General features: G+C 40.0%; 1 protein-coding gene across 1 annotated transcript; it reads right to left on the reverse strand.

Moving 5' to 3' along the window:
• Positions 1 to 91,601: 91,601 nt before the first annotated feature.
• On the reverse strand, positions 91,602 to 92,811 carry LOC147449160 (uncharacterized). The gene has a single exon (XM_086522553.1). The coding sequence runs from the start codon at positions 92,430 to 92,432 to the stop codon at positions 92,109 to 92,111; it is 324 nt and encodes a 107-aa protein (XP_086378679.1). The 5' UTR covers positions 92,433 to 92,811; the 3' UTR covers positions 91,602 to 92,108.
• Positions 92,812 to 144,179: the final 51,368 nt, after the last annotated feature.

The following is a 144,179-nucleotide window of genomic DNA, read 5'->3' on the forward strand; positions in this document are numbered from 1 at the left end:
AAAAAATATACACATAAATAAAACTAGTTTTTTTGGATTTTTGTTGGGGTGGAGTTACACCAAATATAAGAGAAGCTTACATGAAAATATTTCTATATGGAATAAAGAGTATGAAAAATGGTAAGAAAAATTGTGGTAATGGTGAGGCAATGTACAAAGCATAAATAACACACACCTAGGTAGAAATATTTAAATAAATATCAAAATAATTATGAAAAAATCTTTTATTTAGGCCCTATATACAAAGAAATATTTACATACGCATGGGCCATAATATACTTATTTTTTTTATTTTTTTTTAATTTATTTTTGGCTCAACTAGCCCAATGACTAGCTAATTGAGGGTTTTTTAAGAAGATATGGGAAAAGTCCCGTGACTCACATGCACCTATATACAGTGAAAGGGTGAGGGTAACCACAGTGTTTGAGTGATTTGATAGGGTGAGATAACTCACTGTGGCAATTATAAAGAGCCGAAAAACGGCTATCATTAGCCCTCCCCCTGGATGATGGTATATTCATGTACCATCATAGAGCATCTTTTCCAAAGAGAGTGCTTTAGAGTCCTTGACGAGATCTTTATTGTTTGGCCCCTCAGAATTTTGGCTGGAGTTACACTCATGCTTCATGTAACAATACTTACATGAGACAGCGGCCTTTGGACAGATCTTTGGTAGATCCTTTGGTAGAAGGCGACTCAAATAGGGCTTCAAGCGATACTCGTTTACTTTCCTGGAGTGCTCTTTACCATTCAAGTCCATGAGCTGATAGTAACTTGAATTGAAAGCCTTCTTGACTATATATGGCCCTTGCCATCTTGTTTCAAACTTGGCATCAAAACGATTGTCAAGTTGATTGTCATACCTTAGCACAAGCTCTCCTTCCTTGATGCCTTTGTCCTTCAGTTTCTTGTCGTGCGTTTCTTTCGCTTGTGTGGCTTTCCTCTTGTAGCACTCATATGCTGCTTCTCTTTTCCACTCAAGCTCCACTAACGTAAGAAGTCGATCCATCCATACCTCTTGATCATCTTGTGCTCCTTTGCCATGAAGTCGCATTGTTGGAATGTTGAGCTCGATAGGCTGCAAAGCCTCTTGACCATAGACCAAGTGAAATGGTGTGAACTCCGTGGCTTCACTATATGTGGTTCGATATGCCCACAAGGCACCATCCAAGAAGTCATCCCATAATTTTGTCTTGTTTTGCACCATCTTTCTAATGATTCCTGCAATGACATCATTAGCCTTCTCCACCAAACCATTTGACTGTGGGTAGTATGGTGTGCTATGACGATGTAGAATGTGAAGCTCTTCACAAACTTCTGTGAGCAATCCTTTTCTAAACCCTGGACCATTATCAGAAACAATCTCCAAAGGTGTGCCAAATCTACAACAAATGTGAGTGTAGACGAATTTGCTCACTGTCCTCTCATTTACCTTTGCCACACTTTGTGCTTCCACCCACCTAGTCATGTAGTCTACAGCCACTAGAATGTAGAGTTTACCATTATTTGTCCTAGGCAGAGGACCCATAGCATCAATGCCCCACTTTTCAAAGGGTCCATTTGCAAGCACTATTTGCCTCGGGCCATGCACCAACCTTCTATTTCCATTCATCTGACAATTGTGACAACTTTTACACCAATGTTGGACATCCACATGTAGACTTGGCCAAACATACCCCGCAAGCAAAATCTTCTTCACAGTTAATTCTTGGGAAAAATGACCACCACATGCCTCTTCATGCAAACCTTTTAGAATGGCTGGAATCTCCGCGATAGTTGGTACTCTTCTGCACACTTGATCCTTCCCTCTTTGATAGAGGGAGCCTTCTAGGAAGAGATATGCGCTTGCCTTCTTCATGAGTCTCCTCTTCTGAGCCTTCATGAAGTCTTGTGGAAACTCACCCTCAAAAATGTAGCTAATAATGGGAGTCAATGACTCCAATCCCTGGTATCTCGGTTGCTTGACAGTTGCTGCCACCATGATGACCTGCACTTCTTTCTCAACGCATGTAACTACTTGCTGTGCAAGTAAATCGGCATCTTCATTTTGTTTCCTAGGAATATGATATAGTTGCACTTCTTCAAATTGATTAAACAATCTACGAATGGCATGAACTTTTGTCCGTAAGCTTTCATTCTTGCATGCCCAAATGCCTAAAATCTGTTTAACAATGAGAAGTGCATCTCCCTTTACCATGAGGCGTTGTATCCCTTGGCCAATGCACATCTTCAAACCATGAATTAGTGTGTCGTATTCTGCTTCATTGTTGCTAGCTGAACTTGGTAGATTGAACTTCTCTTTCATGACCACCTCTCCACTTGGGTTGAGCAACACTAGCCCTCCCCCTGCTTTTCCTGTGGCTCGACGAAAAGCTCCATCAAAGAACAAGGTAAAAGCATTAGGAATACTTTTTGGTGGTGGTAATGGTAGGGTCTTTACTTCAGGCACCTTAATCTCCTTTTCATGCACCCTATAAGTGAGAATCCCTGCCAATTGTGCACGCACACTATCTTCTACCTTGAAAGAGTATTGAAACTCTTGCAACTCCATAATCCACTTTGAGATCCTAGTACTAAGATTCATTTGAGATGGCACCCAAGGGAACAAATTCTCTGCAGTGAGAATTACAAAAGGTTTTGGTAGTAGGTAGGATCTAAACTTTCTCACCGCAAACATGAGAGAAAGCATCATGAGTTCTGCTTCTGTGTAGTCTCTCTCCAAAGCATTCATGACCCTACTAGCAAAGTAGATGGGTCGCATCCTTGTACTGTGGGGATCTTGTTGTAGCAACACAGCACCAATTGTTTCCCTTCCAACACTAGAGCTAACAAAGAATGTGTACTCCCAACAAGGAGGCATGAGTGTTGGTAGCTCTGACAAAATGACTTTAATGTTACAAAAATACTCTTCAAACTCATCAGACCATGCAAATTCTACTTGTTGTGTCAACTTTTGCAAAGGATGAAGCAACTCCGAAGCTAAGTGAATAAAGCGTGACATATACTTCACTTTTTGAATGAATGATATAACCTCTTTGAGATTCTTGGGTGAGGGGAGCTCAATAAGAGCCTTTGTCTTTGAAGGATCCACCTCAATGCCTTTATAGGAAACCTTGTGACCAAGCAAGATCACTTCATCCTCAGCTATGTGACACTTGTCGGGGTTGAGTTGACCTCCCATGTCATAAAGCTTCTTTAAACCTTCTTCTACCCTTTGTAGATGCAATGATTTTGAGCTATAAATGCAAAAATCATCAATAAAAACCCTAATGGACTTTCCAAAGAATGCTTGAAACACCATGTTCATGAAGCGTTGGAAAGTTGCAGGAGCATTTGTCAAGCCAAATGGCATGACTCTAAAAGCATAACAACCCCAAGGAGTGATAAAGGTTGTTTTCAATTGATCCTCCAATGCGATACCTATTTGAAAGTAACCCGAGTAGCCATCACACACAGTGTACTTCTCATGACCAGCTACTTCATTTAGTATCTCATCCTGAAATGGGAGGGGAAAGTGATCTCTTTTTGTTGCCTCATTAAGTGGACAATCATCCACACACACCCTCCACTTGCCGTTTTTCTTAGGAGTGACAACAACGGGAGAGACCCACTCTGAATTCTCCACTGGATAAATGAAACCTGCTGCTAGAAGCTTTCTTACCTCCTTGAGTAGAGCCTGCTCCTTAATGACTCCTAGCCTTCGTAGCTTTTGAGCCTTAGGTGTGGCCTCTGGCTTCAACTCAATCTTGAGTTGAACAACATCTACTCCACACACATCGGTGTAGTCTTTAGCAAAAAGCCTCGGAAATTTCCTTAGCACACATTTGAACTCCTCTCTTTCATCCTTTGTAAGTGTTGTAGACAACATACCTTCTAACATTCCTTCATCTTCCACCTTTTGGTTCTCTTGGGAACCTACCTCTTCCAAACCTCGAGAAGAGGTCTCCTGGTTGTTTGGCTTAAACCTTACCCCCATGACTTCAATGGAGGACTCCTCTTCAGTAATGTTGCCGCTACTTTCTTCTTCTGAAGTGTTTTCAGTCCAATATTCTTCCGTCTCACTTCGAGATGATTCTTCATGGAGCTCCTCTTGGCGTTGCTCCTTCATGTCAAAGACAACCTTCTTATGATTGTCATTCCTGCAAATTAATTTCCCACTCTCCCAATCCTACAAAGCTCGCATTTTCATTAGCCATGGTCTTCCTAGGATAAATGGATAACCACTTCCCTTGGTCGACATAACATAAAAATCCACCGCTTTCTTAATGCCAAAGGCCTCTACAAAGACATTTTTACAAATGCCTACACACCTAGCCTTGCTATTGTTTGCCATCTTGACTTTGATTTCAGGTGTCTCCTGGATGTGCATGCCTAGTCTTTGCATGAGTCCCTCTGTCATGATGCAAATTTGTGCACCCCCATCCACTAGACCTTTCCTAACCAATCTTCCTTTGATGTAACAGTCTAGCACCGGTGTAATGTCCTCATTCATTTCAGCTTGTGCAATTTTTACAACAGGAAAACTCTCTTTTACCTTTCTCCTAGTGCTAACTGCCTTTGTTAAATCCCTCCTAACTTGTGGGCATAATGCAAGAAACTGAGACCATGAGATATCAGGACCCTTACCTCGCATGTCTTCCAACAGGTTGTATGGAGCCATACCATGTCCAAGAGGGAAGTCTTGGAGATTGATACGACGTCGAGTCCTCTTAGCTTCCTTGGTCTCCCTTGCCTTCTTGCCTTGTCCATGGTCACTCTATGATGGGACACCCTCTTTCTCTTTACCTTTTCCTCGGCCACGCTTAATGCCATTTGCTTCCATGTCAACCTCATTTGAGTTTGTCACCTCTACCACATGCACATTTGGATCTAGCAAAGGTGGAACTCCTTCTACCCCTTGTGGAGGTGGTCTTGGTCCATTTGGCCTTTGTAGAAGCCTTGGTTGTTGACCAGCTCCTTCTCCTGCATTCATCACTGGGTAATTCAAGTTAGGTCTCCCTGTCTCTCCACGGGGCCAAGGACAATTATGCATCCCATGTCCAGACTCTCCACAATTCCAACATTGCAAGACTCTCCTAGGTAGTGGATCTCGCTCTTCAGACTTCTTTGCTTGTCCCTTTGGACCTACAGCTTGTGCAAGGTGAATTGACAGGCTGCTTAAAGATTCGTTTAACTTCTCAATTACTTCCGCCGTTACCTCAGGAAGCTCCCTCGATGTTGATGCTTGTGACTTACCTTTGGGTCTAAGACCTTCTATTGGAACCTCTCCCCTTAAGCACTTGAGTTTCCTATATTTCTCAGCAGCCCTAGTTTCCGCTGCATCAAAAGTAGCAGGTGCACCCGCCTCACCTTTTACCTTAAGGTCAGGAAAGAGTCCGCCCGGCTATGAACCTCTCCTTCTTTAAAAATTCTGCACCATCACCAGGGTTAGCAACATTTCGTATCCATAGAGCCCAAAGACGTAGAAACTCTTGCTTGTACAAGTAGTAGTCATCTAAGTCTTTTTGCTTATGAGAAACAATGTCTTGCCATAGTTTTTGAGTGTTTTGGGGATCAAAGAAGTATCTCTTAAAACGATTCAAAACTTCTGTGTAATTCCCCTTAACTTCCTCAGGCAAAGAGTCAAACCAAGTACTAGCATCTTTCCTAAGGACCACCTCAAACATTTCTACACGTTCTTGATCGGTTACTATCCTCTTGATACGGCAAGACATCTTGAAATTTGCTAAAAATAATTCTGCATCCTCTCCAGGCTCTCCAAAGAAAAGAGGATATCCAGACATTTGGCGTTGGCTCTCCATTATTATGAAAGATTACAACACGAGTTACGATAAGGGATACAATAGAGATTTAGAACCACTCGCCTGCAATTGAAGAAGTAAGAAAATACCACTCTAGGTTTTCTTCTTCAGCTATCCAAGCTTCAATAAGGTCTCGATTTGTTTGATCAAAACAAAAAGGTAGACTATTGATGAGCTCTAAGAAGGGTTGAAATTCTTCAAAGCTAAGGCGATAAACAGAAATCTCTAGAACTTCATTTTCTGGATCCAAAAGAGCAACCACGTCCCAAGTGATAAATTGCACTTGCTCTACAATTCCCAACGCACAAGCGGTTTGTATAAAAACTAGATCTTCATGCTCGTCGAAGGCCGTGAGAAAGTAGCAATTGACTAGGAGCTCCTTTCCTCCGAGTTCCACACAGTCGGAGTGAGGCAACCTTCTCACAATTTCATAAAGAACATCCTCATCAAGTCCAATCAAGTTTGCAAGATTTAAAGACTCCACTTGTGCTACAAAATTCCTGGACAAAAACTCCTTAGGATTATGGTTAAATCATTCAAAAGCATAAAGAGATTTACAATGTCTCTATGAACAAAGTGTCATAGAAGGTAGAGAAGGATGAGAATTTATACAAATTTGCAATCTTCTCTATGCTCTCTTTATTAAGACAAGCTCTGAATAGCTCCCTATCTCCTTTGTTGAAAGCGAAAGGAAGACTATTAATAAGACGCAAATGAGGAAAAAATTCACCAAATGTGAGTCTATGAAGCATGAACTCTGGCCGCAAGTTTCCTGAAGAGTCTTCCTCAATGGTGAAATGCACTCGCCAAACGCCAAATTTCACCCTATTTACCAATCTTAGGGCACACACTAGTTGGATGAATGCGCGGTCTTCCTTAGTGCCTAACAACAAGAGGAAAATGGAATCCACGCGTAGGACCTTCCGTCTTAACTTCACCACCCTCTTGTTATGAGGGAGACGCCTTACTACTTGCTCCTGCAACTCAATTGGTAATAGAGCTAGATCTCTAAGGATTGAACTTTCACTGCACACACATTCCCAGTTAGAACAAATGATCGTTTTTTTGTTTCTTGTAACAACTTGGACAAAGAAAAAACAAACACACACTATTTTGCCGGGCCGCACTTCATTTTAAAATAAAATGAACACATGTACATCAAAATAAGTGTGGTAGTTGATGAGAGGTAGAATGACAGGGTTTGGTGATGCAAGAATTTCTCCTGCTCTTTGGGCACCAAACATGAACACCATTCGTTGTTGAAAATGGATCTTTCTACTAATTGCAACGTTTATTCTAATGTGTGGAGTAAAATGAAAGAGAAAAACCTCTATTCCTAGGCCATTATCCATGGCCTATGCATGTCCTAATGCTTAAAATAACACAAAAATATAGACGTCCAAGCTAATATCGTACCTAATGAGAGGCAAAATAAAAGGATTTACCGAAGTGTTTATCTCGGCTAACCTAAGAGGACCTAAAATTCTACGAATTACTCGCTGAAATTGCAACTTAGTACTAACAATTATGTGTACCTTTTGCCTTGCAATGGGAATGAAGGGATCATACAAATTCTCGTGATTCATGCAAGCTACTTGATTATGCTAAAGGTTGAGCCTTCACAAAACATACACAAGCCTGTCCTCAGTGGGGGCACCAATTTGAGGCGGTCCGGGGCGGGCAACAAGAAGAGCAACCTCTAGACACCCTTCAAGGCTCCCGTGCTGCTCAATGGGGCTGGGGCACAACACAACACAAACCAAAACAACAAACCCACAGCCAAATCCCAACTACACAAGGGGCACCACCTAGTTTAAGAGCGAACTAGGACGCAAAATAGGAGAATCGTTAGAGCAACCCACAAACAAGCAAGGAATTTACACTAACCCTAACACCAATGGAACACTCTCACACACTAAAACACAAGAGAGAGAGAGAGAGAGAGAGAGAGAGAGAGAGAGAGAGAGAGAGAGATAGTGCTCGGGCTGCTTTGAAATGTATCGGCAATGATCAAGCAAACACAACTATATATTTAAGAAAGAGAGAGACAGGGAGAGGGGGTGCTTGTTGCATTAATACCTTCTTACAAATCTGTCATGACAAATCAAAGTGAGATTAGTATTTGTTCAACATAGCTTGCGTAAATTTCACCACAACACAGCACAAGAAAAGCCACCCCAATCACTGTCTTAAGGCCAGGGAAGTCCTCTCCACCCTGTTGCCCTCTTACAGTATGTGGGATTTATGGCTAAATTGATGACAACACCAGAGACAAGCTATCAAGAACTTAACAAAAAACACCAAGACACTTACGCATCATTGTTGTCCATTACTTCACGTTGGAAGGGAGACAAAGTATCCAAGCTTAGTCCAAATCCACCCTCCTTGATTCAGCAAATGTTGGGCTTACACTAGTAGGAGAAATGATAGATTTCCTACTCTCAATTGAATGATCACTCGCTCTCTTACAATGGCATAGAGTTCCCTTGCTAATCCCCTATTACAACACATGCACATGCATAAGACAATGAGCTTCCACTCAAGAGCTCCTTCTAGAGAGGTTGAGCTTTGCTTCTCAAGCTATAGCATAGTGCTCATGCTTATGGCTCCCCCTTTTTGTGCTAGCTACATCCTCCTTTTATAGCAATTTTGAAGGCTAGGGTTACTCCTCTAACCATGGTTGGGTTAGATTTTCAGCAATTTATCTAATTTCTTTTGCTTGGAATTATCAAGAAGTTGGTGGGGAAAGAGAGAGGAGAGAAATGGAGGTGATAGGACTTTTCATAGTGGGTTAGTGTTAGTAGAGTTAGTATTAATTTACAAATGGAATTGGATATTTACAATAGGAGTATCCATGTAGGATACAAATAAGGAAGAAAAACTCTTAAGAGGTAAGAAAAGGTGGATTTCTTACAAGGTTGATGCTCCAAGTGTCTTGAGTAGGGCCAATTTTGACGCTTGTTGACGGTCCACTAGCTTTGACGGTACATTTTTTCTCCACTCTTGACCTTCCTTGAGAGACAAGGTAATTGAAGCTGAGTAATCAACCACCATGATGCTGTCTTTTAAGAGAAGAGGCCGAATTTTGTGGTTTTTTATAGATATGGGTAATTTGGAAGAGGAAAAATGAGACTAGGTGGTCAATTTTGGAATGGAATTGTGTGTGGGAGGTATGAGTTCACCATGGTTTGTCTTATTCTTCAAGGTTGAGGAGAAGGTGAGTAGGGTGCAGAGAGGAGTGGTGAGAGAGGTGGGGATGATGAGTAGAGAAGTGTGTGTGAAAGAGGAAAATGATAAAGTGGAAGAGAGAGTGTGGCTGCATAGCATGGGAAAACTGGGGTCCACTAATAAAATCATAGCTCACAGCTCGTAGCTCAAAAAAATATGAAAAACTTTGAGGCAAAAGTTCAGCTCACGAGCTACAACTTTTTTTTGTATCACCTTTTCAAATTCGGAGAGCAAGTGAACTTTAAAAATTTAGCAAAACTGACCGTTGTTTTCCACTGCACAAGGTCCGTGTGGGGTCCTTCTTTGGATGATTCTTTTGAATACCTCCAAGAGTGAGCCCTGCATAGTGCATGTATGCATGCCACCTACCCTTGACCTTATTTGGTAGGTCTATAATTGAAGATATTGTTGAGATCATGATATAAGTGAATAGTACAACTAAGAAAATCAAATATTGAGGGGTCTAAAAAATATGTACATGTCAAATATAAATAATATAAGTGGAAAAAATATAAAGGGGTCAAAAGAAATCTCTCTCATTATGAGGCTACCATAAAAAGATAAATATTTTTGGTGTTCTAATTTTTTAGAAAAAAAAAACAAAATAGATGTAGGAAGGGAAAAATCACAATAGTGAAAAAATATACACATAAATAAAACTAGTTTTTTTGGATTTTTGTTGGGGTGGAGTTACACCAAATATAAGAGAAGCTTACATGAAAATATTTCTATATGGAATAAAGAGTATGAAAAATGATAAGAAAAATTGTGGTAATGGTGAGGCAATGTACAAAGCATAAATAACACACACTTAGGTAGAAATATTTAAATAAATATCAAAATAATTATGAAAAAATCTTTTATTTAGGCCCTATATACAAAGAAATATTTACATACGCATGGACCATAATATACTTATTTTTTTTATTTTTTTTATTTTATTTTTGGCTCAACTAGCCCAATGACTAGCTAATTGAGGGTTTTTTTAAGAAGATATGGGAAAAGTCCCGTGACTCACACGCACCTATATACAGTGAAAGGGTGTGGGTAACCACAGTGTTTGAGTGATTTGATAGGGTGAGATAACTCACTGTGGCAATTATAAAGAGCCGAAAAACGGCTATCAGTAGATTCCAATAAAGGAGCATTGTTTGTTTGGAAAAATTATTTTTCCCAAACAATGATTGTGAGTATGGCAAGCCTTAAAGACATCCACGCGATGTCATTTTTTTATTTACTACCTAAGAGATTGCCTTATCATTGTTGGGTAAGTTCTAACAGGAAGCTATAGTCTATCGTACCCATTGAGTAGAGGTAGGTATACGTATATATAGATAACTTTCAGACGTATTTATGAGTGTTCAAAAGATCATGTGTGCGTGTGTGCTCCTAGTTTTAGATTTTAAAACTAAATGTAATAGTAGGATTTATCACTGTGTGTGTGTGTGTGTGTGTGTGTGTGTGTGTGTTCCTACCCAAACCCAGGCACACTCACCTATGAGGCAGTAGACCCATAGAGTGGGGCCTACTACTTCATCAACTTGATGATAGTATTTTTATTAGCCTTAAATCCAAGCCATTTTTTTTTATTAAGAGATTGAATAATGTTATTTAGTATTTTATGCTTTAGAAATCCAATGTGAATAAATGCTTTAGAAACCCAATGTGAATAAATGTGTTCATTAGTTTAGAGATTGAATAATGGTATTCAGTATTTTATGCTTTAGAAATCCAACGTGAATAAATGCTTTAGAAATCCAACGTGACTAAATGCTTTAGAAACCCAATGTGAATAAATGTGTTCATTAGTTTAGAGATTTCTTCAAATGCAATGAAGGAATCATTAAAAGATTACATAATAAGGTATATAATTCCTAAGCAAATATTAATTGCATTTTTATATGGGCGATTACTTTTCTCTTTGATAAATTCAATAGTAGTAAATTGAAATTTATCTCTTTTCCAACTATATCTTGTTGTAAGACCCCTGTAAATGGTTTAAGTAACGTGATTTTTTATTGTAAGATAAGTTGTAGTAGTTGTGAAGGGTTCTCCCTCTAATGCAATAATGGTGTCATAAGTATCTTCTATTTTAAGCACACCTAAGAGATAGATGTTACTAAGCTGTTCTTTAAAACATTTATTGTTTAAACTGACAATATTATCCATATATCTTATAGTATGTATAAGTTGTGTGAGTTTTTTCTGTGTCTCAGAGTTATGTAATTGTTTGATATACCATTTGTATTCAAAGTAAGCTAAATAAAGGTTACATAGTACTGGTGAGCAGAAGAATCCCATAGGAATCCCTTTTTGTTGCTTAAAATAGTTTGTTCCAAGTTGGATAAAACTATTGTTGAGTAGCCAATGAAGGTGAGTTATCAAACTAATTTGATTAAAATGAAGAGGGATATTGTGCGTACATTTTCAAACCCAAGTTGGTTCTTTGATGAGAGAGATAGCAAAATAATGGTTTTTTGCTCTATTTCTAAAAGCAAGATCAATCAACTCTTCTAAGAGCGAGAGCAAGCTGTAAGGTCCAAAAATATGAATGTTTTCGTAGCATTGTGTAATGTCTACCCTATAGACATGTATAATATGTTCTGGGAGATTTAGAAATAGCTTGGTACTATTCTTAATAATCCAAAATGGATTGTAATTGATCCCTAAAAACTCTCAAGTGGTTTTTTGTTTAGTTGCATAGTGGAGTTCTATTTTGATTAGGATCAAATTAAGACATTTGGTCATGCAGTCTGTAATTTCAGTATAGATTCCATTGGAGGCATCTGAAATCCATCTAAACTTATGTTTATGTGCTTTGTAAATGGAAAAAAGTACAGGTAGTTTTTTGTTATCCGTATTGTAACCAATTTCTTGAAGTTGAGATGTAAGTAGGTTCCGAGTATCTACTGGGTTAACACTAGTTCTGTAATTGGACACTTAAGTGTCCTGAGACACTAAAGTGTCCTGTTTTCCTACCAAGTTTTGGCAATTTATTTGTCAAGCTAGAAAGGAGTTTTTTACACCTTGCTTCTACCATAGGTTGGTTATAAGGGAAAGTAAACACTAAATTTTTTTCCATGTCAAAATACAATTTGTATGGAGAGAATTTTGGTTAATGTCTAAGTCATAAATTATAGTAAAATTTCAAGCTGTTTTGCCAAAAAAATCATAAAATTCTTTTATCTTTTCATAGAGATGGCCTTTTTTATGTTTATAAAAGCCAAGCGTTAGCACTTAGAGCTACAAAACAATGGAATGCACTTCAAAGACAAGTTTCCAAGTCACACGCAAGTTATAGACATAGTCTCAAACTTTAGCACCTGCTGAATAAGAGCATAATTTTGGTCTTCCAAAGGTCCCCTCATGAAATTGGTACTATTTTAGTGCAGTTTGACAACTACAAATGACTTTATATGCTTAAACCAAGAAACTACGTTTTTTTTGGGCTCCTTAACTCAATTAAATCTTGTTGCTTGAACTCCATCTTGAATTTTTTATTGTGCAAAAATTCTTGACTATATTGAGTTCTCCATAATAACATTGAAACCAAGGTTTTAGGCACCCCAATTGTGTATGACATGTACTTTGATACATTTAGTTGATCTATAAAGAAAGTTTGATATTATTTGAGGTTTTGAATGCTTATTTCTCAAGAATGAAAATACCAAAATATTCTCTTATGCAGTTTTGAATATTTAAAATGATCCAATAATTGTTGCATACCAAAGCCCTTCTACTTTCCACGTTGAGTCCTCAATGGAAAGGGAAAGCAATGTATCACTTTCTAAAACTCACAAATCGGTCAAAAAATATTAATCTTTGTATACAACGATATGTTTGAAATGGCCATATCAAACACATGGAACTTTCCATTATTTTATAAAACCCCAAAGTCATTTTTGTTGCAAATGAAACTTTCAATCATCTATATAAAAATTGTGGAAAAGTCACCTAAAATTTTCTACAAGGTCCCTTCATTTTTTTTAATGCTTATAAAATCAATTTCTTCAAAGCATCAATCGTAGTCTTACGAGGGTCAACTTGATGAGTATAGTTCTTGATCATGGTAGATTCTAAAATGCACGATTATATTTTTAAAAAGACCCTCTAGCTAACATATTTAACACTAGGTTGGTAATGGGACACTTTTATGTCCTGTTAAGTGACCATTTTCCTTGAATTATGTCAAGAGTTTCAAAATGGATTTTGAGGTGCTATCTATCTAAAAAGTTGTCTCATGAGCTGAAAAAAACTCGACATTTTTTTGGAATATCAATTCCATCTTTAACCTTGTCCTTGCACAACATTTCACAACCTAAACTGTGTGAAAAAACGGGTCCTGTTTTTGCCTTTTTTTCAACTTTTTGCAACTATACCACTCTAGAATTCATGTTTATGAGGTCTATAATGCTAGAGAACTATCTTTAGTAGTCCTTAACATGTCCTGATGCTTCTAGGGAGAAATAAATATTAAAGTTGTAAGTTATGACCAAATTACAAAAATTGTCAAATCCTGTTTTTTAGCCAATTTTGGCTCTTCTATGATTTTTTTGGTGGATTTCATGATATCCAAATGCATTTTTTATTTTCTATGTCGCATATTGTAACATAAAGCTAATTTTCCTTGAGTTTCGGGGCACCTAATACCCTATTTTGCATAGTACACAACGATGGTTGATTTTTTCAATTATAGAAGAAAACGAAACATTCTAGTATATCAAGTATAGCTTTTTCAATATTGGTAGTTTCTTGTGATAACTACATGCATTTTGTAGGTAGTGACCATATCTAGTCATAAAGGATCAAATTTGGCTAGATATTGAATAGTTTCTATGGGATTCTATAACTCATAATGTTGAACCCAGTTTTTTCATGTTTGCTGTATTTAGCACTTCATCTTTGTCCCCAAGATTCCCCTTGGGAAGAGATGTATTATTATTTTGACATGCTCCATGGCTTCTTATGAACATAAAGGACAATAGGGAACTAAGAAAATGTGCATATATGATTTGTATTGAGCGTGGCTATAGAAACTTTGATGATAGGTTTGCAGAATGGTAAAAATTCAACTTTTTTGTACCTATTTATTTTGGCAAAACAAAAAATAGTGAGTGAGAAGAAATCATATGTTCTGATCACCAACCCATTGAGTTTAACTAGGGAATTTATATCAAGTCCTACAAAAATCCCTAATCTTATTTTTATGCAACAAAACGTAAGAAATGACTGTTTTGATGAAAATGCACTGGTCCATCAACTCTGGAGGCTTGGTGTGACCAAAATATGATAAGTTTTACAAGTTTCTTATTTTTTCCATGTGTAGTAGGCCTTGAAATATAACCTCATGAAAGGATTTTACAAAATGAGTGGATCTACTATGGTTTTGGAGGTTTTTCTCAAAACCCTGAAAGGACACTTTTATGTCCTGCTAGGTTACCAACCTAGTGTTAAGTATATCAAGAGGGTTTTCTTAAGTAAATCGTCTAATGCATGTAGCATTTAATTTAAATTTGTACAAAAAGGAAATTTAAGTGTCCTGTTTTGGTACCAAACTAGTGTTAAGGGAAAAAATGGAGAATTCATCCCCATTCAATCTTTCTAGTGCAGCTAAATGCACCAGTTGTTTATAAATAATTGAAGTTGTGTTGCCACCCTTGTCTAGTCCCACAATAAAGAATTTAGATGCTAGATCTTTTATTTTTGTGATTATATCAAGAGTAAACCAAGTAGTGTCCGTAATAAGCCATTGTGGGTTCATGTTACCTAATTTGTTTGAAAAGTTTTGAAAAAGTAGTTGAGAAAGGGTGTGGATCTCCACTGACTCCTGTTGGAGTTTATTAACCAAGTTGGTTAAGCAGTTAAAAAGGGCATCAAAAGCTAAGTGAGGGTAGAGTGGTGGTAAGGGAATATTATTCAATCCTTTGTTTAGTAGTGCATGAATCTTATGATCCTCATAGATGTCTAAGTTTGAAGTACAAATGTGAGACAAATTTTTCAAATTGTGATGTACAGTCTGTATAGTCAGCACAATTATAGGTAGGGGCGTCGTGTAATCTTAAAAATCCAATATTGTAAAACCAATCGTTTAGTGGATATGTGTATTTCCATCCAAACAAAATAGAATCAAGTAGAGAAGTCTTACCAAAGTGTTGATGAAATATTTTCATAAAAATGGACTTAGGTGTGTATAATTCTAGAATTTTGTTAACAAAAAGACAATGCACGAAAATATGGTTCTGAACCTCCTTCTTTTTATTCAAGATCTTCTTGCCTGCCATATTAGTAGTAACCTGAAAATATTATAATCACAAATCAAGAAGATGTTTTACAGGAAGATTTTTTGCTCTACCTTTACAGGTATAGCTTTTAGTTTTACCTATGCCAAAGTCAGAACTAGAAGTAATAGAGGGAGTTAAAAATGAATTAAGTGAATTAGGAGTGTTAGTTAAAGAAATAGGTTGTTTTAGGGAACGGGTAGATTCTTCTTCCGTATTAGGTTTAAGTAGACTGAGAAGAGTCTTTACTCCTTTGTAGTTTCCATAGGATGTCAGAAAGGTTCCAGGTTCGTCTTCTTTAAGCTCTTTGATAACTTCAAGCATCATGTTCTGGAAGTGAATGAAAGAAATTTGAGCTAAAACCAAGTTACGAGCTTGTCTACCTAGCCATGAATCTATTAATGATAAGTGAAATTCTGCAACTTTGTTTGGGAATAATAATTCTAGGTGATTAAGAATGTACCAAACTACATGATCAAACCAAATGATGCTTGATTTGCATGTTGCTTTGTTGTCAAGGAACTTGCAGGCACATTTGATATAGGGCCTTTAAATGTTCCAAATAGAATCTGAATAGTAGTCTGTGTTTGGCTTGGAAAAAGCCATAATACCCTTTGTGCGTCCATAAATCCCAGCATTAGTAGAGCATTTTGCGGGATCCAAAAATTTCATGGTAAAGGTAGCATTGATTAACTGTCCTTTATCCAAAATTGGGTACCTTTAAGAATATGAACCCTACATTCATCCATGCAGGCAACAGGAAAATTGGCTAAGAAAACCAAGATTCAAGTGAGATAGGTGACAGAAAGACTTTGTTAGGAAGGGTCTAAAGTTGATTGTCCACACTTGCACCTTCAACCTCTACTTGTTTTGAAGGAAGAAATGGGAAACATTTTGACACTTTAGGAACCATTTCTAAAAGAGTGGACTCACTAAGAGAGCATAAGTCATGTTGAAAATTCTTAACAGCTTCCAGTACCGCCGGATTATCGACTGAAGATACTGCTTGTAACATTGATTGTCGGAGCAGCCGCTGTAGTAATGAAGGCTGGGTTGAGTCCACATAAATTTTTAAGAAATTTGGTTGACTCTGCACTATAGGACGAAAAGGTAGCAAGTTATTGTGTGTGCAATTTTTAAAGTAGAGGAATTTGTTCTGATTCCTCTTTTAAAAGTTTAAGTCCTTCCTTCTTGTTTTTAACCAGAGCTACTAAAAGTTTGATCCAATTTTTAAATGAAAGAAGTTGTAGTAAAGAAACATGAGGATAATTCTCTAAATTTTTTGATCCAATAATAAGTTTAGATGTAGTTGCATCTTCAATGCAACGTAGAACATAAATACTCGTTTTAGAAGAAGAAAGCTTGACAGGAAATTCCAACCCAAGGGCCAAAGAATCACTCTATAAATAGATAAATCATCATAAATTAGAGGAAAGTAGAAAGAAAGCTTTTAAAAAAAGGGCTACAACCAAATTTTGATTTTTTTTGGCAGCTCTAGCAAGGAAAGTTCTGTATCTATTTGTCAGAAACATCCAAGGATGTCAAAGGGTATGTTTGTACAATTTGGCATGGGCCATTATCAATTTTTTATTGATAGCTTCTATATTTTTTGGGGAGTTAAGAATCCGCATTCGGGTAGTGTATTTGTAGGGTTGAGATACCTACTAACAAAAAGTGAATGAAAAATTAAAGAGGTAATACATACAACCTTTAAACCACTTAATCTGCGGATATAATAACTGTGTGTATGTATCCCAATTAGATATTCATGCCAACACCTAATAATCTAATTTTTATGCATCTTTGCCATACTGCTAGACATAAATTGACAAAGCAATTTTATGCCCTTGTGCCTATGTGTGGGGCACGGACCAACCCTAGGACAACCTATGGGACAAAATAGACCGTTGAAATGGTGTTCCATTGAAGGAAAATGGACAAACCATGAGACAAACGAGTGTTACTACAAGCCCAAATATGATGGAAATGTCCATTATGTGCCAGTGAGGCCACAAGGACAACCCATGTATAGATACCCACCAAATGTGGCACCAATGCAAAGATCACCCATGAATATGGAGAGACCACAACCAGTATTAAGACAACGGTCACCACTCCCAAGGAATAATGCTATACTAGTCAAGTATATGCTGCATGAGGGATAGGTGGAGAAACAGGATCTAGCACCTATTACTCCATACTTTAAAACAAGTTTGGTAAAAATGGGGGTGGAAGAAGAGTGGTATAACCAACAAACACCGGTCCATGTAGAACCAATGTACCAAACACCTATAAGTATATCCCTTGTTTACTTCATTGCAAACCAAGGAGGTAGACTGCTGCCTATGATCAAACTAATGCCCAAATCAAAAGTCGGAAATTTCCATAACTACGGGACGGATGACCATTGGAAAATGACTATCTTGAACACCAGATAAGAATGAAAAACCTGTAGAGGCATATTGTGGAGCGTGTGGTGGAAAGGGTAAACACTTTCATGAAGACTGCCCTAGGAATCCATCAACAAACAAAGGGAAAACCACCTTAAACATAGTTCAAGTTGTGCCAAATAGCTCATCATAAGGAGAACCCACAATCATTAGGAAGAGGATGGGGTGTAGGAGGGTCTCTTTATTTTATAGAAGCTTATGGAGGTGATTAACATTTTGACGAATAGGTATATGCCATGTGTGCAAGAATGGTGGGCGTGTAAGAGTGGTCAAAGGATGCACTTTCCCCCCCAAAAAGGAGGTGGATAATTTTATGATTTTTGGGCTTCCATAACTCCCACATATGATCTTCGATTTGAGCGGAGATCATAGATCTACAATCTACACATTGAGCTCTTTCCATAGATATGCTACATGATATGGTTTTACCGGCTAGATTTTTAAATTCCATTTTGGGGGGAACTTTGAATTCAAATAAACTAGCCATTTTGCCTGTTTGAATTCAAAAGTTGTCCTTTGATTACTTTCTTGATACAAAAGGTTTGAATTCCTTAAATTGCCAAATAAAGAGGCCCTCCTAAACCCCATTCCCTTCCTAATGTCCAGTTCAAGTAGTGACTAGAGCACAATCCAAGGGGAATAAATAGAAAAATAAAAGTGGATCAGATATACTTAGCAATTCCTTTAAAACTCTAGAAAAGAACAACACAAATAGTACAAAATCAAGAGATAGAAACTATGAAAGGGTATCAAAGAAAGACATGGAAGGAGGTAGAGGAAAATATGCAGACCTTGTCATCAAACTTTAAGAACTATAACCAAAATCGGCACGATTGATATTGGTCTCGATAAAATTTATGAACCAATCAATGTAGCCTTAGAGGATTTCCAAGTTGGATTAAAAGCCAGTCAAACATTAAAAACCAAATGGAAAAATTATCCAGCACCAAATATGGAAGCAACTAAATTAGAAGCTTACAAAAACTTGGTGAAAATTACACAAACCATGCTAGAAAAATATATATCTCATTTGAAAATCATAATGAAACTATCGGAACTTGAGACTAAGACCATCAAAGAAAAAACACAAGAGAAGGATGAGTTGGAAACTTTAGAGAACAATGACTCACAATCACCTAAACTGATAGTTCTTGATATCAAGGAAGGATGGGATGGAGTGCCAGCCATAGTCAAGAAATATTTGCCAAAGGAGTTAGGGAAGCAAAAGATGGGAGTTTGACCCTAAAGTCTGCTCCCATTGTAGAGTTATGGCTAGATAGACCACGCATGGAATTAGATGAACAGTCCTTGTATGGAGATTGGGGATCAAAGGAGTCAGGCTTAACAAAAGATGAAACATTGTGGACTCTGTACTTAGGTGGTAATAAAGAGAAATCAATAGTTTGCAAAATGATGAAACTAAATAGGTGGCAAACCAAACCTTGGATGTGGCACATTTGCACTCCAATATGTCAACCCCAATTCACTGCACAATCACATTGGGTGAGCTATTGAAGTTAAGTCCACACCTATGGTGATATTTTCAAACCACCATGGAGAAGATGGGATTAAAGGGAGTATCTAGAAAAGAACAAAAAAATTTGCAAAATAAGGAGGCACGGACTAAACTTGTTAACTATGTGCCCATGAACAAAGTAGGAGACTACTCTGAGGGAAACAAGGAAAACACAATACAACACAATGCTGTAACCACCATGGCTTTTTTGGATAGTGAGGCACGCATAGCCATAGAAATGGAATCTGTCGGGGAAGCTTGGGAAAAGCTAGCAATCATAAAAAGGAGGATAAAACTGCAACTAGCATATGGACACATTGAGAAATTGATGGGCTTCCTAGAGAATGTGATAACTCCTTGGAATTGACTACCAACAAACTTTCACCATTGTAGATTTTGAAAAGAAACTCAACTATGAAACCATATTGGGAAGACCATTCATGAGACAAATACAATTTATCCAAGATTGGGGGATTGATTATCTCTACCTAAAACATGTAAGGGCAATTATCCAAGTAAATTTGAAAGACCACTCCTATAAGGATGTCCTGAGGACACCTATACAGGAATTGGACTCTAAAACCTCATCAGAGGCTAAATTTCCATTGTGGATACACAAAGACACTCCAATTTGGATATGTGGGGCTTCTAGATTGAATAGTTTACAACGGGAAGACTGCATTTTAGACAGAGTAGTGAATGATGTAAATTAAATACTTGAACCATTCCTAAACACTTGTTCAAACCTTTTGAGTGGACCGAGATTCTAGCCACTATAGGTGTGTGTTAATGAACCTACTTCTACACACTTTTGTGATGAGGAAGGCTATGATATAGTCCCAATCCAGATGATATTTATTGAAAAGATTGAGGAGCACAAGTCTATGCCACGGATAAGTTAGAAGAAGAAACAATTACAACAAAGGAATGAGACTCGAAAAAAGAGCATGTGTCATAATAATCAATATCTAATTCTCCCAAATGATTTTCTCATGTTCAAACTAATCATTTAATATGGGGAAGTGCCAGGGGAGAAAAAGCTAGAATATTGGTTAAGCTAGCAAACCGGCCACAGTAGGGATCCAAAGGAGGGAAAATGGGGATCCAAACGGGGGGCCATCTGCAAAAGAGCCATGTGAAACAATGGGCTAAAAATACCCTAAGGTTCAGCCCATTAAGACTTCCAAAATGCTAAGGTTCCAAAATTCAAAGGTTGTGTCCAAAGGTCAACCATGGGGGGAATTGGATGCTTTGTGTGTGTTCCAAAAGTCTTTACAAATCCCTAGATAGGAGGGGGCGAGCCTTGCATGTAGGGGATGAGAGAGAAAGTCACACACACACACACACAAGCTCCCTTTACACAAAGGGAATGAGGGACACATGTCAGCTCACTAGCCCAGATGCCCACAAGGTGTACCCAGTTCCTATTGGATGGCCTTGGAGGTGGACCAATGAGAATTAGGCTAGAGTAAATCTAGTTTAATTAATTTAAAAACACTTAATAAAAGAACCAATGATAATTAAGCTCTCTAGAAGACTATTGGACAGTCTCCCAAGGGGTCCAATGAGCATTCATCATCCCAATGACTTGCCTGATTCCTATTGGCCAGGAGGCAAAGGGGTCCAATGAGAGTTTAGTTGCATTTATTAATTGCATAAAGCTCTCACAAAAGGGGAAAGGGGGACACATGTCAGAAGGTTATCACTTATACTGCTTAATTATCATTGGCTAGCCCTAGGGAGGTCCAATGAGATTGGAGCATGAGCAAATAGCAAAAGGGGTCGACCAAGAGAGAGAGGGGGCTGATTTTTGCAAGGAATTATCACACACACACACACACACACACACACACACACACACACACACACAATCTCATGTGCGAAGTAAAGAAGACTCTCTCTCCTTCTCAAGATTTAATGGAAAGCTTACCACCTACTCCAAGCTTGTGAGAAGGGAGGCCTACACCAACAACTCTTGGCTTTGTGATGCAAATCCAACCAAGAGCCAAGCTTCAATGCATGCTCACCTCCTCTACCATGCTAATTACTAAGCTAAGCTATGCTAATATGAGTGATTATGTGAGGAGATGTACATATTTTTTGTAAGAATACTCCTTCTTCCTCTCAATCTAGTCTCATACCCCGCTAGCTCTCACCATCTTCAAAGGTGTGTGAGGTCTTGGGTATGAGACCGGAGATAATTGATGCTGTGTCTGATAAGTGTTTTGTTTAGTGCATGAAGCTTTCATCTTCATTGCACTAGCTAGTCTTGAAGGAACACAAAGAATTGTATTGTACAATGTCTCTCTTGATGGGAGAAACCATAATACAAAGCCTTTTGGAGCTCCATGAAAATCCGGTCCTCAACTGTTATCAATAGCTTAATTTCTCTCTCTTTTGAAAGTATTGTTTATGCTATCTAACTAGGTGTTATGATTTTTGTTGCTCTCTCCACCAAGCACTCTCGTAATTCTAATTAGGAATCTATTCTAATGAAATGCCCACTATGTTCATGCTAATTTCCGCTACACACAAGTTTTTAGGCCATTAAAAGTTACATTGGTATCAGAGAACGAGGTTTCTTTTTTTCTTGCTCAAGAAGGGAGGTCTTCAAGCTAGCTATAAATGGTTGGTATTATTAATTGCCTGTGAGTAAGTAGAATAGGGATTTTTAAGCCTTGCAGTGCGACTGCCTTCGTGGAGTTAACGGGGCATCACCGTCGAGAGCTATCGTCTTAATAGTGGAGTCCTACGGGGCTTGACTAGTCTTAACCACTATTGAGCTATTAGAAGCTTGACAGGAGCCGGTGTTGTTTTGGTGTTGAACGACCCTCTCTTCTATTCCTTGCAATTAATGGTATTCAAGCCAGGGGTATAGTAGCTTGAGTGCTTTTTCTAAAGGGGTAAAGAGGAGTAGCAACTAGGGCTTGAAGTGCCAAAGTACACCTAAAAGTTGGTTGAATGGCTGACAATAGTAAAGAGAGTGAAATTAATGTTGATAACTTTGATTTTGCTAATGAGCAGGCTACTAATGATGCCCCAATGCTTGTTAACTATCTTGTTTCTAGGCTTCAACAATCCATGGGCAATCCATCTCTCCAAAGTGAAGTGCAACGGCAGCTCCGTGCTCATGGGATTCTCCAAGCTCACCACCATAACGAGAGAACACCTAGGAAGCCTCCTTGTGAGACTTCCAAAAGAGGTCTCTCTCCGATTCGGGAAGAAGAAGATAATCCATATGAAGGGCTCAAGAATTTACTTCTTGATGATGCATCTCCTTCTCAAAGGAGAATTGAAGAGACTCCACTGAAGTAACGAGAAAGAAGTGAGTCTCCCGCCACCTCGACGGACACGGCTCCACGAAGACGACTGGCTAAACGCTCTCCATCACCTCCAAAACGGAGAAGACCATCGCACCCTTCTCCACACCATAGTTCAAAGAGGGATGACAAAAAGCAAGAGAAGAAAAAAGCGAGAAAGAGGACACCCTCTTTTCCATCTTCTTCATCGTCTTCCTCTTATGAAAGTGATGGTGAAGACGATGAAGCTCAAGACAAGAAAAAGGCAAGAAAGAGGTCACCCTCTTCTCCACCTTCCTCAAATTCTTCACCTTCTGAAGAAAGTGATGGTGCAACCTTTGAACCAGCAAAAAGAAGAGGCCATAGGAAATCCTATGCCGCATGGAAGAGGTCGTCCAAGCTCAAGAAGTTCAAAGAGGGAGGGAAGAGCATCTCTTTCCTTACCTATGATGGCAGCTTTGGTGCTACGGACAAAGTCTTGGCCTTTATCCAATAATTTGATGCGCGCGGCGTTCAGAGATGAGGGCTTCACGGAGTCCTCTAAGCTACGCCATGTAGCTATGCACTTTCATAAGTCCGCCAGGCAATGGCGGTTTAGCCTATGAGCCAACGGTGAAGCTCCACGAACATGGAAAGCTTTAAGAGCTTCCATTATGAAGCAATTTTTGGCCACCGATGCCAAAGACAAAGTACTCACCGAATGGCGAAGCTTAAAGCTCTCTCCCTATGAATCCATTCACAAATATGTAGACAAGTTTCGGGACCTACAACTCAAAGCCACTATCTTCAAAAAGTTGGATTTTGGAGAGCAAAAGCAACAATTTTGTGCGGGCTTAACCGAAGAAATGGCAGAGTATGTCAACTCCCAAAGGCCACGTACCATATCGGCGGTAATACACCATACTATGGTGGCCTCTCGAATCAATTTCCAAGCGGGGGCTAAAAGAAATAATAGGCCCACGGAAAACAAGGGTTCCAACGAGCCTAAGGGGAAGGACAATGTCCAAAAGTCTCCTAAGGGCAACTCCAACAAAGCTAAAGAGAAGGGAGTTTACAAAGGTAAAAACAAACTCTCTCCTGAAGAGCTTGAGCGTTATCGTAAGGATAACCGGTGTTTCAAGTGTGGCAAACAAGGGCATGCATACCACGCTTGTCCCCAAAAGAACAACCGCCAAGATCCTCCTCGAGCTACCTTGGTTGAAATCCAAGAGGAGGAGACTCACCAAATTCACCACAAAGGATCTCCTTTTTGCCATGCTTGGGGAAAGGTAGTAGAATATGATGATTTTATTCTCTTTGACCCTGGTTCTACTTACAATTTTATATCTATAGAGTTGGCCACCAAGCTAGGCATACAAGCCTACGAGATGGGAGATGTCCTACCCGCAGACAATGCTTTCAAGGGGCAAGAAGTTTCAATCACTCCCTTAATCGGGAAATTGAGGCTTCATGTCCAAAGCTATGTGAACAAAGAGGACTTCTTTATCTCTCCTCTCAAGCATGAGGATGTAATCCTAGGGGCACCATGGTTCGATCGCCTGGCTGCCAATGTTAAATTGTTTGAAAGGAGAATCTCCTTTAAGTTCAGGGAAAAAGACATGTATATAGATGGTAAGGAAATGGGTAACATCATCCCCATTGTACATACACCGGCTTTCAACAAGTCAATAAAGAGCTCTATTTTTGAGTACATGATTTTTGTTAAAGATTCTCAAAACGAACCTAATGCTTTAGCAAAAGAAAATAAAAGCAACCAAAAAGAATTAGAGTTATCCAATTTTCTCAAGGGATTTCAAGATGTTTTTATTGACGACATCCCTTGTGAGATACCTCCTAAATGAGGTAATGATGACCATGCAATTGAACTTCTTCCAGGAAGTTCACCGCCTAACAAACCTCCTTATAGAGTTTCTCAAGCTCAACAAGAGGAGATTATGCGGCAAGTGCATGAGTTAGTTGAGAAGGGCATGGCTAGGCCTAGCTCATCTCCATTTTGCTCACCTGTGCTATTAGAGCAAAAGAAAGACGACACATATCGTATGTGTGTCGACTATAGAGCACTAAATAGGATCACTATCAAGAATACATTTCCCGTTCCACGGGTAGAAGACCTATTTGATAAGCTACAAGGATCGACCTACTTTAGTAGGATTGACCTAAAAAGTGGCTATCATCAAATAAGTATAGTTGATCAAGACATTGTAAAGACTGCATTTTGCACCACATTTGGTCTTTACGAATACATTTTCATGCCTTTTGGCTTGACCAATACACCAGCCACATTCAACCGCTTGATGGAGAAGCTGTTCAGGCCTCATCGAACCTTCACCGGAGTGTTCTTTGATGATATTATCATCTACTCTAATTCATTAGATGCACACAAGCAACATCTCCAGGTAATATTTCAAGTTTTAAGAGAGAATAAACTTTATGTTAATCGAAAGAAAAGTGAATTTTTCTTGCAAGAGATGCAGTATTTAGGTCACATTGTCTCTCAAAATGGAATCCAAATGGATCCATCAAAGTTAGAGGTAATAAAAGGATGGCCTAAAACAAAGAATCTTCATGAACTAAGAAGCTTTATGAGTATGTGTGCATACTATCGACGCTTCATAGAAAAGTTCTCACAAATTGCGGGACCATTAAATGACCTAACAAAGAAAAGTGTTAGGTATACATGGTCTGCTAAGGAGAAAAATGCTTTCGAAAAGCTTAAAGAAAAGCTTATCTCTCAACCTGTGCTTACACTACCGGATCTCTCAAAACCATTTGAGGTCCAATGTGATGCTTGTGGTGATTGCCTTGGAGCTGTTTTTCTTCAAGAAGGGCACGCCATAGGCTATGAAAGTCGAAGGCTCGACCCTGTTGAGCAAGCTCTAGGAATATATGAAAAGGAACTCCTTGCAGTTCTACATGCCTTAGACTCATGGAAGCACTATTTATTGGGGACTCCTTTCATTTTGCAAACGGATCACCAAAGTATTAAGTACTTCATGAAGCAGACCAAGCTCTCCGACAAAAAAATGAGGTGAGAAAATTTCCTTTCGCAATTTCATTTTCATATTGGTCACATTGCTGGCAAGAATAATCAAGTAGCAGATGCACTCTCAAGACGGCCAAGAGTGAATTCGGTTTCCATAGCAACTCACAATGATCTATCTTCAATGATAGATGAGTATGCTATTGATTTCAATTTTAGAGATGTGATTTCAGCCCTTACATTAGGGAAGAAAGAAGAACCATTTACTTTACAAGATGGTTATCTTCTCTATGGCAATAGACTATGCGTTACTAACTCACTACGTGAGAAAGTAATGTATGAATCTCATGCTCCGCCTTATGCGGGGCATAGAGGGATTCAATCTACCTTAAAGGGAATTGAAACATATTTCTATTGGCCTACCATGAAAGTGAACGTACAAGAGTATGTTTCTAAATGTGTGGTATGCCAAAGGACAAAATTTGATAGAGGGAAGCAACGTGGATTGCTTCAACCCTTGCCAATCCCTAATTCACCATGGGAGAGCATATCCATGGATTTTATTTTTGGAATTGCCTAAGTCTATCCATGGGAATACAGGAATATGGACGATAGTTGACAGGTTCAGTAACCAAGCTCATTTTATACCTGTCAAAAATACTATCAAAGCCCATCAAATGGCAACCCTCTTCATTTCAAAAATTTTCAAGTACCATGGCTTGCCAATGTCCATAGTGTCGGATAGAGATCCTAGAATGACCAGTAATTTCTGGAAGCGTCTCTTTGAGAATCTAGGGACAAGACTAAACTTCTCTTTGGCCTATCATCCACAAACGGATGGCCAAAGTGAAATAGCTAACCTAACAATTCTCGATCTACTAAAAGCCTATGTAACGCAAGTAGATCAAAGATCCCAATGGGAGAAGTACTTACCCTTAGTGGAGTATGCTTACAATAACACTGTACATACTTCCACGGGAAAAGAACCTTTCGAGGTAATTGAGGGAAGATCAAAAAGTCTCTTGCTACTTAAGGTACATGGGAAGATCTTCGTTGTAGATGAGTATAGCCGAGACCTACAAGAATCTTTCCAAAAGATTAAGGATGCTATCTCTATCTCACAACAAAGGCAAAAGGCTCCTGCTGCTGCTGACAAGCACAGAGAGCCCAAGCCTTTAAAGAAAATGATTGGGTCTTATTAAAATTTCACGAGGCTCGATTAAGGCACACGACGGGCAAGAATCCTACGGGACACCAAAAGTACTATGCTAAACTAGCAAAAAGGTACTATGGTCCCTTCCAGATTCTTAGACCAATCAATGAGATGGCCTATCAACTCAAGTTTCCCAATCATTGGCTCATACACAATGCTTTCCATGTGAGCATTAGCCGGAGATCGAGGACCAAGAGGAGGTGCTGCAGCCCAAGTCCCCATTCTCCGACATGAAGACAAGGTACTAAGAGGCGGTAAGACTATCCGACGATATCTTATTAAGTTTAAGAATTATCATTTTGAAGATGCTAGATGGATGCAAGGCATACAATAACTAAACCTTGTCAATGCTTACAATGCTTCCCAAGAGTAAGCAAATGTACAAAATGTTAAAAATGAACAAAGTTTTTGTCTTATAAGACTCTGTTTTTCTTTATTGTGCACAAAAATGATGTAGTATGCATTCTTAGATCAAGTTTGTGGAGACGACGTCTCCCAAACACCAAGTAGAGCTTGTCACTCTACTATGGAAGATTGATAGGACTAATGTGCAGACATGCTTGCGGCAGCCTCAGGCTCTCAAGCGCCAAATGGACTAGTCATCCATTGTGGAATGATGTCATAGGGTAACATAGGGATCCTCTACCCGCTAAGAAAAGGACTCATGAATATGCTTTATCTTCTCTACACCATAGTCGAGGACGACTATGATTTCAAGAGAGAGGTAATGTCATAATAATCAATATCTAATTCTCCTAAATGATTTTCTCATGTTAAACTGATCATTTAATATGGGGAAGTGCCAGGTGAGAAAAAGCTAGAATATTGATTAAGCTAGCAAACCGGGCACAGTAGGGATCCAAAAGAGGGAAAATAGGGATCCAAAGGGGGGGCCATCTGCAAAAGAGCCATGTGCAACAATGGGCTAAAAAGACCCTAAGGTTCAGCCCATTAAGACTTCCAAAATGCTAAGGTTCCAAAATTCAAAGGTTGTGTCCAAAGGTCAACCATGGGAGGAATTGGATGCTTTGTATGTGTCCCAAAAGTCTTTACAAATCCCTAGATAGGAGGGGGTGATCCTTGCATATAGGGGATGAGAGAGAAATTCACACACACACACACACAAGATCCCTTTACACAAAAGGAATGAGGGACACATGTGAGCTCCCTAGCCCAGATGCCCACAAGGTGTACCCAGTTCCTATTGGATGGCCTTGGAGGTGGACCAATGAGAATTAGGCTAGAGTAAATCTAGTTTAATTAATTTAAAAACACTTAATAAAAGAACCAATGAGAATTAAGCTCTCTAGAAGACTATTGGACAGTCTCCCAAGGGGTCCAATGAGCATTCATCAGCGCAATGGCTTACTTGATTCCTATTGGCCAGGACGCAAAGGGGTCCAATGAGAGTTTAGTTGCATTTATTAATTGCATAAAGCTCTCACAAAAGGGGAAAGGGGGACACGTGTCAGAAGGCTATCACTTATATTGCTTAATTATCATTGGCGAGCCCTAGGGAGGTCCAATGAGAGTGGAGCATGAGCAAATAGCAAAAGGGGTTGACCAAGAGAGAGAGAGAGAGAGGGGGGGGGGGCTGATTTTTGCAAGGAATTATCACACACACACACACACAATCTCATGTGTGAAGTAAAGAAGACTCTCTCTCCTTCTGAAGCTTTAATGGAAAGCTTACCACATACTCCAAGCTTGTGAGAAGGGAGGCCTACACCAACAACTCTTGGCTTTGTGATGCAAATCCAACCAAGAGCCAAGCTTCAATGCATTGTCATCTCCTCTACCATGCTAATTACTAAGCTAAGCTATGCTAATATGAGTGATTATGTGAGGAGATGTACATCTTTCTCGTAAGAATACTCCTTCCTCTCAATCTATCTCATATCCCGCTAGCTCTCACCATCTTCGAAGGTGTGTGAGGTCTTGGGTCTGAGACCGGAGATAATTGATGTTGTGTTTGATAAGTATTTTGCTTAGTGCATGAAGCTTTCATCTTCATTGCACTAGCTAGTCTTGAAGGAACACAAAGAATTGTATTGTACAATGTCTCTCTTGATGGGAGAAACCATAATACAAAGCCTTTTGGAGGGGGGACCGGCTCCATGAAAATCCGGTCCTCAACTGTTGTCAATAGCTTAATTTCTCTCTCTTTTGAAAGAATTGTTTATGCTATCTAACTAGGTGTTATGCTTTTTGTTTCTCTCTCCACCAAGCACTCTCGTAATTCTCATTAGGAATCTATTCTAATGAAATGCCCACTATGTTCATGCTAATTTCCACTACACACAAGTTTTTAGGCCATTAAAAGTTACAGCATGTAAGAGTTAAATTTCTACTAAGGGGAGGAGAAGAAAGATTTTTTAAATTTCCAAACCAACATCAAAGATGCCAACAAAGGTATCACAAGAAACGGGTCAATCACTTGAAAAGGAAAGCACCAATAATGTAGTAGAAAAGGAGGTCCAATTCTTGATGAATGTAGAGGCAATGGACTCCATAAAAGAGAAGATATCCAGACACAAAACATACGGAGCAACAAAACAAAACGAAACAAAAGTTGTGCAAGCATTTTGACAAAGCGTTTATGTACTTCACCAAAGGAAAACAACACCGTGCATCCATTTTGGACAAGAGAGAGAAAGTCAAAGTCCTTATAGGGGCCCTTTGAGAGTCCAAATTTTCCCTAACTATTATAAAAAGTACACATTGCAAGAGCACATGATCATTGTTGAGCAACCCTTGCAAAAACCAAAAGAGCTAGGAAATCCTATGAATGGCTAGAGAACACCAAATGAATTGACCTTGCAAAGCCTGGAGAAGAGTCAAGACCCGTATACATAGCTGCAGATTTGTTGCAAGAAGAATAGGAATTTTGCATTCATACATTACAAGAGTATAGGGATGCCTTTTCATAGTCTTTGTTAACTCAGTCAACGTCAGTTAACATAAGCTGCTAAAGACCGAAGACGTACAGATGCACATTGAGGATGAATACAAAGAAGCAATGAAGACTGGAGTTACATATTTTTCACGTTTTCCCAAAATGGTCATGTATTGTAAATTCTCGATTTATTTCAAGCCATTGTAATATTTTAATGTGTTACGGGCTCAATGGGAGTTCCAAGCTGTAAAGAACAGGTCAATAAGTGTGTCTAGGTTGCAGATACAGTAACCGGTGAAGTCCTAAAGGCCTTGGGCACCAGGACATTGCATATTTCTACCCTAGGTATATAAGATAGTGTGTAAAAGAAATTAGGGTTCTCAAGCTCATTTGTTGAGAGCACTCTTTGGTGAGAGCTCTTGAGGTGTGTGGTATGGAGTCCTTGAGATTCTCCGGTCCTTGCTCATGAGACTTGATTAACACTAAGCAATGATTCATTGTCTTTTACTATGCCTCTCTCATGCTTCTTATGATTTCCTATGATGCTTAGATTAACTAGATCTTAACTAATTAGTGGTTAATCCCTCTCTAATCTTGTGTGATTGCCCTCTCTTGCTTGTGTGTGCATGTAGGTTTGATTGGAGTGTGGTGCTCGATAGATCTATGTGTGTATGCTTGTGATTAGTGTGTTGCATGATAGGATTAGTGTTGTGTGCGTCTTGCAATCATAGTGTGTGTGATTGGGTTGATTGGAGTTGAAGAGAAGTAGATGTGGAGATTGTCCTTCATTGTGGCTTAGCTCCTCCACAGGCCGAGAAGCTCACCTTGTAGAGTTAACCATTTGTGGTACCACGATTAGCTCACTAACTGTGTGACTGTTTCCATGCCCTAGCCGGGTAGCTCATCCCTCCGAATTGATAATTTTGTTGTTCATTGGAGCTATGCAACTATGGGACCCCCCACATTTGGCGCCGTTGCCGGGGACGATGGCCTACGCTAGTGTAATTGTGGCATAATCGAATGTGTTTCACTACTAATTTCACTTTTGTGTTTATGTATTTGTGGGTTTTGGATGTGTGTGCATGAAGCAATGTGTCCATAATTCCCTAATTTGTCACCGTATCTTGCTAATTGTGTGATTACACACTCTAATTTCACACTAACCCTTTGATAATTTCACTATTTTTTGCTAACTTTTTAATTTGCTATGAAGGATGGAGCATCCAACCATTCAATTGATCTCAAGGGAAAGGTAATCAAGGTGGTATTCTCAACCTCCTTAGAATCTAAGCATGTGTAGAATTGTGTAGAGATCCCACCATGATGCAATGTAATGTTGATGCTATGTTGCATTGAAATTTTTTTTATTGTTCGTTTTCATGCTGTCGTAATGCCGAAATTTTTAAGATTTGGTGGCGTATGAATTTGATAAGTTTCAATTGCTAATTGGTGAATGTGTGTTGCTAATTGGGTGCCTAATTGAGTTAATTGCATGCTTGGATGGTCAATTTCAAGTGTGTGTGCACTAAAATCAAGTGTGTGTGCATTCTAATTGAGTGTGTGTATGCCTAATTTTAGGTGTGTGTGCACTATTTTGTCCATGTTTGTATACTTAAAAATTAATGTGTGCTTAATGATTTTTCAATTGTGATGATTGATTTGTGCTGTGTTCATGCCCAAGTAATGATTTGTGAAGTCACATTGTAAATTCAACAAGTTTAACCCTTTTGTGTGCGCACCTAAAGATTGGTAGAAACTGCCAATTTTATTAGTGTGTGTGTGCTTAAAAAGGGTTTAATTTGCATAATTGATTCTGTATTCTGGAGCTCAAAACAAGGATTTACACACTTCAATTGCCTCAAATTTTGACCTAATTTGTTGATAATTTTTCCGGTTTAATTGCCTAGTCTTGATTTTATTAATGAAATTGTTTGGCAATTAAATTGATGTAATTTCTACAATTTTATTTGGCTGCACTATTCCCCTACTATAAAGAATATTTATAAGTTTTTTGGATATTTTTTGGATAAGTTTTGTAATTTTTGGATAAGTTTTTGCATTAATATTCGAATAATTTCATAAAAATTTGATATTTTGCGATCTTTACGAGCTATTTTGTGTGTGCGTATTTACGACATCATTTTGTTTGCATTTGTGCCCTCCGTGGTCGAGTTTTGAGTTTCGCTATTTTCGGGGGCAGGATTGATATTTATGTTCGTAAATTGCATTTTTGATAAAATTTGCTATTTTTGGTGTGCTTTTGCATGTCAAAAATGTTCGGTTGTGAATGACAATGATTTCCTAAGGTTCCTATAATTTTTTGGAAATTTTTTGGGCTTTTTTGGCGACTTTTGGGAATTTTGGTTGAATTTTAGAGTTTTTGGCTAATTTTCGGTCTATTTTTGGTATTTTTTGGACTTTGGGAAATAAAAATAATAATAAAATAATAGAAAACCCGGTTCGAGCTCGACGTTGTGCCTTGTGGTGTATAAAAAAACTTCGTTGACTAGACCTTTACGGTCTGCTGGAATAACTCTCGCCGACATTATTTTTCCCGCTCTGAGTGAATCCACCTCACACTCACTCTCTCTCTCTTTAACTCTCTCTCTCACACACACACTCACTCTCTCTCTCTCTCTCTCTCCTCTCACTCACACACACTCACTCTCTCTCTCTCTCCACTCACTCTCTCTCTCTCCTCTCACTCACACACTCACTCTCTCTCTCTCTCTTCTCTCACACTCTCTGTAACTCTCACTCTCTCCCACGTCGCTACGTCACCGCCGCTGGCTGTAGTCAACACTCACTTTTGGCGTACCTTCCTGCCATCGCACGCGCGTCCTTCCTCCTACCCGTACTCACCGCCGTCAGGTCCGCTGCCCAATTTTCCCCTTCCTCGCTAGATGCAATCAAGAACCAACGCAGGTCAAACTCCTCCTCTGCTCCTGCTGTCACCCCCGGAATAAGGGCCTTCTCTCTGCATGCCATCCACGTGCTTACGTGTACCAATGTACCCTCTGCAGCTCGTCTTCAATCGCGCACGGCTGCCTACTCACTGGCAGAATCTCCACGCGCAGACAGTAGCCAGACAGGTAAGCACAAAGATCACTAAATAAAATAGTTTTAAAATATAAAAAATAAAATAAAATAAAATAATCACAAAAATGAATAAAAAAGGCAGTAAAAAACAACAATAGCCATTAAGAAAATATTAAAAAAAGTGGGGCTATTAAAAATTACAAAAAATTCACAAAAAACAACCAACAAAATAATTTAAAAATAAAAAAACAATAATTTTTTTTAAAAAAGGGAAAAAAAAAACTCATTAAAAAATAAAAACAAAAGAGCTCAAAAATTTCTAGAAAAATAGAAAAACACATAGAAAAATTCACCAAAAAAATAATTTTTAAAAAAATAAAAAATTCACATAAAAAATAAAAAGCTCTTCAAAACTTTATCAAAAATTCACCAAAAAATTTCACAAAAAAGATTAAAAAACTCCAATAAAAATCAATCAAGAAAGGGTTTAACAAATTCACCAAAAAAAAATAGAAAACATATAAAAATTTCATAGAAAAATAAAAAGCTCATAGAAAATCATTAAAATTTTTAAAAATACAAAGATAATTCACTAAAAATAATAAAAGTTTACAAAAAACTAATAAAAAATCCCAAATTGACCAAAAAATTTTCAACAAATCAAAAAATTTATAAAACCTTCAAAAATTTCAGAAAATTTCCAAAAAATTTCATTAAAAATCAAAACCTTCCCTTAAAATACCAAAAATTTGAGAAACTTCAAAATTTCACAAAAGATTTAGAAAAATAAAAAGGAAAATCCTCGAAAGTGCTAGAAAGAGCAAAAACAAATCAGAAAGAGCCAAAAAAAGCCAGAACGAGGCCGAAAGGCGAGCAAGAGAAAATAGGCAAAGCCTGGAAGAGTAGCACACATCGAGCAAACACCGCAAACCGAGCACACCGCGCCAAGTAAGCAGAAAAACAGCCGAAAAAAGCGAGAAATTGACCAACTCAAAGCTATTTGAGGAGGAGATAAATTTCAAAAAATATGCATGCTAAAAACGAGCAGGTGCAAGCAATTGTATTGAAAATTGAGCTTTCAATTAGATGAACAGACACAAATCACGGGGGATTGCAGATTAATCTGTTAAAGGCCCAGTTTTTTATCGTTTCAAAAGGTTGGAATTAATTTTGACACTGTCGAGCTAGAGTTAATCCACTCTTGTGAGTCTGAAGAACAGTCAACTGCAAAAGTGCTTTGGCTAAAGCAGTTTAATTAAAACCAAGCAGGAGAAATTTTGCTAATCGATACCTAAATCTACTAGGAAACAATTTATATAGAACCCGCCGACATGGACTCAAATCAAGCGGAGAGTTCAAGTGCAACAGAGCAAATTTTACAGCTATATGGCTACAAATGGGGATAAATTTTTGTACACAGATACAGAAGTTTATAGGTACCTGATGAGCAGTAAAAGCAGCATAGGAGCCAAGATCCCATTGATAAGAGTAAAGCCAGATTCAGATAACTCCTAGATGTTCACAGACTTCAGTGGAGCCAGGTATTGCAAGCTCAAAAATGAAGTGCAGATAGAAGTTCAGAAATTCAATCCAAGTGTTTATCCAGAAATATACACAAGCCAACAAAACATACATTTAGTGCATATGCAATCAGGGTCATTGTATATGGATTACAGTGGTCAGATCTATAATCGAGAACCATAATTGCAAGATCCAACAGATCAACCAATAGAAGCCAATCTAATTGGAGAACCAAACCAAAGGCAATACAAAGGTCAATGTGGAGCAATCTACAGCTTGATGCTTAGTGTTCTAAATGGAGATGCCGACAACTTGGCAAGCATAGAAATTGAAACTTCTCAGCTAGAGCTTGACATGATAGAGCCAGTTGAAATACCACCCATCATGGCGTATTGCTCAGATTGTGGACAAAAAGGTGGACATTTTTCTGAAGATTGTCGAAGAAATCCAGACAACAAGGATACATCAACTGCCAAGCAAGGTATAGAGAAAATTGGAAATGCGAATCTCGATGTAAGTGCATCTAACTTGTCACTTTTAATACAATCGGATGATTCTGCATTACCATTAGAAGCACCAGTAAAAACACTGCAAGTTCAAAATCAGCATAAAGATGCACAGACACCTGAAAAGCTTAAAAATCATTCTTTGAACAACAAATTCATGCATGAATTTAGTCAAGGTGTCCAGTTATCACCGAAGGTTGAAAAGACTGTTAGGTTTGCAAATGATTCTGCATACACTGCCACAAGTGTGCAATCATTCATGAGTATAAGGGACACATCAAACAGAATGATGTTAGCTTTGTATGGTACACATAATTCATATGCACACTATGTAGACCAAAAAGGAAAACTATACAAAAAGGATCAACCAGTGTTTGAACGGCCCACATACCAACTCATAGAAGTGAGTCCAGTGATAGATCAAAAGGATGGTTCATTTAAGAGGAAAGAATTTATTATAGTCCATCCTCTCTAGAGCTGAAGGATATTACTCGAGTGAACCCAAAAAACTGTTCAAAGCCAAACTCTCCTCCATCAAAAAATCAAGCTTCGATGTTGTGACCAAACGAGGATATACTTTGACCAAAATAGTCGTAGATACAGACAAGAGTCTAGCATCTATGATGCCTTGGGTCTTGAAATCAAAGAAGCTCAAATCATAGGAGACCCATGGGATAGACAGTATCAGGGCAAAGATAATTCTATTTATAGCTTGACTTGTTTAATAATTTGTCATGTTTCATGGAGATACATATAGGAAACTATGCAGAACATTTACAGATGCCAAACATCAACAATGATACCCAAAGTGTACCTTCATAGTCCGAAAAGGTGAGACTAAACCAGAGCCAAGCAATTTTGAACTCTTACAATGAAGCAGGCTATAGTGATCACCCTAGGAATGGGGGAGCTGTAAATCCATCAAGCTCAGATTATGTACCAGGAAATGTTACACCAATTAGAAGCCCTAGAGCCTTTAACCAACAGACCTCTTCAAAGCAGAAACCATTGAAAGATCATATGGTTGTTGGAAGTTTCCAATTGATCCAGATTCCATCAGAGTCTACAGAAAAATGCCTCTATGAAGCTCATCAAGGACAAAAGTTTCAGTTGATCTCCACAAATCATAGTCAAAAGCCAACAAATCCAATAGTGTTCAAACAATTACATGTGACCAAGCTCACATATGCATATCAAGATGCACATGGTAATGAATATCAGCAAGATCATGACCTTGTACAAACCCATACGGATGGCCCGTCGACTGAAGTCAAAGACTATCTGAAGATGATGCAAAGCCTCAAGCTACCAGAACAGGTGATAGGAAAGACAAAGTCAATGAAAGCTAAAGTTCAGAAGGCTACAAAAAGGTCACCACCAAAATATCCTCCGAAGAGACAGTTTCTGTAAGAAAGCATAGTGAACCTATTAAGATCAAGAATTACTCAGATGCAGGCGGACAATGCTCAACAATTGCAAAAAAGTGCAATATTAGAGCCAATGGAGTCAACATCAATTGAAGCAGGTGGTCAAAGCAAAGAAAATGCAGATAAAGCTCAACCAAAGGACGTTGTCACAACAAAATCAGTCAATTTAGACATGAATCCTAAGACGATCAAGTGCAACATTGTTGGTGAAAACGAAGAAAAGTTGTCAAGTGAAGTAAAGCTAGATTTTTAGTTAGACAAGAACCTCATGTATTTTCACACTTGGAAAAGATGTGGCCAACCACAGCTGGAAGATGCTCCTGAATTTGTGAGCATATCAAGAAACAAACGAGCAGAATGCTAGAGAATCATCTCCACCACCATTGAAGAAAGTTCACAGATCATCATAACTCAATTCCACGTGATCACAGCAAAAGATATGCCAAACAACATCATAATTGGAATGCCAATGGATCAAAAGATGCTAGAGATACAGAATGCGAACAAAATGCAGTCATCACAGACAGCAAAGAATGAAGACCAAGACTGGTCACCCGCGGACAACAGCACAAGGTCCTCAAGCACAGCTAAAATGGAGACTTATATCAAAGCAGATTTCATTGAAGATGATTCATCTCCATCGAACAGAACTTCAGAAGAGCTTAAAGCAAATCAGGTTATAGAAAGTGCATATCAAATAGAGCAAAGGGCAACCATAATAACTATTGAGCAAAGAATGCCACCAAAGCCAGAAGTTAAGAAGAACGAGGTTGCAAAAAATCATGAAGAAATAGGAAGTCCAAAAATCCAGACGTTGCCAACTGAATCAGCTACTGTAAGTCAAATTGGAAAACAAAGTCTCAAGAAACCCTCCATAGAGACACAATTAGATCAAGATGAGACCATGGAAAAAGCAGGACAAAGATCTTCAATAGAACCAGCAATGAGAATGGCTATCGTCTTCAATAGTACAAAAGGAGCAAGTGTCAGATGCAATACTCTACTAGATAAATAAACAAATTGAAATATGGTTGCAGAAAACATCTAGAGCATTCTAGATATTACTCAGGACAATCCAGGTAACAGAGAAATCATGGGTAAGGCTACAAGTCAAAAAGAAATGGTTGCTACCCTTTGCATCCAACAACATGAAGAGCAAGTAAAATTTCAGGTGAAGCCTTCAAAGGAAATGCTTGCAGATGTCATCCTTGGACATTAGTGGTTAGACCAACACAAGGCCTACAAGTAAAAAAGAAATGGTTGCTACCCTTTGCATCCAACAACATGAAAAGCAAGTAAAATTTCAGGTGAAGCCTTCAAAGGAAATGCTTGCAGATGTCATCCTTGGACATTAGTGGTTAGACCAACACAAGGCCTACAAAGAAGACACAATGCTAATACTATCTTTTCCAAGAAGTAGCAAGCAACACTTACAGGTACCATTAATGCTGGAATCAGAGTTGCAAAAGTCACAAGAATCAAAGACAAATCTTGCAGACAAAGATAAAGCTAAAGTGGACCCTCCACCGATTAGCAAAGAAGATGTGACATCATATGCCTCTACATCAAAGAGCCCTCATGGATCAGCTTCTTCAAGCAAGTCAGGCTTTCAAATTTTCAAGTCAATTTCTGACCCAACTAAAACCTCTAAGGAACCACCCAACAAATTAAAGGTATATTAGCCAAAGTACTCAAGAAAGCAAAAGATAGTGAAGCAAGTGTTTTTTCGAGTAGTTTAGTAAAAGTCAATGTTCCGGTTTGGATTGAACTCACGAATTCAACACAAAAAGACAAACACATGGGATGGATAGCATCACAATGGAGCTTAAAGGAATAGGAGTACTATAGAGATAACAGACATATATGGGTACCAAAACCGCAGGTTAGAGCATATGAAGTGAAGTCAGGACCCTCCCAAGAAACAAGGCCCACAAGGTATCAACCTTGACAATATACTAGGATGCCTAAGAAGCAGGTATACAACAGAAAAATATTGAAAGATGCTAAATTCAACCACAACTCTCAAGAGGATGCAAAATAGAGACGGATCTCAAAGAATCTTCCTCTTAGACAAGGATTCTACAAAGGATATACAATGATTTGGCTACCAGTCAACCATAAGCCAACTGCAACTAAATCACACCTATATGAAGATCTCAAGAACTCAACAAGACCTAGACCTAAGCAAAGTCAACAATGGAAATATAAAGCTCATCAAGAGGTTTGGATTCCTAAGTCTTCCAATGCTCCTAGTCAGAAGCCAAATGCCGACAATGAACAGAGGCCTACAACAATATCAAACACTCCTATGAACATGCCTAATTGGAGAATCAAACAAATAATGGAGTCTTCACAGTCAAAGAAGGATAGCTCAACCAGCGCAAATGCAGATTCAAAGAATATAAAACATGTATGGCAAAAGAAACCTTCAATGACAACTTGGTCCTTCACTAATACTCTTTTGAGGATTCAAGCTTACTTTTACCTGAAGAAATGTTTGTAGAAAGCACAAGAATGTACGCAGTCAAGTTGCTAGGGTGCAAAAAACACTCTTTGGCATAGTCAGAGTCGGAGTGTTGAGCCATAAAATGAGTGAAGCATTAGTCCCAAATCTTCAAGTCATGTGCTAAGAGTCATTGTTATTAGGCTTACGCTCAAGCTGGAAGAGTTGAGCATACCTAAGTCATGTTGTTCATGCTGGATGAGATGGGCATAAGAGTCAAAGTCTATTAATTTACAATTGGTGGAAAGTCGTAGAGTCCAACACTCACACACATTGCACAGTGAGATGAGAGCACATCTCCTCGTCAACGAAATCCATTCTTAAAGGGGTTCCAGCTTGCAAACCCATGTCATATGCTTTTATAGCTACACCATCTTTCTGAATAACCCCTCAAAATCTTTCTTGCACATCATATTGTTTTCTATGCATTTTTGTGTATGCATAAATATAATGTCCCATCATTGGACATATCCATTAGACACTCTTTTTTGCTTCTACCTATGCACCTTGAGTGGACTACAACAGGAAAACCAATGTTCCATCATGATACCCTCTCATATTTGCTGCCTTTTCAATTCCATGTCTATCAACAAATAATCCCTTGAGTACTTTATTAATATTTCCCATGCTAATAAGTACTCCATTAATGCATGTATTTCAAAGGCACTTTTTTCCCACTGGGTTTTTTTCCTTTGGTCATCCAGGTATTAGACCCTAAATTAGAACCTCATCATTCTACTTCCCTTCTACATATTTTTCATAAATAACCAACATCCTCAACATTATTCTATTAGAACGAACAACTGCAACATCATCTCTCATGTCAGACATATTTGGACCAATGAAAAGCTGCACAACAGATTGAACTGCATCAACAAATTCAACGACATATGAAGACGATCATCCCAACAACAACCAATCAAAACCTTCCACAACCTCCACGGACACTTTTCAACAGTGCCCAAGGACGAGCACTAAAATTGGAAGAAGGGAATGTTAACTAAGTCAACGTCAATTAATAGAAGCTGCTAAACCCAAGACATACGAATGCACATCAAGGATGAATACAAAGAAGCAGTGAAGATTGGAGTTACATATTTTTCATGTTTTCCCAAAATGGTCATGTATTGTAGATTCTCGATTTATTTCAAGCCATTGTAATATTTTAATGTGTTACGGGCTCAATGGGAGCTCCAACATGTAAAGAACAGGTTAGTTAGTGTGCCTAGGTTGCAGATACAATAAGTGGTGGAGCCCTAAAGGCCTTGCGCACCCGAACATTGCATCGTACTACCCTAGGTATAAGGCAGTGTGTAAAAGAAATTAGGGTTCTCAAGCTCATTTGTTGAGAACACTCTTTGGTGAGAGCTCTTGAGGTGTGTGGCTATGGAGTCCTTGAGCGTCTCCTTGCTCATGAGACTTGATTAACACTAATCAATGATTCATTCTCTTTCACTATGCCTCTCTCATGCTTCTTATGATTTCCTATGATGCTTAGATTAACTAGATCTTAACTAATTAGTGGTTACTCCCTCTCTAATCTTGTGTGATTGCCCTCTCTTGCTTGTGTGTGCATGTAGGTTTGATTGGAGTGTGGTGTTCAATAGATCTATGTGTGTGTGCTTGCGATTAGTGTGTTACATGATAGGATTAGTGTTGTGTGCGTCTTGCAATCATAGTGTGTGTGATTGGGTTGATTGGAGGTGAAGAGAAGTGGATGTGGAGATTTCCCTTCATTGTGGCTTAGCTCCTCCATAGGCCAAGAAGCTCACCTTGTAGAGTTAACCATTTGTGTTGCCATGATTAGCTCACTAACTGTGTGAGTGTTTCCATGCTCTAGCCGGGTAGCTCATCCCTCCGGATTGATAATTTTGTTGGTCATTGGAGCTATGCAACGATGGGACCCCCAACAATCTTACAAAGATCTCAAGGAGGTAGATCCTGCCATCACACTATCCCTATGAGAGATGATGTGATGCTAAGCCACGCAGACAAAGAACGTATACCTATAACGAGACATTCACCAAAAAGATCAAGAAAGAGATCGAGAAACTCAAGGAGTCTGAATTAATCTACAAAATAGAACACACTGATTGGGTGTCACCTATTGTCACAGTGCCTAAAAAGAATGGTAACTTAGAGTGTGTGTAAATCTCAAGAAGGTGAACACTGCTACTATACAAGATAACAATCCTCTTCCTATCATATACCATGTGCTAGAACGAGTAGTTGTGGCAAGGAAGCTTATAGCTTCCTTGCCACAACTATAGCTTCTTGGATGGGTTTTTATGTTACAACCAACTGACTATAGATCCTAAAGATTAATATAAAAAGGTTTTTGCCACGAAATGGAAAATTTTTGCTAATCGGGTCATGCCTTTTGGTTTGACCAATGCACCAGCAACATTCCAAAGGCTAATGAACCATGATTTTAAGGAATATCTACAAAATCTCCTAGAAGTATACATGGATGATCTTTGTGTGCACTCCACAAAAAGAGAGTCATTTCAAACACTTACGGTGTGTCTTTGAGAAATGCCATCTGTATACAATTTGTTTAATCTTGAAAAATATGTTTTTATGGTTAGACAAGGCAAAAGTCTTGGACATATTGTATCACAAAATGATATAGCCATAGACATGGAGAAAGTGGCAATGATCACAAAAATGGCAAGACCAAAAAAAATTAAAGAAGTTCAAGCATTTATGGAACACTATGATTATTATCATAGATTTATCTCCATGTATGCAGCCATAGCTAAACCCATTTATAGCCTTATCACTCACTTTGAATGGACAAATGAATGTGAGGAATCGTTCCAAAAGCTTAAGCAAGCTTGGACCATTGCACCAATGCTAAAAGCTCCAGACTGAACCAAAGTGTTCCATGTGCATGTGGATGCTTCAAGTTTTGCTATAGGTTGCATCTTGGCTCGCATCTTGGCTCAGCCAGGAGGGAACGATGGATTTTTCAATCTCCTATGCCAGTCCACAACTAAACCTAGCAAAAAAGAACTACAAAACCACTAAAAGATAAGATCTTGGTATGGTGTATACAATCAAGAAATTCTGACACTATTTTTAGCTAACAAGTTTTTCTTTTTTCCCAACCATCAAGCCTTACTCTATTTGGTGAACAAGTCATGCAATACAGAAAGGATTGTGGGATGGTTTATCATATTACTTGAATTTGACTTCACAATGGTAATAAAAAAGGGCAACACACACCAAAGAGCAGATCATCAGTCAAGACTCACCACAGGGGAAGCACCCAAAGAGATAGACGATGATTTACCAGATGCATATCTGGTCTCTGTGGAAATGGTTTCAAGATTTGTGGAAGATCTTGTATCTTTAATGACCATAGCACAAGTAGATTCCCAATACCATTCCATATTACAGCACAATTGATAGAGAAATCTTCCCTATATCATTTATTGGTTGGAAGGTTGTATCACAAAAACAAGGATGGAATCCTCCGGGGGTTCACCTCTTGGACATGTAAGTTACCACATGACTTCAAATGAATGGGTTTTTTAATTTCCAAAATTTCACAATTTTAACAGGATTATACTAATAAAAGGGATTTTTTAATTGATTTTAGACAAAAACTTGTAAGTTTTTGAAGAAAAAGGGGTCATTTTACTACCTTAAGCATGTTAGTAAAGGGGCTTTTACAATACCCTTTGAATGCACATTATATGAATAGCTTCTTAAAGGTGCACCCCCCGAGATGGGATCTTGCTTCTGTAAATTAAGCTTGAGGAGCAAGAAGCCTACTTGAGTCAAGCTCATACCACGGTAGTAGGTTTGCATTTTGCACAAGATCAAACCTTACGACGGTTAACTTAGTTGGGAGTTTATTGACCTTCCATGAAGAGAGATGTTCATGATTATGTGAACAATTTCTCTCAATGTAAAGAACGAGCTACCACACCCCATGCCATGTTATTTTAGATTTCAGTGACACCACAATGGAGTAGACACCTGGTGGAATATCTGATTAAAAGAATATTTCCAGAAGATATGAGTAAACAAAGACAAAGTAGCCAACTAGGTAATGTAGGGAATCAGCTTTATTGACGAGAGAAAGACCAACAACTGAGACTATGTGCCAATGAGGAGGAGTATCTTCCTATCTTGGAGCAAGCACACACAGGTCTAGCAGGGGGTCACTTATCTCATGAAACCACAAACAAGTCTATTCTGATAGCAGACATCTAGTGGCCAACCTTGTTTGCCGATGCCAAAGAAATTGTTCAACGATGCAATTCATGTCAACAAGCAAAGATGCTGACACAAATTTACAGTATGCCACTATGACCTTGATGGGAGCAGGTCCATTTGCAAAGTGGGGTATAGAATTTGTGGGCCCGATACAACCACTGACATACAAAACTTAGGGACAATATATTATTGTGGCCATAGATTACTTAACCAAATGGGCTGAAGCACGAGCCACTAAGAAGAATAATGCTAGAACTACTGATGTATTCTTGTATGAATGCATATTCATTAGGTATGGGCTTCCTATTGAGCTTGCAAGTGATTGCAGATTGCATATCCTCAATGAGCTGATAGAACATTTATTAAACGAGTTCATGGTAATCCATACCAAATCTACACCATATCCTCAATGGTGTAGATTAAACGAGTTCATGATCGTGGATTGCATATCCTTAATGAGCTAATAGAACATTTATTAAATGAGTTCATGGTTATCTATAACAAATCTACACCATATCCCCCTCAAGCGAACAGTCAAGCGCAAAGCATACAAATAAAATCCTAAGCTTTGTACTAACTAAAATTGTTAGTTGAGGCAGAATTGATTGGGAGATGCATCTCCATTCAGCCTTGTGGGTGTATCGGGTTTCATTCAAAACAGCTTTGAACACAACTTCTTTTAACTTGGTCTATGGATATTGCCCATGGAGTTCTTATTAACCACTCTCAAAGTTGAACGTGAGTTGGAATGGAAGGGGCACGAGTTATCAGAATGACTCAAGGACTTAAAACGACTATATGAATACCAATTAGTGGCCATTGCCCATATATATGCTTAGAAACAAAAAAAAAAAGAGTTTTTTGACTCACATTTGCTGACAAAAATTTTCAAACCAGGGGATTTGGTTCTAGTGTACTCCTTAAAACAACATATACCCAAGTTTAAGAAAAAAGGACATGGTCCTTTTGTCATTGGAGATGTTTCACTGAGTGGTGACATCAAACTGGCTACCTTAGATAGGGAAATCATGGACTATTGGATTAGTGGATGTCAACTCTGCAAATATCATCTACCCTTGCCTAATGATCTTTTGCAAAGAATGCATGTAGTGAAGGAAAGAAAGCTTAAACAATAGTGGGTGATTGAGGAAGCTCAAGAGGAAGTACTCATTCAAATTTTGAAGAGAAAAGAAAAAAGGTAACCAATTCCTAAACCTTTACCTCTCAATACCCTTCAAATTCAACTCCTAGCAAAGGATGAAATGGAAACTAATGATAAATGGCTGTGTAAGGTTTCCAGTTTCTGAAACCTTAAAGGTTGTATAAAGCTTAATCAAAATGATATGATTCTTGAAAAAGCAATGTAGAATTGTCCGACCATGGCAAGTATTGGTATTTTTGGAATCTTAAGCACAGCAAACCCCGGGCTAGAAATTTTCAGATTTAAATTCGGACAAAAACTGACCCCGCTAGTCCTTCCGGAAGATTCAATGTAAAATAAATTATTAAGAAAATTTGAAGGGTTACAGTTATCATTTAAGCATAGACTTTATTAAGGGTCTCCCAGATATTTACAAGATATTTACCAATTAAGCAAAAGTAGGTCAAATTATAGCAGAATTGACATTTTAAAAGCTGGCAGGTAAAGGGAAGGTCATCCCACTGACCTTCCAGGGACTCATTTAGCAGTAGGGGGCATTTTTTGACTTGCTGGGGACTGCTTGAACTGCAAGCAACTGCCTTTTACAGCCTGTGAGAGCTTATGAATGCCAGAAAACTATAAATAGGACCCCTTGGTTCATAATTTGACAGACTCGGAGCCTTGATACTCTCTCTCTCTCATCTAGAGAGAATGCTACACAAAAATCACTAGAGATTAAGCTCTAGTTGATTAACCTAAACGGTAATTAGCCTAATTCTTCTTAATTAGCAAGACTAGATTATCTATTTTGTTAATAAATCAAAGATTAGGTCTATGTATACTCATAAACCCTCTCTTACTTCATTATTCTCTGCTGATTTTTGTAATTAAGCTTGGTAATGTTAAGCTTGGTAATGTTAAGCTAATTAATTATCCTATCATATTAGGGCTGAAATTAGCCAAATTAACCATGAATTAAGGGGAAATATATTAATTAAGCTTAGATTAAGTTGAGGTAATTATCAGAGCTGCATTAGACAGCCATTAAGGTAGGAAAATTTTCCTATAATTTTTTGAGTAGTTTTCCTAATTATTTAGGTAGAAATACTTTGCTTTTAGGACAAATTAAATAGGGGAAATTAGTAAATTGATTTCAAATGCTTTGAGTTATTTATCAGTGGCTACTTAGGTGGTAAGAAACCCGTGATAATTAGGATAAGCTTAGATAATTAATTTATCTAATTACTTTGGTAGAATACTCTGTTTTTAGAACACATTAAATAGGGGAAATTAGTAAATTGATTTCAAATGCTTTGAGTTATTTATCAGTGGTTAATTAGGTGTTAAGAAACCCATGATAATTAGGAGAAGCTCAGCTAATTAATTTACATAATTACTTTAGTAGAAATACTATGTTTTTAGGACAAATAAATAAGGAAAATTAGTAAATTGATTTCAAATGCTTTGACTTATTTATCAGTGGTTAATTATATATTAAGGAACCCATGAAAATTAAGATAAGCTCAGATATTTAATTTACCTAATTACTTTAGCGGAAATACTCTGATTTTAGGACAAATTAAATAGGAGAAATTAGTAAATTGATTTCAAATGCTTTTAATTATTTATCAATGGTTAAATAGGTGGTAAGCAACCCGTGATAATTAGGAGAAGCTACGATAATCAATTTACTTAACTACTTTAGCAAAAATACTCTATTTGTTTGACAATTTAAATAGGGGAAATAATCAAATAGATTCAAATTGAAGTGACTTATTTACTAGAGGTTAATTAGATGTTAGAAAACTTGTGATAATAAGGACAGGCTCAAATTAAATAGGGGAAATTAGCAAATAGATTCAAATTGAATTGAGTTATTTACCAGAGCTTAATCAGATGCTAGAGAACCTTTGATAATTAGGACAAATGCAAATGAGTAATCTAGCTAATTACTTTAGCAAAAATGCTCTGTTTTTAGTACAAATTAAATAGGAGAAATTACCAAATAGATTCAAATTTAATTGAGTTATTTTCTAGAGGTTAATTAGATGTTAGAGAACCTGTGATAATTAAGACAAGCTCAAATGAGTAATTTACTTAATTACTTTAGCTGAAATACCATGTTTTTAAAGACAAATTAAATAGAGGAAATTAGCAAATAGATTCAAATTGAATTGAGCTATTTTTTAGATGTTAATTAGACCTTGGGAAACCTATGATAATTATGTTGCCATCATATAATTAGTTTAACTAAATATCCAAGTAAAATTACATTATTTTTAGGGGAAAATAAAAGGGGGAATATAGTAAATTAACCCAAAAACCTTCGATATAAATATCAAAGGAAGAACACACCTTGGGAAATCCATGATAAATACCCCAACCTCAGATAAATAGTTTAGGTATTTATCTTCAATAAAAGTAACCGATCTTGCGTATAAAATAGACAAGGGAAATTAGTAAATGAATTTTATCTAATTACCAAATAAATACCTGAGGTCCAAAATCACTATTGACGAGTGGAAAAATTACCTCGGCATAAATGGATGGTATAATAAATTACTATCAGTAAAATTTTGCTTAAATTAGACCATAAGTATAGGAGGAAAAGGTTACAAATCAAATTTATGAAAATTACTAAAGATAGAACATATTTAATTACAAATTAGGGAGAAGAATCCATTAGCCGATAGAGATTTATAATTTACTAAGGCTAAAATGGAAGATAGACTAAGGAGAAACCTAGTTAAAGGACTTCCCAAATTTAAATGGTAATTATGGGAAATTACTTATAGCATAAATAAGTTACACGAGGGATACCTTATCAAATTGACTATTAAAGATACCTACCTACTCCAAAAACCCTTATTTTGGGGTAAACAAGAAAAAAGGAAGTTATTCAATTAAACTTCTAATGGATTAAGTCTTTTTATAAGGCTGCCGACATGGCTCCAAAGAGAACCAGGGAAAATCCTCTTACTGAGGAAGAGGATGTTAGCAACAAGCGAAACAAAGCCACTAATGACCATGAGGCTGGGCCTAGCCATAGGCCGACTGAGGAAACTTTGCAGGCTCCAGCCTAGCAGCAGATGGCCGAGCACTCCCAGTTGGATTTCTATTTTGTTCACTTAAAATCTTTTAAAGTTCATTTTTAAGTTAGCATTGCATACGCAAAGTTAGGAAGGATAAACTGGCTGAAACAGAAGGTAACTTCCAACATGCATTTGTTTATAATGTAGGAAAAAATTGTTTGGGTTAAAACTGGTTGAAATAGGAAAGATATGATTGATCATCCTTAAGACAGCTTGTCTCCAGACACCTCTGACTCCTTAGTATAAAATTGATGATAGTGATTGCCTTCTAGCCACGGATAAGTCGGCTACCCCCATGAACGATGAGTTTCTACTCCGTGTCATATCTTGATGTTTCTACATAAGTTAGGATACCGTTTTTTATCCTAGGGGAGCCGCCCGATTGTATGGGCAACTGGTTTGGTGTATGGGCACCCGGAACCTTGGGTGGGGGTTTATCCACTCCGGATTTGAATAAGGAATGGGTGCCGTTTTTCACCCTTAGGTGGTCTTGAGACAAGAAGAGTACTAGTCATGGTTATTATGGATAATGTTTTGATTGACAGTACCCTGTCTTAAGTTTAAAGATGTTTGTTTTCTAAAAGAATGCTTTCAATGCTGTCTTCAAGGAATTACTGTGATGGAACATTAAAAGAAACCATTATTTTAAATGTTTAAAACAATGTGATAGTAAGATAAATGAATCATGTGTAAGTGTGGGGTGGCAAGTGGGGATTGACTAAGGTTGTCAATCATGGACGGGTGGACCTGATTAGTCAAGTAACTAGCCATTCCCGCGCATTAAAGCGTTTTAGAAACTTCCTCACTTGGAAGAAGAATCCACCAACGGTTGTGCCCTCACATATGTAAGGGGAAAAAAGCGGTTGCTAAGGAAACCATACATTGAATGATGAAGTTATAGGGCCAGAATAAGAAATTTTTTTTACGGCATTTGAATACGTTGTCCCGTTTTCGCTGCGAGACAGTACTAGGTCTGCTTCTAAGGCTATAGACCCAAGCCATTGTCAATGGTAAAGGTCTATTCCTTGGATTTTTCTTGTTTAGAGACTCTAATTTTTATCAGACCTAGAGACCTGTTAAGGATCCCATCCCGATCTCGGTATAGGCGGGTTGGGGATCTCACAAGTGGTATCAGAGCTTGTGTTAACTAAAGTCTTGGACCTAGGGAAAAGTTTAAGGCGTTAAGTTGAAATAAGTGATGTTTGACAAATTCAGTTAAAGACGTATTTAATTAAAAAGAGGGAGTGAAAGGAAGAGAGAGAATTATCCCTATTCTTACAGGAAAATTTCCATCATGCCTACTTCAAATTCCTAGATTTCAACATTAGGTTTATGAGGGCTTGCCTATCCCGAGACTATTTAATGCGAAAAAGCGTGATGAAATGGCTGGATAATAGATTTTCTCCTTCCACTTGGAGAATCAAGTGGTCAAGATCTGGTGGAATTAATTTTCTTCACTGATGCGTGAGAATTAGAAGGTTTAGAACTAAATATGAATAAACTCAAATGGGCCGAAGATCCTCAAGTGATTGAAGTATAGTTTTTGGTTGGGACGGAGAATTCAGAAGAAACCCTTGTAATAGATGATGTCCAAGTATCGCAAAATCAGTGGGTGTTTGATCAGGTGTCTAAAGTAATCTACCCAGGTAGAATTAGGCCCATAGGTGTAGGCCCTAGTTTTAATGGACCAAAAGATGTTGTATATTTTGATCCTATATCTAATCCACCCAAAGTCCACAAGATTCTAGTATAGGGTTGTCATCACCCTTATACATAGTAGGACCTTCATGGATTGTATTAACTCCTGTACATACTATGGTTCTCATGGGTATGCTATAAGCAGTTTTGTTTATGGTTTGGTAATTGTCTTCATCCTGTGTGCAAAAGCTTGAGTATAAAGCATAAGTAAGAGAGATTTCATCTAGTACTAAATTCCACTAATTCAATTTTAGGGAAATACTCGCGTAAATAGCCTTTACACTGTTAGTCAAGAGAAAAAATTACTACTAAAGCAAGTTCAACTCCCTACTTTCAAGGGAGAGAGACCCAATTTAGAGCGAGATGCCGAAGCGTGGTTAGATGCTATGGATGACTATTTCAAAGCTGCGGGAACTGCTCTAGAAAATCAAACAATGTTGGGTATGTTCTGTCTCAGCGGAGATGCAAAACTTTGGTGGAAGCAACACTGCAGAGATAATCCCACGAGAAGTCAATCTTGGGAGAAAATGAAGCAGGCAATCAAAGAACGTTATCTCCCTCTTGCACATCAGGCTATCAAAATGAACGAGTTCTTTCGTCTATGCCAACTAGGACTTTCATTAGACAAGTACTACACCAAGTTCGTGTCTTTACGATGCTATGCTCCCCAGATGACCATGGAGCAGCAAATTGCCCGTTTCTGTCAAGGCCTCAACAAACCCCTGAGTACACGTCTCGAAGCCATGAGGCCTACATCAATACAGGATGCCCTTCTTAGGGCTAAGCCTATTGCAGCCGAAGGAACCAACTCTATGAGGAACTATAATGGATTTAATAACTTTAGGGGAAGAGCCAGGGGAACTTTCAACCAAGGATACCAACAACGTGGACTAGCTGCAGTAGTAAACCTGGAGCAGCCCTTCCCAAACGTTAGGTGCTATGGATGCAATCAAATAGGGCACTATAGAAATAACTTTCTTGAAGAGCAAAACCCTCGAACTACTGCTAGAACCATTCCTCAAAATCAAGGAGATAATGTAAGAGGAGGTAGAAAGGGAGGACGAGGTAGAGGAAGAGCACGAGGAACCGGATCTTGTGCAATCATAAGAGAACCAACCTTATGAATAAGAAAGATAAAAGAGCCACTCGCTTGGCCATAGCTAGCAATCTTAGAGCTTTGTAAACCACTATAAATCAATAATGTAAAAACTTGAGTTATTTATATGTTATAATGGTATACATGATCTTCTTCTCCAAAATTACTTAATGAATCTAAAGTTAAGTTGGTATTTAATCAAGAAATTAAGGGTTGATCTAGCAAATGAGACAGAGGTTCTCGATAGTATGAAAAGAAATTGAATCTTGAGATTGAGATAGTTATTAAGCAACCAACTCACATTCCTTGTGCACACGATAGCCTTCCTTGAAGAATGACCTAGATATGAAAGTATTAATTTATGAGACTAATAAAGCCGAAAAAGAACTCTTGGTATGATACTTCTTAAAACCCTTTACATATTGTTGGTTAACCAGGTTAGAGCACAGAGGGGGTACCTCTGGTGCAATGGTGGAAGCTTGTGGCGAACGCAGATTGCTCAAAATGGCAAGAACACGCTGAGCGCGTTGAGATTGGAAAAGCTAAAATACATGATACTTGTCGAACGCTGATTGCTCTGAATGGTCAGTTAGACCGAGCGCGTTCATGTTGACAAGGTGGATATATGGATCTTTTATGGAATTGATTTAACCTTTGTAATGTTAGTCTTCTTGGGAGCGTTATCTTACACATATTGAATTAGCTTATAATTGTACGAAGCACTCAGCTATTGCATATAGCCCTTTTATGCTTATGTTTGGTTATAAAGAAATTCAATCTATGGAAAATAATGCTCTCGATCAGACTAACATTGGGAGACATATGCATGAAGCATAGCCTCCATAGTCTAGTAAGTGCGTTTAGTCTATCCATCCGTCTCTGATCTGAGGATAATAAGCACAGGTGGATCTCCAATTTTACACGAGGCCACAAATTTCAATATGGTTTTTGAGATGATACGAATGGTTTGTAAAGGTTTTTAAGATGGGCTCAACACTAAGAGTTTCTCGAGGAAAAATTGGCTAGCAAGTAGCTCCAACCAAAAATTGGAAAGAACTCTTAGAGTAATCAGTAACATTGGTAAAGTGGAAAGGTTATCCCTTCAAAGATGCCACTTGGGAGGATGAATTTCTCTTCTCAAAGATTTTCCTAATTTCGGTTGAGATGAGGACATCTCAATTAAGTTGGGGTGATTGTAAGGTTTCCAGTTTTTGAAACGTTAAAGGTTGTATAAAGCTTAATCAAAATGATGTGATTATTGAAAAACCAATGTAGAATTGTCTGACCATGGCAAATATTGGTATTTTTGGAATCTTAAGCACAGCAAACCCCGGGCTAGAAATTTTCAGATTAAAATTTGGACAAAAACTAACCCCGCTAGTCCTTCCAGAAGATTCAATGTAAAATAAATTATTAAGAAAATTTGAAGGATTACAGTTATCATTTAAGCATAGACTTTATTAAGGGTCTCCCAGATATTTACAAGATATTTACCAATTAATCAAAAATATATCAAATTATAGCAGAATTGACATTTTAAAAGCCGGCAGGTAATGGGAAGGTCATCACTGACCTGCCAGGGACTCATTTAGCAACAGGGGGAATTTTTTGACTTGCTGGGGACTGCTTGAACTGCAAGTAACTGCTTTTTACAGCTTGTGAGTGCCAGAAAACTATAAATAGGACCCCTTGCTTCATAATTTGATAGACTCGGAGCCTTGACACTCTCTCTCTCATCTAGAGAGAACGCTACGCAGAAATCACTAGAGATTAAGCTCTACTTGATTAATCTAAACGGTAATTAGCCTAATTCTTCTTAATTAGCAAGGCTAGATTAATCTATTTTGTTAATAAATCAAAGATTAGGCCTATGTATACTCATAAACCCTCTCTTAATTAATTATTCTCTGCTGATTGTTGTAATTAAGCTTGGTAATGTTAAGCTAATTAATTATCCTATCATGTTAGGACTGAAATTAGCCAAATTAACCATGAATTAAGGGGAAATATATTAATTAAGCTTAGATTAAGTTGAGGTAATTATCAGAGCTGCATTAGACAGCCATTAAGGTAGGAAAATTTTCCTATAATTTTTTGAGTAGTTTTCCTAATTATTTAGGTAGAAATACTTTGCTTTTAGGACAAATTAAATAGGGGAAATTAGTAAATTGATTTCAAATGCTTTGAGTTATCTATTTGTGGCTAATTAGGTGTTAAGAAACCCGTGATAATTAGGATAATCTCAGATAATTATTTTATTTAATTACTTTAGTAGAAATACTCTGTTTTTAGGACAAATTAAATAGGAAAAAATAGTAACTTGATTTCAAATGCTTTGAGTTATTTATCACTGGTTAATTAGGTGTTAAGGAACCCGTAATATTTAGGAGAAGCTCAGATAATTAATTTACCTAATTACTTTAGTATAAATATTCTATTTTTAGAACAAATTAAATAGGGGAAATTAGTAAGTTGATTTCAAATGCTTTGAGTTATTTATCAGTGGTTAATTAGGTGTTACAAAGACTCTGATTATTAGGATAATCTCAGATAATTAATTTAACTAATTACTTTAGCAGAAATATTATATTTTTAGGACAAATTAAATAGGAGAAATTAGTAAATTTATTTCAAATGCTTTGAGTTATTTATCAGTGGTTAATTAGGTGTTAAGGAACCCGTAATATTTAGGAGAAGCTCCAATAATCAATTTACCTAAATACTTTAGCAGAAATACTCTGTTTTTTGGACAATTTAAATAGGGGAAATTAGCAAAAAGATTCAAATTTAATTGAGCTAATTATCAGAGGTTATTTAGATGTAAGAGAACTTGTGATCATTAGGACAAGCTCAAATGAGTAATCTAGATAATTACTTTAGCAAAAATACTTTGGTTTTAGGTCAAATTAAATAGGAGAAATTAGCACATAGATTCAAATTGAATTGAGTTATTTATCAGAGGTTGATTCAATTTTTAGGGAACCTTTGATAATTATTACAAGCTCAAATGAGTAATCTAGCTAATTACTTTAGAAACAATACTCTGTTTTTAGGACAAATTAAAAAGTGGAAATTATCAAATAGATTCAAATTAAATTGAGTTATTTTTAAGAGGTTAATTAGATGTTAGAAGACCCATGATAATTAGGATAAGCTCAAATGAGTAATTTACCTAATTACTTTAGCTAAAATACCATGTTTTGTAAGACAAATTAGATAAGGGAAATTAGTAAATAGATTCAAATTGAATTGATCCATTTATTAGAGGTTAATTAGATCTTGGGGAACCTGTGATAATTATGTTGCCATCAGATAAGTAGTTTAACTAAATATCCCATTAAAATTACATTAGTTTTAGGAAAAAATAAAAGGGGCAATATAGTAAATTAACCCAAAAACCTTTGATATAAATATCAGAGTAAGAACAAACCTTGGGAAATCCATGATAAATACCCCAACCTCAGATAAATAGTTTAGGTATTTATCTTCAATAAAAGTAACCGATTTTGCGTATAAAATAGACAAGTGAAATTAGTAAATGAATTTATCTAATTACCAAATAAATAACTGAGGTCCAAAATCACTATTGACGGATGGAAAAATTACCTCGGCATAAATGGATGGTATAATAAATTACTATCAGTAAAATTTTGCTTAAATTAGACCATAAGTATAGGAGGAAAAGGTTATAAATTAAATTTATGAAAATTACTAAAGATAGAACATATTTAATTACAAATTAGAAAGAATAATCCATTAGTCGATAGAGATTTATAATTTACTAAGGTTAAAATGGAAGATAGATTAAGGAGAAACCTAGTTAAAGGACTTCCCAAATTTAAATGGTAATTATGGGAAGTTACTTATAGCATAAATAAGTTACAAGAGGGATATCTTATCAAATTGACTATTAAAGATACCTACCTACTCCAAAAATCCTTATTTTGGGGTTAACAAGGAAAAAGGAAGTTACTCAATTAAACTGGTTGAATAGGAAAGATATGATATATCATCCTTAAGACAGCTTGTCTCAAGACACCTCCGACTCCTTAGTGTAAAATTGATGATAATGATTGGCTTGCTAGCCATGGATAAGTCGGTTACCCCCAGGAACGATGAGTTTCTACTCCGTGTCATATCTTGATGTTTCTACATAAGTTAGGATACCATTTTTTATCCTATGGGAGCCGCCCGGTTGTATGGGCAACTGGTTTGGTCTATGGGCACCCGGAACCTTGGGTGGGGGTTTAATTATCCACTCTGGATTTGAATAAGGAATGGGTGCCATTTTTCACCCTTAGGTGGTCTTGAGACAAGAAGAGTACTAGTCATGGTTATTATAGATAATGTTTTGATTGACAGTACCCTGTCTTAAGTTTAAAGATGTCTGTTTTCTAAAAGAATGCTTTCAATGCTGTCTTCAAGGAATTAATGTGATGGAACGTTAAAAGAAACCATTATTTTAAATGTTTAAAACAATGTGATAGTAAGATAAATGAATCATGTGTGAGTGCGGGGTGGCAAGTGGGGATTGACTAAGGTTGTCAATCATGGACGGGTGGACTTGATTAGTCAGGTAGCTAGCCATTCCCGCGCATTAAAGCGTTTTAGAAACTTCCTCACTTGGAAGAGGAATCCACCAACGGCTGTGCCCTCACATATGTTAGGGGGAAAAAAGCGTTGCCTAAGGAAACCATAAACTGAATGATGAAGTTATAGGGCCGGAATAAGAATTTTTTTTAGGCCGTTTGAATATGTTGTCCCGTTTTCGCTATGAGACAGGACTAGGTCTGCTTCTAAGGCTATAGATCCAAGCCATTGTCAATGGTAAAGGTCTATTCCTTGGATTTTTCTTATTTAGAGACTCTGATTTTTATCAAACCTAGAGACCTGTCAACGATCCCATCCCAATCTCGGTATAGGCAAGTTGGGGATCTCACAGGCTGGATGGTCTTGATATACGTATCACAGTAAATTTGAAAGAGAATTACACTTTCAAGGGCTTGGAAGATACAGGTGCCAGAGTTAATGCAACTAGTTACTCTACTTATCGCAAAGCAACTACTTAAACACTTGAGTATTTTCAAGCCACTATCAAAGGATGCAACAAAAATATTCACTCCAACTTTAGGGAAAATCAACTTGAATATCGTGGTTCATGGATTCTCTTGCCCACATACTTTCATATGCATAACGGATGAGCATATGAATGAGGACTTAATCTTGGGAGCTCCATGGATGCAAACCTATAAAGCAATCCAAGATTGGGATGCCAGAATTTTGGAGCTTACACTTAAAGGAGGACAAATGAAGGTACCAATTGCATATAACAGGGAAGAGTGGAAAGAAGCTCTCAATGATTTCCAATCACCAAAGCAAGAGTCATCGGATACAATTAGAACTTCTACTTTGCCAAAGCTTTCTTCATACAATCATAACATGCAAGGAACCATGCAAATTTGGATACCTAAAAGTCAGCTCATCAACCACCCTCAGCAAATTTGGGTGCCTGAGAGGCTGCTGCACATAGACAACAAGCCTACTGTGAAACAATCCTACCCACCTCAACAACAACAGAGACTGCCATTACAAGCAACAAAGTGGGTTTGGAAACCTAAGTACAAACCAAAAATCAAGACCAGAGAATTTTGTAAAAATGGTTGTCAAGGCAAATCCCACAACAAACCGGTACAAATGGGTACCGAAAATTAAAACATCATCCACAATCATGACCACAAATTTCAGTCATAATGTTGCGGGTAGAGCATATTGCATGATCAAGGAACGAGCTCAATTGCTACAAGATTTACTCTTCAAGAGAGTTCCAACATAGGATACCTCGCTATTGGAAACAGTTGAGTGAACTACTCAAGACCCACCTCTTGCACCCTATAGTGTGTTTACATGCATTGACATCAATAGCATATTAGGGCCAATCATGGCCATGCATAGACACGATTTTCTAGCCCTTGCACTGCACACCCCGGCAAGGAGGGGGGAGACATTTTGAATGTGGACCCAAGCATATGATTCTAGAAGAGAAAAGGGCAATGTTTTGAAGTAATTGGGTGTTAATGCACAATTTTTTTTTAAAAAAAAGATGAGTTTCCATAATAACTAGGAGAAGGGGAGAACATAAAATGATAACCCCTAGGTGTGTGTATATATTGTAAATTAGATGAAATTCCATAATAACTAGGAGAAGGGGAGAACCTAAAATGATAACCCCTAGGTCTATGTGTATGTATTGTAGATACATGTCAAAAAAGCCAAAAATAGTGTAATTTTTACTTGTGTTGCATGTTTTCAAGCCAAAAACATGATCAAAATGGAGCAATCCACAAAAATATGGCCAAATTAGGATTGTTTTGTAATTTTGAGTGTGGAATGGAATTTGTTTGAGTGCTTTGGTTAATTTCATTCAATTTTTGTTAATAAAAGCTAATAAAAGCCAAAATAAATAAATAAGTAAGCAAGAAAATCAAAATGGGATACGAACTTCAAATGCCAAATCTTGAAGCTCATTGGAAAGGCCAGAAAAATTTTGCGGCAATTTTGATCAAAAAGCTCGGTGGCCACTCCGACTCACTAACCATCTGGGACAAATTGTGACAGAAAGGTCCTTGGATGTTGGTTTTCAATTTTCTTTTATCCAAGAGTACATTGTGAATCCTACTAGGCTCAATGGGTAGGTATATGATGGGGGTATCAGGAAAGTCCAGGTATGTATAGTCCTTTAGGCCATTTTTTCTCTCATTTCCATTCTAGTCCTTTGAGAGAGAGCTTTAGCTAGTGGATTTCGGCAGCCTTCTACGCGCTTCTATGCACCATCTGTCGGTTCTTACTTACTCCATGAGGGGTGAGTTCCTAACTATCCTAAGAAACATTTTGATTATCACTTTGTCGACCACAAGGGTTGTAGGGAGCACAACAACACAGGGCAATCTAGGAACTTTCAGGAACAAAGACAAATACAACGACCACACCAGACATCCAAGTCATACCAAACCATAGACTCATCTCAAGTGAGTGAGTACCTTAGTAGGCTCCAAAGTGCAAAAAAATACCAGAAAAAATGACCTAGCATCTTAGGCATACCGAAGATAAAGAGCTCAGTTCTAGACCAAACTTGACACATGAGCAGGTGCCATCATGTTGGGAAATTGTGGAGAATTGGGGGTGCATAAGAGTCCAACTCATCAGGATAGGGAAAAATGACCATATCTCCATCGCAAAGCGACATTTTGCACTTTCGTGCAAAATATTGATCCATTTGACCTCAAACTCAAGGGGGGCACTCTACACATTATACTTGACCCTTACTAACCTTCAGTGTGCACACAAGTATTGGCAAGTGACTCCAAATCAAGTTCGACTTAAAAGAGGACCATTAACTTCATCAAGGCAGCATCAAGTGCAAGATACACAACCAAGGCAAACACCCACCATAACTAACATAGTAGAAGCTAGATAGGACAAGTTATAGGCATAAATAGCAATAAAATGCAATTTTTATCTTAGGTGCACTGAAGATGATTTGCCATGTTTTAAGCACTTTTTGCACATTTTTTCACATGAGCATGATCCCCTTACCTGACACACAACCTACATCTCTCTGTAATACTTTTCTCATGCATACGTTAGCCCATGTTCACATTACCACCCAAAAGACACTAAAAATGGACTTAACTAATTTTTAGCTTGTAAATTGAGTCCAAACTTCACCAAACACCAAATCTCTACTCCGTGAAGCCAATCAAATTGACAAGAGCCCAAAATGACAAAAAACCAAACAATTCTATCTTAGGCACACCTAAGATAGAACTATGACTAGAGGGGTCTGACTCATCAAATTTCAACACAGAAATGTTTATATGGCTCATCTCAAGCACCATGACAATTTTCATGAAGTTTGGCAAAACAACTCCATCAATCACCACAAGCTCTAAAAGCAAAAAAAGCGGACACAAAGTTGCCCATAACTCTCACCACAGGTGTAAAAAATCCATCCCACTTAATGCATATCACATGTAATACATACACACCCTGTGCATCCACTCTGGTACCAATTTGCATGCACACACACACCTCCATCTTAGGCATGCCTAAGATAAATTTTGCCAAAAATTGTGTTTTTAGTGCTCCTTCATTTCTTTACTAGCTTTTCTACTTGTTGGGAACTATTAAAACATGGTTGGCAACCAAATTTGATTACTTTCTGTTAGGTTTTCTCTCATCAACTTTGACAGCTCCAAAGAAGAAGACAATGAAGAAAAAACTGGTAGAGCTTTTATATCAGATAGAGGAGGAATCTCTGAAAGAGGCCAATGTTACATGGTTGGTCAAAGAGCAACTAGAGAGCCAACATGTCACGGTATACCATGGCACACTCAAAAGTGCACAAGGATCCCAAGTAGAAGTGCACATGTTGTCCAAAGAAGCTCAAGATCTGGCAAGGGAAGATGCAGTTCGGCCACTATAGGAAAAGATAGCACTCAAAGACTACATTGAGCTTGAACCTTGTGGTGTGGACTACAAAAGAGCCTATGAATTGCTACACAACATCATTAAAGAAGTTCGGGATACCATTTCAGACCTAAATGACACCTTGATCGAGGTGAACATCATAGAAGATCAAGTAACAAATGCTCTAAGATTGCCAATGACTGGAAAGCTAATAAGAGACTGCCAATTGCCCACCACTGGCATATTCACTAGATCCACATCCTTCTTAGGTCTTTAAAAAAAGGAGATAGAGCGGGCTCTTTGACTCTATCATCAGCACTTCCACTTCACTGCAAAGAGGCCACCAAGATACACAATTCCAAACCATGCAGTGGCTTCTACTTTCACCCAAGCATCCAAGAGAGGGAGCCACTGAAATAAACCATGCCCAATATTCATACCACCCTCACACATGTAAAGAAGCCATGGAACATCACCTTCTTAAGGGCTTCAGAAGTGCTTACAAGGATAGCATATCATGTTATCGGCCAAGCAGAACATCTACTGCTATCCCCAAAAAAAAAATATGGCTAGCATGCAAAAAAGATGAACAAGAAGAAGTAAAAACAAGAGCACCACCAATAGCCAAATGGTTGTGTACAAGACTTGTCAGTGTATCAGAACAAGAGGCAACCACGGCAGCTGCGCCACGGCAACGGCCACTAAAAGTGACAAGGAAGAAGAATAGGAAGAGGATACTCCTTTGGAAAGGAAAACAAGGAGCAAAGGGAAAACTAAAATGGATGAAGAGGATCCCTAGATGAGGCACAACCTAAATCACCGATTGAGGAGCCTATTCAAAAAATGGCATGAGTAGAGAGAGAAACTGTCGCATTTGAGCTCAAAAGAGAAAAGAGGAGTCGAAGGTGATTAAAAAATGAAATGCAAACCCTCACCCAAGAAATTCAAAGTTCAAACAAAAAATCCAACTGAAATATCTATATCAAAGAGAGGAGAGACAAAGAGAACAGGCAAAGGCAGAAGAGTCAACACCACCCAAAGAGGACTCCCCTACACTGGAACAAGTACACAATGAAGAAGCTACACACTCGACTCCTCCAAGTGAGCAACCCCAACAGGACACAAGTGCTCCAAATGCAAAAATTTAGAAGCACATACAGAATCTCTCGAGAAACCTGACAAATCACAAGATGACAAGCCAGCTATAGCACTCCCAATAGAGGATCAAGATACACAATTGGATTAGCCTAAAGAGGGCACTTCCAAAAAGATGGAAATTTTGGAAGACATTGATGAGTATTCCCAGTTTGTGCATGAAGCTGTGGATAGAATGAAAGAAGAGATTTATGCTTGCCATCAACAGCTTCACAACTTGTATCAATGACTAGAGTACTCAAATGAAAGGCTCGACAGGGAAAACTCTTTTAATAAAGCATACAAAGAATCCATGTAAATAAAAAATAATCAATTGGATGAACTGACTGCAAAGTCTAAAGCGGACTTGGAAGCCCTAAAAGTATATAACAAGTAGCAAGAGCAATAGCTTCAGAAGGCATCAACCATGTTAAAAGACTCAACCTTAATAGTTCAAAGGCTATAGATCCAATTAAGCATTTCCACTCAGCTAGCACAATCATAATCTCACTGCAAAGAATAGAACACAATACTAAATCAGCTCTAAGATAACCCCACGGTGGCTACACTACAAGGCACAGATAAGGCCTACAAAGCCCTAGAGAAAAAGGTTAGAGACCTTGAGATGGAGATAAAGTTGGAACAGATGCAACATCGAGAACTTTCCATTGGATTATGCAGCAAGAGGAAGGATATCAAAAGGACATTGCACAACTAGGAGAAGAACTTAGTAAAGCTCAGTAGGCCGCTAAGTCACATGCAACCACTTTGGGGAAGACCAAATAGACACAAAGGACATTGCACAACTAGGAGAAGAACTTAGTAAAGCTTAGTAGGCCGCTAAGTCACATGCAACCACTTTGGGGAAGACCAAATAGACACAAAAATGGGAGATACAAATGCCTTGCAATTCATGAAGTTTGAAGTAGAAACCAATCAAGAGGGAAATCTCCCAAAGCTAGTGATTCCCCAAGAGTAAGTTGGACCCTCCGTTATGCCCAAAAGAGTTACGACTACAGAGGAAGAAACCACACTAAAGAAGCAAGTGGAAGAGGAAACATAGCACATATGGAAAGAGTAAATGCAATGGGAAGAGTGCATCCTCCATTCAATTAATGTCAATTTTCTCATAGCAACCAATATCAATGAGGAATGGAATCAGCAGGCTCTCCCCTTCCCACTCATCAAGTTTGAAGTGTTACAAATCAAGGAAAGACTACTCAAAGAAATTGAAGCCAACCATGCAATGGTACATCCCAAGTGGCAAGAGATTTGGTTAAATCGACATCCTAGGTATCTCATTCTATACACAATTGCATCAACACTTATAAAATAGGATCATGTGTAGTGTCTGGTACCAAGATCCCAAAGTTGGAAACAACACTTTATCATCCAACAGAAGCAGCCAACCTGGCTGAATTATCCCTGGTTTCCACCACCACCAATTGATACACCCACTAAAGACTACATGGTGGACAGCCTTTTCTCAACTAATCAGTTATTCTGTGGGATACCAGATTTGGCATGCATCATGATTCATGTTGGTCAAGATCTTCAAAATGCTTCTTACTTGCTTACAAACCTCCCACCCCATAGAGAAAATAGATACAGCATGGATGTCCTTCCTCAAAGGTAACAAAGGATCGGGGCTATGATCTCTCATGCCAAACTTCAGAGGAAATGCTCCACGGCTTTTATGATAGAGTGATGTTCTTGCCATCCTACTATCTGCAAACTTTTGAAGAGGCATTCTATACGGGCTTCTTCACTTATAGATGCAAGACTTTTGGCCCCGTCATCACCAATCTCCGAGCAAGGTTTGTAAGCTACTCAGCAACAGTCGAGCAGAGGAAAAAACCACCATGCAATTCATGTCCACCGCAGATAAAGAGCTTTGTCTAAAGTATCAACAAGGCTTGGAAAAGCATGCAAAGTGGCTTGAAGCCAGAAAGCCCGACCACTACTTAGCACCCTAAGTAGTTGTGTCACGGACGAAACAGTCAAGGAGGGGGGGAATGTTAGCTGCTCAGCTAATAAAAGGACATCATTCTTCTTTTTAACCTCATTGATTGTATCACAACTGTATGTTATAATGAAAAATCTTGTAAAAGTCCTAAGCCATTGTATTATCATTGATTGACAAAGAGTGTAAAGGGGCTGAGGGATTCCAATTTTGTAATTATGTGCAATCTCTAAGCCTTATCATTAAGCCAAAATAGCTAGAAATCCATTATTTAAATCTTGGCTAAAGTATAAAAGCCAATTTTTGTAGCTTTTGACCTAAGTTTTGGATAATGAAAGTGAGCATACACTACAGCTAAGTACTATGAGTTCTACGTTTCTTTCCATTGCTTGTGTCTCCCTCGTGTGGTGTTGCATTATGAATCCGAACATACCAATGTGCTAGCAAGTGAAATCTCTCTCTTTCTATGTAAGTTTCTTGTGATGAATTTGTGTCTTTAGGCATGCCTGTTTATGAGCTAATTTCACTCCCTACACACAATACATGCATCTTAATTGTTTTTTGACCATAGGGATAGATAGAGCACGTCTAAAGGAAGCTAAACTTGACCTCCCCAAAATAGGTTGTTTATCTTAGGTGCAATATTTTTTTAGTTTCAAAAATGACTTTTGAGAATATAGGGACGTTGAGGATACTCTGCACATTCTAGGTATTAAGTTTCATTGCATTTGGATCATTGTAGCTATACAAAATCATCTGGTGAAGCTTGCGATAAGGAAAGTATCTTTTGATGTTTGACACACATCTGATACTGATTTAGGCAAGAGCACATTGGATTTGGGTTTTTCAAGAGATTATATATCTCTTATAGCCTCCATGCACTACTCGGATCAACTATGTCCCACAGATTTATGTCTGTGGTTCTTGCTTTTCTAGCATCGGTATGGTGAGGCTTGGTAGTCATCTAACACATCATAGAGATTTTGCAAATTATTGCATCTCATTATTGAAGATATTCAAATTAATGCTAGAAGAATTTAGGAAAGCATAGCTCCTTGGGATTGTGGGGGTTGGAGTGTGTCTGGGGGGGATAAGAGCGTCGCAAAGCGAGATGCACATGCTTGCTAAGATAAAGAGTGAAGTTTGCTGAGATAAAGAGTGAATGAGCTTGCCCATTGTCTCGGGGGGTTCACTATGTGTAAAACTACCATATTATCACGTGCGTTCAAGACATGTTTGTAAAACCCCTTATCTGTGAATTTTGTTAGGAATATAATGTACCCTTTTCTTTTAAAATCTGTAAGTTTTTTTCAAGTTTGAAAAAATAATGCCCTTCTGTATATATATTTCTCTAAGTTTCAAGAACTTTAAATACCCTTTTGTTGAACTCACGTGATAGGTTACATTTTTATTAGGTGACCTCCCCGGGCCCGTTGTGCACGATGAAGAGGACCCTGCTATGCGATGTGTTCTGTTTGCATCAGAGCATCAATTTTCAAGATTAGTGGGTGTAACCTAGCTCTATTCACAAGCTCCCACCTTTGTGCATTATCGCATTCTCACGTATCGCCTATGTCCTCTTTGATGTAGCTACACCAAGGTCGCTCGCTTTGCAGTGTCTCTCTAGCATCGATCGCTCTCTCCTGCATGGGATATTAGGTGCTTTTTTTTGTTTATATTCAGCATGCTTGGTACAATCAACACGTTGAAACCCTACTTCTTGAGTCTACCAACCTTATCTTAGGTGCACTTTTGATAGGGTCAGCATTTCTACGCTTTGAAGCCATTTTGTTAGCCTGTCCTTATCTTAGGCGTTTAATTTCCTTGTGCCCCCTTATCTAGGGGTTGTTTCCCCAAGGATTTCTAGCCCTTGCCCCCATAGCATCAGCTGGCATTGGTGCTTAGCGCTTCTATTAGTCGAAACCCTAAGCACTCCCCCGCTGCGGTAGCAATGGAGGTGGAAAATTTTCCCTTTGGAGGAGGACATTGTTATGTTCTTGCAAATACTTGCGACTAGGAAAATACCATTGGCTGATGGAATCATTCCAATGGATGAAGGTGATGGGAAATCTGCACGACCATCAAACGGAGCCTTGATGGGGGGGGGGGGGGGGGGGGGGGGGGGGGGCTTTGACAAAGGGTTTGATCCCGATGGTTAATAAAGCATGGTCAACTGATATGGTCCACACTGTTTAAGAAAAAGGAATAATGTTTGACCAACATGCTAAAGGATGTAACTTCAAGGTGAAAACCTTCAAGCCAAGTGAGCATCAAGTCACGATCTGTACAGATGGAAACAAGGTGGGGACAACTTCTACAACTATTAGACCAAGAATCTCTTTTGCAAGCATCTTGAAGGGTTTTGATATGCTAAAGACACAACTGCTGAGACCTCAAGTGAGGTAGACCATGAAAATCTAAAGATTGCTTCAACAAGACCTAAAGGAAATTAACAAGTAGCTAGATAACAATCTTAATGGTAACAAAAGGAATTGCTCATAGGCAGAAGGTAGTGGGTTATTTCAAGACGAGCTAGAAGATTGAGCCTTTACTGCTCAATCTTAAAGACAAAATGCAGCTAGTTAATAGCCCTAATGGTAACAAAAGGACATGCTCATAGGAAAAATATAGTGGGTTACGGGCTGGAAGATTGAGACTTTACTGCTCTAAAGAAGTCTCTGCCACATCAGGTTGAGGCTGTCAGGTTGAGGCTGTCAGGTTGAGGCTGTGAAGGCTATTATTGTCACAATTCTGCTAGCTATTATTATAAAACAACTAGCCATGCAAACTAAGCTAACATTTCTGTTTGGCTTCAGGGGCTTCAGCTGATACAATGGATTCAAGGGCCACAAATCCTTGGGCATGGGGGAGAAATTGAAAATACTACTTGTCTAGCCAACGGTTTCTGCTTAGTTAGCTTGTTTGAAATTTCAAAGATCCTAGACAAAGGTTCTCTTACATTCAATTGGACTACAGTTTGTGGGAGCCAGTGTTCGACTCGGGGGAGTCTCTCCAGGGGATCCATTTTGTCTGGGTCAAGTTTGCGAGCTTACCTAGCTATCGGATAATATCAAGATTCTTGCCAACCAACTGGGCACCATCTTGTTGTTCCCAACAAGAGTGGCATAGGCAAGTCCTCTAACCGTGTATGTATAGGCTATGGGATAATATCAGGATGCTTGCCAGGCAACTGGGCATCCCCTTGTTTGTTCCCAATAAGAGGGGCCTAGGCAAGTCCTCTAGCAAGTATGTATAGGTTGAAATATCTATAAGGCACCATCTAAAAGAATGGTGATCAATGTTGGAGTTGGACTAGTCACTATTTCGCTCAATTTTGGGACTTACTTTAGGCCGTTGAGAGGAGGAAAGTGGAATACACCCAGCACACAACACAATGCCTCACTATAGCTCAGGGTATACACAATGCCCCAATCCACTAGAGTTCACCTTAAAAACTCGATACTACCCGCAAGCAAACCACCGCCTGCACACAACCATACCCACACATGCTTTGCAATGTACCAAACAGACTCGATCATTCTGCCCAACTCACAGCCTTTCATACGCACACATCCTATCTCTATCTCTCTTTGCACGAAAAACCTCGGGGGGGCACACACATCGACACAGGCTCGAAAACACACGCAACAAAACAGAGAAGAGAAGGGGGAAGGGGGAACGACGCCCAGAGACAACAATGCATGGCCTTCTTGCATATACAACACCATGTACAACCCACACCTTGCCAGCACGAACCTTGGCAAAAACTTCAACAAGCAAAAAACCCCCAATGGCTCCCAAGCTTAGATTGGCAAAAAACGCAGCCCTGGAAAAAAGCCCCAATACATTCACGTTTACATCCTTTTATAGTGGTGTCTAGGAGACCCAAAAAACGAAAAAAATATGAGCTCTCTAGCTTGTGCACTTCAAACTGAGCTCCTTTTCGCATTTTTGTTGCATTGCCATCATTTGGCATACTTCATTTTTGGCAACTATTGCATGGTGCACCTTTGTCCTTTGTCCGCCCGACTGGGCCGCCCATCTTGGCTCCTTTAATCCTCCCCTTTGAATTGCCCCTTTAGGCCGCCTTGGACTATCTCTCTCTCACCCCTTGGCTTGCTCCATGGGACACCTCTCCTATATCTTGCCCTGCCTAATGCCGTGGGACACACCCCTCCCCGAGCACTAGCAATATTGCTAGTGGGGGGGGTGACTCCTCCCTTCAAAAGGGCCCCTAGGGGTGCAATGTGGGAACCCAACCCAGTCAAATTGATGCCACATCATCACCGCATGCTCACTGCAGTGCCGCCAGCTGCCTGACTAGCAATATCGCTAGTGGGGGGGGTGACTCCTCCCTTCAAAAGGGCCCCTAGGGGTGCAATGTGGGAACCCAGCCCAGTCAAATTGATGCCACATCATCACCGCATGCTCACTGCAGTGCCGCCAGCTGCCTGGCTCCACTACCACCAAAACCTACAGGGAACGCCCAATGCGCCACCAACACAACACTACAAGTGGCCCGCCATCACTGCGCGCAAGAGGAGCTCCCACTCTTTTTGGATACCCCCTTGGGCTACAAGGGCCAAACCATATACCCTTGCCTTCGAGCCCGAGTTTGCACATGTGGCATATTACCAGCCTTGGGGGGTTTGCTATGTGTAAAACTACTATATCACGTGCATTCAAGACATGTTTGTAAAACCCCTTATCTTTGAATTTTGTTAGGAATATAATGTACCCTTTTCTTTTCAAATCTGTAAGTTTTCTTCAAATTTGAAAAAATAATGCCCTTTTGTATATATATTTCTGTAAGTTTCAAGAACTTTAAATACCCTTCTGTTGAACTCACGTGATAGGTTACATTTTTATTAGGTGACCTCCCCGGGTCACCAGCACCACGTGGAAGCTCTACAAAGCATGGCCTCGAAATGTCTTCAAAACAAGTTAAGCCTCTTTCCAAAAAAAACCCTCATAATCATTTTTTCCCCCTGCTTACCCTTCTCTGCCAACTGTCACCTAGCGATCCGATTGCCAAGCCGCAAAACCCAGCTCCAAGCTCATATGACTAGCTCCGAACTCATCCAACCTTATTGCACTTCAAGATTCCTAGAGACCCCGAGCCGAGTCCACAAAAATGTGAACTTTCATTTGCAACCAGCTCCGATCAATTGCACCCAACTTTTTGACTTCTATATCTTTCCGCTCTAGGCTTCGTTTGATGAGCAGTCAATTCCCACTAGCTTCATACACTGCATAGCACCTTCTCAAACTTTGTCGAAGCCCAAAAAAATGCAAGATGGCACAACTCCCCATGCTATCAGGTGGGCACCAACCTAGTCCTTGGGAAAAATTTCAACTGGCCCTAACCTGCAATACATAGCTTTGATCTGCAATCTCAAAAGATGGGTAGGCTCCATAAATTGAGCACTATGCGCTTGTACATTGACATCCACTTGGGCTACCTATCCCCAATTGCCTTGTCCGGCAAGGATCTGCAATACACTAAACCTTCAAACATCAATATCTTGGGCTCCATAGCTCTGTTTGATGAGTCGTCTGGACCTACTCCTTCAGCAACTTGAGCTCCATATTTCTAGGCCCAAAGTTTTCATCTTGCACCTCCTTCATCTACTTCCCAAATTAGCCCCTTTTGGGGCCTTCCTTGGCTTGTAAACCGCATCAGCCATACGTATCCGTTGCTACATGTCTGCCCAGGATCTTTCTAGCTGCTCCAGCCCTTAGCATGCTTCTTCTAGCCTGCACATACCTGCCCATGCCATCTTCTATGGTCGACGCACTTGGTTGCACCATCATTGCCCACCCTCTAGTTGAGCATTTATGCTCAACCAAAAAAGAGCTTTATTCCACTTCTAACTGCAAAACCTGGCACACACTATGAGAAAACCAAACCCATATATACATAGTTTTATTCTGCCTACGTCAAACAATCAAGTGGGTTGCCCCACCCCTTGCATCACATAGCTTTCGCCTGGGTCAAACATCTGCCATTGGTGTTTTCCACCCATTTGTAATTGCTCACCATAGTGTCGTACCCAGCACATAAACCAGCTCTTCAAACTCTGTTTCTTTAGACCCCGTCTCCCAGAAAATTGAGCTTGTATCATCCTCATCACAGACATCATATACCAGCTCCATATTTGCATCTTCATCCACTTGCTGCTCCACAAAAGCTAGACCATCTTGTTGAATTTTCTTACTTTCTCCATCTACTTTTCAACCCTCAGTATCTGCATATCGATTGCATTATATTACCTTTTCATACAGACTTTCCACAAGAATAGGATTTACCTCTTTTATCTGCACTAGAACCTCAACATCTGCTAACCGCTTTTGCACCTTGATTCACCTCGATATGAAGCTTCTCCTTGTTGACAAGCTCGTCCACCCTTGGCACATGCACATCACAAACTGAAAACCTCCAAGGAACATAACCAACCATAGGCCTTACCTCAACAGACTCTGCACTTCGAACAAATGGAACCACAGACCAAAGAACACTCTATAACTGCCACAACATGCACATAATCTGCTACTTCAACACGCCCCAACTCCAGCTTCTACTTCACCTTCCTACTCTTCATCTTGGCCAGATAGACCATGTCTTCATAGTTATCAGCACCTTCTTCCACCTTTTCTCTAATACTTGGATGCAAGCACTCAAGAAGCTTTGTTAGCTTCAAATATTGATTGCTATTTACCCAAGTAGCAACCTCTAAGTGCTTCCAACAAGCTTCGAACTGCTCAATGAAAATAGAAAAATCCTCAGTCACATCCTGGCATACCGCGTTCAAGCTTTGCACCAGCTTCCTCTGCAGTAATCACCTCTCAAAACCGCTCCAAAAACTGACTTTGCAACCTCTGCCATGATCCTCGATCACTTCTCTTTAAACCATCGAACCAAATCTTGACTCGTCCTCGCATCAATAGTGGTACTATTTGCAGCCTTTTTATATCCATCAATATATGCATCGACATCAGCCATAACTCGAAATCTACTAACCAATCCTCGGGATCTCCAACGCTCGTAAATATGGGGCCAAAACTTGGCTCCACCATCTCTTCCATCTTCAAAGTCAACCACCAAACACTTCAACCATCAGCCAACCACTTTTTCGGCTACCAAACATCGCTTTCAACCTCAAATTGGAGCATCAAACAACTCCTCAGTGGGGGCTCCAGAAGATGGAGAGGGGGAAGGGGAACACACCAAGCACACAACACAATGCCTCACTTTAGCCCAAGGCATACACAACACCCCAATCCACTAGAGTTCACCTTCAAAACTGGACACTACCTGCAAGCAAACCACCACCTGCACACAACCATATGCACACGTGGTTTGCAATGCACCAAACAGACCCGATCGTTCCGCTCTGTTCAATTTACAACTATCCACACGCATACAGCCTCTCTCTATCTCTCTTTGCATGACAAACCTCGGGGGGGCACACACACCGACACATGCTCGAAAACACACACAACAAAACAGAGAAGAGAAGGGTGAAGGGGGAACGATGCCAAGAGATAGCAATGAATGGGCTTCTTGCATATACAACACCATGTACAACCCACACCGTGTTGGCACGAACCTCGGCAAAAACTTCAACAGGCGAAAAACCCCAAATGGCTCCCAAGCTTACATTGGCAAAAAAAGCAGCTTTGGCAAAAAGCCCCGATACATTCACAATTATATCCTTTTATAGGGGTGTCTAGGAGACCCAAAAACAGAAAAAAATGTGAGCTCTCTAGCTTGTGCACTTCAAACTAAGCTCCTTTTAGCCTTTTTGCTGCATTGCTAGCACTTGGCATACTTCATTTTTGGCAACCATTGCATGGTGCACCTTTGTCCTTTTTCCGCCCAACTAGGCTATCCATCTTGGCTTCTTTAATCCTACCCTTTGAATAGCCCCTTTAGGCTGCCTTGGACTGTCTCTCTCTCACCCCTTGGCTTGCTCCACGGGACACCTCCCCTATATCTTGTCGTGCCTAATGCCATGGGACACACCCCTCCCCGAGCACTAGCGATATTGCTAGGTGGGGGGGTGACTCCTCTCTTCAAAAGGGCCCCTAGGGATGCAGCACGGGAACCCAGCCCAGTCAAACTACTGCCACATCATCACCACATGCTCACTGCAGTGCCGCTAGCCGCGTGGCTCCGCTGTCACCAAAACCTCCCAGGAACACCCAACATGCCACCAACACAGCACCACGAGTGGCGCGCCATCATTGCGCTCAAGAGAAGCTCCCACTCCCTTTGGATACCCCCCTTGGGCTACACGGCCAGACCATATACCCTCTCGCCTTTGAGTCCGAGTCTGTGCATGTGGATATTACCAGCACCACGTGGTAGCTCTACAAAGCATGGTCTCCAAAGGTCTTCAAAAAAAGTTAACACTAGCATGGTAACATGACACTTTTTTGTCCTTGGACACTTTTGTGTCCTGTTAAGTGACCATTTTGCTTGAATTATTTGAAGAGTATGAAAATAAATTTCTAGGTGCTATATATCCACAAAGTTGCCTTATGAGCTGAAAAAAACTTAGCATTTTGTTTTTAGTATCGATCTCACCATTAACCTTACTCTTGCACAACATTTTTGAACCTAAACTGTGTGAAAAAACGGGTCCTGTTTTTGGCCTTTTTTCAATTTTTGGCAACTATACTACTCTAAACTTCATGTTTGTGAGGTCTAGATGGCTAGAGGTTAGGCCTTCATAGTTATCAACATGGTTTGATGCTTGTAGGGAGAGCTAAGTGTTAAAATTGAAAGTTATCACCAATTTACAAGAATTGCATAATCCTGTTTTTTGGCCAAAATTAGCACTTTTATGATTTTTTTGGTGGCTTTCTTGATATCCAAATTCAATTTTGATTGTGTAAGTGTAATGTATAACATAAAGCTAATCTTCCTTGAGTTTTGGGGGACCTAATATGCTATATAGCATAGTATATGATGATGGCTGAGTTTTTTGATTGCTGAAGAATACGATACATTTTAGAGTAGCAAGTATAACTTTCTCAATATTGCTATTTTCTTAGGCCAATTGTGTGTATTTTGTAGGTAGTAACCATATCTAATCATAGACTACAAACTTGGCTAGATATTGAGTAGTTTATATGGGTTTCTAGAGGTCATAATGCTAAACACTGTTTTTTCATGTTTGTTGTATTTAGCACTTTATCATTGCCCCCAAGGTTCCAATTGTAAGAGATCCATTATCTTTTTGACATGCTCCATGGATCCTTTTGAATCCAAAGGCCGAAAGGGAACTAAGAAAACATGTATATAGTATCTGTATTGAGCGTGACTATAGAAACTTTGATGATAGGTCCGCAGAATGGCAAAACTGCAACTTTTTTGTACCTTTTTTTTGCCCAAAAAAAAAGAGTGAGGTAAAAGAAACCATATGTTTTGATCACCAACCCATTGAAGTTAACGGGGCATTTTATCTCATGTCCTACAAAAATCCCGGCCACTCTTATTTATATGCAATCAATCGTAAGAAATTGTTGTTTTGGGAAAAATGCACTGGTCCATCAACTTTGGAGGCTTGTAGTGACCAAGGGATGAGAAAAATTATAAGTTTCTCATTTTTTCCATATGTAGTAGTTATTGAACTATAAGCTCATGAAAGGATTTTTCAAAATGAGTGGATGTACTATGGTTTTGGAAATTTTTTCCAAAACCCTGAAAGGACACTTTTATGTCCTTTTAGGTTACCATTCTAGTGTTAAGCCTCTTTCCAAAAAAACCCCTCATAATTATTTTTTTTCCCCTGCTTACCCTTGCCTGCCAACTGTCACCTGGCGATCCAATTGCCAAGCCGCAAAACCCAACTGCAAGCTCATATGATTGGCTCCAAACTCATTTGACCTTACTGCACTTCAAGATTCTTGGAGATCTCGAACCGAGGCCGCAAAATGTGAACTTTTATCTGCAACCAGCTCCGAGCAACTGCACCCAACTTTCGACTTCTATATCTTTCCACTCCGGGCTCCATTTGATGAGCAGTCAATTCCCGCTAGCTCCATACACTACATAGCACCTTCTCAAACTCTATCAAAGCCCAAAAAATGCCAGATGGCACAACTCCCCATGCGGTCAAGTGGGCACCAACATAGCCCCGGGGAAAAACTTCAACTGGACCTAACCTGCAATCCATAGCTTTGATCTGCAATCTGAAAAGATGGGTAGGCTCCATAAATTGAGAACTATGCACCTGTACATTGACATCCACTTGGGCCACCTATCCCCAACTGTCCTGTTCGACAAGGATCTGCAATACACTGCACCTTCAAACTTCAATATCTTGGGCTCCGTAGCTTTGTTTGATGATCCATCTGGACCTACTCCTTTAGCAACTCGAGCTCCACATTTCTAGGCCCAAAGTTTGTATCTTGCACCTCCTTCATTTGCTCCCCAAATTAGCCCCTTTTAGAGCCTTCTTTGGCCTGTAAACCACATCAGCCATACGTACCCTCTGCTACGTGTCTGCCCAGGATCTTTCTAGCTGCTCCAGCCCTTTGTCATGCTTCTACTAGCCTACACATACCTGCTCATGCCATCTTCTATGGTCGACACACTTTGGCTGCACCATCATTGCCCACCCCCTAGTTGAGCATTTATGCTCAACCAAAAAAGAGTTTTATTCCACTTCTAACTACAAAACCTGGCACACACTATGAGAAAACCAAAACCATATTTACATAGTTTTATTCTACCTACTGTCAAACCGTCAAAGTGGGTTGCCCCACCCCTTGCATCACATAGCTTTGGCCTAGATCAAACACTTGCCATTGGTGTTTTCCACCCATTTGTAACCGCTCCGTACCCCAACACATAAACCATCAAGTGTGTAGGCTGCCCGCTCCTCTTGTTGAGCTTGTGAAACTCAATAAGGAAGTTTATTAGGCGGTGAGATTCCTAGTAGAATCTCTATTGCATGGTCATCATCCCCTTCTTTTTGAGGTAGCTCACTAGGGATGTCATCAATGAAAACATCTTGGAATCCATTTAGAAAATTAGATAAATATTTATTTCCTTTATTGCTACTTGTGAAAACATTAGAATCATTTATAAATTCTCTAACAAAAATCATTTACGCAAAAATAGAGCTTTTCATTGACTTATCAAAAGCAAGCATATTTACCAGGGATATGGTGTTCCCTGACTCATTAGCATCTATGTACATGCTCTTTTCCCTATAGGTGAAACATATTCTCCTTTCAGGGAACTTCATGTTGGCAACCATGCGGTTAAACCATGGTGCCCCTAGGATAACATCCTCATGTTGGAGAGGAGAGATTAAAAAAATTCTTCTTTGTCAACGTAGCTTTGAGCATGAAGCCTCAACTTCCCAATCAAGGGAGTAACGGAAGCTTGTTATCCCTTGAAAGCTCCATTGGCAGCTACAGTATCTCCCATCTCAAAATCTTGAATGCCCAACTTAGTGGCCAACTCCACTGATATGAAGTTGTGAGTAGATCCAAGGTCAAACAAGATGAATGCATCATGTTCCCTTACCTTTCCCCAAGCATAGGAGAGGAATGAGCCTTTGCAATGAATATCCTCTTTTGGAGCTTCAACCATGGAAGCTCTAGGAGTGTCATTGTGTACATTTCTTTTAGGGCAAGAATGATAACCATGTCATTTCTCCCCACACTTAAAGCATTTATGGTCTTTACGAAAGGCCTCTAATTCTTTGGGAGAGAGCTTATTTGTACCTTTGTAAGCTCCTTTCTCCTTGGCCTTGTTGTTGTCGGTGTTGGTGTTGCCTTGGGAAGATTTTTAAGCATTGCTATTCCCTTTAGCTTCATTCCGATCTTTGTTTTCCATGGCCTTGAAATTTCTTCTCGCCCCCTTGTTGGAAATTGGTCCTTGAAGCAACCATAGTGTGGTGGATGACTTTTGTGATAGTGCTATGCCGTTGTGAGTTGACATACTCGGCCATTTCTTCAGGTAATCCCACAAAAAATTGTTTCTTTTGTTTGACGAAGTCTATCCTTTGAAAGACTATAGCTTTGAGATGTAAATCTCAAAACTTGTCTACATATTTGTGGATAGACTCATTGAAGAGTAGCTTCAAGCTCCACCATTTGGTAAGCACTTTATCCTTTGCATCGCTTGCAAGGAATTGCTTCATTATGGAAACTTGTAGAATTTTCCATGTCTTTGGGGCTTCATAGTTTCCATGAAGGCTAACCCACCATTGGTGAGTAGATTTTTGGAAGTGCATAGCTACATGGTGTAGCTTAAAGACCTCCATGAAGCCCTCGTCTCCAAGGCCACATCAAATTGTTGGATGAAGGCCAATACTTTGTCGATGTCACCAAAGGTGCCATCATAGGTGAGAAAAGAGATAATCTTTCCTCCCTCTTTGAATTTCTTGAGCTTTTGGGACCTTCGCCATGCAGGGTAAGCTTTTGTCACAATAAAAGGAAGGTGAAGAAGAAGGAGAAGGAGTGACCTCTTTCTTGACTTTTTCTTCCTTTTTTTCCTCTCTTCCCTTTTGAAGTGACGAGGAGAGAACTACGGGTTGACCCTTTCCTCTTGGGAGGAGTTGGCAATTGTCTAGATCGTCGTCTTCATGGAGCCACATCTTCAGAGGAACTTAGGGATTCGCTTCTTTCTCATTCTTTGGATTCCTTCTCTCTTGATGGGAGAGAGTCTTCTTTTGGGAGTCTCATCAAGAGGTCTCCTAAACTCTCTCTCCTCTTGGAGAGGAAGGGAAATCCCATAAGCACAAATTTTTTGGGTAACTTCGGCTCACAAAGTAGGGTTCCTCATAGCTTGATGCAACCTAGTAACAAGATAATTGATAAACATGGGGCATCATCATTAGCACCTTCATGTGCAAAATCAAAGTTATCAATGTTCATTCTACTCTCTTGGTTATTGTCCGCCATGCTAATTATACTTATGTGTTTACTTAGTGTATTATTTGGCAATTCAAAACCTTAGTTGCTACCCCTCTTAGCCTTTAAAAATCAGCACTTAAGTATCTACACCCACGGCTCGAATTGGTTAATTATAGAGAGTAGTGGAGTGGGTCCAACATAGCATAATTACCAAGGGATAGCTCATTTTGGACTTCTTATGGCTCAATAATGGTAAAGTCGTAGGCAAAAGTCGTAGGCAAGTCTAAAAAGACCCCATTATTAAGACCAAATCTCCCAAGGTGTGCACCATATCCCACATAGTGGGCTCAGCAAAACTGATAATAGATCCCAGTCCCACTTACCCTAATATAATTGAGCTTGCTCAAAAGACCATTGAATTATGATTGAGCATGATGTGGTGTTTGGTTCGATCAATAGCTTTTTACACTAAAAGACAAGTTCATTTTTACATGCATGTAAACTTCAATGATGCAATGATACTTGGTCAAGAGAATGCATTGCTTCATACATTTATGGTGCTTAATTCCAAAGAAAAATTCTTGCATAGCACTAACCATCATGCTCGTTTGGATGACCATGAGATAGCATGAAAAATATTGGGTTGTGATTGAGCATAACATTCTTAGAGTTTACTTTGAATGACAAATGCTTTAATGCACTAATATTTGAGTTGTTTTGAGGGTTTGTGGAAAACAAGAACTTTCATTGATCCAAGAAGGGTTCATCATTGTAATATATTGCAAAACTTGGCTATTTAGAGCCATTCTCATTCTTTGGATTGAAAGTTGTATACATGCTAGCTCATAGCTTGGTCTAAAGTGAAAATGTTTTCATTTGAGTTGTGTTTACCCAACTTTTTTGAGATATTTCAAGTACAAAATTTGGCTATTGAGAGCCATTCACTTTCATTTTATCAAAAGTTGTAGTCTTCTCTAGCTCATAGCTTGCTCTAAAATTGTAAAAATTCATGTGAGCTAGTTGTTAGCCAACTTTTTTTGGAGATCTTTAAGAATGTAAAATTTGGCTTTCAAGAGCCACTTAATTTCATCAAAGTTGCATTATTTCTAGCTCTTGTCTTGTTTTAAATTCCATACTTCATTGAGCTAGCACTTAATCAACTTTTGAATTATGCATGAGAGATTGTAAAAATTGTAAATTTTGCTTATGTAGAAGCATTTCTCTCTCTTTGATGTGTATGCATAAATTTACGATCAAAGAGCATCATGTGCATAACCAAAGGCAATTATTTTCCTTGGGTTTTTTCCCTTTGGCATATTTGGGTATCAAAGACCCTACCTTTAGGTTTTCAATAATGTTTTTTTTGTGTTTTTTTGGCTTTCAATAAAAGGCTTTTAGAGCTTGTGTTTACACTTAGCTTCAAGAAGCTTGGATTGTGAATAAAAGGATCACGAGACTTCTCTACAAAGGAGATGCTTGCTCAAGGATGCTCAAAAGAGCATGAATAGGTATAATCCTTCCACGATTTTTCTCTTTTGTTCATCTCTCCATTCTATGTGCTTGGCTTAAGTGAATCTACTTCTAAACTATGGTTCTTTCATTTTCAAAACCTAGACATACTAAAGTTTCAACACTTTTTCTTTGTGAATATTAACTCATTAAAAATTTGGTTTTATGTGTGCTAATCATAGGTAATTAGCCTTTACCTTATGTTAATGTAGGTTCATTTCTCATTAGTTCTAGACTCTTAGTGACAGTCTTAATACTCCATTCATTTTTAACATGCCCTAGGGCTATGATTAGGCTTTAGTCCCTTAGTCCATTTGCCATTAGCATCTCATGTTGGAAGAAATAAATAAGTGCTAAAAAAATAAAACAATGAAGCAAAAAAGTGTCAAGAAAAACTAGCAAAATTGCTACTAGACACATGAAAACAAAATTTTATGTTATGTGTGTCTATGTGAGGCCTAGCACCTTATTGGCACTTGGTAGACGAGGGGAATCACCTTGGCTTCCTTGGTCAAGGCCCTAAACTGATGCCCTGGGCTGATAGGGATTAACCATTGCCTTGGTACGCTAGTAGGCTTTTGGAACACCTTCTTGAGGGTTCAAGGAGCCGAGAGTCATACCTAGACTTGCCTTGGGGTGGTAGCCTTGTATTGTGCTTTACTTTTTTTTATGAATGACAAAAACAAACTTCCATGAGCTTCAAAAAGATGTGACAATGTACTAATAGATGAAGAGCTTTGTTATAGCCCATAAACATGATAGATTATATGATTTATTAAAATTGGTCACATAGTTTTTGGGCTAGTAGGTTTATGGCATTGCATTAGCCTAGGGTCTTAATTGATTGCTTGTGTTTCATGCATAAAACTGAAATTTCAAGTGGTTTAATCCTCATGATACTTAGGTGTTTTTTTGCTTTATGTTGTTAGTTTTTTACTATGATTCATCCATCAATAGAAGCAAAAATTTCACTTTGCATGGTTGTTCACTATACTTCATGTTTTATTTATCCTTGTTGGCATTTGATGCTCATTACTTGTTCTTATGATTTGCACCTCAACATTCTTTCATGGAATCGCTTTCTACCATGTCATCATGTTTTTCTTCACCAGCACATGAGGACGTGCGTCAAATTACGAAGGGGGGAGTGTTAGCAACGGCTAACATGGGCTACACCGATTATGCATCAAGCGGGATATGTGCTATGGATATACACAATATTTCCAACTCGCATTGTATAAGGTCTTGGGCTCATTAGGAGTTCCAAAGTTGTATATGCTATCTAGAGGGCTCAAACTTAAACCCATAGTAAAAGGGATTGTGGTGCAAGCCTTTATAAGGAAACCTTTATGCAAGGAGGCTTCCTTCTTGAGAATCCACTTTTGAGAGCTCTCTCTCTCTCTTGAGTGTTCACTCTATGGATGGCTTAGCCTTGAGCTTAATGCCCATGTTTAAGAGGTTAATGCTCATCCATTGTAATTTGAGAAGCATTCTTAATCTAATCTCTACTTTCTTCATTAGTTTCAATTCTTCTATTCCATTATGTCATGAAGTAGTTTTCACATTTCTCAATATTCTATATTTGAGTGTATTGATGACTTCTTGCTTATTGAGCACTCCTATCCTTCTATGAGCATTTGATTTGCGATATTTAACATATCTAATTAGGTTGATTAAGCTGGTTCTTAATCTTGTAATTTATATGTGCTCTATTGTTTGCTTGTGTGTGAATGGGTTTTATGAAACTCTAGCACTATTCACCTTGTGCGTGTAGCTTTTGATGAAGTGCCTTGATTGGCATGTGGTGATTGGAGAGACCAACACCAATGCAATTAGTGTGTGCTTGTCATGAATGTGTTTAGAGATTCTAGTCTATGGTAAGTCGGAGTTAGGTGGGTTTAATGTGTGTAGGTGGTGCTTTATTTTTTATGATGTGATTGTTGATGATGTGATTAGAGTTAGTGATTAATGCCTAATCTCTATTTGCATTGGATGAGCATTCTCTCAAATCCTCTCATTCGATACATTTGATGCTCTTGCTTTCATGCCCTAGCCAGGTTGACGATCCTAGGATTGATAATTTTGTTGGTCTTGGGTTGATTAGGCTATGCTACAATTTCCCCCAACATTTGGCGCCATTGCCGGGGATCAATAACCTAAGCTAATGAGTATTGGATGTTTAGAATAGAGTAATTTCACTACTAATTACATCCATTTTTTAGTGTGTGTGTGTAGCTCAATTTTTATTTGATTTGATGATGTTGAGCAAGCATTTGAAGCTAATTTTGAGTTATGAATACCCCAAACCCCAATTCCACCCAGAATTTCACTAATTTCATACTAACCCTTACTAATTTCTCTTCATTTCCATGCTAATTTTTACTAATTTTTGAATAATTTTTCTAATCTAACCACCAACTTTTGAAGTGTAATGTATGTTCAATCCTCTTGTAAGAGGTGGAATCATCACTCTAATCAAGTTAATTGTGCTAATTTATGCCTAATTTGATGATTTGAGTGTTTGATTTTTGGCCTACAATGGTCAATTTTTGGGTCGATTTGATGGTGCACACACTTGTGTGTGCAGTGATGCGTCTTTGTGTGGAAGGAATAGCTTGGAGTGTGATTACAATGTAAGTGCACTCACTTTCTCATGTCAATTCTTGATTGATTAATGTGGTTCAATGTGTGCTAATTATTTGCTAAAATTAGGTGTGTAAACTATTTGCTAAACTATTTGACCTACACTTTACACCTAATTTGATTCACTAGGAATGAAATTGATGGTCAATTTTGACTAATGAATGATGTGTATGTCAAGATTAAGCTTGATTTGCAACAAGATTCATGTGTGTGCATAAAAATCATTGTGTGTGTAATGCACCAAAGAGGAAAAAAACTGCCAAAAAATTCAAGTATGTGTGCACCTAATCTTGAGTGTGTGCATGCATAGAAATTGATGGATTTGATGATACGTGAATGTGCAATCATGTAACTGATGTGAATACTAGGCTAATTCCATCATTGGATAAGCCTAATTGACAAAAATTTGGGCAAAATTTAAGTGTGTGTGTGTGTCCATTCAAGACCACTTGATTTTCAATGATTGATGGTCAATTGGGGCACTCAAATGCCTTTTGATTGTGAAATGTGCATAAAAAGTGTGTGCAATCATTAGGTGTAAGCCTATTGCATTGTTAATTGTGCCAATTTTGAACTTTTGTGCTTAATTTTTGAGTGTCTGCATTGCTTGATTGGGTCAAAATAGTGTTAATTTTTTAGAAATTGAGCATGCATGCATTCATTTATGCTCAATTGAGTTTTCTTAGCATACGATATATGAGAAATTGATGGATTATCTGCATAAATTTTTGGCCTAAATTTGGGTGTGTGTGCCAATCAATGGCATGTACAATCCAATTTGTGAGTAAATAATTGGTATTTTTATCAACTATTATGATGAATTGGCCAAATAATTGATGTGTTATCACAAATGGGCTTTGAGAATTGAGATAGATTACTCAATTTTATGGCTTTTTAGTGTATTGCATGCTAATGATGAATCAATTTGCTGAAATGCAATAATGTGTGTGATGGCATTGGATGTCCAAATTGAAGATGAATGATTGGTCTTGGTTGCCAATTGTAATGATTAAAAGACCTAAAAAGTTGATGTGTATGATTGACTTGGGATGATTCAATTGAAAATGATTTTATAAATATGAACATTGTAAAGCATGCCAAATGAATGGAATTTGCAAATGCCATAAATACAAGGCATTCTTAGCCCTGTGCATCAAAAAAGAAAACAATCCAATCGGGTTTGAGTGATTAGCGCTATTGGATATGAGAAACTCATGTTGCAATGATTGAAAATTGAGTTTGGAGTGGCGAATAAGAACCTATGTATTCATTTTTTGTTATACATTGACCAATTGATCGACTAGAAATGAATTGTGTGCATGAATTTCTTCCAATTAAAAAATATACCCAATGATAGGGAATGGATTTATACTGTGTACAAATCAAGGATAAGTATTTGATTGTCATCTTACCAATGACTTGAAAATTTTAATGCTCAATTGCAAAAAGAGATGTATACAAAATTGATTGAGTTTGAAACCCATTCTTGTATCACTTTTGACATTGACCTTTATTGATGAGTGAAGTAGCTCCAAAAGTTAGATGTGAACAGTCAATCACTATGGGATTGCGTAAAATGAAAACTTCGAAGACCATTTTTTTAATATACACTTATGCTAATTGATGGAAATTTGGGTATTGTTGAACATGATGGCCATGGGAATGTCCTCCAAGGAAGATTTTGAATAGAACAAAAGAGAAACCTTATTTGGAAACGCCCATTCGGCTACCTTGTGCAACTTGCTCCAACACACACAAAGACACTATTTTTCTTGACATTAAATGCACACCCGTTTGGGAATTCCGCCAGATTCTAGCTCACGAGTCATGACCCATATACATGCATCTCCTTTGGAATCCTATTGATGGCACTGATGATCTAGGGCCACGTGCTCCCTCATGAAACTTTCTCTGCGCCATTCGGGTCCACTTGCCCCACCATTTGTTGCTATAGCAAGGGTACTTGCACAATCTTGCCCTGTCTTTACTCTCTCACTCTAACCTACTCTGACCATGGCGTCGATGGCCGCCTCAGCACAATCCTTCTCAATCATCTGAAAGTACTCATGAATGCAACATTGCAGATGCATGCGCAGGGCATCTGTGCCGACTCGCCGAGAGAAATTGATCGTGCCACAACACACTGCACGTCACTTGTTTGTTTTCTATCAAACATTTCACACACACACGCATCGTTTTCTACCCCTGTTCCTACCTTGGCTACTCACGTTGGCATACACACACACACACACACACACATACTCCACACACAGAGAACCCACACTCCCACAATGGCAAATAAACTATAGATTTGCCTCCGCGATGTTGCCCCACATCATCATACTCTCTCTCACTCTCTCTCTCTGGCCTCAGTGTACCGCTAGCAATAAATTTAAACAACAAAAAGATATATATATATATATATATATAAATCAAATTAAAGATTGAAATTGGGGAGTGTTCCCACTCACAACCTGTACACACATTTCACCACACCATTGCCAAGGCATTGATCTAGCCTCATGATTAAAATAAATGAATGAAAAAATTCACTGCTATTTTACAAGTACTAATCATTTGAGTGAGTATAGATCGAATCCCTCTTTTCAAGATGAGGCTATTTTGTTATGTATGCTAAAGGATGCATGAGGGCGGGAGCTAATCATTTGGGTGAATTCTTTACCAATTCCATTTTGTCTCTCTTTTCTTGCCTCCGATGTCAAAACTGCTACATAAGAGCATGAGAATTTCCATTGTGATAATTGTTTGCATGGAATGCATAAACAACGTGGGCTTTGTTGGTCATGACATCTTTAATACATATTTTGAAAGCCAAATGCTTTTATCACTAATAATTGAGCTCTATTTTGAAGGGGTACGGTGAATGGCCTTGCTTGAGCAATCAAGAGAGAGATGAATAGTCACTTCAGCAATTGATATGTATGCCATATTTTCTAGTTAAAGAGCACAAATGTTTTCTATGATTGTGTGTGTATCCATTGCGTGATTGAAATTTTTGCAGGGGATGCATTGAAAAGCTTAAGATTGTGATTGAGCAGGAATTTCTAGTGCTTAGTTTTATTCAATAATACTAATTGCACAAAACAAGAATTCTTTTTGTCATGCATGAGAGCTTTTCTTTTTGAAAGTACCATTGACATTGCATTAAGTCTTGATCGAAATTTTGTGCTTGGACTTGATTAACTTGTTGCATGTTACTGTCTGATTTGAATCCAAAAATCACTACATAACACTAACCATTCAGCTTGCTCAAAAGACCATTGAATTATAATTGAGCATGATGTGGTGTTTGGTTTGATCAACAGCTTTCTACACTAAAAGACAAGTTCATTTTTACATACATGTAAGCTTCACATTTGACAACAACCAAATGATGCAATGATACTTGGTCGAGAGTATGCATTGCTTGATACATTTGTAGCGCTTAATTTTTCAAAGAAAAATTCTTGCATAGCACTAACCATCGTGCTAGTTTGGATGACCATGAGATAGCATTAAAAATATTGGGTTGTGATTCATCAAACATTTTTAGTCTTTACTTTGAAGGAAAAATGCTTTAATGCACTAACATTTGAGTTGTTTTGAAGGTTTGTGGGAAACAAGAACTTTCATTGATCCAAGAAGGGGTCGTCATTGCAAGATATTGCAAAACTTGGCTATTTAGAGCCATTCCAATTCTTTGGATTATAAGTTGTATACATGCTAGCTCATAGCTTGGTCTAAAGTGAAAATGTTTTCATTTAAGCTAGTGTTTACCCAACTTTTGTGAGAGCATTCAAGTACAAAATTTGGCTATTGAGAGCCATTCACTTTCATTTCATCAAATGTTGTAGTCTTCTCTAGCTCATAGCTTGCTCTAAAATTGTAAAATTTCATGTGAGCTAGTGGTTAGCCAACTTTTTTTGGAGAGCTTTAAAAATGTAAAATTTGGCTTTCAAGAGCCACTTCATTTCATCAAAGTTGCATTATTTCTAGATCTTCTCTTGTTTTAAATTCCATATTTCATAGATCTAGCACTTAATTAACTTTTGAATTATGCATGAGAGATTTTTAAAATTGTACAATTTGCTTATGTAGAAGCATTTCTCTCTCTCATTGTTGATGTGTATGCGTAAATTTGCTGTCAAAGAGAATCATGTGCATAACCAAAGGCACGTTTTTTCCTTGAGTTTTTTCCCTTTGGCATATTTGGGTATCAAAGATCCTAGCTTTAGGTTTTCAATAATGTTTTTTTGTGTATTTCTGGCTTTCAATAAAAGGCTTTTGGAGCTTGTGTTTACACTTAGCTTCAAGAAGCGTGGATTGTGAATAAGAGGATCAAGAGACTTATCTACAAAGGGGATGCTTGCTCAAGGATGCTCAAAAGATCATGAATAGGTGTAATCCTTCCATGATTTTTCTCTTTTGTTCATCTCTCCATTCTCTATGCTGGGCTTAAGTGAATCTGCTTCTAAACTATGGTTCTTTCATTTTCAAAACCTAGACATACTAAAGTTTCAACACTTTTGCTTTGTGAATATTAACACATTAAAAATTTGGTTTTATGTGTGCTAATCATAGGTAATTGGCCTTGACCTTATGTTAATGTAGGTTCATTTCTCATTAGTTCTAGACTCTTAGTGACAGTCTTAATACTTCATTCGCTAGGGTTTTTAGTCCCTTAGTCCATTTGCCATTAGCATCTCATATTGAAAAAAATAAATAAGTGATTTAAAAAAATGAAACAATGAAGCAAAGAAGTGTCAAGAAAAAGTAGCAAAATTGCTACTAGACACATGAAAACAAAATTTCGAAGTTAATGTTGTGTCTATGTGAGGCCTAGCACCTTATTGGCACTTGGTAGACAAGGGTAATCACCTTGGCTCGCTTTGTCAAGGCGCGCCCTAAACCGATTGCCCTGGGCTGATAGGGGTTAACCATCACCTTGGTATGCTAGTGGGCATTTGGAACACCTTCTTGATGGTTCAAAACTTCTTGATGGTTCAAGGAGCCGAGAGTCATACCTAGACTTTCCTTGGGGTGGTAGCCTTGTATTGTGCTTTACTTTTTTCTATGAATGACAAAAACAAACTTCCATGAGCTTCAAAAAGATGTGACAATGTACTAATAGATTAAGAGCTTTGTTATAGCCAATAAACATGATAGATTATATGATTTATTAAAATTGGTCACATAGTTTTTAGGCTAGTAGATTTATGGCATTGCATTAGCCTAGGGTCTTGATTGATTGCTTGTGTTTCATGCATAAAAGTGTAATTTCAAGTGGTTTAATCTTCATGATAGTTAGGTGTTTTTTTGCTTTATGTTGTTTAGGTTTTGACTATGATTCATCCATCATTTAGAAGCAAAAATTTCACTTTGCATGACTGTTCACTGTACTTCATGTTTTATTTATCCTTGTTCGCCTTTGATGTTCATTACTTGTTTTTATGATTTACAACTCAACATTCTTCCGTGGACTTGCTTTCTACTATGTCACCGTATTTTGATTCACCTGCACACGAGGACGTGAGTCAAATTAGGAAGGGGGGAATGTTAGCAGCGGCTAACACGGGCTACACCGATTATGCATCAAGCGAGAGATATGCTATGGATGTGCACAATATTTTCAACTTACATTGTATGAGGTCTTGGGCTCATTGGGAGTTTCAAAGTTGTATATGCTATCTACAAGGCTCAAACTTAAACCCATAGTAGAAGAAATTGTGGTGCAAGCCTTTATAACTTATAAGGAAGCCTTTATACAAGGAGGCTTTATTCTTGAGGATCCACTTTTGAGAGATCTCTCTCTCCCTTGAGTGTTCACTCTATGGATGGCCTAGCCTTGAGCTTAATGCCCATGCTTAACACTAGAATGGTAACAGGACACTTTTATGTCGTTGGACAACAGGACACTTTTATGTCGTTGGACACTTTTGTGTCCTGTTAAGTGACCATTTTGCTTGAATTATTTGAAGAGTATGAAAATGAATTTCTAGGTGCTATATATCCACAAAGTTTCCTTATGAGCTGAAAAAAACTTAGCATTTTTGTTTTAGTATCGATCTCACCATTAACCTTACTCTTGCACAACATTTTTGAACCTAAACTGTGTGAAAAAACGGGTCCTGTTTTTGGCCTTTTTTCAATTTTTGGCAACTATACTACTCTAAACTTCATGTTTGTGAGGTCTAGATGGCTAGAGGTTAGGTCTTCATAGTTCTCAACATGTTTTGATGCTTTTAGGGAGAGCTAAGTGTTAAAATTGAAAGTTATGACCAATTTATAAGAATTGCATAATCCTGTTTTTTGGCCAAAATTAGCACTTTTATGATTTTTTTGGTGGCTTTCTTGATATCCAAATTCAATTTTGATTGTGTAAGTGTAATGTATAACATAAAGATAATCTTCCTTGAGTTTTGGGGGACCTAATATGCTATATAGCATAGTATATGATGATGGTTGAGTTTTTTGATTGCTGAAGAATACGATACATTTTAGAGTAGCAAGTATAACTTTCTCAATATTGCTATTTTCTTAGGCCAATTGTGTGTATTTTGTAGGTAGTAACCATCTCTAATCATAGACTACAAACTTGGCTAGATATTGAGTAGTTTTATGGGTTTCTAGAGGTCATAATGCTAAACCTAGTTTTTTCATGTTTGCTGTATTTAGCACTTTATCATTGCCCCCAAGGTTCCAATTGTAAGAGATCCATTATCCTTTTGACATGCTCCATGGATCCTTTTGAATCCAAAGGTCCAAAGGAAACTAAGAAAACATGTATATAGTATCTGTATTGAGCATGACTATAGAAACTTTGATGATAGGTCGGCAGAATGGCAAAAATGCAACTTTTTTGTACCTATTTTTTTTTACCAAAAAAAAATTAGTGAGGTAAAAGCAACCATATGTTTTGGTCACCAACCCATTGAAGTTAACCAGGCATTTTATCTCATGTCCTACAAAAATCCCCAGTCTTACTTATATGCAATCAACCGTAAGAAATTGCTGTTTTGGGCAAAATGCACTGGTCCATCAACTTTGGAGGCTTGTAGTGACCAAGGGATGAGGAAAATTACAAGTTTCTCATTTTTTCCATATGTAGTAGTTATCGAGCTATAAGCTCATGAAAGGATTTCTCAAAATGAGTGGATCTACTATGGTTTTGGAATTTTTTCCCAAAACCCTGAAAGGACACTTTTATGTCCTGTTAGGTTACCATTCTAGTGTTAAGAGGCTAGTGCTCATCCATTGTAATTAGAGAACCATTCTTAATCTAATCTCTACTTTCTTCATTAGTTTCAATTCTTCTATTCCATTATATCATGAAGTAGTTTCACATTTCTCATTATTCTAGATTTGAGTGTGTTGATGACTTCTTGCTTATTGACCACTCATATCCTTTTATGAGCATTTGATTTGTGATATTTAACATCTCTAATTAGGTTGATTAAGTTGGTTATTAATCTTATAATTAGTGTATGTGTCCTATTGTTTGCTTGTGTATGGATGGATTTTATGAAACTCTAGCACCATTCACCTTGTGTGTGTAGCTTCTGATGAAGTGCCTTGATTGGCATATGGTGATTGGAGAGGCCAACACCAATGCAATTAGTGTGTGCTTATCATATTGTGCTTTTTAACGTGTGTAGGTGATGCTTGATTGTTGATAATGTGATTGTTGATGATTTCATTACAGTTAGTGATTAATGGCTAATATCTATTTGCATTGGATGAGCATTCTCTTGAATCCTCTCATTTGACACATCCGATGCTCGTGCTTCCATGCCCTAGCCGGGTTGTTGATCCTAGGATTGATAATTTTGTTGATCTTGGGTTGATTAGGCTATGCTACAATTACCTCCAACTCTCTCTCTCTCTCTCTCTCTCTCTCTCTCTCTCTCTCTCTCTCTTCCTCATGTATTATTTATTTATATCATTTGGACATGTGTCCTCTTTTTTGTCTTTGAATAAAAGAACTTAATTATTTATTTTTATGTATCTAAATTCTCATTGAATCCCTTTAAAGCCTATCCAATAGGATTCAAGCACATCATGAGGGCCACATGTGGAGGATTTTGGCATGTGTCTTTTCTGCTTCTTAAGTCATTTTAATTGAACACTTCAAGCAGTTAGTCAATTAAGCATGGAAACCATTTATGCCTCTTGAGAGTTTATCTTTGTATTGAACACTGCAAGAACCTTAGTCATTTAAGCATGAGAATCACCTCAAGCTTGGGCAAGGTTTCCACAAACACTTTAAGTACTTTAGTTAACAAGCCAACAAGCACCTCATGCTTGGGTAGGATTCCCACCTCAAGGTCACTTGCCTAAGGTCATTGCCTAAGGTCAAAGGACTTTTGAACACTAACCTTTGGAGGTCTTTAAAGAAGCTAACCCTAAGGTCTTTTAAGCTCCATTAGATGCATGTTGCTCTTTGATAGACTACCTACTTTTGGACATCTATTTTAGATATAACCATCTCTTCTCTTGGTCCCTTGCTGAGGTAAATCTAGAAGCATTTATTGCACATTGCTCTTTGGTAGACTGTCTCCTTTTGGACCCCTATTGAGATGCAATCATTTCTCCTTTTGGTCCCCTATTGAGATAGGTCTAGAAGCACATATCTATATCCTAACTCTTGTTCCCCTTTTATCTTCCCATATTAAATGATAAGTTTAATATGAGAAAATCATTTGGTGAAGTTAGATATTATATTTTATGACATATTTCGAGCAAAGAGGTCCCAAGCTTTAGGTTTTTTGAGATTAATATCTTTATTGAGTTTACTCAATGCTTTCTTGATAAGCCTTCTAAACAAAGGGTCCTTGAACAAGTCTGCCCCAGTTACAAGTAGCTACTTACTCCCTCTGAGGGACTTCCCCACTCCATTGGCTTTCCAAATTTTCAAGTGTAAGGTATATGGTCTGATATTCTCTTTGTAGGCAGCACTTTCATCTCAAGTAGAGACAGGATCCAGTCACCTTGGTGAGAGTGGTAGCACCTGTCCAGCTAGGAATCCACGCGGGCATATTGTAGACTTGTGTAGGTGAATCTTGGAGTGTTGCTCTAGAGACCAACCTCCCACATGTCCATCATAGCCCATTTCTCATAGAGACCCAACCATTTAGTTTTTTCAAAACCTGCCAACAAATTGGCTGAGCCTATTTTGTCCTTGCTCTTCTCCACCATATTAAATTTACCTATTAATTAGTATCCACTCTCCTTCAAAAGGAGCATCCCTAAGGTGCATCCATAGTTTGGCTCTAACATTGTCATTGCAGGAGCCATATATGTTTACTATGGTGACCTACCCACATGACTATCTCTCTTAGGACTCTCCCTGAGGGGTGATTAAGGACCACTTTGGGCTCTAGGTCCTTGTCCACAATAGAGAGGACAGCACTGAATCCATCCACTCTCTCTCCATAGTGTACCAACTTCTTTCCCAATGTCTATTTTCTTTTTCTACGAGCATCCAGATAATTTTCTTGGATGGCCCAGCAATTAACTTCCTTCTTCTTTCTAACTTCCTCCCAGAGGGTGTGCTTCGTTCAGGTCTTTAATCCTTTCATGTTCCATGATTGAATAACCACGACTTCTATCATTGGGAGAAGGGGACAAACTCTTCAACATCTGACCCCTACCCGGTCTCTGTATACGTGGCCTCAAGAGAATCCGGATGTTATTCTAGGTCTGGGGATTTTTTTTCTTGCAACACTTCAAAGGGGTTGTCAAGTGGGATAGCACCAATCGCCCCTTTAAGTATGGTGGGGGTATAGAGGATCCAATCCCTTTCACGGCTCTATTAGCCTCTTGTGATATGGATTATCTTGCCACTACCTTCACCCTTTTGACCTTCTTCAGTCCTGTGATTTTCACAGCCAATGCAATTGTTACTGTCAAAAGCTTCGGTGTCAATGTAGGGAAAACAAACGGATTCTCTTGGAGGGGGCATTCGGGGATTTTCCATGTGGAGCTTTGCACCTCTTTAGTCTTCTCTTGTGATTCAGTGACTTCCTTGTCATAGAGCATAGCCTCTTTTTCCTCCCCTATTTTTGTCCTAAGGGTAGCTAAGCACCTCGAATGGACTGGCCATGAATTGTCTTCAAGACTAGATGAACTTGAAAAGCTAGATGAGCTCCGCCTAAAAGTTGTAGCTTCCATCTATGCTCAAAACAGAAGGCAAAGGGAATTTTTTGATAAGAATGTACGCTCCAAATAATTTAAAATGGGTGATTATGTCTTGGTTTATACATGAAAACAACATGCTCAGAAACTTTAAAAACAAGGGATGGGACCTTTTGTGATCAAAGATATATCACCAAGCGGGGCTTTCAAGCTTGCTACATTGAATGGGGAAGAAATGCTTAATTGGATTAGTGGTTGTAGGCTTAAAAAGTATCATTTACCACTAACCTAGGACATGCTTCAACAAATCCATGCGGAAAAGATATCTCAAGCTAAGAAAAACCATGAATAGTCAAAGAAGCTCAAGATGAACGAAAGGAGCGCATGGCAAATAAAGCTTCTACAACAACAACAGGGAAAACCGTTACGGATCAATATAATCAAAGTGATTGATTTTGAAGAGGAGCATACGATAGATCCAATAATCAAAGTCAAGCTTGGAGGTAATCAAGTGGAGGCAAGAAAAATCCTAGATTTAGGAGCCCAATGAAATTTTATTTCCTGCAGCCTGTATAAATAGCTTTCACTTGAGGACAAACTAAATCCAACATAACAAGACCTTCAAAGCTATTTGGAGCATTCAATGAAGGCAATGGGATGGACACTAATAATGGTGCATATTAATCAATACGTCTATCGGTATAAGGTTTATGTGGTAGAAGATAAGCCAGCACAACATCCATTACTACTTGGTCAGCCATGGCAAAGATAGTACAATGTACAGATTGATTGGAGCTCTGATACAGTAAACATTCAACATGCTACAACAACTCAAGAAGTTCCATTTGCTACAAAAAAAGAGGACAAACCATCAGTAATTAATGGACTCAAAAGCTAAGGGAAAACAACCCTTTGTTATGACAATTCAGCAATGGATTCCAAAGAGAAAATCAAAGGAGATTACTACTGTGGAGCCAAGCAAAGAGACACTGTCAAGGGCTATGTCAAGCAAACCCCACAAGCAACAACCACAAAGGTAGTCACCAACAGTACGGTTTACCTAATCAAGTCTAGGTCAAGAAGGCAGCAATTTCATAATTTTTGCAGACCAAGCTTAAAGCTACCTCAACAAAGACGAATGATAAACCCCAGGAACAAACCACACGGCATGTTACAAAGGTATGGGTGTCAAAGCAATTTCTTGCTGCTCAAGGTCATCACAAACAAATTGGATTCCAAAGTGACACAACAAGGAACTCCCTTCCAATCACAGCCGTATCAATCACAACACAATGTTAAGCGGATTTGGGTGCCCAAAAGATTATGGCAAACTCCAAAAAATCCAACTCAAATTTGGGCACTTAAACAAAGGCCAACACCAATGGCTTATGCAGGTCCTAGAGTCAAACAAGTGTGCCACCACCAGCTACAAAATGGACCAGCAGTACAAGGGCATCCATTGTCAATCAAACAACAAGCGGCACATTTAGAATGCTTATTATCTCACCGCTATAAAATAGGGTATGCCAAAACAGGAAACCTCAACATCGAATGCCAGTAAGCATACTGATTATACCCTCCTCTCGCACAACATTAATGTTTTCCATGCATTGACCGAGTATGCACATAGGGCTACATTGCATGGCCTGCATTAGCACAATGTTGATACCCATTCACAACACATACCTTAGGGTGATATACCGTCGTTCGAGAGGACTCCAACTAGGAGGGGCATTCTCAAAGCGAACCCAACGGACTTAAAAAGTACTAAAAGGACACTATTTTTTATGTTTGTGAGTCTTATTTTAGTAAACCCAAGTATATATGTCCTTGTCTAGCATGGTTCTACATAGATATGAGTACAAACAACAAAGATGAGCCTCTAGGTATACGTGTATATATGTAAAAATAGTAGCTTTCAAAAAAAGTGAAAAAACGGAGCAATCTGACCAACAATATTACAAATGACTGTACATAGAATCTTATCATGTTACTTTTTATTTATTTTGATCCATTAGTATTTTTGGGTTAATTTAGTTAGTCTCATTTTATTTTATTTTTATTTTTGGAGAAAAATAAAGAAAATAGAAAAAGCAGGTGAGATGGTGATGTAATGACAAAACAAAAATACAAGAGTGATCAGTAAGTCAAGGGAAACATATAGTGAAATCCGGGTGCAATTATGAAAGCCCGATGCGATCAGTTTTTTAACCAAATGACAATTGTTTTGGAAATGGGGCAAATGGAGTCCAAACGGAGAAATTTGTGTGCATTTCGTGATTAGGAGCCAAATTTTGTGGCAAGTGGCTCAGAGGGACCCCCGATATAAGATATTTTGGACCCACTTATTACCTCTATCTTTTGGACCCACTTATTACCTCATTTCTACTATTCACAGTGAGAGAAGAGCTTGAGAGACCTAGAACACGTGGAAGTTCTACGGCTGTGTACGATACACATGGGACTCAAGCCGGCACCAAACATGAGAGGTAGGCTCATCACCATGTTCTCTTCTTGTTCTATGCTAACTTCAACGAGAAAAACTCACAAAAGCGGCAATGCGGTGGGATCGGGGAAAAGGATACAACACCCGGTACACAATATGAATGCCTCTCTATAGCCCAACAGATATCCAACACCCCAAACCACATAGAAACACACACACACGCACACTTTTTGCAACTTGCATTGAACAACCTCGTTTACGAGCAACTTCGGCTACACACAATCGCATTTACTGACGCACACACCAATGCACCCATATCTGTAAACACACTCACACCGGGAGGCCTCGCACGACTCGACCGTCCACAAAACCACACCCAATCTGAAACCATAATCACTCTCTCCCTCTCTCTCTCTCTGCACACACACATGCAATCCCAGAGCCACTACTACTATGGGCATAAGCCAAAAGACTAGACGAAGACGAGAAGAATGATGGCAAATCCAACACAAACATTAACCCAACGAGACCATAAAGTCACTTACGCATAGCAAAAAAACAAGAATTCGGGTACAATGATGGCGTCGACCATAATTTTGCAGCAAACGGCTTCCCTTATAGAGTCAACTCCTCCTTCCACTGCATCCAAAAACACCCCTATCTTATCAATTCTCTTGGTTTGCAGATGACCATGGGCAGCCCATCCTCCACCTCGCAACTCTCGGCTCTCCTTGGTATCACGTCCAAAAGGCTCTTCTCTGAACTGCACCCAGCACCCTCCTGCTGCTCCTCTGCGCGCTTCAGCCCTCCTTCATATTGCACCCATATCAGGGCTTCTTCTACAAGAGAAGGTCGCCCTAGATTCCCTCCAGAGAGGTCTACAAGCCTTGCCTTCCTCTAGCCCTCTCTCGTGCAGTGCTCCCGTTGTTTGCTAGCTCCAGCTCGAGTACGGCTCTGCATAGCCTCCTCCTTCTCCAACTTGTGTAGTTGCCACCCTCTGAAGCCGGCCTTGCAGTCCGTTTCTAGCTACTCTGGATAATGAGCTCCCCCTCAGATTCTTTAAGCCCCTCTTTCCCCGAGCTTGGCACTCTCACAGCCAGTTGACCGCCCCTCATGCAACTGATGACCTTCCTTTTTTCATGCCCCACTCGCGCCCCTGTTGTGCCCTTGAGTTGCCCCTCTTGTTTGGCATGCCACCCCGTGGCCCTTCTCCCCATGCAGACCTCCATCTGGCGCAACCTTCCCCATGACCGACCATCGCCAGCTCCTCTGGATCGATCCCTCTTCTTCCTGCAGATTGTTTCACCTTTATTCACAACTGGCCCACCCCTCAGGCCCGGCTTCATAGGCCCTTCTCAATCCTCTCAGGCCCGCCCTTGTCACTCCCTTGCATGGCCAGTCCCTTGCATGGCCAGCCCCCTGGCGGCCTCTCGCTTTGCTCCCGGCCCCATCACCTCTGATGGCGCCCCTCTGTAGCAGCGCCCCCCTCTCGGCCTGTCTCCTGCCGTTTGCCGACCCCAGCTGGCCTCGTTTTCCTTCTTGGCATGCCCTTCAACTGCAACGCTGGCTGTGCCCTCCATGCAAACCTCCAAGTGGTGATGCTTTTTTTCCTGACGGGCTGCAGCCTACCACATTGCTACATTCTTTTTTATCAAGCCCTTAAACTTGGGCTGCTTTCCCACGCCGTCCTTTACTGACCCTTGTCGATCGGTTGAAGAAACTCCCTTCGACTTCTCCTCTGGCACACACTTTTGATTGCTTGAGGCAAGCATCCCACCATGAGAGCAACCGACACTCAGCTATATTGATGTCGGCTTTTCATATCATACCACAAAAGCACATCCTATACCAAGGCTTGATAGCCACAAAAGAGCATAAAAAAAGCTTCAAGGTGTCAAGATATCCGCCAATAGAAGCGCCAATCGTCATGAACGTCGACAACATCAAAGGGATATCCACTTGCCCAAGGACTCGATTGACAAATAGAAAACACATATCCTCAAGCACATGAAAAGCCCTGCACCTGCTGATCTTGATGTCCGATCCGACATACACATCATAGCACCTTTTGCCTTCCAAGTCTTGAGAACCACAAATGAACTGTACCATGTCGCATTTGGCATACACATCCTCGCAGTAGAGGGTCGGTCAGACATCCCGCCCAAAATCCTATATCACAAACTTCATAGCACCTCTATCAAGCACCTCTTGTCCCATTTCCAAGCTTGTGATATCTACACTTACTCCTGTCACCTATAATAGCAAAAAACCCTCGCAGCTTTTGCTAGCAAGTGCTCCATCCTTGTGCTCTTGTCTCCTAGCTGTATCAAATACCTGTTAAATGCCCCCATCATTTGCCTGCAAACTGCCATGCCTGGACCTCTTGTACTCCCATGGGTCGACCATCTTCAGTTGTACCAGTGGCATCGTCGAGAAGAGACCAAAATGGGATTGTAACTCAACAATTACTAACCCGGTAGCTACAAGATTTGATAGGGGGTTAACCCTAGGCTAGACGAGTATGCCTATGCCCTCCTATGCTGGTTTAGGTCAGCAAGACAAACCCTAACTTCTCAGACCTTGCAAGAAGCCAGTCGGGGACAAGTCAACAAAATCGCATGAAACTTCATGGAGAGATGCTTCTCAAGAATTTCAACAAGCTTGTGTAACTTCCTCCATGATCAATCATAAAAAATTTGGGCCAAAACATCGAGCTATAGGCTTTGCACACGCAAAGCGTCATTTGTCTCTCCACGGCAAACGGTGCATCCATTGGCCACAAAACTTCACGAGCATCATTGACATACCATCGACAAACAAAACATATGGTCAAGAATCAAGGAAATTTGTTTCGACCATCTCCTAACAATTTTGAGTGACAAATTGCCAAAAATGGTATCCGTAAGGCCAAAGGCTACATTGAAGCCATGGAAAGATGCCCTACAGCATCTACAAGCTTGAGTTATTGAGCTCAAGAGAAATCATCACGAAAAATCATCTCCAAATGCAAAAATCCATTTCAGAGTTTGAAATACCAAACAGGGAGTTTGTAAGCTAATCTAGTGAATTTTAAAGTTGAGCCAGAGTTACAAAGGCAAAAGGCACTAGCACAGATCGTCCCAATGCATCAAAACCAAAAAAATTCATCCCACATATCATATGTGTATGATATCTAGCTATAATTTTTACACATGCAAGTGATCATTTTTCCACACCAACCCTTTCATTATGCTCAGCACAACTCACATACCAATTCTCACAAAGTTTGGCCCATATGAAGCCAATATTTAGCCAAAAACTGCATACTTAGAGTCCTTGGGCAAAATAAGGTGTTATCCATAGAAAGGATACTCTAAACTCAGAGAAAGTTGACACAAGGCATGCACCTAGCATATACATCATACCCCAATGCTCGAATATCCATTTTTACAAGATTAGATATCATCTACATATGATGTCAACATTTTGGGTATCCATATTTCAATATCATGGCATATATAGCCTCTACACCAAGTTTGGGCACAATTGGGCCTGTTTTGATCATTATCCATCTCGTTTTGCAAATCAAAGAGTCTAAAACACCTTTTATGATCTTGGCCACATGAGCACTTTTAAAAATTCATTTCTAAACACATTAGAGCAATGAACACATCATGGGCAAGCTATACATCAAGTTTAAGCCAAAAAAAAGCCAACATAGACATCATACGCATATGATGTCTAAACCCTTCAATTCGACATGATGCAGAGTTTTTGAAGTCACTAGCACATCCTTATGTGCTTTCCAACCAATTCTCATTATCCAAAAACAATCCTAATTTTAAATCTGAGGTTGTACACTCCATGCTCATGCTATGGACATCCTAGCCTATAAGTGTTACCATATACATGTGGTAGTGATGTGTGTGAACACACTAGGACCGCCGGGGCATTTTTTCCCTCTTAAAGAGGTTTTTTCCCCCGTGCATTGTATATACGCCCATCACTCTAGGGCTATCAATCTTTCCATTGCACACTAAGTAACATACTCTCTATTGTGTGCCTTGAGCTTCCTTCGTCTTCTCCAAGCTGTGTGTGTTTCTCTGCAACCCTAATTCCAACAATTGGTATCAGAGCAGGTCACGTCCTCTCGGGCTTAGTCGCCAGCTGCTCCAGTACACACCTGCTCACTTTCTCCGATTTCAGTGAGCTTTGACGAGCGTTCGCAGGTCAACAAATATTTTGGGCGAGCTCGAAGAGCTCGATCTACTCAGAATTTTGATTTGGGCTCATTTCGGCCTCCGTTTCCACTACGGGCAGTACTGCACAGGCTATTTCGTCATTTTGTGCAAATTTTCTGTCAGTGCCGTTTTCTGCATAACAGGTGCCTTATAGTCTTCTATTGTTTGTGCTATATAGCACAAGTTGTTCCCGCTCCATTTCTCCTATTTTCGGGCAGTTTTCACATCAGGTGCAGCATTTACCATGGCTGACAACAACAACACAGATGTGTTCAAGATGTTTGCTGCTGAGGACAGGTTGGATGGGGAAAACTACCCTATGTGGGCTTATATGATGCAACATGTTCTTGTGTCAAAAGGTGTTTGGAACATTGTGCAGGGCATTGATGTACGTCCTGGTTCTGAAGATGTAGGCGATGTTGAGGATGTTGCAGGTCTTGCTGCAAGGATTGCAGCTGTTAGAGTTGTTTTGCCTACGGCAGAACAAGCTCGTTGGGATGTTAAGGATGCGCAGGCTCATGCATTGATTGCGTTGTCTGTGAAGCGCACCATTATTCCTCACATTCGTTCAGCAAAATCTGCAAAACAGGCTTGGGATATTCTAGCAGGTCTTTATGCAAGCCGCAATGAGGCTAAAATTGCTTTGCTGCGTAAAGAGCTAGAGTCGAAGATTATGCATGAGGAAGATGATATGGACACTTTCCTTGCTAGTGTCAAGGATATCAATGAGCAACTCATTTCTGCAGGTGAAGTCATTTCGGACAGTTCCCTTGTGCAGACTGTTCTTGATGCCTTACCAGATTCCTACCAGAGTTTTGCTAGTACTTGGAGACTGATGACCCAAGGAAATCCTGAAGTTGTCAAGTTTGATGCATTATGCACATTGTTGTTGCAAGAGTCACTTTCTAGAAAAAACAGGACTAGGCAGCGTGCAGTTGAACAAGCTTTTATTGCTTCTCAAAGAAAGGGTGGTAACAGTAATGCAGCCACTTCTTATGGTTCTGCTGCGAGTGGCAAAAATTCTGTTCCTAATGCTTCTGCTGGCAGCACTTCGTCTGGCAATTCTGGTGATAAGGGCAAAAAGAAGATGCGTTGCCATTATTGTAAAGCCAATGATCACTTGATCAAGTTGTGTCCTAAGTTGAAGGCCAAAGAGGCTAAGAACAAAGAGGGTGGTTCCACTGCAAATGCTGGTTCCACTACAAATGCAGCCATTGTTGAGTCTTCTGTGAAAGGAGATTGTGATGCTGATGTTGATGCAGAATGGGCTTTTAGCGCAGAGTGCACTTACAATCCTGTTGTCCATGATGCATGCTTGTCAGTTGCTACAGATTCACATATGTGGTATTTCGACAGTGGTGCTACAAAGCACATTACCTCACATCGTGAATTGTTTACCTCTCTCGAGTCTGTCCCTCATGGGAATTCAGTCACTTGTGCCAACAACGCCTCTTATCCAGTTCAGGGAGTTGGAAAGATTGTGCTCACTGCTGCTAATGGCAGTTCCTTCACACTTGTTGATGCACTTTATGTACCTGGGATCAAGAAGAATCTCTTGTCTGTATCCGCACTTGCTAGACTTGGACTTGTAGTCAAATTTGTGGATGACAGATGTATAGTTCATGATCTCAGTTTTGGTGATGAAATTGTTGCATTTGGGCTTTTGTGCCGTGGGCTGTATAAGCTCACTTTGAATGACAAGTGTGGACAAAATTTTGCAAATGCTGTTGCAGATTCAAGGGCTATTTCAGATGCAAAACTTTGGCATGCACGTTTTGGTCATCTGAATGTTGCCAGTTTGCTGCGTTTGCAGAAATCTGATATGGTTGCTTCTTTGCCGCCTCTTGAAGCACCTGTCAAACATGTTTGTGAAGGCTGTATTCTGGGTAAAATGCAGCGTTCTAAGTTTCCAAAGGATGGTTCAGTTAGGGCCACATGCAGGTTGCAGCTTGTGCATAGTGATGTTTGTGGGCCCATGCAAACTCCGTCCTTGGGCAATTACCTGTACTTCGTGACTTTCATTGATGATTACTCCAGGCATGCATGGGTATTTCCGCTTAAAGCGAAGTCCGAAGTTTTTATGTGCTTCAAACAATTTTTGGCTATGGCTGAAAATGTCTCAAAATGTACTATGGGCACCCTCCGTTCCGATCGAGGGGGGGAGTATATGTCTCATGAATTTAATGCATTTCTGGCTAGTCGTGGGATAAAACACCAATGTACAGTGCCTTATACACCTCAGCAAAATGGTGTTGCTGAGAGGAAAAACAGGTCACTAACGGAAATGGCACGATGTATGGTCAAAAGTCAAGCTTTGCCGCATTCTTTTTGGCTTGAGGCCATCATGTGTGCCACTTATGTACTTAACAGGTGTCCTACGAAAGCTTTGCAGTCTATTACTCCATATGAAGCATGGCATGATAGAAAACCTTCTATTGAGCACATGCGTGTTTTTGGCTGTTTGGCATATGCTTTGGTGCCACAAGTGCAGCGCAGAAAATTGGATGATAAGGCTATCAAATGTATTTTTGTTGGTTATAGTGCTGAAAGCAAAGGTTACAGGTTGTATCATCCGCAAACAAAACGTATTCTGGTTTCACGGGATGTAGTGTTTGTGGAAGACTCTGTTCAGCCCTTGCTGTCATGTACTAGAGACAGTAATGTAAGCTCACAGGACATTTATGACACTTTGTTGCCTCTTTTCAGTGGTGGAAATACGAATGTAAGTTCCAATGAGGCAAATGTACAGCCTATGGGGGTTTTTGAAAATGTTTTAGAACAGCCTATCACTGATACAGATGTACATGATGTACTTGATGAGGAAAGGGCTGAAAATGAGCAGGCTAGAGGTATGCCAAAATGGCTGGTGCACACTTTGCGTGACAGTAAATTGGATGCACCTTTATCTAGTCGTACTCGTTCAGACTCTCGCCATGCATCTTATGCATCAGATTGTTATGCTTTGGCTGTGTCTAGTTTACATGATGTTGAGGAGCCTCTGTCTTTTGATGAAGCACAAAATTCAGAAAATTGGATTGCTGCCATGAAATCAGAATATGATGCACTTATAGAGAATGACACATGGACTTTATGTGATTTGCCTCCTGGCAAAAAGGCCATTGGTACGAAGTGGGTTTAGAAGTTGAAACGCAAGCCGGATGGTGAGATCGATCGCCATAAGGCTCGACTTGTTGCAAAGGGTTATGCTCAACAAAAAGGCATAGATTATGAAGAGACTTTTTCTCCCACTTGTCGTATGACTACTGTACGTTTTCTATGTGCATTGGCAGCTCATTTTGGTTGGGATGTACATCAATCAGACATTGTTACTGCTTTCTTGAATGGTGACATATTTGAGGAAGTTTATGTAACGCAGCCTCGCGGTTTTGTCATAAAAGGACAAGAGGACAAAGTGTGCAAATGTAACAAGGCTTTGTATGGGTTGAAGCAATCTCCTCGTGCTTGGTATGAGAAAGCTGACACTCATTTGGTTAAACGAGGCTTTCGTAACAGTCCAACAGAAAGCACATTGTATGTAAAGCGTGAGGATGATGTATTTCTCATTGTGGTTCTTTATGTTGATGATTTGCTGATCACTGGACCAAATGAGAGACATATTGCTGAATTTAAGGCTGATTTGAATGCTACTTTCAAGATGAAAGATTTGGGGCTGTTGCATCATTACTTGGGTATACAGTTTAAGCAGTGTGATGGTGGTATTGCCTTGTGTCAAAAAAGTTACATAGAGACATTGCTATGTAAGTTTGGACTTGAGGATTGCAAACCTATTGCCACTCCCATGGAAACAGGTTTGAAGTTGAGTCTACATGATGCTGGCGATCCTGCTAATGTCACTCTTTACCAAACTGTTGTTGGCTGCCTCATTTATGTATGCAACACGAGGCCAGATATTCAGTTTGCAGTCTCGCAGGTCAGCAGATTTATGCATAGCCCAGGGTCTAAGCATTGGCAGGCTGTCAAGAGGATTTTCCGCTACCTTAGTGGCACTTTACATCTTGGCTTGTTTTATCCCAAGGGGGGATCATTGCCGCCAGACTTACATGCTTTTTCGGACTCAGATTGGGCTGGTTGTTTTGACACACGAGTGTCCACAAGTGGTTTTTGTTTCATGCTTGGCAGTTCATGTATATCATGGTTGAGCAAGAAGCAACCTACTGTGGCCACTTTGAGTTGTGAGGCTGAGTACAGGGCAGTCTTCACAGCTACGGTTGAGTGTGTATGGCTCAGACGCCTTATGGCTGACTTGGGTGTTGGACAGGACACTGCCAACACTATCTACACTGACAGTCAGAGCGCATTGGCAGTTGCGAGGAACCCAGTTTTTCATGCTCGCACAAAGCACATTGAGGTGCATTACCACTATGTCAGGGAGAGGCTCTCAGCAGGAGAGATCAGCTTGGCTTATGTGCCAACACAGGACAACCTTGCAGATCTTTTCACAAAGGCATTGTCTCATGAGAAGCTTGAAGCTTTCCGCAAAGCTTTGGGCTTACTCCCCTTTGTGGACTGATCCTGTCCTCAGGGCATGGCACTTCCCTTTACTCATGTGCCAGCTCTCGTTCACCGCATCACTCCAGGGGGGATTTGTTACCATATACATGTGGTAGTGATGTGTGTGAACACACTAGGACCGCCGGGGCATTTTTTCCCTCTTTAGGAGGTTTTTTCCCCCGCGCATTGTATATACGCCCATCACTCTAGGGCTATCAATCTTTCCATTGCACACTAAGTAACATACTCTCTATTGTGTGCCTTGAGCTTCCTTCGTCTTCTCCAAGCTGTGTGTGTTTCTCTGCAACCCTAATTCCAACAATAAGTTCCAATTCGTTTGCAGACAAAAGACATTATACACGTATGATATTCCAAGGTGTTGAATTGCTCACTTGAGGAGGTTTTACCCTACCCTATGTTTTTACATATGCCCATGAATCTATCCACCAAGTTTTAAGCAATTTGAACCTCATTTAACCCAAATGCACCCAATTTACCATTTTAGAGTCCAGAAAGAGCTTATAAGCCAAATTCTTGCTCGTTCTTGGTTTAAATGCCATTCCAGCATTATATGTGTGGAGTACAAGCTATGAGCTATGCATATAATGTCAAGTTTCACCTCAGTCATAGCACATAGACATCATACGCTATGATGTATCACAGTATACAATGAATGCACTTTTTTCCATTTGAATGGCAACTTCAGGCCCTAATTAGCCCATGCGTGGTTCAACTTTAATATCATTTGGATAGCTAAAAGCTGATAAATTGCCAGATTTTGCAAAAAGACACTAACTTTGGAACTTGGAAGGCACGCACGATCAATGGAAGCAGGCAAGTTGCCTGTAAAGAGGAAAAGGCCTACCCTGAAATATATCATGGCAACAGTAGAGCCTTTTACCATTCAATAAGAGACACTACAGTCGACTAAAGTGTAGATGGATGAAGCCGCACTAGAAACATAAGGCGTAAGGCTATATCAAGGGTCATTCAAAGATCCACAAGGCAATATGGTGGACGTGCCAATGCCAATGATTTCAAGAGAGCTCAATGAGTATGCCAGCAAAGGGGCCATCCTCAACCACCTAGAAAGACTGGATCTATCACATTAGTGCCAGTCGGTATCGAGCTCCAAAGAATTTATACGCTGACAATCACAATCAAGAAAGACAGCAAAACAATCCTCACCACACTTGAAGGGGAAAGAAAAGAAGTCACCTTTATACCACAGATCATTGTCGATGCAGCTTTGTCTGAGAAAGAAGAGACAAAGTAAAGGTATACTCTCAAAAGAAGAGCAACAAAACTTTTGAAGACCTAGTGGACTCAAGAGCAAATAGAATCTGCAGGTTGTACAACCAATTTTTCCATGTCTGCAACAAGCGGCCTCAGAAGTACACGACCCGCCACATGCCATTGCCACCACTATTACTCAAGAAATGGGAAACAATGTACCAAAGGATGTGAACTACGCCCATTATATACACGAGCAAGTAGTCGGCTTGGGGACTGACAAGCCTAAATACATTGATGCAGAGATTCTGACAAAAATTACATATGAAGCTATTGGAGCACGAGGAAAATGGCCAAACTCACCCACCAAGAATGAGTGTCTAAGATTGAAAGAGGATATAGAAGATGAACCTTCTATAGACATGGCACCGCTTGTCTCTATGCGGCTTAGGAGAAAGCTCGAGACAGTCCAAGAAGATACGGTGGAGGAACCGTCAAAAATAAAGAAAAACGTTGCGATGACCAAGGAGGAAATACCAAAGTAAACCAACAGTCAGAAGGTGATTTGTATTGAAAGATTAATAGAGAAGTTCAGGTTTGAAAGAGTATTGGGTGGTGCCATACCCATTTAAAGGGGATTTTGAAGAGTACTGGGTGCCAGACCCACAGAAGATGGGTGGCAGTTCCTCTCGACTCAGGGACCAATTTGACCATTATATCAAGGCCTATGAATAGACAAAGCGGGTGATTGAGCAGTAAAATTTAGAGCCAATCACCACTGAGGAAGTCCAAGACATCAAGAAGAAGCTATAAGAGGAGCCAAAGCACGTGAAGCAAAGAAAGAAAAAGAAGAAGGAGATACCAAGGCTAAGGGAGGAAGTGCGACACCACCAATGTCTCCCCCTGAATTTGACCGACCACCAAGCCCAAAAACCCCAACATCCCAGCAAAACAGTCTGCCAAATATGAAATTAGAAGCTGATCTAATGCCAAAAGAAAAGAAAAAGACCAGAAGATGCACTTATGACGATCTCCTCAAAGCGGGGTATACATCCATCAAGGATGCAGTCTATGGCAAATCTAACCCACCATGGGCTACAAAGAACAAAGAGAAAGCTGAAGAAAATCCCAAGGACCAAGGCAAAAAATAAAGGACATCTAAAGTGCATATATCACCTCCCAAAGTACCAAGGATGATGCCAATCCTGCCAAAGCTGTAATGGAGACCTCTAGAGAGTCCATGGTGTGCCCCTCCAGTGGGAATATTGCTCAATATGGGCCAGCGAGTCCCCTTAGCTGAACCATTTCCAGAGCCTACATCCAGGAGTGTGGTGGTAGTTAACAAAGAAAATTTTAGGGTTGCACATCATATTTTAGACCAGATCATAATAAGATCACTCTTTGTAGTTGAAGAGAATAGTATGCTCAGAATAAGAGAAGAGAATATGATGAAAGAGCATGACAGCCTTGAAAGAGAGTTGTAAAGATATATGCAGAAAGCAAAGAGCATTGAAAGAGATCAAGAGACACAAAGAAAAATACTACAAGAATCTTAGGGTGAAAGAGACACCCTCACTCTACAAATAGCTGAAGTGTGCAAAGAGATTGCAAAGCTGCAAGAGGAAAATGACAAGATGAACGATGAGCTGGAATCAACCAAAGATGAAATCATGGAGCTAAAGGACAAATTATCGCTCTTTGTGTCTCTTGAAAGAGATCAAGAGACACAAAGAAAAATACTACAAGAATCTGAAGGTGAAAGAGACACCCTCACTCTGCAAATAGCTGAAGTGTGCAAAGAGATTGCAAAGCTACAAGAGGAAAATGACAAGATGAACGATGAGCTGGAATCAACCAAAGATGAAATTATGGAGCTAAAGGACAAATTATCGCTCTAAGAACTCACAATACAAAGGCTAAGAGGGACCCCAAGGGATGCTTGAGCAAGCGCAAGAGCAAATAACTAGGCCGTACAAGCCTTGGAGGCCTAGATCGTAGCCCTACAAAGGGAATTAAAGTTAAAGCAGAGACAAATCATCTACATTGCAAAAGGGTCATTGGCAGCAAAAGATAGATTAAAAGAATGACAGCAAGAGCTCCAAAAAGAAAACAAAGAGCTGAAGAAGCAATTAGAGATGATGCAGCAATTACAGATGATGTCAGGAACTACTCGTAAACAATGCAAAAGAGGCAACAAGATGAGACAAGGAGGTACAACAACAGCTGGCAAACCTAAGACAAGATGTAGAACAAGCACAAGGCCAACCTACATATCCAAGCGACTCTAGAAGAAACGCCCAGCAAGAGCCTATGGAGCTCCCAGAAATTTAAGAAGGACTTGTATTGGTGGAGCTACCTCCACAAATCCAAGAAGAAGCACAGGTTCTCGTTGTTGGAGAGGAGGCTCGCCTCTGCAGTTTAATAAAGAAACCAATTGAAGACAATGCAAAAGCTGCCATAGAATGGGAATAGAGTATGCTACACTTTGTGGGTGTCATGAAGCTTGACACAAATGTAATCATAGAGGAGTGGATGTAGCCATTCCTTTCCTACCCATTACTCAAGTATGAAGTGATGACAATGAAAACGCACATCCAGATAGAGGATACAACACCTCGCTTTGACGACAACATCAAAGATCAAGAAGCCTCCAAAAGGATAGTGGATTCATAGCCTAAATGGAAAAAAGTTTGTCTCTTCAAGTACCCAGCACACCTTGTATTTCTAGTTGATGTGCCAAAATTAGTAAGGGATGATGTTTCTTTTTGCCTTGTGCCAAGAATGAGAACCTAGAGGGACCACTCCAGATTATTGGAGAAACATCCCAATTGGCTTAATTATCCTAAGCTTCCACTACCCAAGGAAGGAGAGAGAATAAGTGGAACTTATATGGTCAAAACCCTCACAGGCTCCATTAAGATTTTCATTGGCTCTCCTGACTTGACATGTGTAATGCTCAAAATGATATGCAAAATGTTGATAGCCTCCATCAAGGTTTTCGCACCGCATAAAACCACGGACTCAAGTCTACTATCAATAGGAGACACGCTCCAGAAGCTGGCTTACAACCTCTCCACTCAACCATCACAAACAAGTGCTACATCATTTCTACCAGAAAGTTACCAAGTTATCACATGCATGCATTTAAAGAAGCTTTTTATACACGCTTTTTCACTTACGACAACAAAGCTTTTGGACCAACAGAGAGCATTGGAAACATAAGACATGAATCATACTTGAAAATGATCAAACCACCGGGTTCTATTGAGCCCAGATTCAACCCAGCGACCTGCCAAAGACAAAGACCCATCATGTCAGGAATGACATGGATGCGGACAGGGGGAGTGTTGCGGCTGAATACGCTAAGTTACACCATTTTTGTATTATTTAATTTTGATGAGAAGCAAGATATTTTGTAAGGGGTAAGAGATCATTTTTGGTGGGAACGGGCCTCTAAGGAGGAATCGTGTATAAGCCAGTATTTTGTAGCCCTAAATAACTTTTGAATTAATCAAACTATTGTGTTCACTGTGTCGTGTCTGTGGAACTCAGAGAGAGAGAGAGAGAGAGAGAGAGAGAGAGAGAGAGAGAGAGAGAGAGAGAGAGAGAGAGAGAGAGAGGGAGAAGTCTTATCTCTTCCCTCGACACCACCAAAAAATTAGCAACGACGAGGACTATGCTTCAAGGCCAAGCTTGTGAAGTTTCGGCTTTGTCATGAGGCCAGCTCCCACAAGCTTTCGAGTGAGTTATCTTGCAAACGACAAGGAAAACAAGTGCCTCTATAGCTCTGCACGAGTCACACCGTTGGAAAGAAACCCTGTATGACGGTAGAAAACACCAAAGTCGAACACCTGTGAAGATGGGCGAGAAGAAGCTCTAACTCAAACCGTGGCTAAAATTTAAGAAAACCGAGACCATGAAGACGAAGCTTGTGTCGTGAGGATCTCCGTAGAGCATCCATATGCTTGATTTTGATAACCGACGAGAAAGTTACAAGCTTTTGAAGATGGAAGGTCTCTCAAAAGCTCCAAAAAACAAGTCTCTGTAAGCAAAAAGGGATGTGCAGGAAAATACAACTTTAAAAATGGGGGCATTTTCCACTTTATTGAAGTGGAGTCTTCTTCCTTTTCTCAGCCGTCATCTTTCTCTCTCATTTCCCCTTTTAATTGGGCTATTTTAATCTGCCCTTTTTGGGAAAGGAAAGCTCCATGTCGGTGATTTTGACCAAGGGAGAGGTAGGGAAAGTGTCCAGGGGACCAAAACTTTTGTCCAGGCACCTGGCCAGGCTAGTGGGAACTCAAGATGGTGCCCCAAGCTCCCCAAAATGCCCACGAGCCTCCCTTGCAAGGCCTTGAGTGCATTCCTTTACCATTTGGTACACCATAGACTAGTCCTCCTCTAGTATATATACCCTCCACTTTCCCCTCAACCCCCCACATGTGGGTTTAGTCCATTGCCACATGGCATGCTCTCCCCAACTTCCCCATCTTCCCCATGTCCAAACCTGAAATTTCTGTTTTGCCCCCAAACTGAGCCATTTTCTCAGAGGCGTAGCGGGTGACCCCGACCTCCAAATATAGCGCAGTAAAGCACGGATTCGAGCTTATTACCTCGACTAACTCCAGAAATTTTTAAACATGCCATTGCCAAAAAAAACCATCAAGTTGGTCCACTTGCCGTCTTCCCACGTGCATCTGTCGCCACTTTTTAAGTGAAAAAACTTCCACTTCGAGTGCATGTAACTCATAATGTCGGAGTCCGATTTGCAAGCTATCAAGAACGGCTAGAAATGCTCATTAAAAACTATTTTTGAAAGCTCAACCAACCCAAAACTCAACCAACCGCTTGACCAAAACCAAGCCTTTGTACAGGGTTTTTTACACGGACACTTTCAAAGCTGGAAGCACTATGCACATATATATACATGAGGGTGGTTAGCAAGTTTTTTTGGCATCATTTATGGCTTTTGTACTCGTCCAAAAAATGCCTGACATAACTTGTCAACCCCCCCTAGCTTGCTTGATCATTCATGACAAGCAGAGGTTTCCAGGGCGAACAATTGATGCAGCTCATCCCTAGAAACTTCATCCATCTTTTGTGGCGCATTCACACTCTTTGTTTCCATTGATAGCATCTCATCTGTCACAATAGTCATCAACCGTGCTAAATACTTCTTAAGACTATAACCATTAACACGGTAGCTATGTAGTGTACCATCTAAATCAGTCAGCTAATATGTCCCATTATCAAACTTGTTTACAACAGTAAAAGGACCCTCCCACTTGATCTGAAACTTCTTTTGGAAAGTGTGGTCCAATTTGCTATTGTATCGCAAAACAAGATCTCTTTTCTCAATTCCCTTATCTTTCATGCATTCATTAGCTCTTTTCTGGGCCTTTGTACATACTTCTTGATAGTAATCCAAGGCCAAAAGCCTGTCTAGCTGCAGACATTGTAAATCCAATAACCTTTGTTGCCAAGCATCTTGTTGCTCTTCATCTTGCAACGACAAAAACTTGAGTGCAGGGATTTCCACCTCAATCGGCATCAAAGCTTCTTTGCCATAAACCAAGTGATATGGTGAGAATCCCGTGCTAGTTTTGATTGCCGTTCTATATGCCCATAACGCACAAGGAAACTCTGAGTCCCAAGTTTTGGCATGTGTTAAAGTCATTTTTGTCAGAATCTTTACCAATTCCCCATTAAACCTCTCATTAAGTCCATTGCACTGCGGATAATAAGGAGTGATGTATTTATGCTCTATGCCAAGCTTTTTGCATAAGAAATCTAAAATTTCACCTATAAACCCTAGCCCTCTGTCAGACAGTAAATCCAATGGCACCCCGAACTTGCAGCATATGTGCTCGTACACAAACTTTCCCATCTCCTTGTTGGTAATTTGTTTGACAGCCTTGGCCTCTGCCCAACGTGACAAATAATCCACCGTTGTCAAAATATACACATTCCTCTTGCTTGAAGTGGGTAATGGCCCAATAGCATCGAGGCCCCATTTTTCAAACACCTCATTAGCCAGGATTGTCTTTCGCAGCTCGGGTTTAAGAACCCTTTTTCCCATTTTTTGACTAGCCAAGCAAGATATACACCAATGATTGACATCCCGTTGAATACTAGGCCAAACATAGCCTTCTTGCAAGATCTTGTGAAGCATAATTTTCATAGCAAAATGACCTCCGCAAGACCCTTCATGGTTTTCTTCTAAAATTTTGTAAATCTCCTCCTTCCAAGGTACATGACGCAACACCAGATCACTTCCTTTCATGTAAAGCATATCACCAATCATTTTGTACTTCCTTGCTCTTCTCATAAAAGCATACTTTTTAGATGAAGGCAAATCTTCAGGCAAGAGACCGGTCAATAATAAATCCGCCTCTTTTGACAACACCTCTCTTCCATGATACAAAGGGGCATCCGCTTTCAACACAAACACACAAGTAATCATTGCTTGCGCGGCTTCATGCGCTTCTTCATTTTGAGTCCTTTCGACATGCTGCAAGATCCATGCCTCAAACTTTTTGAGTAGTGATTTCACTTTGAAGCATAGATTCTTCAGTCTAGGATTCTTATTCTTCCATACTCCCAACACCTACTTTACCACTAACAATGCATCACCTTTGATTTGCAAACGTTTGATTCCCAATTGTAGACAAATGTGTAACCCTCCTTCAAGAGCCATATACTCCGCTTCATTATTACTCTTTGCATTGAGTTTTAACCCTTGCTTCCTCACAAGATTTCCCTGCACATCATAAATAACAACCCCACCAGAAGCAGCATCATGACTTCTTCAATAAGAGCCATCAAAATGTAGTAGTGAAGCATTTGATATAGCAGAGGTTTCTACTTTTTTCCTTTGGACCACCTCCTCTTTAACCAAAACAGGAGTCTCTTTATAAGTGAGTAAGTCTGCCAAAGTAGCCCGAGTACTCTCTTCCGCTAGAAAAGTGAATTGAAACTCTTGCAGCTCGATAACCCATTTCATCACTGCCCTTGATATATTTGAGTTATTGAACAATTGAGGAAGCAATGAAAAACTGGTGAGAAAGGTGAACGGTTTCTGCAACAAGTAATGTCTAAACCGTCTACACGCATAGACCATGCTATTCATCACCAATTCAACCTCTGAGTACTCTCTTTCAAAAGGAGTTTTCACCCTGCTAGCATAATAAACAGGCTTCATATACTGAGACTCTTTCCCTCTTTGCAACAACATAGCCCCAATAGCGTCTTCTCCAACTGACGGGTTAACATAAAACTCCTTCTCGCAATCAGGGGCCTGCATAACAGGTAAGGTGCTCAACACTTCTTTAACTTTGTCAAAAACATCCTCACAGTCACATGTCCACTCCAAAGGATCATTTTTTACCACTTGTTGCAAAGGATACAATAGTTGTGATGCCAAAGGTATGAAACGAGACAAATATTTGACCTTCTGAATGAAAGTAGCCAATTGTCTTGTATCCTTTGGGGATGACAGCAATATCAAAGCTTCTACTTTCCCTGGATCTGCTTCAATTCAATTTTTAGAGATCATATGCCCAAGAAGCTTCACCCTTGGCTGTGCCAAATGACATTTTTTAGGGTTCAACTGACCCCCGCATTCATCATACCTTGCAAAAGTCATCTCAAACTTTTGAACATGCACCTTGCGTGAGCTGTACACACAAAAATCATCTATAAACCCTTTGACAAACTTCCCAAGGAATGGGGTAAGAACCCAATCTACCTTTCTCTCAAAATCCCCAGGCCCATTTGTCAACCCAAAGGGAAGGCAAAGAAAGTAAAAACAACCCCATGGAGTGATAAAGGTAGTCTTATTTTGATCTTCAGGAGTAAGGATAAGCTGAAAGTATCTTGAATAACCATCACAGATGCTATACCTTTCAAAACCAGCCACTGTATCCAAGAGTTGATCAATGAAAGGCAACGGGTAAGGATCCTTTTTGGTCACTGCATTTAACGGCTTATAATCAACACAAACTCTCCAACGTCCATCCTTCTTGGGAGTGACCACTACAGGGCTGACCCACTCAGCATTATCTACTGGAACAATAAACCTTGCATTTAAAAGCTTATCCACTTCTTCTTTTAAAGCATTCATTTGCTCCTTACCCATTCTTCTTAGTTTCTGTCTCACTGGCTTTGCTCCTTCTATCAACTCAATCTTCACTGGGTCCCTAGCAAAACCCCTTATTTCTTGATATGATGTAATGAAAAGATTTGAAAACTTGTCCAGCATCTTCAGGTATTCAACCCTTTCTTTTTGTGACACATCTATACTTAGCATATTTTGAACAAGTCTTTTCTTCACTGATAGCTCCTGCTTGGGCTGCATTAACTTTTCAAGCTGCTCCAATCGACTTGACGCATTTATATCCTCTGAAATCTGCAGCACTTCACCATATTCTTTCTCCTCTTCATTTAGTAACTAAAAGGACACTTCACCCTCGTCTCACTGGAACTTGAAGTAGCACTACTATCTAAATCCTCTGAACTTCCCTCACTGGTGATTTCAGATTCATCATCTTCAGACACCTCTTCTACTACCAGAGGCTGTTTGGTAATCATATCAAACATCCTCTTCTCTCCCTTCTTGCTATGCACAGCGATTGTGCCCTTGCCCCAATATTGTACAGCACCAACAGCTCTTAACCAAGGTCGTCCCAATATGAGAGGAAAAGCTCCTAAACCTACCGGCATAACGTGAAAGTTCACCATAACTTTCACATTAAAAACTTCAATCTCCAAACCTTTGACGAGTCCCAAACACTTAACTTTGGCATGATTTGCTAGTCGAATCCTGAACCCAGAGCTTCCAGACATGATCAAGCCAAGTCTCTCGACACATGACTGTGTGATCACACAAACTTGTGCACCTCCATCAATGTAAGCCTCTCCCATGCCCACACCTTTGTGCCAAGCGTTCACCACAAGACAGATGTCGGGTAACTCCTCCAGAGACAACACTCTAACATGACCACGTTTCGGCTCTTTTTCAATAGGATTCACTAACGAGTTCCATTGCCTCTTAAATTTGGGTACCATGTTCATCAACTGTCCAAAAGTACAATTTACTTTCCTCCCAATCAGATCCTCCTTGAGACTATAAGCTATCTGACCTTCTCCCAATGGCAAATCCGCTACTTCAAACTTCCTGTGAGGTCTTCTTTTCTTCTTGGTCTTTGGATCTTCACCCTCTTTCTCCTTCCCTTTCTTCTTGCTAGGGCCAGCACCATTTGGTGCCCTTTCCCGCTTCCCCAATGGCATCATATCTGCCTCTTTTCTCTCCACTTGCAGAATACCCACGTGACCACCTGATGTTGAAGCTTGATTCTCTTGTTCAGCACCACGATCCTCTCGTATATCCAAGGCATAATCATTAGACCTGTCACAAACCTGTTGGGGAAGTGGGTACATATCACCTCCCATCCTCTTTGGCTTTGTACAATGAGTGCTGATATGTCCCAATTCACCACAATTATAACACGTAGGGATAAACCTTCTTGCTGGCTGAGGAGCGCCTTGTCCACGACCCACATTGGCATTAGGTTGAGCTTCACATGCCTGAGCCATCCCTCTCCCACCGCCACGACCACGGCCACCTCCAAGGACATTGAGCCGTAACTCATATATCATGGTCATCATGTCCTGCATATTACGCTGCAATTGCTCAATGTCTGCAGCCCTTCGCATAGGTTGAACTCCAGCCTCTACCTGACTCTCCTCATTTTGGCCACCATTAACCTATCCATGGACCACTCTCCCATACTCGTTAAGTCTTTGAGCTTTCCATTCTTTCCCCCTAGCAATTACAACTGCTTCTTCAAAAGTGGTAGGCCGCTTCAACTCAACTTTAAACTTCAAACTCTCCTTCAAGGTTGCCACAAAACGGTCCTTTTTTAACATGGCGGGAGGGGTTTCATTTCCCAATGCTCGGGCCCATTTATCCCAAAGGCGGGTAAAATGCATGACAAAATCATCCACACTCTGATTAGCCCTCTGAGCGTAGCCCAAAATCTCATGCCAAACTTCATCAGGTGCTTCAACATTCTTGTATTGTGCCAAAAATGCCAGCTTCACATGATTATAATCCAACACAATCCCTGGCGTTTGTGCCTATGCTGCCTCTCCATAATTTTGTAGCCAAGCTTTTGCTTCATCCTGTAAACTGTATTGCAGCAGCCGTAACAGTATAGCCGGATCCTGTATGCCCCGAAGCAAGCAAGTAACTTCCAATTTCTCAATAAAAGAGTGCGCATTTTCACTAGACAGTCCATGAAACTTAGGAAACTCGTCTGCCATGTTTGATTGCCACACAAACACTTACATGTGACGTCGAAACTGCAAGGGATGTCGATGGATCGCTCCAGTACCTAATCCACCTCACACTGGGTAGCCCGGCCCCCAGTGCTCGGCTTCACAAAACCTCACGACCCTCACAAAGGCTGCAATCCAAATTAAACGACCGCCTCACTTTCTATCCACAAATAGCACATACATAGGCGGTTGTCCATAAGGACCCACATCCCATTTACATTCTCTGCCTAGATAGTGGACAAATTTTGCGAAAATTGGATCACATGAGGATTTCTCCTCCGTGGGGGCACCAAAACGATGTTAGTGTGCAAACGACAAGGAAAACAAGTGCCTCTATAGCTCTGCACGAGTCACACCGTTGGAAAGAAACCCTGTATGACGGTAGAAAACACCAAAGTCGAACACCTGTGAAGATGGGCGAGAAGAAGCTCTAACTCAAACCATGGCTAAAATTTAAGAAAACCGAGACCATGAAGACAAAGCTTGTGTCGTGAGGATCTCCGTAGAGCATCCATATGCTTGATTTTGATAACCGACGAGAAAGTTACAAGCTTTTGAAGATGGAAGGTCTCTCAAAAGCTCCAAAAAACAAGTCTCTGTAAGCAAAAAGGGATGTACAGGAAAATACAGCTTAAAAAATGGGGGACATTTTCCACTTTATTGAAGTGGAGTCTTCTTCCTTTTCTCAGCCGTCATCTTTCTCTCTCATTTCCCCTTTTAATTGGGCTATTTTTTGCCCTTTTTGGGAAAGGTAAGCTCCATGTCATTGATTTTGACCAAGGGAAAGGTGGGGAAAGTGTCCAAGGGACCAACACTTTTGTCCAGGCACCCGGCCAGGCTGGTGGGAACTCAAGATGGCGCCCCAAGCTCCCCAAAATGCCCACGAGCCTCCCTTGCAAGGCCTTGAGTGCATTCCTTTACCATTTGGTACACCATAGACTAGTCCTCCTCTAGTATATATACCCTCCACTTTCCCCTCACCCCCCACATGTGGGTTTAGTCCATTGCCACATGGCATGCTCTCCCCAACTTCCCCATGTCCAAACCTGAAATTTCTGTTTTGCCCCCAAACTGAGCCATTTTCTCGGAGGCATAGCGGGTGACCCCGACCGCCAAATATAGCGCAGTAAAGCACGACTTGGAACTTATTACCTCGACTAACTCCAGAAATTTTTAAACATGCCATTGCTAAAAAAAACCATCAAGTTGGTCCACTTGCCGTCTTCCCATGTGCATCCGTCGCCACTTTTTAAGTGAAAAAACCTCCACTTCGAGTGCATGTAACTCATAATGTTGGAGTCCGATTTGCAAGCTATCAAGCACGGCTAGAAATGCTCATTAAAAACTATTTTTTGAAAGCTCGACCAACCCAAAACTCAACAAACCGCTTGACCAAAACCAAGCCTTTGTACAAGGTTTTTTACACGGACACTTTCAAAGCTGGAAGCACTATGCATATATATATACATGAGGGTGATTAGCAAGTTTTTTTGGCATCATTTATGGATTTTTACTCATCCAACAAATGCCTGATATCGTGTGTCTATTTTGTAAGTTTTTTATACCAATGGATTCGCAGTGAGTAGAGCTACATGTTAGGACCATACATGAAGAAAAACGGTGACTTGTTATAAACTATCTTTCTTCTTACGTGTTTACTACACGGAGTGGTTTCAGGCAGGATATTGGGTTAGAGTCCATAGGGTAGTGACCTCTTGGTAAGTAGAGTATGCCTTGTGAGTTTTGTGTCGTTTTGAGCATGTTTGGCCTTGATTTGGAGAGTGTGGTTGAGTTGCATTGAACACATAGGATAATTAGATTTGATTTCCTCAAGTAGTGATTTTCTTAGAAGGTTAAGTAGGAGATTGACAATCATCCACTTGTTTCCATGTGCCTACAGGTCGAGCTTCGTCCTTGGTTGACATTCAGTTTGTTGGCCTTGTTCTCATTGTGCTAGCATCTTCTTGTGGCATATTTGCCGCCAACAATTGGAATGCTACACAAGACCAAGACGTAATGGCTAGGATGATGCTTGATCATCTTAGCCAAATCATTGGCCAGCTAGAGACCCGCTCCCATGAAGTGGACAAAGCCAAAGAGAGAAACCTTGCTCGAGTGTTAATAAGAAAATTCCACAAGCTGAAGCCAATCGTCTTGAGATGGCCCTTTCCAAAGATAAATGTTCGCTTGTGTTGCATGCTCTTGGCAAGGAGAAGTCCCCTGACTGGGATGGTTTGACAACTGAATTCTTTAGAGAGTTCTGGGATGACCTCAAGGCCCCAGTCACGAGTATGGCTAACCAAGCCTTTATCAAGGGGTCGTTGGATCCTAGTGTGAAAAGAGGGCTTATCAAACCTATCCCGAAACAGGTGTGTTGCTCACATCCTAAGCACTGGCGTCCCATAACCATGATGTATGTGGTATACCAAGGCAATCTCTCTTAGAATTGCCCCACTCTTGGACAGAGTAATCTCCCCTCATCATCACGGATTTATCAAAGGAAGGTCAGTATATGACAATATTTTGACGGTAATGGTTGGCATTGAGTATGCAACCTTCACGAAGCAGGAGTTTATTTTTCTTCATCTGGAACTAGACAAGGCTTATGATAGGATTATGTGGTCCCTCATTGAAGATGTCATGAAATCGCTCAGCCTTGGGCCTTGCCTTTGTCGACTTGTACACACTCGGGGTGCTGGCAATCAATTTGATCTCTTATTCAATGATAGAATTGTGGGCTCCTTTGAAGCCAAAAGATCTATCAAGCAAGGATGCCCCCTGGTCCCTCTTCTATTTTTCTATTGGGTTGCATCCTCTAATAATAACGATGCTCGAAGCTTCTGCTGCACGGGGGGAAATTCAAGGTTTACCTCTGCCCGATAATGAAAAGCTTTTGGCCAAGATGTTTGCAGACGACTCCCTCCTCTTTTTGAAACCCTACCCTCATTTACTTAGGAAGGCCCTTAAAATTGTGTAGACATTTGATGTGGCTTCGAGGTCAAAGTGCAGTATTGAGAAGTCTACATTGATCTCCCTGACTGAAAACGACTCATTTGACCCGTCGGTCTGGTTTGGGGAGACTGTGTTTATAGGAAGGATTTTTTGACATCTGGGCGCCCCCTTCGGGGTGGGCGTTACACACAAATAAGGATTTCAGTAAGTCCAGGAGAAGATCTAGAAAATTTTGAGAAAGTGGGAGTATGTGTTAATGTAAGGACATGGGTCCTATGGGCAAGACCACCGGCACGACCGGATAGTGTGTATGCTAGGGGGAGGCTATAAGATAGCACGGTTGGGTGGAGACTAGCACACGCATTATCACGACCCTTTCACTGGTATCCAAGCTATTTTTGGGAGGAGACAAAAATCGGGTTGCATGTGTGTGCGACGCTCTGCTTCTCTCCCACGTTCCACAGACAGAATTGTCTTCGATGTGCAACAAAAGAAGACAAGCACACTTTCTTGTGCGCAGCGCATGGACAGACAACAACAACCGATCGTGGACGCCCCATCTATGCCCTACATTACCGTCTTGGTCGCCCACCTTGGTCCCAACGGGCAACTAAGGCGGGCGACCAAGGCAAACTCGATTGGCAACTCGACGGCACCGAGGCTTCCGTTGGCTGCACGTGTAGGAAGGCCCACTTAATCCTTGCATGAAGGAGGGTTAAACCCACCCATGAGGGTAAGAGGCCAACACTTTACCATCAAGCTATTGACCCTTGTTGTGTATAACAAGGAAAGATAGCCTACTTGTGTTGAAAGGAAAACTAGAAGGAAAGGGAAAGCTTCAAACTTTAAAGAAGTAGCTTCACCCTTCCTTTTCGGTGAGGCTTCCGTTGGCTGCACGTGTAGGAAGGCCCACTTAATCCTTGCATGAAGGAGGGTTGAACCCACCCATGAGGGTAAGAGGCCAACACTTTACCATCAAGCTATTGACCCTTGTTGTGTATAACAAGGAAAGATAGCCTACTTGTGTTGAAAGGAAAACTAGAAGGAAAGGGAAAGCTTCAAACTTTAAAGAAGTAGCTTCACCCTTCCTTTTCACTTCTTGGAGGAAGGCAAGTTTTCCTCCAAAAATTCTTTTTTCCTCAAGGAGGTAGCTTCAAAGTGAACAAAAGTCTTCACAAAAACGACGGGTTTTTGTGAAAAATCAACAAAGGTGTTCTTACAACGAACGCAAATGAAGCACTCAAATTCCCATAGGGCGAGGTTTGCATGCAACACAAATTGCGGAGCATACAAAACACAAAGACTTCAATTGCACAAGGTACAAGTTGTCGTTGAAAGATAGCCTACTTGTGTTGAAAGGAAAACTAGAAGGAAAGGGAAAGCTTCAAACTTCAAGGAAGTAGCTTCACCCTTCCTTTTCACTTCTTGAAGGAAGGCAAGTTTTCCTCCAAAATTTCTTTTTTCCTTAAAGGGGTAGCTTCAACGTAAACAAAAGCCTTCACAAAAACGACGGGTTTTTGTGAAGAATCGACAAAGGTGTTCTTACAACGAACACAAGCGAAGCGCTCAAATTCCCACAAGGCGAGGCTCGCATGCAACACAAATCGCGGAGCATACAAAACACAAAGACTTCAATTTCACAAGGTACAAGTTGTCGTTTTTTTTTCCTCTTTGCATTAGTGTGTGTTTACCATGGCCAATGAGGATATCCCACCTACACACACGTTTGATTTTGAGCACGTAGATCAAAATCAAGGCACCACGGGTGCTGCTAACACTAATATGCATGATGACGATGATCTAGGAGATCATGGCCTTATAAATATAGCTGCTTTCAAGACTTTGGAAAATTGCCAAAGCATACTTGAATGCAACCTCTCTGCACTTAATGCAAATGTTACCAATCTTAGAGAGTTACTTGTGAATTTTATGAATTCACAGACGACTCAAGGAGCCACAAGTGGCACGGTTCAAGGGAACCAAGCTCGCACGACTCAAGGAGTCCAAGAGACAAATGTTGCAGAAGATGCAGAAGGTAGCAATGCATTACTTCAGAATATCACCATTCCTGAATTTCACGGGGAAGATGGTGATTGCAACAAGGATGCGGTCAATACGTTCTTACACAAATGGAGTGATATTCATCGATTGAGACACACCCCGGGTATAAAGACGGTTGTGGAAACAAGTCTATCTCTTAAAGGCAAGGCCTATAAGTGGTGGATGACATTTTCAATAGATGCTCGTCCTCCGTCTTGGGCTGCGTTTCAAGCTTCTTTCTCCAAAGAGTTTTTGGACTCCAATGAAAAAGATAAGAATTGGTTAGCATGGGATGCATGCCGCATGTCTGGCCTCTCTCTCACATAGTACCTTTCAAAGTACCGGGAAATCATATTAAAACTAGAGGTCTAGGGGTTTTAATAGGGTCTTGACAAAGACTACCGTCTTCATGTCAAGACCCAACATCCAAAAACTTTGGAAGAAGCCATCAGTCATGTCCAAAGATATGATGATGACCAAGAGAGGAAAGAAAATGTTCCCTACTCTAAGACTACTTTTGTTAAGAGCAATGTGGCTAAGAGCCAATGGCGAGGTAAATCTCCCACACGTCCCAAGAGGAATAAGAGACAATCTACCTCTCTACGCCCACAAGAGGCTAAGAAGCCTAAGCAATCACAAGATACTCCATGTGGGTCTCTCAGCACTGCTGATTTTGAGCGTGCAAAGAAACACAATTTGTGTTTTAGGTGTCTTACGGACCAACATAACAAGAAAGGTTGTCCTCTTTTGCAAGGCAAAGAAAAGTCCATGCACATGATGCAACGCCTCACATTCAATTCATCTCCTAAATATTGTGTTGTAAAAATTCTTCATATGGAAGAAAAGAACAAGTGTTGTGTGTCTGCTTCAATGTGGCAGCCCACCTTTGGCCCCCATGATTTGATTTGCATGTATGGCACTATTAATGGACAACGTGTTCATATTTTAGTGGATGATGGTGCAACTCATAACTTCTTGAACTATAAGCTAGTCAAGAAATTGAAGATTACACAGACTCCCTACTCTCACAAGTATGTGGTGGAGCAGATGTCTGGGAATGATAAAGAGGTATGGGACACAGTAGTTCAAGGGGTTGAGCTTATTGTTCAAGATCATACGATGACCCTTGACTTCCAAGTTATGAACATGGACCGTGCTGATGTAGTTTTAGGACGGGAGTGACTGCATGGTTTAGGAAACACATTGCACACTAGTTATGAAAACAACTCCTTATTCTTTATGGCCAATGGTAAACATGTGCTTTTGCTTGGTGAGAAAAATATACCATCTTCACCTCTTATATGTACAGTCGAGCTTCCTATTTTGCAGAAAGCAGATTTTGTAGATAAAGTCTTTTTGTGTTACTGCTTGTCTCCAAGTCTTGTGAATCCTCAAGAGCAAAGTGTAGTGAATTCTACTAATGGTATGCAAAGTGAAATGAATTCTACTGATAAACAAAGTGTTAATAAATCTGACGAGCAAATTCCTCTCAATTTTAATTCTATAGAGCAACGTGCAACTATTGTAAAACAAACATTACAAAAATTACAAGATTCTCCATCCCAGCATAACTCTAGTTTACTTTCTCCTTTTGCACAGCAATAGCTGCCTCACTTTCTCACGGAGTATAGTGATGTGTTCTCAAGTGATTTACCATCGGGTTTACCCCCTACACGTGATGTGCAGCATGGCATAGATGTCTTGTCAGGCACTAAACCGGTGAGTAAACCACCTTATCGTATGAGTGCTAAAGAAGCCAACAAGGTTGAGAGTCAGTTGGTTGACTACCTCACTCGTGGTTTCATTAGCCCTAGCACTTCGCCTTGGGCATCACCAATTCTATTGGTAAAAAAGAAAGATGGTACTATTCGCATGTGCATAGATTATCATGGATTAAATGCGATAACCATCAAGAACAAGTATCCTCTAACTCGAGGGGATGAGTTGTTTGATCAACTCCACGGGGCAAGATACTATACAAAGATAGATCTTCATTCAGGATACCACCAAGTACATATCCTACTGCAAGATATCTCCAAAACTGCCTTTAGCACACGGTTCGAGCATTTTGAATTTTTGGTTATGCCTTTTGGTCTAACCAATGATCCATCTACATTTATGACACTCATGGATAGTGTCTTACATCCCTATCTTGGAAAATTTGTTGTGGTTTTCCTTGATGACATTCTCATTTACAGTAAGACTGAAGATGAATACATAGAACACTTACGATTAGTGTTCGAACAGCTACGAGCTCACGCGCTGTATGCTAAGCAAAGCAAGTTCCATTTCTTTAAAAGATAGATACATTACCTTGGTCATGTGATCTCTTATTCTGGCATCAAAATGGACACTCACAAGGTCGTTGCCATTCTTCGATGGCCACATCCCAACACGGTTGAGGAGCTTCAAATATTTTTAGGCATGGCTAGATTTTATCGATAGTATATCCATGACTATGCCAAAATCGCTGTTCCTATGACAGATCAACTTAAAGCAAAAGGTAAGACCTTTTCTTGGAAAGAAGCCCAAAAACGCAGTTTCGAACAGATCAAGGTAGCTATAGCCACTGCTCCCATCCTAGCAATCGTCAATCCACTTAAGCCATTTGTGGTAGAGACTGATGCTAGTGATAAATCCATTGGTGTGGTACTTCTCCACGAGGGAAGACCTATATGGCCTTTGAAACTAAAAAGTTAGATAGAGCTCAACAGAATTATTTTGTTTATGAGAGAGAGATCTATGCCATAATTCATGCTTTACGAACGTGACAAAACTATTTATTGTTGGAATTAGGGTTGCAGAGAAACACACACAGCTTGGAGAAGACGAAGGAAGCTCAAGGCACACAATAGAGAGTGTGTTATTTAGTGTGCAATGGAAAGATAGATAGCCCTAGAGTGATGGGCGTATATACAATGCACGGGGGAAAAAACCTCCTAAAGGGGGAAAAAATGCCCCGGCGGTCCTAGTGTGTTCACACACATCACTACCACATGTATATGGTAACAAATCCCCCCTGGAGTGATGCGGTGAACAAGAGCTGGCACATGAGTAAAGGGAAGTGCCATGCCCTGAGGACAGGATCAATCCACAAAGGGGAGTAAGCCCAAAGCTTTGCGGAAAGCTTCAAACTTCTCACGAGACAATGCCTTTGTGAAAAGATCTACAAGGTTGTCCTGTGTTGGCACATAAGCCAAGCTGATCTCTCCTGCTGAGAGCCTCTCCCTGACATAGTGGTAATGCACCTCAATGTGCTTTGTGCGAGCATGAAAAATTGGGTTCCTCGCAACTGCCAATGCGCTCTGACTGTCAGTGTAGATAGTGTTGGCAGGGTCTTGTCCAACACCCAAATTAGCCATAAGGCGTCTGAGCCATACACACTCAACCGTAGCTGTGAAGACTGCCCTGTACTCAGCCTCACAACTCGAAGTGGCCACAGTAGGTTGCTCCCTTAACCATGATATACATGAACTGCCAAACATTAAACAAAAACCACTTGTGGACACTCGCGTGTCAAAACAACCAGCCCAATCTAAGTCTGAAAAAGCATGTAAGTCTGGCGGCAATGATCCCCCCTTGGGATAAAACAAGCCAAGATGTAAAGTGCCACTAAGGTAGCGGAAAATCCTTTTGACAGCCTGCCAATACTTAGACCCTGGGCTATGCATAAATCTGCTGACTTGTGAGACTACAAACTGAATATCCGGCCTCGTGTTGCATACATAAATGAGGCAGCCAGCAACAGTTTGGTAAAGAGTGACATCAGCAGGATCACCAGCATCATGGAGACTCAACTTCAAACTTGTTTCCATGGGAGTGGCAATAGGTTTGCAATCCTCAAGTCCAAACTTACATAGCAATGTCTCTATGTAACTTTTCTGACACAAGGCAATACCACCATCACACTGCTTAAACTGTATACCCAAGTAATGATGCAACAGTCCCAAATCTTTCATCTTGAAAGTAGCATTCAAATCAGCCTTAAATTCAGCAATATGTCTCTCATTTGGTCCAGTGATCAGCAAATCATCGACATAAAGAACCACAATGAGAAATACATCATCCTCACGCTTTACATACAATGTTCTTTTTGTTGGGCTGTTACGAAAGCCTCGTTTAACCAAATAAGTGTCAGCTTTCTCATACCAAGCACGAGGAGATTGCTTCAACCCATACAAAGCCTTCTTACATCTGCACACTTTGTCCTCTTGTCCTTTTATGACAAAACCGCGAGGCTGCGTTACATAAACTTCCTCAAATATATCACCATTCAAGAAAGCAGTAACAATGTCTGATTGATGTACATCCCAACCAAAATGAGATGCCAATGCACATAGAAAACGCACAGTAGTCATACGACAAGTGGGAGCAAAAGTCTCTTCATAATCTATGCCTTTTTGCTGTGCATAACCCTTTGCAACAAGTCAAGCCTTATGGCGATCAATCTCACCATCCGGCTTGCGTTTCAACTTGTAAACCCACTTCGTACCAATGGCCTTTTTGCCAGGAGGCAAATCACATAAAGTCCATGTGTCATTATCTATAAGTGCACCATATTCTGATTGCATGGCAGCCATCCAATTTTCTGAATTCTGTGCTTCATCAAAAGACAGAGGCTCCTCAACATCATGTAAACTAGACACAGCCAAAGCATAACAATCTGATGCATAAGATGCATGGCGAGATCCTGAATGAGTACGACTAGACAAAGGTGCATCCAATTTATTGTCACGCAAAGTGTGCACCAGCCATTTTGGCATACCTCTAGCCTGCTCATTTTCAGCCCTTTCCTCATCAAGTACATCATGTACATCTGCATCAGTAATAGGCTGATCTAAAACATTTTCAGAAACCCCCATAGGTTGTACATTTGCCTCATTGGAACTTACGTTCGTATTTCCACCACTGAAAAGAGGCAACAAAGTGTCATAAATGTCCTATGAGCTTACATTACTGTCTCTAGTACATGAAAGCAAGGGCAGGACAGAATCTTCCACAAACACTACATCCTGAGAAACCAAAATACGTTTTTTTTGCGGATGATACAACCTATAAACTTTTCTTTCAGCACTATAACCAACAAAAATACATTTGACAACCTTATAATCCAATTTTCTGCGCTGCACTTGTGGCACCAAAGCATATGCCAAGAAGCCAAAACACGCATGTGCTCAATAGAAGGTTTTCTATCATGCCATGCTTCATATGGATTAATAGACTGCAAAGCTTTCGTAGGACACATGTTAAGTACATAAGTAGCACACATAATGGCCTCAAGCCAAAAATAATGCAGTAAAGCTTGACTTTTGACCATACATCGTGCCATTTCCGTCAGTGACTTGTTTTTCCTCTCAGCAACACCATTTTGATGAGGTGTATAAGGCACTATACATTGGTGTTTTATCCCACGACTAGCCAGAAATGCATTAAATTCATGAGACATATACTCCCCCCCTCGATCGGAATGGAGGGTGCCCATAATACATTTTGAGACATTTTCAGCCATAGCCAGAAATTGTTTGAAGCACATAAAAACTTCGGACTTCGCTTTAAGAGGAAATACCCATGCATGCCTAGAGTAATCATCAATGAAGGTCACGAAGTACAGGTAATTGCCCAAGGACGGAGTTTGCATGGGCCCACAAACATCACTATGCACAAGCTGCAACCTGCATGTGGCCCGAACTGAACCATCCTTTGGAAATTTAGAATGCTGCATCTTACCCAAAATACAGCCTTCACAAACACGTTTGACAGGTGCTTCAAGAGGCGGCAAAGAAGCAACCATATCAGATTTTTGCAAACGCAGCAAACTGGCAAAATTCAGATGACCAAAACGTGCATGCCAAAGTTTTGCATCTGAAATAGCCCTTGAATCTGCAACAGTATTTGCAAAATTTTGTTCACACTTGTCATACAAAGTGAGCTTATACAGCCCACGGCACAAAAGGCCAGATGCAACAATTTCATCACCAAAACTGAGATCATGAACTGTACATCTGTCATCCACAAATTTGACTACAAGTCCAAGTCTAGCAAGTACGGATACAGACAAGAGATTCTTCTGGATCCCAGGTACATAAAGTGCATCCACAAGTGTGAAGGAACTGCCATTAGCAGCAGTGAGCACAATCTTTCCAACTCCTTGAACCGGATAAGAGGCGTTGTTGACACAAGTGATTGAATTCCCATGAGGGACTGACTCGAGAGAGGTAAACAATTCACGATGTGAGGTAATGTGCTTTGTAGCACCACTGTCAAAATACCACACATGTGAATCTGCAGCAACAACTGACAAGCATGCATCATGGAGAGCAGGATTGTAAGTGCACTCTGCGCTAAAAGCCCGTTCTGCATCAACATCAGCATTACAATCTCCTTTCACAGAAGACTCAACAATGGCTGCATTTGTAGTGGAATCAGCATTTGCAGTGGAACCACCCTCTTTCTTCTTAGCCTCTTTGGCCTTCAACTTAGGACACGACTTGATCAAGTGATCATTGGCTTTACAATAATGGCAACGCATCTTCTTTTTGCCCTTATCACCAGAATTTCCAAACGAAGTGCTGCCAGCAGAAGCATTAGGAACAGAATTTTTGCCACTCATCGCAGCAGAACCATAAGAAGTGGCTGCATTACTGTTATCACCCTTTCTTTGAGAAGCAATAAAAGCCTGTTCAACTGCACGCTGCCTAGTCCTGTTTTTTCTGGAAAGTGACACTTGCAACAGCAATGTGTATAATACATCAAACTTGACAACTTCAGGATTTCCTTGGGTCATAAGTCTCCAAGTACTAGCAAAAGTCTGGTAGGAATCTGGTAAGGCATCAAGAACAGTCTGCACAAGGGAACTGTCTAAAATGACTTCACCTGCAGAAATAAGATGCTCATTGATATCCTTGACACTAGCAAGGAAAGTGTCCATATCATCTTCCTCGTGCATAATCTTCGACTCCAGCTCTTTACGTAGCAAAGCAATTTTAGCCTCATTGCGGCTTGCATAAAGACCTGCTAGAATATCCCAAGCCTGTTTTGCAGATTTTGTTGAACGGATGTGAGGAACAATGGTGCGCTTCACAGACAACGCTATCAATGCATGAGCCTGCGCATCCTTAACATCCCAATGAGCTTGTTCTGCCGTAGGCAAAACAACTCTAACAGCTGCAATCCTTGCAGCAAGACCTGCAACATCCTCAACATCGCCTACATCCTCAGAACCAGGATGTACATCAATGCCCTGCACAATGTTCCAAACACCTTTTGACACAAGAACATGTTGCATCATATAAGCCCACATAGGGTAGTTGTCCCCATCCAACCTGTCCTCAGCAGCAAACATCTTGAACACATCTGTGTTGTTGTTGTCAGCCATGGTAAATGCTGCACCTGATGTGAAAACTGCCCGAAAATAGGAGAAATGGAGCGGGAACAACTTGTGCTATATAGCACAAACCATAGAAGACTATAAGGCACCTGTTATGCAGAAAACGGCACTGACAGAAAATTTGCACAAAATGACGAAATAGCCTGTGCAGTACTGCCCGTAGTGGAAACGGAGGCCGAAATGAGCCCAAATCAAAATTCTGAGCAGACCGAGCTCTTCGAGCTCGCCCAAAATATTTGTCGACCTGCGAACGCTCGTCAAAGCTCACTGAAATCGGAGAAAGTGAGCAGGTGTGTACTGGAGGAGCTGGCGACTAAGCCCGGGAGGACGTGACCTGCTCTGATACCAATTGTTGGAATTAGGGTTGCAGAGAAACACACACAGCTTGGAGAAGACGAAGGAAGCTCAAGGCACACAATAGAGAGTATGTTACTTAGTGTGCAATGGAAAGATTGATAGCCCCAGAGTGATGGGCGTATATACAATGCACGGGGGAAAAAACCTCCTAAAGAGGGAAAAAATGCCCCTGCGGTCCTAGTGTGTTCACACACATCACTACCACATGTATACGGTAACATTTATATGGTGCCGAGTTTGAAGTAGTTTTTGACCATGAGAGTATCAAATGGTTTACTACTCAAACAGACTTGAAGGGCCGTAAAGATAGATGGGCAGAAATCCTTCAAGATTATGATTGTAAGCTACGATATCGCAAGGGGCGATATAACGTAGTAGCGGATGCACTAAGTCGGATGCCTCAGATTAATTCACTTGCTTTCACGGAACTAAAGAGTGGATTTTTGGATTCATTACGTGGCAAGTGTGCATAAGATCAATCATATGCTAAAGTGTGGAGTGCAATTTTAAAAAGGGATCCCTCACACTCAAATGTCTCTGAAGAGCCAGATCAACATGTATTTGTACGCGCAGATAGAAACTCCAACACAAAGAGCTCCACCCCTACTCAGGAAGAGCTTAAGCGATGGAAGAATTTTTCCATGGATGATGGCTACTTACTCCACAAAGGTAGAATATGTGTGCCAAAGGACTCAGACACTAGGCACCAAATCTTATTTGAGTGTCACGATAGTCCAAGTGCTGGTCATCTAGGTATTTGTAAGGTGTATGCCTTAGTTCGACGGCAATTTTATTGGTCGGGCTTACATCATGATCAAGAGTATGTACTAAACTGCCAATAGTGCCAAGTTAATAAGGCAGAGCACCTCAAGATAGGTGGCCTGTTACATCCTTTAGAGATTCCACAAGGTAAGTAGGAGAGTATCTCTATGGATTTTGTAGTAAGACTACCTAATCATGGCCATGATGCCATTTGGGTAATTGTAGACCATCTCACAAAGATGGGTCGATTCATTCCCACTAAGACTACGGTTAAGACACCGGAATTAGCACGTTTATTTGTAGAGCATATTTATAAACTCTACAATCTTCCAGCTAGTATCATTAGTGACAGAGACCGAAAGTTTGATAATCTTTCAGGAGAACTGTGTTCCAAAAGTTGGAAACTAAACTTAATCTAAGTACGGCTGATCATCCAGAAACGGATCGTCAAACCGAAAGAGTTAATCAAGTGCTAGAGGATATTCTACGAGCATATGTTAGTAAGAAGCAAACCAATTGGGAAACTACTTACCTATATTCGAATTTTCTTATAATAGTTCAAAGCATGTGACTACATGGTTTAGTCCATTTATGCTTTTATATGGATTAGATCACCCGTTACGGTGGGGTTGGTTAAGGAGAAGATACAACAAGCGAAGTATTTTCTCCAAGACCATTTTGACATGCTTCAAGTTGCTCGACAGAATGTTAAGCAAGCTCAAGATCGATATAAGAAGTACGCAGATGAGCATCGTCGTCTTGCTACTTTTGAAGAAGGAGACAAGGTTTTCCTCAAAGTTCCGGAGCATTCAGAAAGTCTGAAGACGGAAAAAGTTGCTAAACTTTCAGCACGCTATTGGACCGTTTACCATTCTTAAACGTATAGGTCAAGTGGCCTATATGTTAGCTCTCCCAGAGCACTCACAAGTTCATCCTGTTTTTCATGTTAGCCGTTTACGAAAACAACTAGGACAGAATGATAACGTCATTGACACAGGTGTGTTAGTTGACCTTATCGAACCACCAAGAATTCCTCATGAGCCTGAAAAGATTTTGGATTCTCATGAGCTTCGCACCAGACATCATGTCAGACGACAGGTGTTGGTAAAATGGCTAGATAGACCTGAAGAAGGTTCTACATGGGAAAATGTATCCGCACTTAAGAAACATTTTCCTACGTTCATTTTTTAGGACGAAAACGATTCTCCAAGGGAGGGTAATGTAAGGAGATGGGTCCTATGAGCAAGGCCACCGGCACGGCTGGGCAGTGTGTATGCTAGGGGGAGGCTATAAGATAGCACGGTTGGGTGGAGACTAGCACACGCATTACCACCGCCCTTTCAATAACTTCCTTTTCAGAGTCAGGTCAGAGTGATCAACTCATTTGTGCTTCCTTATATTGCCTTCACGAGCCCGCTCGTCAAAATTGCCAAATGTAACTGGAAGGATATTTTGAAACCTATCGAAAGATACTTATGGAGGAAGAATACTAAAGCCTTGTTGCCGTGGCAATGGGCAAAGTCAGAAGGTATCACTTGACCATTGGCCCAAGGTGGCCTTGGAATTCTCAACGATGTTGTTCATGTTGAGGCCATGTGTGCCAAGTTTGTGGTCTCAGTTTGTGGTCATGACCAAGGATATGATAGACAAGGCAAAACTTTTCTCTGAAGGTGGTCAGTGGAAAGGGATCAAGGTCCATGACAAACTATCAGCCCCGAGGTGGTCTACTCTGGGACTGGGTGGCATCACAGGAGCGCTGGTGCAAAAGTGAAATAGAGCAACACGGGTACTGGAATGGGGTGAAGCTTCTTGTTATCAAAGTTGTAGAAGGCCTGGATAATATTTTGATGTCGATCTGTGAATCTACTTTTGAGTGGAAATCTTGGAAATGGTCTATGAGAAGGCAATTCTTTAAACCTCATGCCAAGTGCTAATACATGAGGCTAATTGGTTTGCACCTTTGAACAAGCAATGGACGGGGATTTTGTTAAGTATGGAGCCTGATTTACCCTTGTAATTTTCTGTGGTAAAAGCGCACATTTGTAAGGCCCCCATTATGAGGAGAAGCCATCATGCGTGAAGGAAAATCACTCACCGAAAACCAAAATCTTCACGGACAAGAATCAAGGGCAACTTTAAAGGCCTCGGGGGCGGAGGCCCCCGAGACTTTTGTTTTCGTCGGAATATTCTTTTTCGCCGGAATATTATGGCCGGACGGCGGCCGGAAAGTGGTCGGAAAACAACCGATCGGTTGGCCGGTGGCCGGTAGTCAATGGCCGATGGCCAGTGGTCGGAAGTCAGTAGCCGGTGGCCGAATTCAAAAGCGGACTTGTCTTCTCAAGGGCGGCCACACATGGGCGGATTGGAGGGTCCGATTTGGACTTATTCGCACAAGGGCGGCTACACATGGCTGTCTCTCATAAGAGAGGGCAGCCCTTTTGGCCTATAAAAGAAGGCCATTTCTACACACATTTCATAGTGTGAAGTTGATGCAACAAGGTGAGTGTGAGGTGGTGAGAGTGAAGCAAGGCGGGAGCTCCATTAAGGGTATAATCCCTTTGTAAACTACTTCTTGTTTTGAAGTACTAAAGCCATTGAGTGGCTGCTTTCCCGTGGACGTAGCCCACATTGGGTGAACCACGTATATCGTGTGTACTCTCTCTCTCTCTCTCTCTACTCTATAATCTCGTGTATGTAAATCTGTCTCTCTCCATTAAGTAATCTACTCAATTATCTATTTAGCTACGTCTTATTTCCTAACAACTGGTATCAGAGCAAGGTTTGCTCGTAGCTAAATTATCTCAAGGAAAGGATTCCTTGAATTGAGTGGGAGTTATGGCGGAGGAAGGGAAGCTCAAGATTGAGAAGGTCAACGGCAAAAACTACCAACATTGGAAGATGCAGATTGAAGACTATCTCTACCAGAAGGACCTCTATTTGCCACTAGGCGGTCTTGCGAAGAAGCCCGCAACAATGGCAGATGAAGCATGGATTGTCCTTGATCGAAAGGCACTGAAAACAATCCGGTTAAGCTTGGCGTCAACGGTGGCCTTCAATGTTTCGGAGATGAAGACCACGGAGGACTTGATGAAGTCACTTGACGACTTCTACGAGAAACCATCGGCATCCAATAAGGTATTTCTTATGAAGCGCTTGTTCAATCTAAAGATGGTAGAGAATGGTTCAGTTGCAGAACACCTAAATGACTTTAACACAAACATAAGTCAACTTCGATCAGTGAAAATCAATTTCGATGACGAAGTGCGAGCTCTCCTTATACTATCATCTCTACCGGATAGTTGGGACAGCCTTGTGATGACTGTAAGTAATTCTATCTCTGGCACAAGTACTCTTAAGTTTGATGATGTTGTGGGTGTTCTCCTAAGCGAGGAAATGCGAAGGAGAAGCACAGGAGAATCATCAAGTGCTGCACTATCAGTGGAAACAAGAGGAAGGCCTACGGAAAGGTTCAAAAACCAAAAGGGTCGTGATCGCTCAAGGCGGAGCAAGTCACGCACAAAGTCAGTTTTTGAATGTTGGAACTGCGGCAAGAAGGGCCACGTCAAGAAGGATTGCTGGTCCAAGAAGAAGAAGGAGACAGAGTCTCAAGACAACAAGCCAACATCGGAGGCCAATGTGGCAGGTAAAGTAGAGCAAGATGCTCTAATTCTCTCATTAGACAATGTGTCTAATTCCTGGATAGTAGATTCAGGGGCTTCATTCCATGCGACACCACACAAGCAACATTTCCAAGACTACACCAAAGGTAATTTTGGGTATGTATACTTGGGAGATGATGAAGCTTGTGAGATTGTCGGCAAAGGTACAGTTTCTGTCAAAACTGCTAACGGAAATGAATGGAAGCTTAAAGATGTTAGGCATGTTCCTTCTCTTCACAAAAAATTGATCTCTACAGGACAATTGGACGATGAAGGTCACAACATTGCATTCGGAAACAAACGGTGGAAGATCTCAAAGGGATCTTTGGTGGTTGCCAAGGGTGAAAAAGTCGGTACACTTTACTTGTGTACTGTTAGCATGCAACCTTCAGCTTGTGCAGCAACTACAGAAGTTGAGAGTGCGGTGTGGCACTACCGACTTGGGCATATGAGTGCCAAAGGAATGCAAATCCTTCAAACAAAGAAGCTTCTACCAGGTTTGAAAGAAGTGGACTTAGAGTTCTGTGAAGATTGTGTTTATGGTAAACAAAAGAGGGTAAAATTTCAAAAATCAGGAAATGAAAGAAAAAATAAAAAACTTGAGTTGGTTCATTCTGATGTTTGGGGTCCTGCAAGTACACCATCACTTGGTGGCTCACTGTACTATGTAACATTCATAGACGATGCGACTAGAAAAACATGGGTTTATGTCATGAAGAATAAATCCGATGTATTTTCCATATTTCAAAGGTGGAAAGCCTTTGTGGAGAATGAAACAGGTACCAAGGTTAAATGCCTCAGATCCGACAATGGAGGCGAATATTGCAGCCAAGCTTTTGAAAGCTTTTGTGCTAGCAATGGCATTCGGAGGCAGAGGACAACCCCAAGGACACCTCAACAAAATGGGATTTCGAAAAGGATGAACAGGACAATCATGGAACGAGCACGAAGCATGCGGCTACATGCAGGCCTACCGCTTGAGCTTTGGGCAGAAGCTGTAAGTACGTCCGTGTACTTAATCAATCGGTCACCCTCAACGGCATTGGATGGGGGAGTTCCAGAAGAGGCATGGACAGGTAAACCGGTGAATTATGCATTTCTCAAAGTGTTTGGGTGTGAGGCTTTCATGCACAAAGATAGAATCCTAAGATCAAAGTTAGATGCAAAGTCCAAAAAGTGTTTCTTCATTGGCTTGGAGAAGGAGACTTTGGGTATCGCCTATGGAATCCTGAAGATGGTAAAATCTTAAGGAGTAGGGATGTAATTTTTAACGAAAAAAATATGTACAAAGATTACTTGGAAAGAAAACAAAAAAAAGAAACAGGTGATGAGTACATGGAGCTTGAGAACGGTGAAGACTCAAGGACTGCAAACGGTGACAATGTGCAACAACGTCAACCAAATGAAGAGCCTCAACCTATTCCCCGAAGATCTACAAGATCAAGTAGACCTCCAGAAAGGTTTGTTCCTTCCTTCAACCATCTGTTGATCTCAGATTCTGGAGAGCCGGAATCATATGAAGAAGCTATGCAACATGAATCCAAAGAAGAATGGACGAAGAGCATGCAAGTGGAGATGGACTCACTACATCGCAACCAAACATGGGAGTTGGTTGAGTTGCCTAAAGGTAAGCGGGCACTTCAAAATAAATGGGTGTACAAGCTAAAGGAAGAAGAAGGTGGGAAGAAAAGGTACAAGTCTAGGCTTGTGGTAAAAGGTTTTTCTCAAAAGAAACGTATTGACTTCAATGAAATATTTTCTCCTGTTGTAAAAATGAACTCAATTAGGCTTGTCTTAAGCCTTGTGGCTGCTCATGATCTAAATCTCGAGCAAATGGATGTAAATACGGCATTCCCTCACGGTGACTTAGAGGAGGAAATCTACATGCTTCAACCAAAGGGGTATGAAGTAAAAGGTAAGGAGAAAATGGTTTGCAGATTAAAGAAGAGCTTGTATGGTTTAAAGCAAGCATCAAGACAATGGTACTTGAAGTTTGATCGATGGATGTTGGATCATGGATTCACAAGATGCAACTCGGATCACTGCATCTACACGAAGAATTTGGGAGATGGGAAATTCATCATCCTAATGTTGTATGTTGATGACATGTTGATTGCAAGTGCAGGACATCAAAGACCTAAAAGAGGAGCTGTCCAAATCTTTTTCAATGAAAGATTTAGGTGCTGCAAAGAGGATACTTGGTATGAAAATATCAAGGGACAGGACGAAGAAGACAATAAAGCTATCTCAAGAAGATTACATCAAGAAGGTACTAGAAAGGTTTGCAATGCAAAATGCAAAACCAGTTTCTACACCTTTGGCTGGTCATTTTAAACTAACGAAGGATATGTGTCCAAAGAAACAAGAGGAGATAGCCTATATGTCTAAAGTTCCATATGCTGCAGTGGTAGGTTCTCTAATGTATGCTATAATCTGGACAAGGCCAGACATTGCACATGCAGTGGGAGTTGTGAGTAGGTTCATGGACAACCCAGGTAAAGAGCATTGGCAAGCTGTGAAGTGGATACTTAGGTATCTAAAAGGGACAACAACAAATGCTTTGTATTTTGGAGGAACTGATATTTTTCTAGAAGGGTATGCTGATGCAGATATGGCAGGTGACAAAGATACTCGAAGGAGCACTACTGGCTATGTGTTCACGGTTGGAGGCACAGCAGTAAGCTGGGCTTCAAAGCTGCAAAAAGTGGTTTCACTTTCTACCACGGAAGCAGAGTATGTAGCAATGACGGAGGCAAGCAAAGAAATTCTGTGGCTTCACAGATTCTTAGAAGAGCTTGGATTCAAACAAGACAATTGTGTCTTGTACAGTGATAGCCAAAGCGCTATCCATCTTGCGAAGAACTCAGCCTTTCATTCAAGGACAAAGCACATTGAGGTGAGATATCACTTCATACGCACTCTTTTGGAAGAGGGACAACTAAAGCTAGGAAAGGTGCATACAAGTGAAAATCCTGCAGACATGTTTACAAAGGTCAACAAGGAGAAGTTGAGCTTTTGCTCATCTTCAATCGGCATTCAAGGATAAGAAGCCAGAATGGAAAGCAGTCACAGGTTTGGTTTGGAGATCAGTCTCCAAGTGGGAGATTGTTAAGTATGGAGCCTGATTTACCCTTGTAATTTTCTGTGGTAAAAGTGCACATTTGTAAGGCCCCCATTATGAGGAGAAGCCATCGTGCGTGAACGAAAATCACTCACCGGAAACCAAAATTTTCACGAACAAGAATCAGGGGCAACTTTAAAGGCCTCGGGGGCGGAGGCCCCCGAGACTTTTTTTTCGTCGGAATATTCTTTTTCGCCGGAATATTATGGCCGGACGGCGGCCGAAAAGTGGTCAGAAAACAACCGATCGGTTGGCCGGTGGCCGGTAGTCAATGTCCGATGGCCGGTGGTCGGAAGTCAATGGCCGGTGGCCGGTGGTCGGAAGTCAATGGCCGGTGGCCGGTGGCCGAATTCAATGGCCGGTGGTCGAATTCAAAAGCGGACTTGTCTTCTCAAGGGCGGCCACACATGGGTGGATTGGAGGGTCCGATTTGGACTTATTCGCACAAGGGCGGCTACACATGGCTGTCTCTCATAAGAGAGGGCAGCCCTTTTGGCCTATAAAAGGAGGCCATTTCTACACACATTTCATAGTGTGAAGTTGATGCAACAAGGTGAGTGTGAGGTGGTGAGAGTGAAGCAAGGCGGGAGCTCCATTAAGGGTATAATCCCTTTGTAAACTACTTTTTGTTTTGAAGTACTAAAGCCATTGAGTGGCTGCTTTCCCGTGGACGTAGCCCACATTGGGTGAACCACGTATATCGTGTGTACTCTCTCTCTCTCTCTCTCTCTCTCTCTCTCTACTCTATAATCTCGTGTATGTAAATCTGTCTCTCTCCATTAAGTAATCTACTCAATTATCTATTTAGCTACGTCTTATTTCCTAACAGATTTTTCAAGTGCTAATACATGAGGCTAATTGGTTTGCACCTTTGAACAAGCAATGAAAGAGAAAATGGACGGAGGCTAGATGGGTTTAGGTCACAAAGAACATTTGGAATTCACAGCTCCCTCAGTTTATGAAGATATTTCTGTGGAAAGTATTGTGGGGGAGCTTGTCGACAGGCGTTAAGATCCATGCACGTGGTATCGGGTATGATAGATGTACAGGATGCAAATTGACTAATAAAGACCTCGTCCACCTTTTCATGGAATGCCCGGCTATTAGAGGCCTAGCAGGTAAAATGTGCAAATAGATACAAAGAACGTGGAAGATAGGGTTTTTCAAAAAGGATTTGTGCCTTGGTGGGGGGGAACAATTTCAAAGTTTTGCACTCATAATCTATACTTAAATTATCACATATTGTTTCTTCAGTAATATATGGAATGCCAAGAACTGCCGTCTCTTTGATAGCGATCTCTCTGTGGCTAACTTCTCGAAGATTGTGCAAGAAAGTTATGTGGTAGGTAAAAGGTTTAACTCGGAGGATCGACCCTTGCCATCCGGTCGATCCTCGCCGTGTAAAGGATTGGGCATTTGTAACAATGCGCTACTAGGTACTTTTGACTAAGCTCTAATGTAACCTTTTGTCCCTCAAAGCTCGGCATGAGATTGAGATTGATTTGTATTTTTCTTTGTGACAATTTAATTCATCCACTCACAATTGTGAGTTTTGAAAAAAAAAAAAAGATATAAGATATCAATAGATGTAATTTTAAATGGAATGTTGGTTATCAAGAAAGTTATTGATCTCATACTTACTTGGGATTTTGGTGATATGTAGCTTAAGATGATGCAGCCTTAGAAACTTGAGCCTGTCATTGAAAACTTGTAACAACAACTCATCTTACTCCATTGCCTCGGCTCTTATTCACGACTTCAAACATGTTAGCTTTAGATGATGCAGCCTTAGAAACTTGAGTGCCATTGAAAACTTGTAACAACAATTCGGCTTACTCTATTGCCTTGGCTCTTATTCATGACTTCAAGCATGTTATCTTGAACAATATGAAGTGTGAAGGACACCAGGTCACAACCCTCAAAAGGAGCATCCTATCGATTAGGGGATTTCTTTGGATTCATTCCTTGGATAGTACTTGTAAGTTTTTTATTTGCTTTGGAGAAGGCCTGGAAATAGTCTTTTCTGGAAACCCCATTCTAAAGGCATATATCTTGCATTGATGCACGGAAATAATTGGTCTAGACCCCTTAAGAGACTATGGAAGAGACAATGACCGGAAGAGCGGGTTGGAGGAAGTCATGGAGAACATTTGGAAGCCCAAAGTGGCTGTAGTTTATGAATATATTTTTGTGGAAGGTAATGTGGGGTGCTCTACCGACGGACATAAAGATCCACAAAAGAGGAATTGGGTCCGATTGATGCTTGGGGTGCAGGATTGCTAGTGAAGGTCTTGCCCACCTACTCATGGAATGACAGGCAATCAAAGTCCTCGCTGGGAAAATTTGCAAGTGGGTCCCAAAGACATGGCAGATCGAGTTCTTCAAGACTGATCTGTTCCTTGGTGGCAAAAACATGGGAAGTTCTGCTCTTCTTATCTGTACTCAAATTGTTAGGTACTTCTTCTTTCACCAAATATGGCAAGCGAGGAACCACCATGTGTTTGAAGGAGATCTTAATGTGGCAAGCTTCTCGGAGATTATACAAGACAACAGAGTGATGATCTATACGCTCGGAAGCAAGCAAGACTCGAGAGAGGTCTAGGGCTACCCATGTCGCTTTGTCTACCTGGGATAAGTAAAAGCGACGAACTATAGTTCATCTACTTTGTGAAGCCGGTTATGATTAGCCTCGATGAGAGGTTGTAGACATTCAATTTGTAATCTTCAACACCTAAAGGCTCGTTCTGAGCTTGAGGTTGTTTTGTATTCTTGTCGCTGTGATTAATACAATTCACTCACAAATTGTGAGTTTTGCCAAAAAAAAAAAAAAAACATTTGCTTGTTTCATATTGTTTCACGTCTTAACTTCTCTCATTTTGTTTGCAAAAAAAACTTGCTTTTATTGGTCCACCATCACTAGAAAAACATCGAGATATTTTGCTAAAAAGTGTAAGTCCTTCTAACGAGAACTTTTATTTTTCTTACCACTAGAACGCCAAACTTGGCTCTCTTTTTTTTTTTTGCCATATTCACACTTGTGAGTTAGAGAGAATTTATATTAACTCTAAAAGAATACAATTGCCCTCAAGCACTACATGTGCTTTGAGGGGGCTCGGGTTCCAACAGAGACTTGTATACAAACATAGAGGATACAAAACCATCAACGAAAAATCTTCCCTCAAACAACTCAATGCTTGAATCCATTATTCATTCTTGTTAGTTGAACCATGGATGAGCTCGGTGCTCATACGCGCGATATCCTCAAAACAAGCTATCGCCAGTTTGGCCTTAAATATATGAAGGTTCTTGGACTTCCAGATAGCAGAATCTAGTTATTTGGGTACACAACAAAACAACCTGGCTTTGGAATCCACGCCCTCCCGAGATCAGGTCATCAGTAAAGAAGATGATTTTCCAAGTCCTTCGTACCCACTTGCAAACCTTAGCAGCCAGGCCCCGTGAAGTGGGATACTTGTTGAATAGATGAAGTGGGTCTTCAGAGGCTGCCCTACAACCAAATCAAGTGTTGGAGTTGAGCCCTCTAGCGTGCACCTTAATCCCATTAGGTAATGCTCCCCAAAGTACCTTCCAAATGAATACCTTCATGTGTTTAGGCCATTTAGTCTCCCAAATGGTATTAACACTCTTTTGCCATTGCTCTTCTGACCAGTTATTCTTCCAAATTTTGTTGAGTGGGTCGAACCAATCAGGCTTTGTATAGTAGCACATTATAGGTACTCTAGTTTTTGGGAAGCAAGATTCCAAGCACTCCAATCACTTTTTGATCCATTGACAGATGGAGGTGAGAATGACAACACTTCCAATAGTCTACCGATCAGAAGTCTTTCATACATACCTAGGTTATATTGCATCACCATGAGCTCCACATCCTTCCAGCAAAGGCTTCTATCATCCCAAAGATGAGAAATATTATAAATTCCTTTGTTGTTTATCAGACATGCCACTTCCCTCCAGAAGGGGTCTAGCCCAAACTTGGCTTTTAACTCTAAGAGTCCCCAGTGCTAACAAAAAGGAGGGCCATTTTTTCATAGTTATTATAATATGGGAGAATAGTGCCATCTCCTCCCCTGGTACTCTTCTATCAATCGTATGTGCAATCTATCTTATTCACACATATTTTATCGAATGTGCACTAATACTCAATATTCTCAATTAAATAGCTAGGGAAAATCAATCAGAGGTGTTTTGTTTTGTTTTGTTTTGTATTGTATTGTTTTGTTTCTATTTGCATGGAAAAGCCTCAAAGAGAGAGGGGGCCTTGTTCTCTAATATACAAAGAATAGGGAAAATAGAGTGGGTGGACATGGACGGCCAATCACTAGCATTTAATATATTTTTTACGTTTTGAAAACAAGTTTAACAGTGATTTATTTAGATTACAATTACAAAAGCATAAAAAATAATGACTAAACAAATATTCAATGGCCTTCTTTGTGGGAGGTACAAAAATGTCAACACCTCTCACAAAGACCTAGAAGAAATATTAAAAAAGAAGAAATAAATCAAAATTCACTCACAAATTTGTAAGCTTAATCCAATGGTCAAGAAGTGCACCTATATATTGTGAGTGATTTATTTATTTGTGAGTGATTTATTTAGATTACAATATACTACAAAAGCATAAAATAATGACTGAACAAATATTCAATGGCCTTCTTTGTGAGAGGTACAAAAATGTCAACACCTCTCACAAAGACCTAGAAAAAATATTAAAAAAGAAAAACTAAATCAAAATTTTAAAATTTTCTCTTAGCAAATTTAAGAAAAGGAGTTTTATATGTCTAAAAAATGATATTTCTTGAACACTTTAATGGAGAGAGATTAGAGGAGAGAGAGAGAGAGAGAGAGAGAGAGAGAGAGAGATGCACGTGTACACACACACATGCTCATTTTCATAATAAAAATATTCAAATGAATATAGTAAGGCATGAAATGACTTGAAATGTCACCTAGAAAAATTAATGTGAGGTTGACCATTTGATGGGTGAAACAATTGCACGTTTTTCTCTACCACTTCCCTATGGCCTTCTTTGCCACAAAAGAACCATGTGGCACTAATTTGCAAGCTTTATCCAATGATCCACAAGTGCAACAAAAATCAACTCTTTACTAAGGACTCCTTATGTAGTCCAAAAAGAGTTCACAAATAGTAAGCGAAATATCTCCACGTATTATATGCAAGCTACACCTCTCTGAGTAGCCTTTGTACAATTATTGTCAAAATCCTACCTGCCTATGGCTTCCCATGTTGTGTACTTTGTCTTCAATCTTCCAAGAAATTTAACACAAATGCATGGCTTCTTTTTTTTTTGGCAAAACTCACAACGGTGAGTGGATAGTATTAAGAACATCAAAAATATACACCAGCCTTGAGGGTCAAAGGATTACAAGTTCTTTGCTTGATAGAGAAACTACTCCTAGGCTTTACTTATTACAAGATGTCATCCAGACATGTATTGTTCTAGATCATTCCTCTGAGGCTTGTTTGCTAGATATAAAATCTTAGTTGCATCTCAAGTCTTCCACCTCATTGTTTAAGTAGATGATTGTTACATGGGTACCATCTCTTGTTTTGGCAAGACAAAAAGAGTTAGATGACGCCACTTAATGTAAATTTGAAGTTTTGTCTTCAACATTTTCTTTATCTTTTCACCGACACACAGATAATTGTTACATGGGTACCATCCCCTGTTTTGGCAAGACAAAAATAGCAACATGATGCCATTTAATGTAAATTTGTAGTTTGTCTTCAAGCTTTGCAATTGTTGATTTTGGATGCAAAAGATTTTAGTGTTAGACTTAGCCACTTTCTCAAGCTCTTTCATAACCCTGCAGACTAGTAAGATCTCAAAGCCATTCAGGTTAAATTGGATTGCTAAAGAGTCAGCAATTTTCCAACACTTCTTGTTGCCATCCCAAAATTGCTCTAGTCAAGTGAGCCCCTTATTATTCACATTTCTGGCCATTTCTATCCAAAAGGGGCTTTGCGGCGGCCCCAATATTCTAGAAAGCCACGGAGACCAATGCAAAATAGAGTTCTTAAAGTATCTGGTTGCTTCCCCCCATTCCAAAACCTCAGTTGCTCTTTTGCACTTCCTCATTAGCTCCCCTGAGAGAACACCAGATCTAAGATAAGACCACTTCGAGGCGAGAAGTTTGTCGTGCATCACAACACCCTTCCACTTTCCCCCTTTCGATCCCAGTTTTACTGGATCAAGCATTTCCTTGGTCATGATAGCCCAAGCTTGGTCCTGTTTAGCCAATGAGACCATAAATTTGGCACAAAGGGCCTCAGCATGGGATACAGGGTTAAGAATGCCGAGCCCTCCTTGGTCTACAGGCTGGTCTACAGGCCGAGCAACTACCTCCCATCTAGCCCAATGCCATGGCCGGGAGGTTTTCGTGTTGTTCTTCCAAAGAAACCTTTTCAATGGTTTTATGAATTCTTTCCAGTTACACTTAGCCATCTTGAGCACGGGGCTGAGGAAAGCAATATACAGGATCATAAAAGCATTAATTACTCTAATCCGTCTTTGGAAGGGGAGGAGAACAAACTCCCATCTTCTCATTTTTTAGCTTATTTTTTCAAGGACCCATTGAAATCTTTGCCTGTGGGGTACGTCCACCCCTACGGGGGCTCCTAGGTGTCTGAATACACTCCCTTTTGAGATAATCTCTCAGGGTCAAAAGAGTCATTCTCTGACAGGGAGATAAGCCTTGACTTCTCTATATTGCACTTGGATCCCGAGGCCACGGAAAATGTTTGCACAATCTCCAGAGCTCTCCTAACAACTTGAGGGCACGCCTTCAAGAATAGGAGCAAATCATCTGCGAAAATTTTGGCTAGTAGGTAGCTGGTCGTTGCCCAGTAATGCCAGACCTTGAATCTCTGCCCGCGCAGCACTGGCTTCGAGCATCGTAATGAGAGGATGTGACCCGATGGCGAAGAGCAAGGGAACCAGGGGACATCCTTGCTTTATAGACCTTTTAACCTCAAAAGAGCCCACAATTCTGTCATTAAACAGGAGCTCTGATTGGCTTCCAACACCTAGTGTGCGTATGAGGCGACAAAGGCGAGGCCCAAAGCCCAGAGCTCCCATGACTTCTTCTATATAGGACCATTCTATTCTATCATAGGCTTTGTCAAGGTCCAGTTGCAGCAAGATGCACTCTTGCTTGGAGAAGGATGCATACTCTATTCCTACCATTGCTGCCAAGATATTGTCATATATAGATCTCCCTTTAATGAACCCATGTTGATGGGGAGAGATGATCCTACTCAAGAGGGGGCAAGTCTGAGAGCCATCACCTTGGCAATAATTTTGTATGCTACTGACATCGTCCTAATGGGACGCCAATTTTTTGCTAATTTTAATTTGCTACTAGTAGTGACAGATAAATTTTTTATTATCACTGACCTAGGTCCCAAAAGGGCTAAAGGAAAGGGCATCAATCATGTCACCTCTACAGCTTCAAGTATCTCTATGAGAATTAGAAAATTTTTGGAGCTTGACAATTTCATCATTCAAGATAAACATGTAGTAAGCATGTACCCATTCATGGTTCTCCAAGAGTATTTCACCAAGTATTTTCTAGCATACATACCATACAAAGAATACAAAGAGACACATAAATTCAACACTGGGAATCTCAACTGGTTGCAAAAAGATGAAAGAAAAGCGACTCATTGGCTATCTTGAAAAAGCTCCCTAGAATCAAGTGTTCATATGAAAGCATACATTGCTCAAGTATCTAATGAAAGGCTAAAAGGGAGGGGTTTTTTTTCAGAACTCACAAATTTCAGTGATGTTATATTAAACATATCAAAAAACTATAAGACTAGTCATGCTCATAATCCGAGCCAGGGCATCCACAGGACCAAAAAGGGAGCAATTTTAACACATCAATAGATCACTATACCAATAAAAAAATCATGTCAACCTTTACATGGAGGTTTTCCACTTTGGAAATCAACACCTCTTACCCTACCTCATAGCCATTTGCACATGGACAGACAACGACAACCGATCGCGGCCACCCCACCTACGTCCTCCACGGCTCATAATCCGAGCCAGGGCATCCATAGGATCAGAAAGGTAGCAATTTTAACACATCAATAGATCACGGTATCAATAAAAATTCATGTCAACCTTTACGTGGAGGTTTTCCACTTTGGGAATCAACATCTCTTACCCCACCTCATAGCCATTTGCGCGTTGACAGGCAGTGACAGCCGACCGCGGCCGCCCCACCTACGCCATCCACAGTGGGTAAGTAAGACAGGCGACCAAGGCAATCTTGACCGGCAATACTCGACGGCATCGAGGCTCCGAAGGCTTCCATTGACGCCGTTGGCTGCGTGCGTAAGAAGGACTGCTTAAGCCTTGCATGAAGGAGGGTTGAACCCACCCCATGAGGGTAAGAGGCCAACACTTTACCTTCAAGCTATTGACCCTTGTTGTGTATAACAAGTACACAACAAGGAAAGATAGCATACTTGTGTTTGAAGGGAAAGCTTCAAACTTTAAGGAAGTAGTTTCACCTTTCCTTTTCACTTCTTGGAGGAAGGCAAGTTTTCCTCCAAAAATTCTCTTTTCCTCAAAAAGGTAGCTTCAAAGTGAACAAAAGGCTTCACAAAAACAACGAGTTTTTTTGAAGAATCAACAAAGGTGTTCTTACGACGAACGACTCGTGAAGCACTACAATTTCTGCAAGGTGAGGTTCGCATGCAACACAAATCGTGGAGCATACAAAACACAAAGACTTCAATTTCACAAGGTACAAGTTAACGTTTTTTCTCTCTTTACATTAGTGTGTGTTTAGCATGGCCAGTGAGGATATCCCACCTACACACACTTTTGATTTTGAGCACGTAGATCCAAATCAACGCACCACAGGTGTTGCTGACACTCATATGCATGACGATGATGATTTAGGAGATCATGGGCTTGTGGATATAGCTGCTTTCAAGACTTTGGGACATTGCCAAAGCGTACTTGAAAGCAACCTCTCTGCACTCAATGCAAATGTTACCAATCTTATGGAGTTACTTGTGAAATTTATGAATTCACAGACGTCTAAAGGAGCCACAAGTGGCACGGTTCAAGGGAACCAAGCTTGCACGACTCAAGGAGTCCAAGAGACAACTGCTTTAAAAGATGCATAAGATAGCAATGCAATACTTAAGAATATCACCATTCATGAGTTTCAGGGGGAAGAGCGTGATCGCAACAAGCTTCTTTCTCCAAAGAGTTTTTGGACTCCAATGAAGAAGATAAGAATTGGTTAGCATGGAATGTATGCCGTATGTTTGGCCTCTCTCTCACACAGTACCTTTCGAAGTATCGAGAAATCATATTAAAACATGCAGGTCTAGATGAATTCCAAAAGATACGGGGTTTTAATAGGGGTCTTGACAAAGACTATCGTCTTCATGCCAAGACCCAACATCCAAAAACTTTGGAAGAAGCCATCAGTCATGCCCAAAGATATGATGATGACCAAGAGAGGAAAGGAAATGTTGCATACTCTAAGAATAATTTTTCTAAGAGCAATATGGCTAAGAGCCAATGGGGAGGTAGATCTCCCACACGTTCCAAGAGGAATAAGAGATAATCTACCTCTCCACGCCCACAAGAGGCTAAGAAGCCTAAGCACTCACAAGATACTCCACGTGGATCTCTCAGCACCGCTGATTTTAAGCGTGCAAAGAAACACAATTTGTGTTTTAGATGTCTTTCGGACCAATATAACAAGAAAGATTGTCCTCTTTTGCAAGGCAAAGAAAAGGCCATGCACACGGTGCAACGCCTCACATTAGATTCATCTCCTCAATATTGTGTTGTAGAGGTTTTTCATATGGAAGAAAAGAACAAGTGTTGTGTGCCTTCTTCAATGTGGCAACCCACCTTTGGCCCCCATGATTTGATTTGCATGCATGGCACTATTAACGGACAACGTGTTCGTATTTTAGTAGATGATGGTGCAACTCATAACTTCTTGAACTATAAGTTAGTCAAGAAATTGAAGCTTACACAGACTCCCTCCTCTCACAAGTATGTAGTGGAGCAGATGTCTGGGAATGATAAAGAAGTATGGGACACGGTAGTTCAAGGGGTTGAGCTTATTGTTCTAGATCATACAATGACCCTTGACTTCCAAGCTATAAACATGGACCGTGCTGATGTAGTTTTAGGACGGGAGTGGCTGCGTGGTTTAGGAAACACATTGCACACTAGTTATGAACACAACTCCTTATCCTTCATGGCCAATTGTAAACATGTGCTTTTGCATGGTGAAAAAAATATACTATCTGTACCTCTTATATATACAACCGAGCTTTCTATTTTGCAGAAAGAAAATTTAATAGATGAAGTCTTTTGTGTTATTGCTTGTCTCCAAGTCTTGTGAATTCTCAAGAGCAAAGTGCAGTGAATTCTAGTAATGGTATGCAAAGTGCAATGACTTCTAATGATAAGCAAAGTGTTAAGAAATATAACAAGAAAAGTGCTCCCAATTTTAATTCTATAGAGCAACTTGCAACCGTTGTAAAACAAACATTACAGGAATTACAAGATTCTCCATCCCAACATAACTCTAGTTTACTTTCTCCTTTGCACGGCAAAAGCTGACTCACTTACTCACGGAGTATGGTGATGTGTTCTCAAGTGATTTACCACCAGGTTTACCCCCTACATGTGATGTGCAGCATGGCATAAATGTTTTGCCAAGCACCAAGCCGGTTAGTAAACCACCTTATCGTATGATTGCTAAAGAAGACAAGGAGGTTGAGAGTCAGTTGGCTGACTACCTTGCTCGTGGTTTCATTAGACCTAGCACTTCTCCTTGGGAATCACCAATTCTATTGGTAAAAAAGAAAGATGGTACTATGCGCATGTGCATAGATTATCGTGGATTAAATGCGATAACCATCAAGAACAAGTATCCTCTACCTCGACTGGATGAGTTGTTTGATCAACTCCATGGGGCAAGCTAATATACAAAGATAGATCTTCATTCAGGATACCATTAGGTGCGTATCCTACTGCAAGATATCTCCAAAACTGCCTTTAGAACACAGTTCGGGCATTTTGACTTTTTGGTTATGCCTTTTGGTCTAACCAATGCTCCAGCTACATTTATAACACTCATGACAGTGTCTCACGTCCCTATCTTGGAAACTTTATTGTGGTTTTCCTTGATGACATTCTCATTTACAGTAAGACTGAAGATGAACACAAAGAACACTTATGATTAGTGTTCGAATAGCTACGAGCTCACGGGCTATATGCTAAGCAAAGCAAGCGCGATTTCTTTCATTAGGAAAAGTTTGGACTCAAAAATGGGCCTTGTAAGAATTGTTGATGTGGCATAACTTTCAAAAAGTGGGGATCGGTAAATTTTTTGCAAATAAGATCCAAACTTGTCAGAGGTTGGATATTTAGAATCTACTCTTCAAATGCTATCTATCGATATACAGCATGCATATATCGGACATTGCCTTCATGTAGATTTAGAAAAAGGTGATTTTAGATTACCGTAACGGTAACAAAACCTGACTGATTGAAAAAAATGTCATAACTTTCAGAGAAGTCATCCAAACTTTTCGTACCTTGGCTCTTTAGAATCCATTTTTCAAGAACTTTCCAATGATAGGTCATATCATGGGGTTCTAAGCAGTATTTAGAGGGGTCTATCGGGTTGATTTCTTTTGTACAACTTTGATGATGTGGCACTCTTAAAAGGCCCAAAAATGAGTTCAAAATTTTCCTAATGTAAAACAGAGATACATTACCTCGATCATGTGATCTCTTATTCTGGCATCAAAATGGACACTGACAAGGTCGCTGCCATTCTTCGATGGCCACATCCCAACACAGTTGAGGAGCTTCAAATATTTTAAGGCATGGCTCGATTTTATCGACAATATATCCATGCTTATGCCAAAATTGTTGTTCCTAGGATGGATCAACTTAAAGCAAAAGGTAAGACCTTTTCTTGGGAAGAATCCCAAAAACACAGTTTCGAACAGCTCAAGGTAGCTATAGCCACTGCTCCTATCCTAGCAATCGTTAACCCACTTAAGCCGTTTGTGGTAGAGACTGATGCTAGTGATAAAGCAATTGGTGTGGTACTTCTCCAGGAGGGAAGACCTATAGCCTTTGAAAGTAAAAAGTTAGATAGAGCTCAACAGAATTATTTTGTTTATGAGAGAGAGCTCTATGCCATAATTCACGCTTTACAAAAGTGGCGACACTATTTATATGGTGCCGAGTATGAAGTAATTCTTGGCCATGAGAGTATCAAATGGTTTACTATTCAAACGGACTTGAAGGGCCGTAAAGCTAGATGGGCCAAAATCCTTCAAGATTATGATTGTAAGCTGCGATATCACAACGGGCGATATAATGTAGTAGCGGATGCACTAAGTCGGATGCCTCATATTAATTCACTTGCTTTCACAAAATAAAGAGTGGATTTTTGGAGTCATTACG

The sequence above is a fragment of the Adiantum capillus-veneris genome, chromosome 10, assembly GCF_014529385.1.
Source record: "Adiantum capillus-veneris isolate H3 chromosome 10, ASM1452938v2, whole genome shotgun sequence".
NCBI lineage: Eukaryota > Viridiplantae > Streptophyta > Polypodiopsida > Polypodiales > Pteridaceae > Adiantum > Adiantum capillus-veneris.

Bases quoted from the DNA above. Each gene is read 5' to 3' on its own strand.
- LOC147449160 (XM_086522553.1), bottom strand. From the start codon at position 92,432: ATGAAGCCGGGCCTGAGGGGTGGGCCAGTTGTGAATAAAGGTGAAACA.